The 144,179-nt window shown below is 44.3% G+C and overlaps 2 protein-coding genes and 1 long non-coding RNA gene across 4 annotated transcripts in view; 1 reads left to right on the top strand and 2 right to left on the bottom strand.

The window, feature by feature from the left end:
- The window catches only part of LOC141133499 (uncharacterized), a 50,298-nt gene extending 10,588 nt beyond the window's left edge, over nucleotides 1–39,710 (top strand). Inside the window, exons 2-3 of the long non-coding RNA XR_012243087.1 lie at nucleotides 33,474–33,661; nucleotides 38,599–39,710. This is a non-coding gene — a long non-coding RNA (uncharacterized lncRNA). The remainder of the gene's footprint in view (nucleotides 1–33,473; nucleotides 33,662–38,598) is intronic.
- A 10,492-nt stretch (nucleotides 39,711–50,202) lies between these two features.
- On the bottom strand, nucleotides 50,203–119,896 carry VAMP2 (vesicle associated membrane protein 2). Of its 2 annotated transcripts, none has more exons than XM_073622913.1 (5): nucleotides 119,769–119,896; nucleotides 54,704–54,818; nucleotides 54,457–54,615; nucleotides 52,461–52,512; nucleotides 50,203–50,849 (listed from the first exon to the last, which is right to left on the bottom strand). In XM_073622913.1, coding segments are annotated over exons 1-5 (345 nt in total). In that variant the 5' UTR covers nucleotides 119,771–119,896; the 3' UTR covers nucleotides 50,203–50,832. The 2 variants fall into 2 exon arrangements, with proteins under 2 accessions (XP_073479014.1, XP_073479015.1); XM_073622914.1 differs by lacking the exon at nucleotides 119,769–119,896 and adding an exon at nucleotides 103,973–104,260.
- Nucleotides 119,897–131,683: 11,787 nt separating this feature from the next.
- LOC141134728 (E3 SUMO-protein ligase ZBED1-like) lies at nucleotides 131,684–133,663 on the bottom strand. Its single transcript, XM_073624165.1, has 2 exons — nucleotides 133,474–133,663; nucleotides 131,684–133,389 (listed from the first exon to the last, which is right to left on the bottom strand). Exons 1-2 carry the CDS (start codon nucleotides 133,533–133,535, stop codon nucleotides 131,730–131,732), a joined length of 1,722 nt encoding a protein of 573 aa, XP_073480266.1. The 5' UTR covers nucleotides 133,536–133,663; the 3' UTR covers nucleotides 131,684–131,729.
- Nucleotides 133,664–144,179: the final 10,516 nt, after the last annotated feature.

Consider the following 144,179-nt stretch of genomic DNA (forward strand, 5'->3'; position numbering starts at 1 on the left):
CCCAGAGAGAACTCATCTATCCCCACAGAGTACTGATCTATACCCAGAGAGTACTCATCTATCCCCAGAGAGAACTCATCTATACCCAGGGAGTACTCATCTATACCCAGGGAGTACTCATCTATACCCAGAGAGTACTCATCTATACCCAGGGAGTACTCATCTATCACCAGAGAGAACTCATCTATACAAGAGAGTACTCATCTATACCCAGAGAATACTCATCTATCCCCAGAGAGAACTCATCTATACCCAGAGAGAACTCATCTATCACCAGAGAGAACTCATCTATCCCCAGAGAGAACTCATCTATCCCCAGAGAGAACTCATCTATACCCGGAGTACTCATCTATACCAGAGATAACTCATCTATACCAGAGAGTACTCATCCGTACCCAGAGTACTCATCTATACCCAGAGAGAACTCATCTATACCCAGAGTACTCATCTATTACCAGAGAGAACTCATCTATACCCAGAGTACTCATCTATTACCAGAGAGAACTCATCTATCCCCAGAGAGAACTCATCTATCCCCAGAGAGAACTCATCTATACCCAGAGAGAACTCATCTATCCCCAGAGAGAACTCATCTATACCCAGAGAGTACTCATCTATCCCCAGAGAGAACTCATCTATCCCCAGAGAATACTCATCTATCCCCAGAGAGAACTCATCTATCCCCAGAGAGAACTCATCTATACCCAGAGAGAACTCATCTATACCCAGAGTACTCATCTATACCAGAGAGAACTCATCTATCCCCAGAGAGAACTCATCTATACCCAGAGAGTACTCATCTATCCCCAGAGAGAACTCATCTATCCCCAGAGAATACTCATCTATCCCCAGAGAGAATTCATCTATCCCCAGAGAGAACTCATCTATACCCAGAGAGAACTCATCTATACCCAGAGTACTCATCTATACCAAAGAGAACTCATCTATCCCCAGAGAGTACTCATCTATACCCAGAGAGTACTCATCTATCACCAGAGAGAACTCATCTATACAAGAGAGTACTCATCTATACCCAGAGAATACTCATCTATCCCCAGAGAGAACTCATCTATACCCAGAGAGAACTCATCTATACCCAGAGAGAACTCATCTATCCCCAGAGAGTACTGATCTATACCAGAGAGTACTCATCTATACCCAGAGAGAACTCATCTGTACGCAGAGTACTCATCTATACCCAGAGAGAACTCATCTATACCCAGAGTACTCATCTATTACCAGAGAGAACTCATCTATACAAGAGAGTACTCATCTATACCCAGAGAATACTCATCTATCCCCAGAGAGAACTCATCTATACCCAGAGAGAACTCATCTATACCCAGAGAGAACTCATCTGTACCCAGAGAGAACTCATCTATACCCAGAGTACTCATCTATTACCAGAGAGAACTCATCTGTACCCAGAGAATACTCATCTATCCCCAGAGAGTACTCATCTATACCCAGGGAGTACTCATCTATCACCAGAGAGAACTCATCTATACCCAGGGAGTACTCATCTATTACCAGAGAGAACTCATCTATTACCAGAGAGAACTCATCTATCCCCAGAGAATACTCATCTATCCCCAGAGAGAACTCATCTATACCCAGAGAGAACTCATCTATACCCAGAGAGAACTCATCTGTACCCAGAGAGAACTCATCTATACCCAGAGTACTCATCTATTACCAGAGAGAACTCATCTGTACCCAGAGAATACTCATCTATCCCCAGAGAGTACTCATCTATACCCAGGGAGTACTCATCTATCACCAGAGAGAACTCATCTATACAAGAGAGTACTCATCTATACCAGAGAGAACTCATCTATCCCCAGAGAGAACTCATCTATCCCCAGAGAGAACTCATCTATACCCAGAGTACTCATCTATTACCAGAGAGAACTCATCTGTACCCAGAGAATACTCATCTATCCCCAGAGAGTACTCATCTATACCCAGGGAGTACTCATCTATCACCAGAGAGAACTCATCTATACAAGAGAGTACTCATCTATACCCAGAGAATACTCATCTGACCCCAGAGAGTACTCATCTATACCCAGGGAGTACTCATCTATCACCAGAGAGAACTCATCTATACAAGAGAGTACTCATCTATACCCAGAGAATACTCATCTATCCCCAGAGAGTACTCATCTATACCCAGGGAGTACTCATCTATCACCAGAGAGAACTCATCTATACAAGAGAGTACTCATCTATACCCAGAGAATACTCATCTATCCCCAGAGAGAACTCATCTATACCCAGAGAGAACTCATCTATCACCAGAGAGAACTCATCTATACCCGGAGTACTCATCTAAACCAGAGAGAACTCATCTATCCCCAGAGAGTACTGATCTATACCAGAGAGTACTCATCTGTACCCAGAGTACTCATCTATACCCAGAGAGAACTCATCTATACCCAGAGTACTCATCTATTACCAGAGAGAACTCATCTATACCCAGAGTACTCATCTATTACCAGAGAGAACTCATCTATCCCCAGAGAGAACTCATCTATCCCCAGAGAGTACTGATCTATACCAGAGAGTACTCATCTATACCCAAAGAGAACTCATCTATACCCAAAGAGAACTCATCTATCCCCAGAGAGAACTCATCTATACCCAGAGAGAACTCATCTATCCCCAGAGAGAACTCATCTATACCCAGAGAATACTCATCTATCCCCAGAGAGAACTCATCTATCCCCAGAGAGAACTCATCTATACCCAGAGAGAACTCATCTATACCCAGAGTACTCATCTATACCAGAGAGAACTCATCTATCCCCAGAGAGTACTCATCTATACCCAGAGAGTACTCATCTATCACCAGAGAGAACTCATCTATACAAGAGAGTACTCATCTATCCCCAGAGAGAACTCATCTATCCCCAGAGAGAACTCATCTATACCTAGAGAGAACTCATCTATACCTAGAGAGAACTCATCTGTACCCAGAGAGAACTCATCTATACCAAGAGATAACTCATCCATCACCAGAGAGAACTCATCTATCCCCAGAGAGTACTCATCTATCCCCAGAGAGTACTCATCTATCCCCAGAGAATACTCATCTATCCCCAGAGAGTACTCATCTATCCCCAGAGAATACTCATCTATCCCCAGAGAGTACTCATCTATCCCCAGAGAATACTCATCTGTGCCCAGAGAGTACTCATCTATCCCCAGAGAGAACTCATCTATCCCCAGAGAGAACTAATCTATACCTAGAGAGAACTCATCTGTACCCAGAGATAACTCATCCATCACCAGAGAGAACTCATCTATACCCAGAGTACTCATCTATCACCAGAGAGAACTCATCTATCCCCAGAGAGAACTCATCTATACCCAGAGAGTACTCATCTATCACCAGAGAGAACTCATCTATACCCAGAGAGTACTCATCTATACCCACAGAGTACTCATCTATCCCCAGAGAGAACTCATCTATCACCAGAGAGAACCCATCTATCACCAGAGAGAACTCATCTATCACCAGAGAGAACTCATCTATCACCAGAGAGAACCCATCTATCACCAGAGAGAACTCATCTATCACCAGAGAGAACTCATCTATCACCAGAGAGAACTCATCTATATCCAGAGAGAACTCATCTATCCCCAGAGAGAACTCATCTATACCCAAGAGAACTCATCTATACCCGAGAGAACTCATCTATACCCAGAGAATACTCATCTATACCCACAGAGTACTCATCTATCCCCAGAGAGAACTCATCTATCACCAGAGAGAACCCATCTATCACCAGAGAGAACTCATCTATCACCAGAGAGAACCCATCTATCACCAGAGAGAACTCATCTATCACCACAGAGAACTCATCTATCACCAGAGAGAACTCATCTATATCCAGAGAGAACTCATCTATCCCCAGAGAGAACTCATCTATACCCGAGAGAACTCATCTATACCCAGAGAATACTCATCTATATCTTCCGGCCTGGTATAGATTTTAAGGGGAACCCCTAAAATGTAAAAAATAAACGGCATAGGGTCCCCCCAAAATCCATAACAGACCCTTATCCAAGCATGCAGCCCGGCAGGTCAGGGAAGGGGAGGGGATGAGCGAGCACACCCCCCTCCTGAACCAGACCACATGCCCTCAACATGGGTGGGTGCTTTAGGGCAGGGGGCCTCTGAGCCCTCCCTCCCAAAGCACCTTGTTCCCATGTTGATGGGCAAGGGCCTCTTCCCGACAAGCCTGGGCTGTGGTTATCTGCGGGTGGGGGGCTTATCAGAATCTGGAAACCCCCTGTAACAAGGGGGCCCCAGATCCTGGCTCTCCCCTATGTGAAGGGGTACCGGGTACATCGTACCCATACCCATTCACCAAAAAAAGTGTCAAAAAATAATAACCACAAGAAACAGTTTTTGACAAGTCCCTTATTAAAAAATAAAAAAATTGTGTCCCTCGATGTACATCTATCCTCAATCACGATGTCTACCAGACCCGAAAAAAATAAAAACACTCTGCCTTCTGGGAGGCTACCCGCCGTCTGCCTGCTCTGCGCTTTGACAGTTCTTATATAGGTAAAGAGCGGAGCAACCCGGCTACGTCACCCAGTGGCACCGCCCCCTTCTGACTTCTTATGACGTCATGTGATGTCAGAAGTGGGCAGTGCCGCCGGGTGGCACCACCCCTTGCCTATACAAGAACTGTGAAAGCGCAGAGCTGGACTTACGGCGGGTAGCCTCCCAGGAGACGGAGTGCTTTTAGTTTATATTTTTTTCTGGGTTTCGGCAGGAGTCGTGATTGACGTGACGAGAAGTCATATGACAACGAATGTACACCGAGGGACACTATTTTTTTATTTTTTAATAAGGATTTGTCAAAAACAGTTTCTTGTGGTTTCTACTTTTTGACACTTTTCTGGTGAATGGGTAGGGTTACGATGTACCCGATACCCATTCTCATAGGGGGGGGCGGGATCTGGGGGCCCCCTTGATAAAGGGAACTTCCAGATTCCAATAAGCCCCCTGTCCACAGACCTCGACAACCACAGCCCCGGGGTTGTCGGGAAGAGGCCCTTGTCCCCCATCAACATGGGGACACAGTGATTTGGGGTGGGGGGGCAAAGCTCCCACCCCCACATGTTGAGGGCATGTGGCTTGGTATGTTTTGGGGGGGCGCTCAGTGATCACCTCCCCCCTTTCCTGACCTGCTAGGCTGCATGCTCCTACGCCGTTTTTTTTTTTTTAAGTTTGGCGTGGGGTTCCCCTTAAAATCCATACAAGACCCAAAAAGTATTTATTCTTTTAAATAGCTGGGTTCCAGCAATTGCAATCGCAGTCAAATTTAAATGTGATTTGACTTTTTTTTTCTTTAGAAATATAATTTCTGCTGCAGCGTGTGTTGCACATGCTACAAATGCGCCACTTTGCAGACAGACTAAGGGGACCCCCCCCAGGCACTATATTTAAAGGAAATTTTTTATTTTTATTGTTTCATTTAAAGTTTTAAGGGGGTCTCACTTTAAATGAAACAATAAAAATGAAAAATTTCTTTAAATATAGTGCCTGGGTGGTACCCTTAGTCTGCCTGTAAAGTGGCGTTTCTGTAGTGTGTATAGAATATAGGGATGAGCCCGATGTTCGAGTCGATCGGGTGTTCGCCTGTTTGCCGAACAGTGAACATTATGCGGTGTTCGCGGCTAATTCAAAAGCCGCGGAACACCGTTAAAGTCTATGGGACACGAACATGAAAAACCGAAAGTGCTCATTCTAAAGGCTTATATGCCCTCTATTGCCATAAAAAGTGTTTGGTAACCCGGGTCCTGCCCCAGGGGACATGTATCATTGCAAAAAAAAGTTTTAAAAATGGACACTCTTTCGGAAGTAGTGATTTTAATAATGCTTAAAGTGAAACAATAAAAATGAAATATTCCTTTAAACATCGTGCCTGGGGGGTGTCTATAGTATTCCTGTAAAGTGGTGCAGTTTTCCCGTATTTAGAACAATACCACAGCAAAATGACATTTCTAAAGGAAAAAAAAGTCATTTAAAACTGATCGCGGCTGTAATGAATTGTCGGGTCTCGGCAATATAGATAAAACTCATTGAAAAAAACAGCATGGGTTCCCCCCTAGTCCATTACCAGGCCCTTTGGGTCTGGTATGAATATTAAGGGGAACCCCAAACCAAAAATAAAAAAAAATTGCGTGGGGGTCCTCCCAAAATCCATACCAGGCCCTTCAGGTCTGTTGACCTGAAGGGCCTGGTACCTCCCCATGTTGAGGGCATGTGGCCTGGTACAGTTCAGGAGGGGGGGGGGGCGCTGTCTCTCATGATGTAGGTGAGCAGTGATGACTAGACTTCACTTAGCAACGTCCTGGGAGTATTCAAGTCAGGTTTCATAAGATATGTAAATGGCCTACACCTATAGCAAGGGCGTTATTCAACTTTATTCAAAAGTTTGTTTTTATGTGCAGACGCCCCCATACCTGCATAGGTAGTTTTGTGGTAAAGTTGAACTATCCCTTTAAAGTGATTGTAAAGAAAAATAAAATAAAAATAACAAACCTTTTATACTTACTTGCTCTGTGCATTGGTTTTGCCTCCTCTTCTTGGGTCCCCCGCCTTTGCTCCTGGCTCCTCCTCCCTTGCTGGTGTCCCGAGTAAAAAAACAATTCCCATGGGGAAAATAGTGCATGCTGGTTCCCGAGCCCTGCTGCTGCATCCACTGGAGTTGATTGACAGGAGCTGGAGCCAGTGGCTTCCTCTGCTATCGATCTTCCCAGGTAGGAGGGACAAAGCAAGGAATGCCGAAGCTGTCATGCACAGTGCTGGACCGCAGTTCAGGTAAGTATAAGGGGGGGGGTTGAGGGGGCAAGCCGGTGACACAGAAGGTTTTTTAACTTAACCTCTTCACGCCGGTACCTCCTGGCTCTTTAAGAGGTTTAGGATCCTGGGAGGTGGGGCTTAAGATCACATGATGACCACATATGATTGGCTGTAACAGTGGTCACGTAATCTGAAAACTGCTGCTTGCATTCTGGAGCTTTCGGTTAGGCGCTGGCAACTGTGCCGGGAGTGCGCAGGGTGCAGCTTGGCGCGGCTGTATTGACCGCAATTCATGCAAAAATGCCGTCTTTCTGCGCCAAGGACCAGGCACCGAGAGGCCACATATTTGGCGCCAAGGGGTTAATGCATAGAATGCATTAAGGTAAAATACTTTGAGGCTTTAGCACTTGTTCAGGCCACTCCTGTCGTGCGATCCGGCTCCCCCATGTCAGATAGCAGCAGCTGCCGGGGAGAGGAGGGAGTGTTGACAAAGGATGGGCCATGAATAGAGAAAACGCCGCTCTCCCAACCACCCTGCATAACCTGTGTATTAGGACTGGCTACATGCCTACATGTGTCCACCAGGAGACCATGCCCCGTGATGCATTTCACTATGCCCACCAGGGCTTAGTCATAGGGGCGTCAGGCCAGTACGAAACGCGTCAGTGGGCGTGATTTCTTGGCAGAGGCATGTAGGCTGAAGCCGGACCTTATACACAGGTTATGCTGGATGGTTGGGAGAGTGGCGTTTTCTCTATTCACTGCATACATCGCTTTGGATGGGTATGGACAGCCTGCATCCCTTCACTTGTGGATCATGGGAAAGGAATCCCTGGCTTTGAGCGGTGTTCCATGCTTAGTCTAAGGTCACAACGGATGGGCCATAGTAAGCCTATGGGTGACATCACTGCTTAGGCATTATCAGCCATTGTTGACCACTCTCTCCCCTCTCCACAGGCTGACACAGGGGAGCAGGATCACGTGACCATACCTGAAAATAGGTAAGTATGCAGGTAGGTAGGTAGAGGTTACTGCTGCCTCAGCCAGTGGTTCAGTGCACTAGCAAAGTATTTATTGGTGGATTTTTGTTGGGTCGGACCCCCCCCCCCCGATCCTATATGCTATAAGGAAAGAAAAAGGGAAAGGGGGCCTAGATCCAGAGGCTGTTGGCGGGAGAAAAGTCACACACGCAAGCTGCATGGGAGGAAAGACAGACAGCCAGCAAGATGTAGGAGGATTGCTGGAACTTCCAGTCCTACCTACCTATAGATGCCAATTCCTTGATTCTGCCAAGTGGGGACTCTGCCAAAGATGGGCTTTTACCAATGCAGGTATGCTGGGGCAGCCACAAGCCTGAAATAGTATGTTAGGGAAATGTCCGCACTTTATTTCAGGCTGTTACCTGTGATTGCCATCGTGTTAATCCACTTGACCTCTGGAAGATTTACCCTCCTTCCTGACCAGGCCATTTTTTGCTACTTGGCACTTCATTACTTTAACTGACAATTGTGGGGTCATGCAACGCTGTACTCAAATGCGATTTATATCATTTTTTTCCCACATACAGAGCTTTCTTTTGGTGTTATTTGATCACCACTGGGTTTTTTTTTTTTTTTAGCGTTATAAACAAAAAAAGACAGAAATATGTTCAGAAAAAAACAATATTTTTTCTGCTATAAAAACAAAAAATCCATAAAAAAAATTAAAAAATCAAAGGTCTTCATAAATTTAGGCCAATATATATATCCTGTTACATATTTTTTGGTAAAAAAACCCCAATAAGCGTTTACTGATTTACTGGTTTACGTGAATATTATGGGATATACAGTATACTGAATTTTTTTTCCATAATACTAGTAATGGCGGCGATCAGTGACCTAAAGCAGGACTGTGATAGTATGGTGGACATTCTGACACTAACTGACACTTTTTGGGGACTAGTGACACTAATATAGTGATCAGTGCTAAAAATATGCACTGTCACGGCACTAATGACACTGGCTGGGAAGGGGTTAAACATCTAGGACGATCAAAGGGTTAACGTTGTGCCTAGCCAGTATTTCTGTGTACTGTGAGTTGCTTTTACTAAAGGATGTGCTTTGCAGGGAAATAAAATCCAGCATATCCCTGCTGACAGGACAGAGCTCTGTATTGTTTACTTAGGATAGAGGTTTGTCCTGTGTTCCTCTTTGCCAATCAGTGGGTGCCCGTGGTCATCCATTACCCGGCACCCGAGGATCTGCTTGTGCTGTGACTACTGGGAAATTGAGAATCACGTATATACACATGATTCTGCACAGATCGGCCATCCTGTAGCAGTAAAGCTACACAAGCCAGTCGGTAAATAGCAAATAGTGTAACCCTATGGGGTTGATTGACTAAAGGCAACTAGACTGTGCACTCTGCAAGTGCAATTGCTCCTGAGCTTAGTAAATGAGGAAAAAAGCTTCACTTTGCAAAGAATACCCAATCACATGTAAGGAAAATAAAAAACAGCATTTTTGCTTGCACGTGATTGGATGATGGAAGTCAGCAGAGCTTCTGCTCATTTACTAAATTCTGGCACAGTCTCTTGCACAGTCCATTTGCCTTTAGTAATTTAACCCCTATGGGGGTTATGTACGAAAGGCAAATCCACTTTGCAGTACAAGTGCAAACTACAAGTGCAAAGTGCAATTGAAGTTATGAATGAACTCAGTGAGTGAATATGTTCACTATATTCATTTAGAAAAGGAAGGGGCCGGTAAATGACATATTTACTAGCCCCTTCCCTATTCTCCATCCTGAAACACCTCTGCAGCAACTGGGAGGAGAGGAGGGAAGCACCTAAGCAGGACTGCGGGGTGGGTGGAGGCAACTTAGGGGAAAGCCCAGGCAGTAGAGGGAATCTGCACCACACGTAGTGATTAGGGTGTGCCCAGGCACACCCCCTGCACACACTTATGTATGCTGGACAGGTGGAGAGGGCATTGGCTCTGGATGTCCCTCCTAAATGCACAAGTGACAGTGTTGGTATACATGATATCAAGAGAGTTTACTAGAGTTTGTTCATGTTTTCATCTACCAGGTCATGAGCGTGGCTCAAGTAAAGGTACCCCATTTGTATGGTTGTGACCTTGTACAAAGTGCCTAGCATAGCCCAGAACAACCCACCCCAGAGTAGGCCTCTCATGTGACCCTTGCTTGGCGCCCAGTGAGGAGGGAAACATGGAGGACTTGATGACCACCCTGTCATGCAAACCTGCCCCACAAGTATACACATCTTTCTTTCACAGGTTAGTTAGTATAGGTGTCAGGAGGGAGAGGAGACAATTTTTAACACTAGTTAGGTATATCCTGAAATTCTACTTTATACTTTAAGACCCATCTCTGTGCTCCCATTTGCCTCCAAACATCTTGAATGCCTTGTCCACAACCATATGAGTTGGTACCTCACCGAAAACAACCTTTCTGATCCCCTACAGCTAATGTGTCAAACACAAGACCCACGGGTCGAATTGGCCCTTCAGGCCAATTGAGAATGCATTCAATTGTATATTTGGCCAAGGCTGCGGGAACGGCCTCCCTCTCCATCCCAGGAAGTCACGGCGGTGGGTTCAGGATCACCTAGAGCAGTGGTTCTCAACCTTAGTCCTCGGGCCATGTTTTGGGAATACCCCTTAGAAAAAATAGCTCTTATCAATACCACGTCATTTATATTGATTAAAAGCAGCTGTGCAAAGTAAAGGAAAACCTTGAAACGTGGCCAGTTGGGGGTACCTGAGGACTGAGGTTGAGAACCACTGACCTAGCGTACTGATCTGTACACCCAGAGTACTTATCCCTACCAAAGAGTACTAAACTGCACATCAAGAGTTATCATCTATACCCCAAGAATACTGATCTATACACCAAAATTACTGATTTATATACAGAGAGTACTGATCCACACCCCGAGAATACTGAACTATACCTCAATAGTACCAATCTATTCCCTGAGAGTACTGATTTATACCCAGAGAGATATCCAATGTATACCTTTAGAGTACTCATCTACACTTCAAGAGTATCAATCTGTACCCGAGATATCCCATTTATACACCAACAGTACTGATCTGTACACTCAGAGTACTTATCTATACCCGAGTACTAATCTGAACACACTAAGAGCACTCCTCTATAACCCAAGCATACTCATCTACACCCCTAGAGTACTGATTTATAAGTAGAGAGTAATCTGTATACACTCTGAGTACTTATCTTCACACTAAAGCCTCGTACACACGATCAGATTGTTGGCCAACAGAGCGTCAGACTTTTGCTCGAAGGGCGTGTGCCAGGAACTTGTCTTGCATGCAAACGGTACACAATTGTTGGTCAACGAACACGAACGTAGTGACGTACTAGACGTATTACGAGCCGATAAAAAGGAAGTTCAACTGTCAGGCGCAACCCTTTGGGCTCCTTCTGCTAATTTTGTGTAAGTAGAAGTTTAGTGAGTGTTGATTGCGCTTTTCAGTTCGTGCTTTTTAGTTCGTTTCTGAATGGCCGTTCGTCAACCAGCCATGTTGCAGAATAGGAGGAGAGAACGTGCTATTATTGGCCTTGGAGTTATTGCTTTGACCCAAGTCCAGTCCAGGAACAGGAGGAGGGTTTTTTGGACCAAAAATTGGTTGCTTAATCGTGACCAATTATGTCATATGCCTTTGCTGTGGGAGCTCCAGGAGAATGATCCGGACGATTTTCGGAATTATCTCAGGATGACGGACCCCTGCTTTCACCAACTCTTGGCATTGTTGTCCCCCTTTATTAAGAAGAAGGACACATGCATGAGGCTTGCCATTAGTCCTGAGCAAAGGCTCATAGCCACCTTGCGGTACTTGGCGACGGGAAGAAGTCTCCAGGACCTCAAGTTTACCACTGGGATCTCCCCCCAGGCTCTGGGACTCATTATTCCAGAGACCCGCTCAGCCATTATTCAAGTCCTGCAGAAGGACTATATTCGGGTAAGTTTTTTACTTTAACATCACATTCTATGTATTTAATGTTTGCTAATGTATTGTATTCATTTCTTGATTCCATATTTAACATTATTGTAATATGCTGTGAATGTCCTCTTTGTCCTCATGAATGCTGTAAGCTTTTCCTGCTCCTTTTTTGGCCTATATGCATATTTTCCTTCACTAACCTCCCCAGTATGCTATCCCTGGGCCCATACACACCTAGCCTAGCAACTTAACAATGTTTTTTGTCAGCTACATTTTTGTGCTTACCCTAAACACCCCCTAAAATGTGTACAAATGTTATTGTTGTCCTCCAATTCAGGCAGAGTGCAAGAGGCCATTTTTTGGGACCCAAACTCATTTGTAACCCTCCCCCCCAAAATGCAAATACTCTATCTGCTGACTTTGCAAAACCCATACACACTATCCCTCTTTTGTGGTCATATTTCTGGATGAAATCGCCAAAGCATGTAGTGCAAGGACCTGCCTGATTACCTTCAAATTGTAACGGAGAAAGTTTTTGTCTCCTATTATCTTGATAGGTTATTTCTGAATGTCAATATGCGCTGCAATTTGGACAGTCCACAGCAATAGCAGGACGTTGCAGCTCAGTTCCATCATCAGTGGGATTTTCCCAACTGTGGTGGTGCTATTGATGGGAAACATGTCTGCATTGTCCCACCACCCAACTCTGGCTCATATTATTTCAATTATAAGGGATTTTGCAGCATAGTCCTGCTAACTATAGTGTCTGCCACATATGAGTTCTTGTTACCTGATGTTGGGAAAAATGGACGCAACTCTGATGGAGGAGTCATTATGCAGACAGAGTCCTGCAAGCAGCTCCAGAATGGCACCTAAAGCTTGCCACCACCTAAGGAGAATGTTAAGGGCCTCAATTTTGTTTTTATTGCAGATGAGGCCTTTGCTCTGGGGGAACATCTAATGAAGCCGTTTCCTATAAAGAACCTCCCCACAGAGCAGGGAAAATTTTTACTTACAGGCTCTCTCGTGCCAGAAGGGTGGTTGAAAACGCCTTTGGCATCCTCTCCAGTCGGTTCAGGCTGTTTTTAACACCAATTAACCTGGCACTATACAAAATCATTCAATGTGGTATTGTGCTGCTGTGTACTCCATAATTTTTTACGGAGGAATGCTAGCAGCTACCTTGCCTCAGTGCCAAATGTGGATCCTGCTGTGGCAGGCCCAATGGAAGAGGCTGCAGCTCGGCCGTCTGTGGGTCTGATGACGGCTCTAGAAACTGGCCATGCTGGATTGCCCTCCCAAAATGCCAGAGATATATGTCACAAATACCTTGATTATTTTGTGGGTAGAGGGGCAGTGTCTTGGCAGCAAATTGGAGCTGATCCTGAATAATAATTTTATTTGATCATAAACTCATATTTCATTTGAACTACTGTTGTCTGTGTTTCTTATCTGTATAATATGTTATCAAATGGCCTTTATTTTGGCCAGTTGCTACAATAGTGCAAATGTACCTTGTTTGCTACATGAGGTGACAATCTCTTCATAAGCTAACTATTGTGGTGGGCTGTGGGTCTGCTACACACACACAATGTTTTTGTTCTTAATGGATCTAATGCATGAATTTCAAAAACATTATGGCTTTTCAACTCCTTTAATTTTTTGGAGGCCAAAAAAATGCCGGAGTTGGCCACATTTAAGAGCACATTGTCACTGTAACTACAACAACTTAACAAATACACTGGTATTGAGCATTGAAATAATAAGCCACACATTGTTTAGTAAAAAACATTTTACTCAAAGCACATTCACGTTTCATGCATTTTAAGGTTTTAAAACAAACCAACATCTTGGTGTATAACATGTATGTTTGCCATTATTTTTCCTTTTTTGTGGCTAAACAGGCATGTTTCAAAACATAAGATACACATCCCCGAATCAGGAACTTACAAAGTTTGATTTTAGTAAAGTGAAGGCCAAATGAGACATTAGTATCCCAAGACTGTGTGGATGTTGCCTTCCTCAGATGGGGTGAACTCACCCCTCTCAAAGCCAAAATTTGAAGCCACGTACATGTAGAGGCCGAACAATTAAATGTCCCTTATGATCCCCTGCCAAAAATGTGTGTAGTTCCAAACATGTTATTTTAGAAGCCCCCAAAACACACAGTGTGTCAACATGTGCTATCTCCCATCACGGGGTATCAATGGATGCTTTTGGGGGTGCATCCCCTTCCTCATAACTAAAGTAGGTCAGAGGAAGGGGTTGCACCCCTGAAACACATCCATTGATACCCCATGATGGGAGATAGCTTATGTTGACACATGGTGTGTTTTGGGGCTTTAGCAAATAGATGTAGGGAAAGACGACTTTTAAGGCATAGGATCATGAGGGAAATAAGAATGTTAAGGCACAATTTGTGGGCAGCTTCAAATTTTGGCTTTGCTATTCTTAAAAACACAGAAAGATAATTCACATTACTTAGGGCAGTGTTTCCCAACTCTCCTTCTTAAGATGCAAACCCAGATCAGGTTTTCTATATTTGTTGAATTTGGCACAGGTGATGTTGTCATTTTCAGTGTTAGTAATACACACAGTCGCTTTTTAGAAAAAAAAAAAATTAGAAAATAGAGAAAACAGGACCTGGTGGTCCACCTAGAGGAGTGGAGTGGAGAAACACTGAGTTTGGACACAAAACATTCTCATTTAAAAGTCCAAAAAACATTGTAAATATTAAAAGTGCAAACAGGAACCAACAAGTGGAACAAGAAACTTCCGACCAGGCAAGAGGAAATTACAATTTGGCAAGCATGTCTACAGAATCACGGATTCTTCGCTGTAAAGCAGTGGCAGCCTCCTTTATATGCTCCAGATTCTTCAAACAATGCAACATACAGTATCTGCACTCATTCAGCCAATTGTGCATCTTGGAAGATGATGACCCAGTAAGAAGACAAAAAAGTAGTAAGGGAACGATGGTCAAGTGGCTGAGGCCCTACATAGTGAGTTATGGTCAGGTTACTAGTCAAATTCAGAAAATATTTACCTACCAAGTCTATTGTTGCTTGCAACCTGCTTGCCCTTCAGACACCTACACTACTAGCAATGTACACATTGCATCTACTCAGTAATCTTGGCCCTGGTGCCTGGGTCTCCAAAACTCGGGTACCTAGCAAAACTGACAGCTCCCTCCACCTCTTCCTTCTCCAAGCTTATGTTAAGGCACTACATACTTTGCTAATGTGTGGAATTAGTGTTTGGTTTGTTCAGCTAAACACTCGACATGTATACACATTTGAAGCCAGATTCCAAGAATACTTAATTGCGCAAACAAGGGGCTCTCGAATACTTTCTTCCTCTTTGGGGTCACTTTGGCCCTCAGTGTGACTTGCGTCAGGGGATTTGACATCCACAACAGACAGGTCTGTGCGGGGTCCAGGAGTCAGATCCCATGCTTCCAAACCAACATCCTGGGTGAGCTGACCACACTAACTTTCCTCTAAAAAGAAACAATACACCACTCATTAAGCCACCCCTAGTCCTATCTGTTTCTAGCATCCATTTTTCTACATTAGTTGACCAACCTTGCACTTGGTCTGATGACAATGTTTGCTCCTGACTAGTGGACTTCACCATGCTGCACTGTGTTTTTTTTACAGTGAAAAATGCATAGAAAAGGGAAGGTGATGTCATTTTACAGTACAGAGGGCAAACACTGGACAAGTGCCAACATTGAAAAAGTCCTGCAGTTGCCCCCACCCTTCTTGTCTTCTATGGGATAGGGGATATATGATGATCATTCTAGCAGGCGTGACTCTGTATGACTGTGATCCCCGGGGCCTCTCCTTTACCCATGTCTACACTGGCAAGGCTGCATTAATGGGCGCTGATGAGCCAGGCAGAAACCAGAAAGTGTTCTTTACCCCTTAAGTTCTGCCCTAAGCCCATGGCCTTTGGCCAACCTAGAATCACCCCTGTCAGTGGCTAAATGAGTGTGTTTGAAGTTGTCACTTACATTTTTGGTGGGAAGATGGCCTTGTTGCCTCCCCTGTTGGGGCCCGAGCGAGGGTAGCCTCCTTTCGTCCCTTCTGGTGCTTTGGCTGTTGCCTCATTATTTGGTGCCTCCCTGTTGAAAGAAGAGAAAAAAAATAGGTACAAAAAGAAATGTCAAAAAACAGAACCAAATAAAAATGTTCATATCTGCTTTCTATTTTACTTCATCTTTAAAATAACAGTTCAGACAAAGATTATAGAAAACATTATATATAAGTCTCTCGAGCTACTTGGAGAAAGCACATATACAGACAGCTAATTTACACATACACATATTGGTTAGATACAAATATTATTAACTTTTTTTGATGATCTTATGCATGGACTCCATCTGGTCTTCCTCACGGTGTTTGAGATCAGACCATCGTTTTCTGATTTAGTCCTTTGTTCGTTGTACCGAAAATTCACCCTGCAAAACATTGCGCAGCTTGCTATCGTAGTTGTGCTTCTCTAGGATGCGCACAATCTCCACCATCTCCACTCTTGCTCATGGGGGTTGCTTTGTGCCTCCTCTGAGCTCCACCACTGCGGGGATGCCTGTAATCTGACGATTCCGCCATGTTGTCCCTCCCGAATGTTCCGCCGTGTGTCGCATGCAGAAGAGAGATGGTCACGCCCCAGCGTCATGACGCACTGAGAGCGGTGTTTGACGAATGCGCAGTGTATATAAAGCCAGATCGATGGAACGACCGTAGGAATGATCTTGGAGGGAAGGACGTTCGCTCGCAAAAGCAAGAAAGGAGCAATAAAACAAAGGGACAATTTGAATTTGGGGCATAGGTGGTTAGTGGCCTATACTGCTTAGATTGTGGCTTATATTGGGACCAGCTTATGAGTTAAGCCAGACATTATGGTTTGTCTTGTGTTCTGTCTTGCAGGCATCATATCATTTATCATAGTGGCTAAATTTACAGCGCCTGATTTTTTTTTTTTAATTAATCGACCTGTACCAGGAGCTGCCCTGTCTCTTTAAGGTCAAGAGTCGAGATTACTCCAATAAAATCTTGAGGAAGGCAGCATTGGAGAAACTGCTTGAGTTGGTGAAGCCTTTTTACCCCAGGGCAGACATCAACTATGTCAAGAAAAAAAATTCCAACCTGAAGAGTACTTTTAAAAGGGAGCACAACAAGATCATGGACTCCGAGAGATCTGGAGCAGCAGCGGATGACCGCTATGTCCCCAGGCTGTGGTATCACAACAGCGTTTTTTGACCGACCAGACAGAACCCAGGCCATCGCTGTCTACGCTCCCTTCGACATTTGCTGAGGCCACAGCTCCAGCGGTCCACACCGGTTCTGCTGCACAGAATGAAGATGTGGAGGAGCCCAGCTTGACACAGGTATAGCATTGTTGAACATATTTGTATCCAAAAATACAATGATGATAACTAGACTTTATTGTTCAAATATTTCTGCCTTAACCACTTCAGCCCCGGAAGGATTTACCCACTTCCTGACCAGAGCATTTTTTTGAGATCCGGCACTGCGTCACTTTAACTGACAATTGTGCGGTCATACGACGTTGTACCCAAAAGAAACAAAATTGACGTCCTTTTTACCCACAAATAGAGCTTTCTTTTGGTGGTATTTGATCGTCTCTGCGGTTTTTATTCTATAAACAAAAGAATAGCAACAATTTTGAAAAAAACACATTTGCTATAATAAATATCCCCCAAAAATATATAAAAAAAAAAAATTTTTCCTCAGTTTAGGCCGATATGTATTCTTCTACATATTTTTGGTAAAATAAAATCGCAATAAGCGAATATTGATTGGTTTGCGCAAAATTTATAGCATCTACAAAATAGGGGATAGATTTATAGCATTTTTATTATTATTTTTATTTATTTTACTAGTAATGGCGGCGATCTGCAATTTTTATCGTGACTGCAACATTATGGCGGACACATCGGACAATTTTGACACATTTTTTGGGACCACTGGCATTAATACAGCGATCAATGCTATACAAATGCATTGATTGCTGTAAAAATGTCACTGGTCGGATTTTAGGCAAACAGTCTGTCATCACACAATTTCCTGACAAAAATCCCATCGTGTGTACAAGGCTTTAGAGTACTCATCCATCCCCCCAAAGTACTGATCTATAAACACAGAGTACTGATCTCTATACTGCGAGTGTGCTTATCTATGCACTGAGGGATCCAATATAAATTATACCCTGAGAGTACTCATCTTTGCTCAGATCTATATGCCTAGAATACTGATCTATGAGTAATGATCCGTTTTCTACAGCATATAGTGATCTATACACTGAGAATACTATGCTATACACTGAGAGCATTGATTTATACACAAACATGACAGCACTAAGGCTGTGTGTAATATAGACTGACATAACACTAATGATGTGTATGGTGGAGTATACTGATATAACAGCACTGAGCCAGTGTTGTACACAGTGACATAACACTGATGATGTGTGTGATATCACACACTGACATAACAGCGCAGGAGAAAGCCGCCCTTTACAACCTCCCCATCTGCAGGGAAAATATACACTATGGAAAGAGAACACTATGGGAGATTATTACTTAAAGAGGAGTTCCACCCAGGGGGGCCGTCAAAAAAAAAAAAAAAATTAAAAGTCAGCAGCTACAAATACTGCAGCTGCTGACTTTTAATTGGGCACTCACCTGTCCCTGGGTCCAGCGATGCGGGGGATCGAAGCCCCGCTCGTCCCCCCCTCCGCTCGTCGGCGCCGGCATTTCAACTGTGGGCGCCGGGCTGTGGCTTCACAGCCTGGCACCCACTGCGCATGCGCGAGCGGCGCCGCGCGCCGTGATTGGCCACTCAATCACCTGGGACCTGTAATGGGTCCCAGTTGATTGACAGGAGGGAGGGAGCAGAACGGAGCCCTTCCTGTGCCTGGGGGGGGGAAGGGATGTCACCAGCCCAGGCAAAGGAACAGGCAGACTACGAGGGACCACCTAGCAACAGGCATTTAGAGGTAAGTGAAAAAAAAAAAATATCCAAATGTTTTTTTGGTTTTTTTTTTAGAATTTTTCCAGGTATTTTTGTTTTTTGGGTGGAACCCCACTTTAAAGAAGAACTTCATTGCTTCCAAACTACACAGCAACCATCAACTGAAAATAAACACTTTGGTCAGGTCTATGTAATACACAACACAATATATATAGTGTGCAGGGCTCAGGTCTATGTAATAAACAAAAAAAACAACTACTGCCAACGTTCACTGTCCTACTGACACCAATCTCTGCCCTACTAACACCGTCAGTATATATACACATGCGCAAACACACATACGTGTTTGAGCTTTGGGGTGCACACCCTAATGCAATAGGCTGCGCACACCTACTGTACAACACAACGTATAGGGTGCAGGGGTCAGGTCTATCTTATACACAACACAATGTATATAGTTAAATTGTGATGGTAGGGGGTGCTAAGTGAATAGCACTCAAATTTCTTAATAATAATACACTTTAAGACCATATAACATGGAATAACAATGTGAATCAAAGTATAGTGATGCAAAATAAACAGAAAAAAATCCCCCAATATATAATCAGAATGAAAAATCTTGTGAGTCCATATATCTTCAGTGAAAATCTTGATAAATAAAACCATAGAAAGTCCTTCATCACTTGACAAGAAATCCAAATCACACCCAATGTGCTCAAATGAAAAACCTCCTCACCAGATATCCATGACCTCTTTAATTAAAAAGAAGGTCTGGAAACGCTAGATGGGAAATCCTGGAATAGATAGACTGGGGAAATTCCAATCTTTTAGGCCAGGGGTTCTCCTAACTGCGGCCTGAGGGCCAGATGTGGCCCTTTGCTAGCCTTTATCCGGCCCTTGGGGCACTATTCCTCCCACTGACACAAAACAAGGGGGTACTATTTCTTCCACTGATACCAATTATGGGATACTATTCCTTTTACTAATAGGGGCACTACTCCTATTGACCACCAACCTCAAGGCCATGTTTTCTCTCTGGTTCTTGACCTCAAGACATTTTCTGTCCCTGCTGGCCACAACCTGGCCCTCCTAAAATCTGAAGGACAATAAAGTGGCCCTTTATTTGAAAAGTTTTGAGACCCCTGTTCTAGGCTATAGTCTCCTCTCCACAATGATGCCCAGGATAAAAGACAAAGGGAGAGCCAATAGAGTAATATTGCCTTTATTATAAATGACGTAGCAATTACGAAGCGTATGTCGAGGAGCCTTCCAATCACGTCACTTCCAGGTCCGAGCTTCCAGTTTGTCTCTCGAGGGGAGTGGAACGCACACCAATCTTGCAGCGTGAGCTCAGCGGTGCTCGGCTCTCACCAGCAATCTGCAGGGTATCCTCAGTGTTGGGACAAGACACAAACAAATGAATGTAAGCAGGCATTTTTGTTTATGAACTACCTTTATAAAAAAAGGCAATATTACGCTATTGGCTCTCCCTTTTATCCTGGGCATCGTGGTGGAGAGGAGACTATAGCCTAGAAGATTGGAATTTCCCCAGTCTATCTATTCCAAGATTTCCCATATAAGGTTTCCAGACCTTCTTTTTAATTAAAGAGGTCATGGATATCTGGTGAGTAGGTTTTTCATTTGAGCACATTGGGTGTAGGGTGACCACATTTCCAAACTGCCATTCAGACTCACACCCCCCCCCCCACCCCCATCCCAAAAATCAGCTTGTCTTGTAACGAATTACAGCACAGCCGGGGTGGTGGGTGCATACTCTACCCAAAAGCCCTGATCATGCCCCCTAAAAAGGCCACCACTTTACTCACTGACAGTACTTGTCCTGGCCAGTGATTAGACACAAGAGGTTGGATTTATAATTTCTTCAAACACAAGCAAGGGACAGGGATTGTGCCTCTCCAGACATTCCCAGCCATAACAAGTGCTGTCAGTGAGTAAAGCGGCCTTTTTTGGGGGCATCAGATAGGCCTGGGGGGAGGGGGGGTGTCTGTGGCGGCTTCATTCTGGGATACTGTATTGTCCTGGAATGAAGGTGCACGGGACCCGGGACAGGCCTGCAAAATGTGGGACTGTCCCGGGCAATCCGGGACACGTGGTCACCCTAATTGGGTGTGGTTTGGATTTCTTGTCAAGTGGTGAAGGACTTTCTATGGTTTTGTTCATCAAGATTTTCACTGAAGATATATGGACTCACAAGATTTTTCATTCTGATTATATATTTTTGGGGGATTTTTTCTGTTTATTTTGCATCACTATACTTTGATTCACATTGTTATTCCATGTTATATGGTCTTAAAGTGTATTAATAACAAATTTGAGTGCTATTTACTTAGCACCCCCTGTCATCACAATTTAACTGCACAGTAGCTTGTCTACATTTTGGGGAGCAATTATATAAATATTATTGGTGGAAAGCCACTCCAGGTGAGAGCAATCCCACGCTTCAACCTCACAGTGCAGGTCCAAGTCCTCAATCTGGATAGGAGCCACTGAAACAGGAAAAGGTTTGACCGCACTCACAGGTTTGAAGCAAAAGTGAAGACTTTATTGAAGATAAAAATCATCAGACAACATCGTAGACATCCTGACATCAATGCAGACCTGGCAGAGGTTAACGCGTTTCACGAATTGGAATTCGCTTAGTCATAATCCGGTATATAGATATTATTATTTAATCACTTTGGCACGAGGTTGTTCATTTTTCAATGTATAAAGTGTAGCTGTCAAATGTATGTAATGCGCAACAGTGCATAGAGTGCAGGGTTCAGGTCTATCTAATACACAGCACAGAGTATAGTGTGAAAGGGTCAGGTCTATGTAGTACACAATATAGCGTACAGAGTGCAGGGGTCAGGTCCACACAATACAAAATATAGCATACAGTGGGGAAAATAATTATTTGATCCCCTGCAGATTTTGTAAGTTTGTCCACTTACAAAGGAACGAAGGGTCTATAATTTTTATCATAGGTTTATTTTAAGTCAATGTTTTTTAACTCCAGTCCTCAAGTACCCCCAACAGGTCATGTTTTCAGGATTTTCCCCAAATGAAACGGCTGTGGTAATTACTAAGGCAGTAAAACTGATCAAATCTCCTGTGCAAAATAATGTAAAGCCTGAAAACATGACCTGTTTGGGGTACTTGAGGACTGGATTTGAGAAACTTTGTTTTAAGTAATAGAGACAGATAATACAACAATTCAGAAAAAAACATGATACAAATGTTATAAATTGAGTTGTTCAGTGAGAAAAATATGTATTTGATCCCCAAGCAAAACATGACTTATGCTGCGTACACACAAGCGGACTTTACGGCAGACTTGGTCCGTTGGACCGGACTCCATCGGATAATTAGATTGTGTGTGGGCTCCAGCGGACTTTTTTTCCCCAAAAGTTTGACAGACCTAGAAATGAAACATGTTTCAAATCTTTCCGACGGACTCGAGTCCTGTCGAAAAGTCCGCTCGTCTGTATGCTAGTCCGACGGACAAAAACCGACGCTAGGGCAGCTATTGGCTACTGGCTGTGAACTGCCTTATTTTAGTCCGGTCGTACGTCATCACGTACGAATTCGTCGGACTTTGGTTGATCGTGTGTAGGCAAGTCCGTTCATTCGAAAGTCCGTCGTAAAGTCCGTCGTAAAGTCCGCCGGAACTAGTCCATCAAAAAGTCCGCCTGTGTGTACGCAGCATTAGTAGTGGTGGAGAAACTCTTGTTGGCAGGCACAGAGGTCAGACTTTCTTGTAGTTGGTTACCAGGTTTTTACACATCTCAGGAGGGATTTTGGTCCACTCTTCTTTACAGATCTTCTCTAAATCCTTAAGGCGGTGCTTCTCAACTCCTGTCCTCGGGACCCACTAACAGGCCAGGTTTGCAAGATAACTGAAATACATCACAGGTGATATCATTTGCTGCTCAGTGATTGCAGTTTTCTAGTCTGCATCTTCCCAAGGTAATACTTAAATTCTGGCCCGTTAGTGGGTCCTGAGGACCGGAGTTGAGAACCACTGCCTTAAGGTTTCTTCTTGGCTGTCACTTGTCAACTCAAAGTTTCAGCTCCCTCCATAAATTTTCCATATGATTAAGGTCTGGAGACTGGCTAGGTCACTCCATGACCTTAATGTGCTTCTTCTTGAGCCACTGCTTTCTTGCCTTAGTGGTATGTTTTGGGTCATTGTCATGCTGGAAGACCCATTCATAACCTATCTTCAGTGTTTTGGCTGAGGGAAGAAGGTTCTCATCCAAGATTTTACAATACATGGCCCCAGCCATTGGCCCCTCAATGCGGCAAAGTCGGCCTGTAGCAGAGAGACAGCCCCAAAGCATAATGTTTCCACTTCCGTGCTTGACTGTAGTAATGGTGTTTCTTAGGGTCATAGTCAGCATTTTTCTTCCTCCAAACACGGCAAGTTGAGTTAATGCCAAAGAGCTCAATTTAGGTCTCATCTGACCACAGCACTTTCTCCCAATCCTTCTCTGAATCATTTAGATGTTCATTGGCAAACCTCAGACAGGCTTGTTCATGTGCCTTCTTGAGGAGAAGGACCTTGTTGGCACTGCACGATTTCAATCCATGGCGGCGTATTGCGTGGTTTGTTGGTGACTGTGGTCCCAACTGCCTTGATATCATTCACAAGCTCCTCCCGTGTAGTTCTGGGCTGATGCCTCACTTTTCTCATGATCATCCTTATCCCATGAGGTGAAATCTTGCATGGAGCTCCAGACTGAGGACGATTGATGGTTATTTTGTATTTCTTCCATTTGTGACTAATCGCTCCAACAGTTGTCTCCTTCTCACCAACCTTCTTGCTGATGATCTTGTAGCCCATTCCAGTCTTGTGCAGGTTTACAATCTTGTCTGTGACGTCCTTTGACAGCTCTTTGGTCTTACCCATAATTATGAGGTTTGAATGAAGAAAGAGATTCCGTGGACAGGTGTCTTTTATTATACACATAACTAGTTGTCGTTAGGAGCACCTTCTTGAACTGACAGGACTAATCTGTGTACCACATGAGCACATACTGTAGCCAGTCTGTGGGAGCCAGAATTATTGTTGGTTGGTAGGGATAGGGAATCAAAATACTTATTTTACTCACTGAACTGCAACTCAATTTATAACATTTGTATCATGTGTTTTTTTCTGGATTGTTGGTTCAAGGTTTAAAATACACATATGATAAAAAATCATAGACCCTTCATTTCTTTTCTAAGTGGGCAAACTTACAAAATCTGCAGGGTGCCAAATAATTATTTTCCCCACTGTACAGGGTGCAGGGATCAGGTTTATGTAATACACAATAGAGTGTATAGAGTACATAAGTCAGGACTATATAATACTCATTTTAGTGTAGGGAGTGCAGGGGTCAGGTCTATGTAATACACACCATAGCATATTTTGCATGCGTAGCCCTGTATGTATTAAATGTATATGTTGCATGCATTGTCCTATGTATTTTGTATACAGTACATAGCTCTGAGAATATTAAATGTGTTGCCCTGTGTATATCACATGGGTAGATGCATGTATATTGCATGTGTTGCACTGCCCCCCGTAGGGATTGCTGTGTGTAGACTTCCCTGGGCCTCCCCCTGATTATCTTGCTGCCAGTTACTAGCTGTTTTCATACGACCAACCATACTCCCATCCGCTCGTTATCCAATAATCAATCCAGGGTGTTTGGGTTTTCTTTGGTATTTATTGTTGGAACTTGTATGGGAGAAGGGAATAGTGGGATACTCCAACTGGAACTGTTTACAGATGAGGACAACGTTCACTTGGCCTCACCAGGTTGAATGTGGTAGCAGACTCTCTGCTATACCATACTGCCACTCGTATGGGAGAAATGAGTTCTTTGCTTGCTCTGGCAGCAGACTTGATGAAAATGTTTTGTCTTCAGGACACTCACTAGCATCCCCTTTGGCTGACACTCATCCACTGACTCTACTAGCTGAAGGGATGGTCCTTACAGGACAGGCCCCAGATCTGTACTCATAGTCTCCCTTCCAGTCAGTCTTGTAGGACATTTAGGTAGCAGCTTTACTCAGATTCAGGCTCTCATGTTGACCACCTGAGGCCAAAAGACAGCCTGTGCAGAGGAGGAGGAGCAGCCGCCTTCTCCCTCCAGGACCCCGCTCTCCAGCCAAAGACCCTGAGCACATGTGCCCTTCGCATATATACAGTCACCCAGCATGCATTGAGGCACTTTCCTCTACCAATGACCAGGGCTGTAACTATGCCTATGCTCTCACTTGTCAGGTTCCTCCCACTGTCCAATATGCCCCATCCTATTGGACCGGTGTGAAACATTCACATACCGCCCAACTTTTTGAGATGGGAATGAGGGACACCTATCAGCAAAAGTATGCAGGCATAGCCCACACCCCTTGCCACGCCCCCTTAAAGGAAAATTGTACAAAAAAACAAGATTGGTTAAACCCACAAGTGCTTTTTTTACCACTACTATTCCTTTATATTGGCTTTCGGAATTTACAAATGCAGCAATTTAGAAATCAGATGAAAGGTTTAGCTCTGGGAAACACTTTTTGATAGATAAAAAAATGCTACTTTGCTTAGTCTGGGGAGAGTATAGGTTCACTTCAAATATTCCATGCAACAAGGGTGGGCCTAGCATTTGTGCAGACTGTGCAGGTACACAAGGCCCCCCTCTACGACTTGGGGTGTGATATACTGTACATACAAGATGGCCGAGGTGCTGGGAATCTTTTCTATTGTTAAGCAGGCCATGATACCGCTCAGTTCTAGGGCGGGTCAGAAGCAAAACAAATTTGTCCGCACAGATCGCACAGATCAACACAGGTTCAATGCAAGGGCACATAGATTTTGCTTTCTATGCGCCTATTCACACCATAATGCTGCACTGAGGTGCATAAAAATACAGCATGTCAGCATCTCTGCACAGCTCGACACACCACTTGTCACCACAATGCGCTGCGGTGCCATAGAATTGAATGTAGTTTTTTTATGACACTTCCACAACGCATGGCACTGACTCCCACTATCCCTACACAATGTACACCAGTACACACACCTTGTAGCATGCACACAGGTGTGAACAAGTCCTCAGAGCGGGACTATACTTATAATGTGACATCCACAAGTTACCTCACCAGCCTCAGCTGGAAACCCAGGGTGAAAGCCTTAATGCTTTCACACTGGGGCGCTGCGCTGGCAGGGCGTCACAAAAAGTCCTGCCAGCAGCTTCTTTGCAGCGATGGAGAAGTGGTGAATACACCGCTCCTCCCCATTGAAAACAATGGGACAGCGCTGCTATACCGCCGGCAAAGCTCCAGCAAAGCGGCGTTTGTGGGCAGATTTAACCCCTTTTCGGCCGCTAGCAGGGATTAAAACCTCCCCGCTAGCAGCCGAGTAGCGCTGCTAAAACGACGGTAAAGCGGCGCTAAAAATAGCACCTTTTTACCGCTGACACCCGGGGTGGCTCAGTGTGAAAGGGGTCTAAAACTAAAAAAAGTTTTGCTTTTAGTTATACTTTAACTTAAAGTGGAGGGCCACCCTGGAAAAGAAAATTCCACCAAAAATCCTGAAAAAAATTAAAAAAAAAAACATTTGGAAAAAAAATTAATTTATATTCACCTAAACCCTTGTTGCTAGGCAGTCTTCCTAATCTGCCTCTTCCTATTCCGCGGTGTATCCTGCTCCTCAGTGAGAGGCCCCGTTGTCTTCTGGGAACTGTGTGTGTTCCCAGAACACCACAGGGCCATTCACAGATCGCTGCGCTGCTCGCGCGTGCGCAGTAGGAAACTGGCAGTGAAGCCGCAAGGCTCCACTGCCTGCTTCCCTTACCTAGGATGGCGGTGCCGGGACCCGAGAGCAGAGGGACAGGTCGGCCTCAGGCGGCCGACATCGCGGGCACCCAGGACAGGTAAGTCTACTTATTTAATGTCAGCAGATACAGTGTTTGTAGCTGCTGACTTTAAATTTTTTTTTTAGCTGGCCAGAATCCCGCTTTAACAAGCTAAAGTTAGAAGCTGATTCGCCACCAGGCACAGATGCACCAGATTTTGCACTCTCCAGTTTTAGTAAATCAACCCAAATGTCTTCTTGTGCAGCGTACACACGGGCGGACTTTTCGACCGGACTGGTCCAACGGTCTATTCAACGGACTTTCGGCGGACTTCCGACGGACTTTCCCAACGAACGGACTTGCCTACACACGATCACACCAAAGTCCGACGGATTCGTATGTGCTGACGTACGACCGGACTAAAATAAGGAAGTTGATAGCCAGTAGCCAATAGCTGCCCTAGCGCTGGTTTTTGTCCGTCGGACTAGAATACAGACAAGCGGACTTTTCGACCAGGCTCAAGTTCGTCGGAAAGATTTGAAACATGTTTCAAATCTAAAATCTGTCAGATTTTTGACCGAAAAAGTCTGCTGCAGGTCCGATGGAGCCCACACACGGTCGGATTGTCCGCCGGATTCGGTCCGTCGGACCAGTCCGGTCGAAAAGTCCGCCCGTGTGTACGCGGCATTACACTTCAAAAGACTGAAAAAGCATTCTCTGTACTGCAATTATCCAAAGTGAAATTGCATTAGATTTAACTTCTGTGTCTCATTGAAGAGTTAAGCTGTCTGTGGATAGTGCCAAGTCAGCAGGTGACCATACTGTCCCAACAGACTGTGTCTAAGGATGTATGTCAATGCATGAAACAGCATTTGAAACAGAACATTTAAATTTTAATTGTCTATGAGTAAGACTCTGGGCCAAGATATTGATACACGTTAAAAGGACTAAGGTCCTTTACCAGGGGCGTAAGTACAGGGGTCACAGGGGTCGCAATTGCAACTCAACCCCATGCTTCAGGGGGCCCATGCGCCCCCCGTACACCTGGATAGAAGGGGCGGTGGCATACAGAGGAACCGATTCCTCCATGTTCCTCCATGTGCCAGCTTCTCTTCTCCCTCCTGTAGGAATTCAGCGGCTGCAGGAGGAACATTGCGGGGATTGGTTCCTCTACAGGCCACTCTGCTGCCCCTCCTATCCAGCTTCTTTCTGCTGCCCCTGGGCTCCTGTGCTCTCTCCTGGGCCCCATTGGGTGCTCTCTCCTGGCACCCCCCCCCCCCCTCGTCCCCTGAAGCTCTGCTTGCTTCCCCCTCCCGTCTCCCGGCTGCTGGGGATGCTGTCAGGATAAAGAGTGGGGAAGGGGCTGGTAAACATGTCATATACCGGCCCCTTCCTTGCCTGAATAGTCAGTGTAACAATCACTGACTCTGTCCATTCATACCTGAAGCAGTGTTTACTATGCCTAAAGGGTTGCTAATCCCACAACAGTAAAATCAGTCTGTATATGCAGTAAAGCATGCTTGTTATACTCACTGTTTAACCTAAGGAGTTAATCCTCTGCATTGTGTAAAAAGGCTGATTGATCCTGTCTTCTCTGTTCCTCCTTCTTTTACTGTCCCCAATCCATCTGCTGATAGTACAGAGCCTTGGGGGCACTCTGCACATGCTCAGTTTGGTGGGTATTTCTAAAGAGATTTTTTTTGGGAGGGTGCATGTGATCAGCACAGGCAAATCAGCACTGTCCAGACAGAAACACAGGGTCCTGCAGCCTCATAGCATAGGACAGTTAGAGGAGAATGAAAACGCCTCCTACAAGCTTTAACCAGACACTAATAGAAGTCTCAAGACTGCTACCGTATATACAGCTGATGGGAAAAGGTACAGTATCTCACAAAAGTAAGTACACCCCTCACATTTTTGTAAATATTTTATTATATCTTTTCATGTGACAACACTGAAAAAATGACACTTTGTTATGTAGCAATATAGACTACTATTGCAATGAACAGCTATTCCCTGCCCTGTCTGTACATCATTATGTTCCTCTAGTGCCCAGCCTTACTAGACTGACATCATATTTGTGAGCCCAACCAAAGGGATTGTGGGACTAGTAGTTCCATCAGATGGCTATTCGCCTGCATGACTATACACCCGGACTACATATCCCATGGATCCATGCTATCACCAGGGAGATTACTGGGAAGAGCTACAAAAGAGACCAGAGATCTGCCCCACGCTCTCTTCCTCCAGGGCCTCATGTGTGAAGGATCTCTCTGCAAGGAGAGTGAGGTCGTGGCCTACCACACAGTCTACAGTTTTCTGACCTGACGGAAAAGGGGTCCAGCGTTGTCTGCTGTTCATCAGACCAGCACCACCTCTACAGTGCAGCAACCCATGCTTCGTGCTCCGCAACGGGGGATTGTCACAAGCGGGTCTGCAGCCAGGACGCCCATCCAGGATTCGCTAGCTAGAAGGCATTGAATAGATCTGGTCGTTGGTGAGAGGGCCACTGCCCATCTTTGCAAACCTTTCCTTCGTTGTTTCACTGGGACACTGTGCACAGACAGCTTTACTTTGGGAACACTTCCCTGCACCTTTATTTGAACACCGTACATAAGCATCTTTAGCTATAGTCATCACCAGATACAGTATACTACCACTCTGTTACTACACCTTATTGGATACAACGGGGACATTTTGTCATTGCTACTTAAAGGGCCCTCAAACCATCCATGTTTAGCTTCATCTCTCATTAGGATCAAAGGTTAAACAGGCTGGCCTGGGTTTTTCTTTCTAGAAGTATTGTCAGAATTGATACATAACCTCTGCTTATCCGTTCAGATTATGTTCGAGTGGTACTCCATTGTACATATGTGTATATAATAACCTGTTGTTGCCAACTGTCTTAACTGGCATTTTCTTGAGGAGTCACTCAACTGAGTTTGTGCTGCTATCCCAAGCTCAGTTGAACCATTACCTCCTTTGTACAACCATACCTTAACAGAAGTATTCCAGTAAACATTAACAGAATATAAACGTATTGAGTGTTGTCTTATTGCTTAAAGGTTTTGCAATGATGTCTGAACCCAAAGTGTCAGGAGGGTTGGAATATTCACAAGGTCATGGTGATGCAGATGAGCAGGTAAATCCAAGCAGTCCCCAAGGGGGCCATGCTACAGTTACAATGTAAAGTAGTGAGTGTACAGCTTGTATACCAGTGTAAATGTGCTGTCCCCTCAAAATAACTCAACACACAACCATTAATGTCTAAACTGCTGGCAACAAAAGTGAGGACACCCCTAAGTGAAAATGTCCAAATTGGCCCCAAAATGTCAATATTTTGTGTGGCCACCATTATTTTCCAGCACTGCCTTAACCCTCTTGGGCATGGAGTTCACCAGAGCTTCACAGGTTGCCACTGGAGTCCTCTTCCACTCCTCCATGAAGACATCACGGAGCTGGTGGATGTTAGAGATCTAGCGCTCCTCCACCTTCCATTTGAAGATGCCCCACAGATGCTCAATAGGGTCTAGGTCTGGAGACATGCTTGGCCAGACAACACAAAACAATCTCCTGCACTCAGGAGCTTAGTCCATATGTAAGTGGTGTAGCCAACCCTTTGGACAAAATATGGAAAGTCTAAGGTCTTGCTGCCCTCCTCAGAACAATGGGTGTCCTTGGAGCTGAAACATATAGAAAAACAGGTAGGGCGCACCGACTTTGTGCATTACCAAAGATAAAATGTAGGCAAGACACACTTGTCTTTGTACTCTACTTTAGTGTACTGTACTTTATCTTAGTCTCATTAGACCACAGGACATGATTCCAGTAATCCATGTCCTTAGTCTGCTTGTCTTCAGCAAATTGTTTGTGGGCTTTCTTGTGCATAATCTTTAGAAGAGGCTTCCTTCTGGGATGACAGCCATGCAGATCAATTTGATATAGTGTGCGGCGCATGGTCTGAGCACTGACAGGCTGACCCCCCCACCCCTTCAACCTCTGCAACAATGCTGACCTCTGCAGCACTCGTACGTCTATTTCCCAAAGACAACCTCTAGATATGACTGCTGAGCACGTGCACTCAACTTCTTTGGTCGATCATGGTGAGGCCTGTTCTGAGTGGAACCTGTCCTGTTAAACCGCTGTAAGGTCTTGGCCACCGTGCTGAAGCTCAGTTTCAGGGTCTTGGCAATCTTCTTATAGCCTAGGCCATCTTTATGTAGAGCAAGAATGCTTTTTTTCAGATCCTCAGAGAGCTCTTTGCCATGATGTGTCATGTTGAACTTCCAGTGAAAGTGGGCCTAATTTGGACATTTTCCTTAGTAGTGTACTCACTTTTGTTGCCAGCGGTTTAGACATTAATGGCTTTGTGTGTTGAGTTATTTTGAGGGGGCAGCAAATTTACACTGTTATACAAGCTGTACACTCACTACTTTATATTGTAGCAAAGTGTCATTTCTTCAGTGTTGTCACATGAAAAGATAGAATAAAATATTTACAAAAATGTTAGGGGTGTACTCACTTTTGTGAGATACTGTATTTAGCCATTTATATTTACTAAAACTATCAGGGCTGGTGCAAGGATTTTTTGATACCCTAGGCGAAAGCTCATTTTGCCTCCCTCCTTGGCTCCACTTAATGAATATTTATTTGCTTCCATTCATCCAGGAGTCGGGACACAGACACAGTCTACTGCCGCCACTACGCCTCTGACACTATATACGAACGGAGCGGCGTCGGCCTGGTGATGCTGAGACTTAGTTGGCTGCAGCAGAGAGAAAAGAGTAGGAACACAGGTGGCTGGGTGCCCTAGGCAGCAGTGCGCCCTAGCCGCTGCTGCCTAGGGCGCCCAGCCACTGCCTAGTTTGCCTAGTGGTAGCACCGGCCCTGAAAACAATTGCATTTCCATGTTCTGTGTACTGTGGGAGACCAGATATAGTGAATGGGTTTAGTAACACTTTAATTTTTTTAATCAACGGGAAGCTCTGTAAAGAGCTATTCCTGTCCAGTCATTCTGCGCAGCTGAGGCTGTAGAAAAGGAGATTGAGGGCTGTGTCCACAATCTCCTTTCTTAGCCTCAAAGGTGGAACATCAGAGGTCTGTTTAGACTCCTGATACCTCATCAAAGCCCCCCAATGTACACCTGACAATAAAAATGGAAAAAAATCATATTGTAAAAAATAAATAAATAAATAAAATAGTAAAAAAAAAATCATTAAAAAATAAAATAAATAACAAACTACTGACACCAGTGGCGAAACTACCAGGGTTGCAAAGGTCACACTTGCAAACAGGCCTTGGTGTTTGGCCACCAGGCTAAGAGGAAAGTGCCCCAGGCTCGGAGGGGTTGGGGGGGGTCCTTCATGGTTTCATGGCACCTGGGCCCTGAAGGTTCTGGTTATGCCTCTGTCCTTACCCTTTGTAAGGCAAAAGAATAAAAGCCAGATGTGGATTCGGCAGTGCAGCGCGGTTCTGTTGGCATCTACCGCATTGTGCCATTGGGGTGCCAATCTAAATCAATGGCAAACACCTAGAGTGCCATGGGTTGCCATGCATTGTGGTAACGTACAGTATTTAGGAGGCCTAAAGGTTCACTTGAAGCACCTTATTTTTTCCATGGGCTGCCATGGTACTTCTTTTTAATAAACTAGGTTGCCACAGCATCATGGGCGCCTTCACAGTGTCCTATTTATTTACTATTGATATGACATTCTCAAACTTGGTCACAGAGCTTTAAAAAGACAAATCTCCAATTTTCTGAAAAACAAGATCGAGAAATTATACAGTAAGGGGGGACATAATATTTAGAGCATGAGAGTGAGCTGCAGACAATGGGAGCGTTTGCCGATGACTCACATTCATGAAATGCGTCACACTATGCAGTATGGTATTGTGTACGTGTGCCTAGGCAACAGCCAATGGCAGTGGCCACCAGTCAGCTGGATAATCATGGCAGTGAATGTGAGAATCATTGCAGGAAGTAGGATGAGAAAAAAGAAATATATGGAGCGAAGGGATAAAGGGGAGAAGAGGATACAGATTGGACGAGGAGTAAAAAGGGGTATAAAAAAAAGGAAAAAAAAATAAAAAAAATGTAAAGTATAAAATAATCAGAAAAGACGCATAATAGAGCAATTCCACACAGCAAGTGAAATCAATCAGAGAACAGCTAATGAAATCCAGGAAATATTAAAGTTAATGTGGCCTTCACCCCAAAAAAACAAATTGCTTGCATCTGGCTCCAGCCCCCTCCCTGTCTTACAATTGGATATATTTTTGTTCCTGCTTTTTCCTCTTTTTTTGCTGTAGGGCAGCATTTCCTCCTTCCTCAGCTAGGAAAGAATGACATTGCACCCAACCCATGCATGCACAAAGCAAGGTCCATAAAGACATGGATAAGCGAGTTTGGGGTGGAGGAACTTGACTGTTCTGACTTCAACCCGATAGAACACCTTTGGCATGAATTAGAGCGCAGACTGCGAGCCAGGCCTTCTTGTCTAACATCAGTGCCTGACCTCACAAATGCGCTTCTGGAAGAATGGTCAAACATTCCCATAGACACACTCCTAAACCTTGTGGACAGCCTTCCCAGAAGAGTTGAAGTTGTTATAGCTGCAAAGGGTGGGCCAATTCAATATTGAACCCTACGGACTAAGACTGGGATGCCATTAAGGTTCATGTGCATGTAAAGGCAGGTGTCCCAATACTTTTGGTAATATAGGGTGTGTGAAAAACGTGTTTCTGAATTAGTAGTTTTGGATAGCAAAGTTTAGGATTTTAGATTTGGTTATAGTAATGAATGCATAAAACCCATTTTTGTTTCTGCTGTTTTCCACTGCAGAGATTTCCCTTCACTCCTTGTTCCACCATCACCAGCGGATGTGTTCCAGCATCACCAGTGGATGTGTTCCAGCATCACCGTTGGATGTGTTCCAGGATTACCAGCAGATGTGTTTCAAGAATAGCAGCAGGTGTGTCCCACCATCCCCAAAAGGTGTAATTCAGAATGTCGGAGGGTCCTTGAACAAGGTACCTGCATGGGAGGAACCACACACATGGGGCCTTTAGCACTGTAGTAGTTTTATAGTAGTTGTTCAGAGTTATAGTGATCACATTGGAAGAACATTATGGCACACTAATGAACAGAAAAGTTTCAACAACAGCTCTGCTGGAGGGGTGACGGCATCTTGTATACTATAACTACAACTGTACTGGCTCACTGGGAGAAGTCTTCAGAAGGCTCTTATACTGTCCCTACTTGCCGGGAACCTTTCCATGTGCTAAGCACTGTCCCCAACCACTGGGTTCCTTGCCCTAACCTTCCACTTGTTCAAAGCACGCCTGAGTGACGTGGGATCCCCCATTTAGGGCTCCTTCATTAAGATGACCACCTGAATTCTCATTTGATTTGATTTGGCATGAAATTAGACACCTACCTTCCCAGAGGGGTCTGACGGAGTCCAAGGGGGTAACTTACCTTATCACACTCCACTTCTCCTGTAGAATTAGCACAGCATCACCTATTGGTGGGAAGAATATCTGCACCTGCCTACAAGCATCATCAGCAGGGGTGGTTCGGGAGACAACAAGAAGTGAGAGGATATCTCTCTAAAGTAAGGGAAATCTTTTCTTAGACGGCAGAGCAACTTTAAGCTATATGCAGTCCAGTCTGCAGCTCTGGAAGAAAAAGGACTCAGTGTCTGTAATGCACAGGGGACTTTCACACAGATAACTTCCATCCACTAGGGGGTGCACTGAGGATGTGAACTGCTGGAGACTCTTAGGAGAATTGTGGGAGATATAGTCTCCAAAGAGACCTAGCCTGTTCTACAGTTCTGTTCATGAACTTAAACTTCCAGAGGCACTGAGGAGGAGAAGGGGGAGTTTTGTAGTTTTATTCCACCCAGGTTGTGGGAAGAGAGAAGGGGAAGCTTCTGGTGTGCTGAGACTGGTGCTGCTGCTAAGTGCCAGGGTTCCTAGCTCTGGCTGTATATTTAGGGTTGTTGTCCTGCTGGAAGGTGAACCTCCGCCACAGTCTCAAGTCTTTTGCAGACTCTAACAGGTTTTCTATTAAGATTGCCCTGTATTTGGCTCCATCCATCTTCCCATCAACGCTGATTAGCTTCCCTGTCCCTGCTGAAGAAAAGCATGCCCACAATATGATGCTGCCACCACCATGTTTCACAGTGGGAATGGTGTGTTCAGGGTGATTTGCAGTGTTAGTTTTCCACCACACATAGCGTTTTGCTTTTAGGCCAACCAGTTTAATTTCGGTCTCATCTGACCAGAGTACCTTCTTCCACATGTTTACTGTGTCCCCCACATGGCTTCTCGCAAACTGCAAATTGCACTTCTTATGGCTTTCTTTCAACAATGGCTTTCTCCTTGCCACTCTTCCATAAAGGCCAGAATTGTGGAGTGCAAGACTAATGCCGCGTACACACGATCGGACATTCCGACAACAAAATCTTGGATTTATTTCCGATGGATGTTGGCTCAAACTTGTCTTGCATACACGCGGTCACACAAAGTTGGCCGGAAATTCCGAACGTCAAGAACGCGGTGACGTACAACACGTACGACGAGCCGAGAAAAATGAAGTTCAATAGCCAGTGCGGCTCTTCTGCTCGATTCCGAGCATGCATGGAATTTTGTGCGTTGGAATTGTGTACACACACGACCGGAATTTCCAACAATGGATTTTGTTGTTGGAAAATTTGAGAACCAGCTCTCAAATTTTTGTTGTCGGGAATTCCGACAACAAATGTCCGATGGAGCCTACACACGGTCGGAATTTCCAACAACAAGCTCTCATCGAACATTTGTTGTCGGAAATTCCGACCATGTGTACGGGGCATAATAGTTGTCCTGTGGACAGACTCTCCCACCTGAGCTGTGGATCTCTGCAGCTCCTCCAGAGTTACCATGGGCCTCTTGGCTGCTTCTCTGATTAATGCTCCCCTTACCCGGCCTGTCAGTTTAGGTGGATGGCCATGTCTTGGTAGGTTTGCAGTTGTGCCATACTCTCCCCATTTTGATGATGTATTGAACAGTGCTCCGTGAGATGTTCAAAGCTTACAATATTTTTCTATAACCTAACCCTGCTTTACACTTCTCCACAACTTTATCCCTGACCTGTCTGGTGTGTTCTTTGGCCTTCATGATGCGGTTTGTTCACTAAGGTTCTCAAACAAACCTCTGAGGGCTTCACAGAACAGCTGTATTTATACTGAGATTAAATTACACACAGGTGGATTTTATTTACTAATCAGGTCATTTCTGAAGGCAATTGGTTCCACTAGATTTTAGTTGGGGGTATCAGAGTAAAGGGGGATGAATAGAAATGCACGCCACACTTTTCACACATTTATTTGTAAAAAAATTTTTAAAAAACATTTATATTTTTATTCAACTTCACAATTATGTGCCACTTTGTGTTGGTCTATCACATGAAATCCCAATAAATTACATTTACGTTTTTGACAAAATATGGAAAATTTCAAGCGGTATAAATACTTTTTCAAGGCACTGTATGTGTATATATAAATATATATATATATAGATAGATAGATAGATAGATAGATAGATAGATAGATAGATAGATAGATAGATAGATAGATAGATAGATAGATATATATAGATATATATATATCTATATATATACTGTATACATAGTGTCTATGCACCTTGAGCCATTGGGGTGTATATACAGATATATGCAGTAAAGATTCACCACTCAGCCAGGTAAGTCCGTGTGTGTAGTCTTGTTCGCAGGGTTGTTGGCACAGGAACACGGCACCCAACACATCAAGCTCTACATAACTATATACTTGGTGGTGTAGGGCTTTGACCAAAGCAGACCTTCCTTTTTTCATCAAAGGTCCGTTTAAAAGTGAACTGAATGAAATTTGTGGCTTTAGCTCAGTTGCTGTTTTTGCTGGACGGAATTAATAGCTCACTGAACCATTTTAATTGTTGCCTGGAATTGCTGTGAACAACATGTTATATAAGACTTCATATCAGTGGGCGTGAAAATAAAAAAAAAAAATCGATTTTTATAGATAATGGGATTCGGAAATCCAAAAGGAAGCAGCAATAGCTGGTTGGGGGGGGGGGTTGGTTTTCCTGAATGACTCAGCTGCTAGAAAGGAAAAAAGAAACTAGACAATAAGACAGTAGGTGGTCTACGCATGTATACAGGGGGAGAACGTAATCAGCTAAAAAAAAAAAAAAATTTTAACTGAGCGCTATATAAATAGATTAGCAGCTAGCACACAAAAGAGAATATACAACCTTCAATAATCAATGAAAAAGAAATGGTATGCAGCGCTCAATTGTGACAAAAATAAAACATCTTAATAAGTGATAAGCAAATAAAGTTCTGAAATAAATCTGTGACATCACGTGATTGAGGGAGTTCTTCTGTGTATTTAAAGAAATTCTAACGGCAGGTCCAAAACATTCACCAGAAATCAGATTGTGTCAAGCATCAAATAAAACACACTTCACCCTCCAGCGTTTAAAGAATATATGGACTGGCACGACCGTCCACCTCCACCAATCTAGACACTCACCAGATAACGGACATCAAGATGCCTTGGACTAATGTCATGAATCAAAGTGGCCTCCAGTCCTGGTGTTGCAATCAGATGGTGAGCTCCAGAGGGATCATCCACAGATGGTGAACATCAATGCACATTGATCAATTGCTATGAAGCATAGTGGCCTCCTGCTCTGGTGTAGCGACCAGGTGGGGATATCCAAAAGGGTCAAACGCTGTACAAAAAAACTCGCCAGTGGGAGGCCAAACGGTGCTCACATAGTATAGTATTTTATTGATATCACAGATAAAATCAATTGCAGTTACTACAGCATAAAATCCTAAAAAAATTGTCCAGAAAAAAACTTACAAGCATAACCACCGTTCCTATTCCGAGGACTGGGCGGCAATGACGTCAGCACGTAGGCCCTTCCCAACGCGTTTCGTGCGTGTGTACGTTCTCAAGGGATCCGCCTAGCCATTGGAATTTCTTTAAATACACCAAAGAACTTCCTCAATCACGTCACAGATTTATTTCAGAACTTGATTTGCTTCTCACTTATTAAGATGTTTTATGCAATCAGCCAAAAGACTGGGAAGTTCATAAAAAGCCTTAAATAACAACATATATATATATAGAGAGAGAGAAAAGACTTGAGACTGGGGCGGAGGTTCACCTTCCAGCAGGACAACGACCCTAAACATACATCCAGAGCTACAATCGAATGGTTTAGATCAAAGCATATTCATGTGTTAGAATGGCCCAGTCAAAGTCCAGACCTAAATCCAATTGAGAAGCTGTGGGCAAAACTTGAAAATTGCTGTTCACAGACGCTCTCCATCCAATCTGACAGAGCTTGAGCTATTTTGCAAAGAAGAATGGGCAAAAATGTCACTCTCTAGATGTTCAAAGCTGGTAGAGACATCCCCAAAAATACTTGCAGCTGTAATTGCAATGAAAGGGGGTTCTACAAAGTATTGACTCAGGGGGGCTGAATACAAATGTACCCCACACTCTTCACATATTTATTTGTAAAAAAATTTGAAAACCATTTATCATTTTCCTTCTACTTCACAATTATGTGCCACTTTGTGTTGGTCTATCACATAAAATCCCAATAAAATACATTTGCGTTTTTGGTTGTAACATGACAAAATGTGGAAAATTTGGTACGAATACTTTTTCAAGGCACTGTATCTATCTACCTATCTATCTATCTATCTATCTATCTATCTATCTATCTATCTATCTATCTATCTATCTATCTATCTATCTATCTATTATTTTATTTTTTTTCATATATTCAGGAGCTATGTACTTGCAATGAATTCCCTTTTGTGTTCATTATAAACACATGTATTTAACTAATGTAAGTAGCTACATTTGACTTGACTTGGCATAAGGATCTTGTTTTTCCATGTGTAGCAGAGCTCAGACTGTGAGAGGGAGGAGCAACCCTAAGAGCCAATGGGTCGGCAGCATGAATATGTAGGACAAGGAACATTCTGACAGGAGGAGAGAGCAGAGTAAGTAGAGGGGTGAACGGTATCTGCTCCTTTACTGTCACTGGTTGGGAGCTGACCATGATTTATTGCTTAAAGTGATAGCAAACACACACTGTTTAATTGACATTATCCCTTTTTATTTCTGTATGTGGATGATGGCACTGTAATTATTTTAATACAAAAAAGAAAAAAAACATCTAAGTACCTTTTTTCCTAATTGATATACAGCTGTCACATGATGAAATAAATGGAGGGTGATTTTGGCTTCCCCCAACTTAATTTATAACTATATATATTATCTTGTCTGTTCTTAGAATTATCTAGACTATCAAAGCTCTGATAATACAAATATTGATGATATAATACCAATATCAGCTTTAAAATTAAACACAATGCTCAAAGAAGCAAAGGTCTTAGTTATTTACAAAGAAATTAGAAAAACTAACATAGAAAGCTACAAATATTACAGGGCATATAATAATAAAAGAGCATAGATGATATTTTACGTGGGGTCATCCTCGGTATTCGGTGTCTCTCGGCTGGGCTCAATGGGAAAAGAGGGGCCCTCATCATTTGCCCTCACTTTTTAACCGCTTGCGGACCAGCCGCCGCAGTTTTACTGCGACAGGTTGGCTCCGCTGCGCGAAATCACGTAACTGTATGTGATATTGCGAGGTCCAGATAGTGGGCGTGTGCCCGCCGCGAGCTCCATGAGTGTGATCGATGTCCACGGGGATACCCGCGATCGTCTCACGGAGAGGAAGTACAGGGAAATGCTGATGTAAACAAGCATTTCCCCGTTCTGCCTAGTGACAGGACACTGATCACAGCTCCCTGTAATCGGGAGCAGTGATCAGTGTCGTGTCAGCCCCCACAGTTAGAATCACTCCCTAGGACACACTTAATTCCTACAGCGCCACCTCCTGGTTAACCCCTTCACTGCCAGTCACATTTACACAGTAATCAATGCATTATACTGATCGCTGTATAAATGTGAATGGTCCCAAAATCGCACCAAAAGGGTCCAATCTGTCCGCCATAATGTCACAGTCACGATAAAAATCGCTGATCGCCGACATTACTAGTAAAAAAAAAAATATTAATAAAAATGCCATAAAACAGCCCCCTATTTTGTAAATGCTATAACTTTTGCGCAAACCAATCAATAAACGCTTATTGCGTTTTTTTTTTTACCATAAATATGTAGAAGAATACGTATCGGCCTAAACTGAGGAAAAAAAAATGTTTTTTTATACATTTTTGGGGATATTTATTATAGCAAAAAAAGTAAAAAATATTGCGTTTTTTTCAAAATTGCCGCTCTTTTTTTGTTTATAGCGCCAAAAAATAAAAACCGCAGAGGTGATCAAATACCGCCAAAAGAAAGCTCTATTTGTGGGGAAAAAAGGACGTCAATTTTGTTTGGGAGACACGTTGCACGACCGCGCAATTGTCAGTTAAAGCAACGCAGTGCCGAATCGCAAAAAGTGCGCTGTTCAGGAAGGGGGTAAATCCTACACCCTCTGCCTGTCCATGTAGTCCTCTGTCCAATGATAAGCTATAAGGGGCTGTTCTTCCTAATCACCAGGAACTATGTTATTCCTTCGAACATTTTCCAGGCAGTATGTTGCTGTCTCCACCAGGTGGCGCTGCTATATTACCGTCAAACTTCTTGACTCAGGTCAGAATTCCACCAAAAGCTGGCCTTTCAATGTTCTGGTTGCAGGCAAGGCAATTAGGCATTTTACTCTTCGCATCATCAGGCGAAGCAAAGCTCTCCTATTCTCATACACCACCGCCAGGGGGTATGCGTGAATCCTCTTTCAAGATGAAAAGTCTGATAAGCACTCTTCTGTTATACACACTCTGCAGGGTAATCCTGCTTGACCGGCATCCAAAGAGTACCACCTGCAGTATCCAGATGGCTTAGGTGTAACCAGGTTTCAACAGTCCAGAAATATCTGATATTAAAAAAAAAAAACATGTTGCGCTCTTCAACACATGACCCAGCTCACTCCCGGCCTGTCTGCAGGCAAACAGGGGCAGGAGGAGCTTCTAGTCCTCTGCTGCTGGTCACATGTCCAAAAAAGCAAACAAAACAAAAAAAAAAAAAAAACAGCCTTTGGAATACAGAGTAGAAATAAACAATATCATAAACTGTCATACAAATATATATTTGAAATCACATTTTTATTATTTTTTTGGCAATAAAATAGAGACATGTGCACTGCCGAAAAATTTTGTTCTTTGCGTTCCATGCGTTTTGTTTTGTTTTTTTATTTCATTTTTCGGGTCATTCGTTATGATCGCAATTCGTAACTTCGCAAATTCGAAAATTCGTAGATTCAAAAAAAAAATTTGTAATTTCATAAATTTGTAAATTCGAAAATCTGAAATTAAAGTGGTGTTCCGGCCAAAATTATACTTTTTAAATAAAAATACCCCTATAATACACAAGCTTAATGTATTCTAGTAAAGTTATGCCCCGTACACACGGTCGGACTTTGTTCGGACATTCCGACAACAAAATCCTAGGATTTTTTCTGACGGATGTTGGCTCAAACTTGTCTTGCATACACACGGTCACACAAAGTTGTCGGAAAATCCGATCGTTCTGAACGCGGTGACGTAAAACACGTACGTCGGGACTATAAACGGGGCAGTGGCCAATAGCTTTTATCTCTTTATTTATTCTGAGCATGCCTGGCACTTTGTCCGTCGGATTTGTGTACACACGATCGGAATTTCCGACAACGGATTTTGTTGTCGGAAAATTTTATCTCCTGCTCTCCAACTTTGTGTGTCGGAAAATCCGATGGAAAATGTGTGATGGAGCCCACACACGGTCGGAATTTCCGACAACACACTCCGATCGGACATTTTCCATCGGAAAATCCGACCGTGTGTACGGAGCATTAGTCTGTAAACTAAGGTCTGTTTTGTTAGTTTATAGCAGTAGTTTGTTATTTTATAAACTTACAGCAGGCCGTGGCCATCTTAAGTGTGGGCATCTGAAGCCAGACTGTATTTCTTCCTGGATCTCATCCTTGCAGATCTCGCACATGCTCAGTGCAGCACAAGCAGTGTAATAGGATTCAGGTCAGGTTTCCATAGCAACGGCAGTGTCAGAGGAAGTTCCCAGAAGGCATTGCAAACAGGAAATGATGCGATGGGCTGCGGCCAGGGAGGAGGAAGTGAAAAATGAATACAGCAGATATACAGTAAGTGCTGAGAAAAAAAAAAAAATATCCAATTCGTTTACAGTGCACAGTTTAGTGAGGGGTGCTGAAGAGTTGTAAAAGTGGGTGGAACTCCACTTTAAGAAAGAAAATCCCCTGATTCTGGGTCAGGGTTTTGTGCGTAGCAGAGCAGCTACCTCGCTGTGATCTATTGAAAGTCATCCCTTGAGCCAAGCTTTTGTTGAGTGCGGGCGTCCGCCTCCCCCATCCAAAAAAAAAAAGAAAGAAAATTCCGGAAATTCGAAAGAACAAAAATCCAAAAATTCTAAATAATAACTAACTAACTAATAATAACTAACTATTAAATTATAAGTATTGGAATTTCATTTAAAATTTGTCAGCCTGAGGAAAGGAATGCCGATAACCGGCTTGTGTTTACATTGTGATCAGCTGTCTTTGGCACAGCTGATCTGGTGGTAAAGGGGCCCTGTGGTTGGCCCTTTACACCCAATCTGCGATCAGCTGTGTCCCAAGGACACAGCGATCACAGAGAGCACCACCCATGCACTGCAGGGGGCACATGGGCAGCGCGTTTACAGGAGGACACCCGTCGAGGCCTTACCCGCAATGTAAGCTCACACTGTAGCCGTCTTTCAGCTATAGCGTGGGCAGGAACTGGTTAAACAAATCCTCCTACATAAGTTGTACCTGTTTGTCAGTAGTCTTTTCTTCTCTACATCCGTTCAAAGGCCAGAATTTATAAAGCTTGTTTGAGCTGTCAGAAAAAAAGATTGGAGAGCTCAGTGAGGAGAGTTCTGACAGCTGATTGGGAGAGAGGGGACACACACCCCCTTCACACAGCACACAGGGACAGAGCTGAGGCTGTCAATCACAGGCTGTGTGCTTGATCTCCCTCCCATGTCACCTTTTTTTCTCTTGGTCTCAGGAAAACTTGTCAGAAGTGACTCATGTTGATAGCAGAGGAAGGAGGCAGCAGACAGAAATGACACTTACAGTAGTGCTCTGGACTGAGACATGTACACACCATAGAGGGATATGCTTTGTTCCTATTTCATGTCTGAGGTTTACAACCACTTTAATATATTGTTCAATGTTTCTGTATACAATTGTATCAATCCTGGGATTTATCTAAACCAGGGGTCTCCAAACTTTTCAGTACGAGGGCCACACTATATATTTTACAAATATTTGCAGGCTGAAAAAAAAAGTTTTATAAATGAATGAATACAATTTAAATGAATTTTACCGTTCCTTTCATGTGGCGGCTGCATTCGTTTTCTTCTTCCGGGCATTTTCTTCTCTCTCACCTATTACCTGGTGATCCTGCTAGTAACACATTTCCTGTTCTAGGGTGACAACATTTACTCACTGCACTGTATCAATGGAGGAAAAGCATTGTCACCTTAGGACAGGACTGCAGAAACCTCCCCATCTTCTCATCTCCATAACATGGGGGGGTGTTCTATAACGCACAGAGCTGAACTGGGCAGGGTTAATAACAGTGTGTGAGATAACAGCATCTGGCAGGATCAACAACTGTTTTTTTTTCTGCATTCAGTAAACAATAAAAACAAAATGCTTTTAATGGTATATTCCAAGTATATTCAAAACCAGTTTTGGACATAGTCTTCAAACCCCATAAGTGTTTTTTACCATTAAATTCCCCCCCTAAGACTGTTGTCACCAGCACCAGCTCCCCATTGGAAGATTTCCACTTTTGTTCTGGTGACAACTGTTATGCCCTGTACACACGATCGGACATTCCGACAACAAAATCCATGTTTTTTTTTTTCCTTCGGATGTTGGCTCAAACTTGTCTTGCATACACACGGTCACACAAATGTTGTCGGAAATTCCGATCGCCAAGAACGCGCTGACGTACAACACGTACGATGAGCCCAGAAAAATTAAGTTCAATAGCCAGTGCGGCTCTTCTGCTTGATTCTGAGCATGCGTGGAACTTTGTGCGTCGGAATTGTGTACACACGATCCGAATTTACGAGAACGGATTTTGTTGTCGGAAAATTTGAGATCCAGATCTCATATTTTGTTTGTCGGAAATTCCGTCAGAAAATCTCCGATGGAGCCTACACACGGTCGGAATTTCCGACAACAAGCTCCCATCGAACATTTCCCGTCGGAAAATCCTATCGTGTGTACGGGGCATTACCGTTTGGATTTCCCAATTCCTTCTGCCTTGGTGACAGTGGATATTAGGACAAATAGAGAGGATAAATCTCCCCAATGGGGACACAGATAGCAATAAAAATCTATATACGGTATCTCACAAAAGTGAGTACACCCCTCACATTTTTGTAAATATTTTATTATTGTAACACTGTAACTTAGTAACACTAACGAGTCACATGACACCGGGGAGGGAAAATGGCTAATTGGGCCCAATTTGGACATTTTCACTTAGGGGTGTACTCACTTTTGTTGCCAGCGGTTTAGACATTAATGGCTGTGTGTTGAGTTATTTTGAGGGGACAGCAAATTTACACTGTTATACAAGCTGTACACTCACTACTTTACATTGTAGCCAAGTGTCATTTTGTCACATGAAAAGATAGAATAAAATACTGTATATTGCAAGCACTGCATCACACTTATCAGTAGTTCATGGTTAAAGAATTGGCTCCAGTGAGGCCACTCCCAACATAACCAAGGCACCCCTTATTTAAGGGACCCAAAGTTTAAGGTCTAAATGAAAAAGTTTATTGAGAGTGACAGACCAAATGTCTAATGCCCCGCAGGGCCGTTTTTAAGGCAGGGCAAAAGGTGCAGCTGCCCTGGGCCCTAAGCAGCTGTCTCATACTTGCCAACTATCCTGGTTTAATTTCCCTTGTCCCTTGAGGTTTTAGTCCTGTGCTGTGTCCCAATATCTCAGTGTGAAGTGCTGCTACTAATGCTGCCCAGCTCTGCCCTATTGTTGTGTAAAGATGACTCACCCGCAGACCCTGTGTTTACATGTAAATTACTGGCATTCATATGTAAATAGCGGTAGCATTCATATGTAAATAGGGATGGCCAGCGGCATTGATATGTATATCATGCCACCCTGAGGTCATATCCACAGTAATCTCTAGCAACCAATCAACAAGCAGAAATCATGTGCTGTAACCTCTAGCAACTAATCGGTGAGCCGTAATGTGTGCTGTAACCTCTAGCAACCAGTCAGTGAGCGGTAATGATACACTGTAACCTCTGGCAACCAATCGCAATAGCTGCCTGATCTGATTCAGTAAACTAATTTTGAGTCTAGCTGCTATTTATTGTATGTCTCAGAGCAGGTGGAGAGCAAAACTGCATGGGGGCGGGCCCCAAGAAAAGTTTTGCCCAGGGTCCAATCAATATTAAAGATGGCCCTGATGCCCCGTACACACGATCGGACTTTCCAACAACAAAACCGTGGAATTTTGTTCGAAGGATGTTGGCTCCAACTTGTCTTGCATACACACGGGCAAACAATTACGAACGTGGGAACGCGGTGACGTACAAGATGTACGACGAGCCGAGAAGATGGAAGTTCAATAGCCAGTGTGGTTCCTTCTGCTTGATTCCGAGCATGCGTGAACTTTTGTGCGTCGGACACACGGAAATTCCGACAACAAAGTTTTGTTGGTGGAAAATTTGAGAACCTGCTAGCCAACATTTGTTGGTGGAAAGTCCAACAACAAATGTTCGATGGAGCATACACACGGTCGGACGAAATGTTGGATGTGAGCCAACAAGCTCACATCAAACATTTGTTGTCGGAAAATCCGATCGTGTGTACGGGGCATAACAGTACAAAATCTTTCAACATTAGTGTTTGCTCATAATCAGAAAACACAAAAGCTCCAACGCGTTTTAGCAGCTCAAAAACATCCCACTGCTTCAGGGCTCTGATATTGTCTGTAATAAGGGGTACTCAAAGCGGCAAAGTCCTCCGCATTAAATGTTTACAGGAATTAAACCAATTAAGAAATAGAATGTTATGCTCCTGATAAAAAAGAAAATGGACGTTTGTCAGGGGTAATGTGACAGCAAAGTCTAGAAAAACTTAATTTGTCACCCAGTAAATAATTGCATACAATATCCGATCGCTGAAGGAGAGGGAGGTTTCTGAGCCCCAGAAACATGCTGGATGTTTTATGTTTTCTTGTTATGGAAAAAAAACTAATATTAAAATAGACCTGCTCCCATCATATTATGGTACTAGCAGAATTCCTGCCAGGCCTTACAGAGCTACTACTTTCTGAAACCCTGCCAGAACTTCCAGAGTTCCTGCCAGGACTTCCAATGGATCTCCAAGAATTCCTACCAGGACTTCCAACGGTACTAGCGGAATTCCTGCCATGATTTCCAGAGCTGCTACTTTCAGAAACTCTGCCAGAACTTCCAGAGTCCCTGCCAGGACTTCCAATGGTCCTCCAAGAATTCCTACCAGGACTTCCAGTGGTACTAGCAAAATCCCTGCCAAGTTTTCCAGAGCTGCTACTTTCAGAAACCCTGCCAGAACTTCCAGAGTTCCTGCCAGAACTTTCAGAGTCCCTGCCAGAACTTTCAATGGTCCTCCAAGAATTCCTACCAGTACTTCCAGTGGTACTAGCAGAATCCCTGCCAGGCTTTCCAGAGCTGCTACTTTCAGAAACCCTGCCAGAACTTCCAGAGTCCCTGCGGAATTCTTTGAGTAACATTGGAAGACCTTTCCAATAGTAATCAAAGAATTCCTACCAGGACTTCCAATGGTACTAGCAGAATTCCTGCCAGTATTTCCAGAGCTGCTACTTTCAGAAACCCTACCAGAACTTCAGGAGTTCCTGCCAGATCTTTCAGAGTTTCTGCCAGGAATTCCAATGCTACCCTAAGAATTTCTACCAGGACTTCCAATGGTACTAGCAAAATATCTGCCAGGATTTCCAGTGCTGCTGCTTTCAGAAACCCTACCATAACTTTAGGAGTTCCTGCCAGATCTTCCAGAGTTTCTGCCAGGAAATCCAATGCTTCTCTAAGAATTCCTACAAGGACTTCCAATGGTACTAGCAGAATCCCTGCCAGGATTTCCAGAGTTCCCAGTTATGTTGCTGGATGTGTCTTCTAACCAGGAAAGGTATCGAAGCACCAGCCTTTAAAAAGGCTTGGTGCTGTTTCTTCTCATTGTCTCTAAAGTGATTGTAAATGATCACCTTGTAAAACAACCCATTCAGTTAAAAATAGAAATGCAAGGCAAAACATTTGTGTATGGATTTAACAAAACATTATAAATTCTTTTTTCCCTTTTTTTATAAGTGATCACATTTCCTCTGTTCTCAACTGTATAAGAGCTGGGGGAAGGAGAAACAGCAGCACATTGGTCTTCTCAGCATAAGTAAAAGAGGGTGTGTGTCAGGACAAATCTGATCATTAGAGGAGAGCGGGCTGAGTTCCCAGCACAGCTGAAGAACTGACCACGGTGTGTTAGGGGTTTCACACAAAGGAAGCAATACATAGAGAACAGGAGACTTCTTCATACAAGGACATGGTACAGCAGCCACATATCAGGAATATGAAATGTTGGGTTTACATATTCTTTAATACTTGCCTGTGAGATTGTCAGACCATTACCAACCTGGATTGACCTAGCTACTCTCTTGCTTGCTGCCTGCCTAGACCTCTGTTCAGATCCAGTGCTGGGACAAGGTCATCTAGAGCCCAGGGCAAACATGCCAAATTGTCCCTCCCCCCCCCCAAGTTGTATGGGCATTATATAAATCCCCCAAATCACCACTGCTAGCACACTTCCCTAAATGTGTCCTCCTAGAGCAATTCCTACCCTCTGCCACCCCCCAAACCCCCCTTCTCAACACAAATCCCCTCCCCCCAACCTCCTTGTGATGCCCCCCCCCACTTCATATGATACCTACAGTGCCCAGGGCAGCTGCCTCTCCTGCCCACACCTTGTCCCGGCCATGCCCAGATTTGACTACTTTCTCTGCATTGACCCTTGCTTTGACGTGAATGCAATATTGCCTGCAGCTCTGTGAACAGTCTCTGCACCATAGCCCCTCCGTTCCAGCCAACCAGTGGGATGATCTGGCGACAGTTTGCAGCGAAGTAGTCCAGTAGCCTCCGGCCCAATGCTGCCTTTAGGTGCTTTGGTGAAAACCAAATGTTGGTAAGACCCTGCACCTTTGGTGAGCCCGGGTCACCTGCAGGGGGGCACTGTAACACATTAGACTTTTTACACACAAAATAAAAACTTGACAGGAGTTCTAATTCTTCCACACTCCACCAATTCCACAAAAATATGGCTAAACATACAATTTAACAGACCAAAAGTGAGCAAATAAAAGAAGATCTTTGTTGATTGGCTCTATAGTCCTTGGGATCCTTCATCCATTTTCCCTCTCTCTTCTATTCCTTCTCGCTACGATTTTATCTCTTTCTCCTTTTAATTATGTTGTTGACTGATGTACAACCTAGCAATATAGATGAAGACCCTTGGCAAGGGTGGGTGCCTAATTCAGATCCTAGTGATCCAATATATGTGTAGCACTCTCTAGTGTGCTACTAGAATAATGCAGGCAAATTTATGTTTGACTTATGGTAAAATGAGTCTTAATCTGGGTCAGGGTTTACTGCAGGTCATGCTGGATGACTCAAAGAGGCAGGTGGTCTCCTGGGTCTGGAAGTTTGGAAAAATTTCTAGAAGTTAGTGGGCGGAGGCCAGGAGGGTTGATCTGCATACTTGAAGGAACCTGGCCAATCCCCAGGCGTACTGTCCTGGCAGGGTGGCTAGGTCAGCTCTTAAGTATGGATGAGTCTTGAAAGCAGGAGAGTCGGGTGGAAAATGGAATGCTGAGGAGACTGTCGGTGGCCTAGGAGGGCACCCGTGTGTCAGGGGTGGCCTCTGCCTCCAGGCTGAGTACAGGCTCACTTGGGAAGATCCTGACAGCAGTGCAGTTTGAAAGGTATCTTGCCTAAGAAGCAGCAGGGAGCAAGGAGGACATTGTAAGTACATCAGCATATCCGGGGATTCACAAGGGGAAAGACTGCCACATGTAGGAAGCCTTTCAGGAGGACAGCGTTGTGCTTTACCCTTCCTATCCCTTGCCCTGGGAGATCTTCGGAACAGCAAGGTGAGCTGGTGGGGAGGCAGTTACCAGCAGCCCCTGTATGGGTAGTGCTACATATGTGGCTTTTGCATCACCATATTACCACAGTCCACTCGGAACATCTTGCTTTTGCATTATTTTGGCATACCGTTATATTGTTCTGTAAGGGACAATGTTGAGTTACCATCTGGCTAGCTTTGTAGGATGGTTTCCTATGTTCTGAATGGCTTTATATACAATTCCAATACAAATTTAGAAAATAAAAAAGAAGTTCTTTGCTAAGGTTTACATACCCTTTAAACATCCCCTCATTCCCCACAGAAAGAATGAGCCACAAACAGAACATTTTTGGTTAAACAACATTTATTTTAATATTTATGTTGTGGGAATAGGAGGAGGGGGATTTGAGGGTGGTAAAAAGGAGAGAGGGGGGGATTTATCCTATTGCCCCTGGCCACACTCACCCCCTCCCTCCTCATGAGACATTGCGGGCGAACCGGGCAATCAGGCACAAGAGGAAAGGGGACCAGGGTAGAGACATCTCTGCGGGGTATGTGCCTTATTGCCCTAGCTGGTCGCAGCTACGTCATGGCTGGTCCCATGCAGGGATTGGTTAGAAGGGGCAAGGGACAAAATGGCGCCTCTCTTGCTATTACAGTCATGGAGTGGTGTAGGGGTTTTCGGGATTTGACACAGCTACTCCCACCAAGTACCCTTTTTTGACCTTATCGAGTAGCAGCGGGGCAACGGCTATGACACCCTTCCGTTGGATTATCTGCCAGTGGGGTATACAGAAGCAGAAGCTAACGCCACCCTAAGTGCCACTTCCCTCCTAAGTGGCAAGAGGTGGCAGGGAATCAAATCTGCCCTTCGTTTCGGCCTGCACTGATCCCCAAGTCACACACAGCCAGCTCACACTCTTATCTCTCCCGGCCAGCTCCCTCTGCTATCCCTGCACCTTCTGGCAATTCTGCCTCCTGCAAGGCACGCCAGCGGATTACCACAGTCAAAGTGGGAGAACAAGGGGGCTGCAGAGTAGTTTTAGCCCACTTCTTTACACTACATCCCTCCAGAGTAGTGGATGAAGGAAGGGCACCACTCAACCAACTCATATGACCCCCCCAAAACAAAAAAACAAAAAAAAAAAAGAGAATGCTTTTGAGCAGAGTAATCAGGGAAAATATGGCAGCACAGATCATTTGTCTTGTACTTGTGCCCCCGTCTTTTAGTAAATCTATAAGAAGAGGAGACACATGGGCATACAGAAAGGGGAAAGGGTAATACAGAGGATTTATATTTATATATATATATATCTTTTTTTTTTTTTTTTTTACACACATACATACTGTACACACGCACACACACACCATCCTCCTCCATTAAATCCTCAACTGCCACTCTTGCTGAATTGACAAAAATTAATTAAAAAACGAAAAACAGAAAAAAAAGACGGACTTGTTTCAGTGGGGGGTGAATAAAGACCAGTTCTGGGAAGAAATTGCCCCTCCCTCCCCCCTCGGGGGGTTTATAAACAGCACGGACACACAGCTTCACGGGAAACAAGGGGAACAAAAAAACCTGCACACGGACAAATTAAATATTATATATATATGTGTGTGTGTGTGTATATAAGTTAGAGGGTCCTTCAGTCAATGGGTATTTACAGGGGAGAGTAAGGAGGGAGAGAGCTTTTGCACAATTAATGGGGGCAGGGGTCCCCACTTCCCTATGTCAGAAAGGGGAGGGGGAGAGGCAGGAGGGGGGAGTTTTATGTAGAAGTTTTTTTTTTTGTCTGGTCCCAGCTGGGGTAGATGACAGATCCGGCGAAGGGGAGAAAAAGAGACAGAGAGACGGGGAGATAGTGTGACTCTGTCCTTAGGTGCTGAAATAAACTGCGGGGGACAAAAAAGCAGAGTTGGGATACAGAGGAGAGATGAAGCATTGGGGTGGAAGCACGAAAAGGATAAGTGGCAGGAGACATAATGAGCCCAAGTGATAGAAAAAAAAAATGAATGAGGGACAGGAGCAAGGGTCAGCAACAAAGACAAGGTGAAGAACAAAGAAATGGAGAAAGATATGGAAAAGACATAAAGAAGACAAGAAAAGGACAAAAGATCAGAGTTGAGGGAAAAGAGAACAGGGTGAGCAAGATCAAACACAAAGACAAGATGAACGGGAACACAGAGCAAAGATGAGGTGAAGAACAAAGTAATGAGGAAAGGTGAAGAACAATCGGGAACAAACAACAGACAAGATAAAGGACAGAGAAAGACCCAAAATTAATAGAAAAAAACATAATTAACAGAAAATATTGAGGACAGCAAAAGACCCAAGATGAGCAGGAACGAACATGAAGAACAGGCAAAATGGAGGACAGAAGAAGACGCAGGATGAGAAGGAAAAAATATAAAGAACAAGATAGAGGACAGAAGAAGACCCAGGATGAGCAGGAACGAACATGAAGAACAGGCAAGTTGAAGGACAGAAGAAGAAACAGGATGAGCAGGAACGAATATAAAGAACAGACAAGATGGAGGACAGAGGAAGACCCAGGATGAGCAGGAACGAACATGAAGAACAGGCAAAATGGAGGACAGAAGAAGACGCAGGATGAGAAGGAAAAAATATAAAGAACAAGATAGAGGACAGAAGAAAACCCAGGATGAGCAGGAACCAACATGTTGAAGGACAGAAGAAGAAACAGGATGAGCAGCAAAAAATATCAAGAACAAGATGAAGGACAGAGGAAGGCCCAGGAACAAGAACAAGGTTGAAGAACAAACAAGATGGAGGTTTGGAAGACAAAGGGGGGGATACACGACCATCGGGAATGAGCGTGAGGAATAAAAAGGATCACAGAGAATCATAAATTATAGACAGACAAGCCCAGATGGAGCAAGACAGTTAGGGATGAGAGTGAAGAATGAACAGGATTTAGGACAAGCATTAATATTAGCGAAGGTAGAAGGCAAGTGGAAGACCCAGGATCAGTATAAAAAGGAAGAACAAACCAAAACAAAGGACACAAGAAAAAAAACAGGATTAGCAAGAATAAGGGTGAAGAACAGACAGGGTGGAGTAATGAAGGACAAGGGATGAGAGTGAAAAAACGACAAGATGTAGTGGTAAAAGACAAGGCATGTGGATAAAGAAAAGACAAGATGGTGTAATAAAGGGCAAGTAACAAGAGTGAAGAACAGCAGAAGATGGAGTAGTAGGAAATAAGGGAAGAGGGTGAAGAACAGACAAGATGAAGGATGAGAAGAAAACCAGCAATAAATGTAAAAAACAAGACCAATATGGAGGACAAGGTGTGTGATACGTACAGTAGATGCAAGGATGGGATGGGCACAGCAGGGGAACATTGGGAGAAAGAAGCGAGAGAAAAAGAAGAGGTTAGTATAGTCAGCCATCTGTATACAGCACAGATAACAAGCAGCACATATATATATATAAAAACACATAGACTAAAAACATTGACACACAACAGGACAATAACTCACCAATAATTATGATGAGGATGATGGCGCATATCACTCCCATGATGATCATCATCTGAGGAGAGAAAAACACAAAGAGTGAGATGGAGAAGAGAGAGATGGTTTAGTAATATGTTACATTAAGTCACATTTTGTAAAACACCACCCATGTAACTGTAAAAGACACTTTACCACCAACAACTTTCATTAAATACAAAAGCCAAAAACATACAAACATGAGAAGGAACAAACATTTCAAAACATTTCCAGCTTTAGGTAATGCCGAATTTGCTGTGGTTGGAATGCTAATGCGTTTCGGGGGACATGCCCCCTTTTTCAGAGCTAAACCAACCTGGTGCAGTTCCACAATTGAAATGTTCACATATTACGAGGAACCTCCCCTTCCAAAATTACCAGGGTGGTGTTGATAAGCCACTTGGAACTGCACAAGGTTGGTTTAGCCCTGAATAAGGGGGCATGGCCCCCGAAACGTGTCAACCTTTCAAACGCAGCGAATATGGCATCGCCTAAAGCTGGAGTTGTGTTTTGAAACGCTGGCACCTTCTCATGTTTATGAGTATGTTTTTGGCTTTTGTTTATGGTAAAAGTTGGTGGTGGTAACGCACTAGGCGTTTGTGCCCTCCTGTGTCTTTTTCCAGTTTTTTTTTCAGAGTTTCCCCATTTAAGGAGGGCAGATTGGATTGAGCATTATGGGTCATTGGATGTACGACTGTGTGAGCGCTGAAGTGCTAAACAGAACAACACCTACTATGAACTGTTCTAACCAATGGAGGACCTTCATAAACTGGCATGAGTTATTGTAGAGATATATTTGATTTCAAACAACTTATCTCAGATTACTGGGCAGTAAGGATCCAGGGTATCTGTATACTGTGGAGTGTAATGTGGAGTTTTTCCAATCAGCGCATACAGGATGCAAGTCTGGGAGGGAAAACCGTTCTAAGAAACTGGCAATGATATCTCCTTGATAATGGCCAACTATAAAGCTAAAGAGCTCCAGTTAGGAAGAACATCCAAGGCAGATACAATAGAATTTTCCAACATGGTAAGTTGGTATGTTGTTACGTACTATACTAAGAGAAACGTGAAGAACAGACATGAAGGAGGGCAAAAAAATACCCAGGATTAGCAGAAAAGGAACATAAAAAATACATTAGGGTGAGCATGAACAAACATGGAGACCAGACAAGATGGAGGACATAGGAAAACCCAGGAGAAGCAGGAGCAAGGTTAAAAACAAAAGAAAAAAAAAACAAGATGGAGGTTTGGAAAACAAAGGGGAGATAAAGGACACTCAGGGATTAGGGTGAGGAATGAACACGACCCAGGATGAGAAAAGAAGAACAAACCAGAGATGGAACTGTTATACTTTTTTAATTTTTGATAACCGTTTATGGATAGGGGGTAAGAAGTATGTATTATTTTTTAACATGTAGGCACACCATCTCTCCAATGCCTCAGCTGGAACCAGAAGAGAGGGTATTGTTCTTCCTCTTCTGGTGTGACCATCTGTTGGCTCCACTCTTCCTCTCTGTCACCCTCACTGCTCCTCTTTCTTAAAACTTGCTCCCGCCCTTGGGCTGATGTTATAATGGTGTGATTGGTGTAAAAGACAAACATTTGGGGGTGTTCACTAGCTCTTTCACTAAAGTTTCTCTCTTGCAGCACTCAAATGGCTTTTCTTAGAGTTGATACATGTACAAAAAAATGTGGGGTGCTCTAAATACATCAGCCAAGTGCTAAATCCTTAGTACAGCTGTGCAATTCTCACTAGGGAGCTGGATGTATTTCCCTCAAGATTTCCAAGTCAGGAGTATCTCAGATGCTTTCTGGGGAACACAACAAGCATTACTGTAATTCCCCAAGCAGGGAAGCATTATCTCGCTGTCACATAGTAGGCCCAATTCGATCCATACCACTACCCAGACTTTCACAGGACTGTTGTGGTCCCCGGGGGGAAGAATCCATACACTCTTTTAAAGACTCCTTCCAAACTCACCTTGAGGTTCTTCCACCAGTACTTGCGTTTGAGTTTGGCCGCGCTGGTTTCAAACTGCGAGGCTCCGGCCTGCAGAGCGTCCGCACGGTCATCCAATTCGGACAGCTTCTGATCTCTTTCCAACACCTTGTCTACATTGACGCGCATTATATCCACAACCTGTGGGGCAGGAGGAAAAGACACTGAAGATACACAGACCTACTACCAGATTACTACGGTTTTACGTCTTGTGTTCTTCTCTACTCACCTCATCGACCTGTGCCTGGGTTTGCTGAAGCCTTCTGTTGCTGGTGAGGTTGGGGGGAGCTGGGGGTGCTCCTCCTTCTCCAGGGGCAGCGGGAGGGCCGGCAGCTGGGGCAGACCTGAAAGATAGATGGTACTGGTCAGAATCCTTAGGGGACAGTTTTCTTGGACTCCAAGCTAAACTAATTGTAAGTGAGCACTACACTGACCTCCAATGTGAGGGAGCACTACACTGACCTCCAATGTGAGGGGGCACTACACTGATCTCCAATGTGAGGGAGCACTACACAGATCTCCAATGTGAGGGAGCACTACACTGATCTCCAATGTGAGGGAGCACTACACTGACCTCTAATGTGAGGGAGCACTACATTGATCTCCAATGTGAGGGAGCATTACACTGATCTCCAAAGTGAGGGAGCGCTACACTGACATCTAATGTGAGGGAGCAGTACATTGATCTCCAATGTAAGGGGGTACTACAGTGACCTCCAATGTAAGGGGGCACTACACTGACCTCCAATGTAAGGGGGCACTACACTGACCTCCAATAGGAGGGAGCACTACACTGACCTCCAATGGGAGGGAGCACTACACTGACCTCCAATGGGACGGAGCACTACACTGATCTCCAATGTGAGGGAGCACTACATTGATTTCCAATGTGAGGGAGCACTACACTGATCTCCAATGTGAGGGAGCACTACACTGATCTCCAATGTGAAGGAGCACTACACTGATCTCCAATGTGAAGGAGCACTACACTGCTCTCCAATGTGAGGGGGCACTACACTGACCTCCAATGTGAGGGAGCACTACACTGCTCTCCAATGTGAGGGGGCACTACACTGATATCTAATGTGAGGGAACACTACACTGACATCTAATGTGAGGGAGCACTACACTGACCTCCAATGTGAGGGGGCACTACACTGATCTCCAATGTGAGGGGGCACTACACTGATCTCCAATGTGAGGGAGCACTACACTGATCTCCAATTTGAGGGAGCACTACACTGATCTCCAATTTGAGGGAGCACTACACTGACCTCCAATGTGAGGGAGCACTACACTGACCTCCAATGTGAGGGGGCACTACACTGATCTCCAATGTGAGGGAACACTACACTGATCTCTAATGTGAGGGAACACTAAGAAATAAAAAGAGAAAAGGGCGCACCAGCCATGTGCATTATCTTTTATAAAACATTTATTAAGTAAAATGATAAAGGAAATTACTCACAAGCAGTAGTGAATCATGTGCCATAAACCTTGGACATCAACTAGCAACAAGTGGTTTAAAATGATGAACAAAGCTGAGCTCTGAGCTCTGATGAAGAAGGGACGAGCCCTTCGAAACGCGTAAGCAAGCAGTGTTATATATTCCTCTGAAAGACCTTTGGAAGGCTTTGTTCATCATTTTAAACCACTTGTTGCTAGTTGATGTCCAAGGTTTATGGCACATGATTCACTACTGCTTGTGAGTAATTTCCTTTATCATTTTACTTAATAAATGTTTTATAAAAGATAATGCACATGGCTGGTGCGCCCTTTTCTCTTTTTATTTCTTTGTCTGCTAGGATTCCCCATCCTTGAGGGCAGCAAGGCCTGTGTATCCCTTTCATCTAATTGGTCGACCACTTGTGCGCAGGAGTCATTTTCTGTTTTTGTATCGGTTGATTGTGAGGGAACACTACACTGATATCTAATGTGAGGGAACACTACACTGACATCTAATGTGAGGGAGCACTACACTGACCTCCAATGTGAGGGGGCACTACACTGATCTCCAATGTGAGGGAACACTACACTGATATCTAATGTGAGGGAACACTACACTGACATCTAATGTGAGGGAGCACTACACTGACATCTAATGTGAGGGAGCAGTACATTGATCTCCAATGTAAGGGGGTACTACAGTGACCTCCAATGTAAGGGGGCACTACACTGACTTCCAATGTAAGGGGGCACTACACTGACCTCCAATGGGAGGGAGCACTACACTGACCTCCAATGGGAAGGAGCACTACACTGATCTCCAATGTGAGGGAGCACTACACTGATCTCCAATGTGAGGGAGCACTACACTGATCTCCAATGTGAGGGAGCACTACACTGATCTCCAATGTGAAGGAGCACTACACTGATCTCCAATGTGAGGGAGCACTACACTGCTCTCCAAAGTGAGGGGGCACTACACTGACCTCCAATGTGAGGGAGCACTACACTGACCTCCAATGTGAGGGGGCACTACAATGATATCTAATGTGAGGGAACACTACACTGACATCTAATGTGAGGGAGCACTACACTGACCTCCAATGTGAGGGGGCACTACACTGATCTCCAATGTGAGGGGGCACTACACTGACCTCCAATGTGAGGGAGCACTACACTGATCTCCAATGTGAGGGAGCACTACACTGACCTCCAATGTGAGGGAGCACTACACTGACCTCCAATGTGAGGGGGCACAACACTGATCTCCAATGTGAGGGAACACTACACTGATCTCTAATGTGAGGGAACACTACACTGATATCTAATGTGAGGGAACACTACACTGACATCTAATGTGAGGGAGCACTACACTGACCTCCAATGTGAGGGGGCACTACACTGATCTCCAATGTGAGGGAACACTACACTGATATCTAATGTGAGGGAACACTACACTGACATCTAATGTGAGGGAGCACTACACTGACCTCCAATGTGAGGGGGCACTACACTGATCTCCAATGTGAGGGAGCACTACACTGATCTCCAATGTGAAGGAGCACTACACTGCTCTCCAATGTGAGGGGGCACTACACTGCTCTCCAATGTGAGGGGGCACTACACTGATCTCCAATGTGAGGGAGCACTACACTGATCTCCAATGTGAGAGGGCACTACACTGATCTCCAATGTGAGGGGGCACTACACTGATCTCCAATGTGAGGGAGCACTACACTGATCTCTAATGTGAGGGAGCACTACACTGCTCTCCAATGTGAGGGGGCACTACACTGACCTCCAATGTGAGGGAGCATTACACTGATCTCCAATGTGAGGGAGCACTACACTGAGCTCCAATGTGAGGGGGCACTACACTGATCTCCAATGTGAGGGAACACTACACTGATATCTAATGTGAGGGAACACTACACTGACCTCCAATGTAAGGGGGCACTACACTGACCTCCAATGTAAGGGGGCACTACACCGATCTCACCGATCTCCAATTTTTCTGCTATAAAACATATCCCATAAAAAATGTCAAAAATCAAATTTCCTCCTCAATTTGGGCCAATATGTATTCTGCTACATATTTTTGGTTAAACAAAAATCCCAATATTCGTATAATGATTGGTTTGCGCAAAAGTTATAGTGTCCACAAACTATGGGATATATTTATGGAATTTTTATTTAGTTATTTTTTTTTACCAGTAATGCCGGCGAACAGCGACTTATAGCGAGACTGCGATATTGCGGCAGACAAATCGGACACTAAGTGACACTTTTTGGGAACCAGTGACACTAATGCAGTGATTAGACATTGAAAAAATAAAATTTCCTCTAGGTGGGATATTTGGAAAGGGATAAATAGCGCAATGAGGTATGAGAGTAGTGTAAAAAGTATATAAATTTTTATTAAGAAACATAGGTTTAAAATAATGAGCACATATATACACTATACATATCCCAAAATATCATGAATGAATACTGGACAGGACTAATTATATAATAACATTACAAAAAAAGGGTGTATGCGATAAAATCGCATAACCCCTGATGAAGAAATAGCATTTTCGAAACGCGTTGGGTCTTTTCTGTTGTGCTCACCTCCAACATAACAGATCTTTGCGATTTACTAGCTGTCTTTTTTTGTAATGTTATTATATAATTAGTCCTGTCCAGTATTCATTCATGATATTTTGTGATATGTATAGTGTATATATGTGCTCATTATTTTAAACCTATGTTTCTTAATAAAAATGTATATACTTTTTACACTACTCTCATACCTCATTGCGCTATTTATCCCTTTCCAAATATCCCCCCTAGAGGAAATTTTATTTTTTCAATGTCTTGTTACTCGGGATGTGGGATAATCTAGTGTGTATTCTGTGACATTGAGCACTTTTTCAGTTATTCTAATACAGTGATTAGTGCTAAAAATATGCACTGTCACTGTACTAATGACACTGGCTTGGAAGGGGTTACCATCAGGGGTGGTCTATGGGTTAACTGTGTGCCTAGCCAGTGTTTGTGTATTGTGTGGGAGGTGCTTTTACTAGGGGAAGGCATGGATCCATGTTTCCGCTTTGCAAAGACACAAGATCAATGCCTTCCTTACTGACAGAACGGCGATCTGCCTTGTTTACATACACAGATTGCAGTTCTCTCTCTCTCTGGCTGATGATCGGCGGGTGCCGGCGGACATCGAGTCCAGGGCACCCGCAGATCGGCTCCCGCTAAGCACAATCAACCCAGATGTGCGGAATCATGTATATATACGTGATCCTGCCCACAGGGGCCGCCCTGTAGCAGTAAAGCTACAATAGGGGGTCAAAAAGGGGTTAATTATTGTTTGGTTTATTTCCTATTCTAATATCTCAACTTACTGCACATGCTAGCTTGTGACTCAGAAGTACTAGACAGACAGACAAGTCCAGGCAACTTGCATTTTCAGAACAAGACCAGCGAATAAAGCCTATATATTTGTCTCCTAAAGGGTGAACTTTAAACCTGGGTGGATTTAATTTAAATCAACTCGATTTGAATCACAATTTTTAAAGAGCAACTGTCCTCTCTGTCCCACAGCAGCTCCCCCTCTGATCTGCAGTTGACTCACCGACAGTCCCATTCACTTTAATTGGATGTCTGGTGATGCGGCAGTGACACAACAAGGTGAGGGACGTGGCGGCAGCAGGTGAGGGGATACCCGCTAACAGGCGCTGCCATGAGGGATCTGAAATGACAGGTGCTCTCTAAATGTAGGGACTTATTCTTGCTGGTAGTTAGAATCTTTAATATTTGGAAACAAAATGAAGGTTTCCTATTTAGACTAATAAGCTGTCAGGTTAGTAAAACAGCGATATCAGAACCGATTCAATCATACAGTTTGCAGTGTACATAGATTTGCAAAACAATGGGACAAAGGAATATTCCTGAACTTTGTTTTATCTCATGATTACTGTGAAATCGTGTGAATGTATCAAAGCAGTGCATGTCATCTCAGCTGGCAGAGCTTGGATTCATTGAATGAGTTTAACAAAAATGTAAATATTGCAGAATATACAGCCTCATGCTACATAACTAAGCTCCATTTCATGATGAATAAACTAAATTATTAATGTATCTTAAATAGAAAACTATCTTTAGATAGATTTTTACTCCAAAAGTATTTTATTAAAATTAATTTAATTAAAAAAAAAACAATTTAAATTAAAAAAATCTTTTTTTTTTTTTTTTTTTTTTTTTTTAAATCATTGTTTTGCATCCACTCTGCTTTAAACTTGAATCTTAAAAAAAAAAAAAAGTCAGCAGATTTCTATAGTCACAAAATCACACAACAATTCTGCCACCTAGAGGTCTCTTCTCTGCTTTCCCTACAATTATTACAGTGAGCATGAAAATAGAGTTTGTGTGTCAAATAGGCAACAATGGAAAATGCCAAAGGCTCCATAAACAAGAGCTCAGGTCAGATAGCAAAGGTAAGGGCGGTAAGGGCACATTAAAATGTCTGTGGTGTGTTACCATGTGTAATGTCACAATTGGAATGAATAGGAAGGCAGTCTTTTCAATATGAAACCAAAATCAAGAACGAATCTTAGAAAGTATTATTTAACTGAAAGGGTAGTTGATGATTGGAATAAACTGAATTTTTATTTTATGAATTTGGACAAATTCGTTAATTCAGAAACATCCGAATTAATGAAAACCTAGTTTAACAAATTTTTCTGAATATTCGTAAATTTGAATATTCGAAAATTCGTAAATTCGTGAATTTGAAAATTCGTAAATTCGTGAATTTGAAAATTCGTAAATTCGTGAATCTGAAATAATAACTATTAAATTATAGGTATTGGAATTTACTTTCAAATTTGGCTGTAAGTGAACGTAACTAATACAAATTTATCCAAAGTTACGAATTATCCGAAATAACGAATGGCATATCTAAATGAATGGAATGAATTAATAATAATAAATAACAATAATAATAATAAATTTTTTTTAATTATTTATTGTTAATTTGTTCTGTTCCATTTGTTTAGATGCGGCATTCGTTATTTCGGATAATTCGTAACTTCGGATAAATTCGTATTCGTTACGCTCACTAACAGCAAAATTTGAAAGGAAATTCCAATACCTATGATTTAATAGTTAATTATTATTAGTTAGTTATTCTTTAGTATTTTCGGATTTTCGTTCTTTAGAATTTTCTTTCTTATTTTTGGATTTTCAGATTTTCAAATTTACGAATTTACGAATTTTAGAATTTACGGATTTTGGATTTACAAATTTACGAATTGCGATCATAACGAATGACCCGAAAAACAAAAAGAACAAAAACAAAAAAAACCCAGAATGAAACGAAAACGAACGAATTTTTAGGCAGTGCACATGTCTAAAGAGGTAGTGATGTAAAAAAAAGCCGATCAGCGGCGGCTGTCAGAGGGTCATCAGTCCTGATCAAGGAGAGCAGCCGCCAGATCATCTCTGCCCACCTGCCAGTGCCACCTACCAGTGCCCACAGTGTCACCTATCAGTGCCCACAGTGCCACTTTTCAGTGCCCACAGTGCCACCTATCAATGTCACCAATCAGTGCCTCAGTAACAGTGCTGCCCATCAGTGTCACCTACCAGTGCCCATCAGTGGTACCTATCCGTAACACCTATCAGTGCCCTTCAGTGCCACCCATCAGTGCCATCTTATAAGTGGCCATCAGTGCTGCCTTATCTGTGCTCATCAGTACCGCCTTATCTGTGCCCATCAGTGCCGCCTTATCTGTGCCCATCAGTGCCGCCTTATCTGTGCCCACCAGACCAGTGCCGCCTTATCTGTGCCCATCAGTGCCGCCTTATCTGTGCCCACCAGACCAGTACCGCCTTATCTGTGCTCATCAGTACCGCCTTATCTGTGCCCATCAGTGCCGCCTTATCTGTGCCCACCAGACCAGTACCGCCTTATCTGTGCCCATCAGTGCCGCCTTATCTGTGCCCATCAGTGCCGCCTTATCTGTGCCTATCGGTGCCCATCAGTGCCGCCTCATAAGCGCATATTACTGAAGGAGAAAAATTACCTGTTTGCAAAGTTTTATAACAAACTATGACACATGATTTTTTTTTCAAAATTTTCCGTCTTTTTTTGTTTGTTTAGCAAAGAATAAAACCCCCAGAGGTGATTAAATAGCACCAAAAGAAAGCTCTATTTGTGTGAAAAAATTGATAAAAATTTCATTTGGGTACAGTGTTGTTTGACCGCGCAATTGTCATTCAAAGTGTGACAGCGCTAAAAGCTGAAAATTGGTCTGGGCAGGAGGGGGGTTTAGGTGCCCAGTAAGAAAGAAGTTAAGAGTGGCATCTGAGCCATATGTGTGACATTTGGGGTATTTAGTACAATAAAAGATGCTGAGCACCATATTGGGTACAGAAATATCCTCCACAGCAGGATGAGCCCTATATAGGCGCTCTGTCCATATATTAATCGGGATAATCCGGTTATATTTAAACACAGAGTTATATTGTTGCTGTAATCTGCCAGGTGTAATTAGACGTTGTACATGGAGGGCCCGGCGCAGTGTGTCAGGGGCATGCGCTGCGGACTTCCAGGCATACGGTGTATCGCATAACCTCACAAATGAGGATAACATGAGTCGCTCTCCCTCTTCCCTAAGTCCCCATCTGCACCCCTGGATCCACCCAGAGTTTTCATTAAAGAGTAACTATAGGCAAATTTTAAAAAAAATTACATATGGGCGCAAAATATCCAAAGCGTTAACACAGAGTCCCCCTATATCACTAGTTGTAGAGTTTACCTGTTGATCCTACCATTGTTTTTCCATTTCCTGTAGTAGGCCTGTCTGCCCAGCAAAAGTGGCAGTTGCAGGAAGTCCCAGTCTCAGCTGCTAAATGGCCAGATCAGCTGTCAATCAACCAGCAAGGGGGGCTGACTCCAGTGGATTGGACAAAAGCACGGGAGAGAAACTGGCAGGATCAACAGGTATTTATAAACGATTTACTTACAATATTTTAAAAAAAAATTAAAAATGAACAATTACAGTTTTAAATAAAAAAGAGGAAGCTATTTGCACAACTTTAGAATTTGTATTTACAGACACTTTAATTTTAAAGCTGAACATCGGGCATAGAAACTTTAAATAAAATATACTCCTCAATAGCAACAAAGGATATAAATTCACTTTGTGTGCACCAAATGCCTTTGCAAACCTAGATACTACTTTGAGCAAAGTAGCCGTGACATCATCACTGTGCTGCGCATAGCCTGGGCAGAGAGCAGAGCTGTGGGAGGGGCCCAGAAGGCTCCACCCACTACAGGCTTCCTGCAGAAAACTACAGGAGGGGGCGGAGACAAGACCAGTCACTGTGCACGAGAGCGGTGGGGGGGGGCCCAGCAGGCCCCACCCACTACAGGCTGCCTGCAGAAAACAGGAGGGGGCGGAGACAAGACCAGTCACCGTGTACAAGAAGAGAGAACAGAGCGGTGGGAGGGGCCCAGCAGGCCCCACACCTACTACAGGCTGCCTGTAAAAACTACAGGAGGGGGCGGAGACAAGACCAGTCACTGTGCACAAGAGCAGTGGGAGGGGCCCAGCAGGCCCCACCCACTACAGGCTGCCTGCAGAAAACAGGAGGGGGCGGAGACAAGACCAGTCACCGTGTACAAGGAGAGAGAACAGAGCGGTGGGAGGGGCCCAGCAGGCCCCACACCTACTACAGGCTGCCTGTAAAAACTACAGGAGGGGGCGGAGACAAGATCGATCACCGTGCACAAGGAGAAAGAGCAGCAGTGATCGGTCAGAGTCTGTCTTTAGCTTTTATTTCTTTCTATACCGTCTTTCCCTTCTGACCTCCAATCCCTCATTTCTTGTACCGGTGTCACCGGAGAGTTACAAAGTGTAATTCACCACTGCAGAGTCATTATAAAAATTTACAGAAGTTCAAACTTTTCACTATTTTGCCCAAAATTTCAAAAGAAAGTTTTGGCTGGAGTTGGGCTTTAACCCTTTTGCTGCTGGAGCCATTTTTGCAATTTTTCTTTTTTTTCCTGCACACATGTTAAACTGCACAATTTAGGCCTAAAGATTATTTAGTGCGTTCTATTTATTAAACGTTCGTTGGAAAAATGTCACCCATTTGTCATACGTTCAGGTTGGATGAATATTCCCTTTATTTTCTGAAATGGATAATTTGCTACAATTGTCAGCTCCCTCTAGTGGCCAAAACGCAGTATATGTTCTTATTGCTGTCAGTGTTAATTTCGTCGACTAAATGAATACTATTTTAGTCTAGACTAAAATACGACTAAAGCGAAAACAAATTGAGATGACTAAAATACGACTAAAATGGCATTTTAGTCAAAAACGTGTGACTAAAACTAAATTGAAATTTGACGTCAAAATGAACACTGGTCTGTCGTGCATGTTCAAACCCTAATACCATAAATAATAACATTTAGATTAGATATTATAAATTAGATATTAGATTTTTTTCACTCCAGCAGTATATAACGAGTTTGGAAATAGTAGAGAAAATGCCTAAAATAATGCATTACAATTTAATTACACTCATTAGATTTTAGACGACTAAAATTAGTTTTAGTCAACTAAAATGCACTGGAGATTGAGTCGACTAAATACGACTACAACTAAAACAATTGCAGAAGACTAAAATGCAACTAAAACTAAAATGCCATTTTAGTCAAAAGACTAAAACTAAATCGAAATTTGCTGCCAAAATGAACACTGATTGCAGTATTTCAGAAAACGGTACCGCTTTTTGGCCACTAGATGGCGCTGACGATCTTAGGAATTAATCCATTTTAGTGTATTACAGAGAAAATTGGCCCAGCCAACACCATATGATGCATATATTTTTTTTTTTGGTGCAATATAAAAGATACCAAATAAATCAAGCCCACTTTAGCCTCATATACATCTGATTATTAGGATTCTGGGCATTAACTGGTAAGACCAGCACCAAATCAAGCCAAATTAAAGGTGTAAAATAGAAATCTTTAGCGATGAAAGGATGTATTACCACTTCCTGTTCTGGATCAACGTATCTAATACATGATCCAGCACTTCCGGGTAGTCGGCACGCTGGCCACGCTGTGGTTAGTCACAGCACAAGTCGATCAGCAGGTTCCAGCCAATGACTGACCACCGGCTCCCGCTGATTGGCGAGGGGGGAAGACAGGACAGAGCTCTGTCCTGTCAGCGGGGGAAGTGGCGGTTTTTGTTTCCCTGCAAAGCAGGGAATAAAAACTGATCTATCCCTTATCAGCACAACTGTGTACACATAAACACTGGCTAGGCACACATTTAACTTTGAACCCCCCCCCCCCTAGATGTTAACCCCTTCCCAGTCAGTGTCATTAGTACAGTGACAGTGCACATTTTTAGCACTGATCACTGTATTAGTGTCACTAGTTCCCAGAAATTGTCCAAAGTGTCAGATTGCCCACCATACTATCAAAGTCGCCATTCGCCGCTATTACTAGTATAAAATAAATACATAAAAATTCCAGTATATTTCCTATAGCTTAGAGACGCTATAACTTTCACGCAAACCAATCAATATACACTTTATGTTTTGGGGGTTTTTTTGTTTTTTTTTACCAAAAATATGTAGCAGACTACATATTGGCCTAAATTGATGAAGAAATTTGAATTACATTTTTTTTTTCATTGGATATGATTTATAGCAGAGAGTCAAAAATATATATTTTTTTTTTTTTCAAAATTGTTGCTCTTTTTTTGTTTATGGTGCAAAAAAAAAATTTTTTTTTAAAAACGCAGAGGTGATCAAATACCACCAAAAGAAAGCTCTATTTGTGGGCAAAAAAAAAAAAGACAATTTTATTTGGGTACAGCGTTGCAGGACCGCGCAATTGTCAGTTAAAGTAACACAGTGCCCAAAAAAGCCAAAAAAAAAATGGCCCGGTCATGAAGATGGGTAAACCTTCCGAAAGCTGAAAAAAGGTTTAAATCATTTTTTTAAAAAGCAGGCAGTGAAGGGTTAAAGCACATGACAAGTAGAATTGCCTGGAGGAAGATCTTCATATAGCAGGAGGTGTGCAGAGGTGTGAGATCACAGCCTGACTGCCGAGTGTCAACTCTCTTCACACCTCTCTCTGATTGACAAGGCGCTTCTCGTTTTTTTTTTTTTCTCATATATGTCAGGAGGTAGTTACAGAGTCAGTGCTTCTTCCAGAGAGGAGTCAGCTGATTGTCTTCTCTATATTTAAAGTACACATAGACTCCAACTATAAACTTCTCCTTTTTGCTTCCTTTTGGCCTTTTTTTTTTTCAAATATACATTTTTATTGTTTTTTTAACCTTTTGGCCTTTTAAAGACACTATAAAAGCATATGATTGGTATTATGATAATTATTATTACTATTATTGGGGGGCAGGGGGGGACAGGAAGGACTGGCCAATCACATGATCACAGCATTACTAGAGCGCAGGAGTGGTCTATGACAGCTAGATGTCTTTGCTAGGCGCACACATTGTGCACGTGCCCAGTATAGAAACCTCAGCTCTCTATTATTATTATTATTATAATAGAGGATTTATATAGCGCCAACAGTTTGCGCAGCGCTTTACAATATAAAGGGAGACAAGTACAGCAACAATATAATTCAATACAAGAGGGTTAAGGGGGCTCTGCTCCTGCGAGCCATGGATGCATTTGTACGGCAAAGGGGGCGTGTCCATTAAGGGTGCATGGGCACCGCCCCCTCTCTCCACGCCACCCCCTATGATTAATGGATAGATCTATCCATGGCCGCCGCGGCCACCCCCTATTCAGGCGTCCGGCCTAGAGTTGCCACCTCATCCCTTTAAACCCGAACACATACTAATTACACAGGTTCTGTGGCTAATTGAATGCAAATAAGGTACTAAGTAATAGGCTTCAAAATAGGGTGGACTTGGAGCGCAGAGCACTGCGCTCGGAGCCCACACATGTGTGTTGGAAAAGTAAATGAATATTCGCTTTTCTAACACTGAATCGCCTCTCCGCCAATCAGGGAGCGCAGGTTTGATACCCGTTTCCAGATTGGCTGAAAGGTCAGGCGATCCTATTGGACACCTAGGAGGAGGGGGATGCACACCACAAGAGGAGGAATAAAGCTGCCGCTCGCCGGGACACGCTGCCTGCTCGCCTGCCCGCTTCCTAAATGGGGTAAGTGCGGGGCTTTGATGTCCCGACAGTCCTCCCGTGGGGTGGGGTTTCCGCCACCGTCGACTTACCGACCGGGGGGGGGGGGGATTTGGCTGTTTGCTTCCCCCCCAAAATAAAAAACCCCCAGCCGCCCCTGATGTGGAAGGGATAAGTTACATGGGCAGCAAGAGGTCAAAACGTCGCTTCCGCCCATAGCTCTTAAAGGGACATTTTTTTTTTTTTTTTAAATTACTTTTTTTTTTTTTATTGCATTTTAGTGTAAATATGAGCTCTGAGGTCTTTTTGACCCCAAATCTCATATTTAAGAGGTCCTGTCATGCTTTTTTTCTATAACAAGGGATGTTTATATTCCTTGTAATAGGAATAAAAGTGACACATTTTTAAAAAAAAAAAACCAGTGTAAAAATAAAAAATAAAAGGTAAAATAAATAATGAAATAACATTTTTTTAAACGCGCCCCGTCCCGCCCAGCTCGCCTGCAGAAGCGAACGCATACGTGAGTAGAGCCCGCATATGAAAACGGTGGTCAAACCACACATGTGAGGTATTGCCACGATCGGTAGAGCGAGAGCAATAATTCTATCCCTAGACCTCCTCTGTAACTTAAAACGTGCAGCCTGTAGAATTTTTAAAACGTCGCTTATGGAGATTTTTAGCGGTAAAAGTTTGACGCCATTCCACGAGCGGGCGCAATTTTGAAGCGTGACATGTTGGGTATCAATTTACTCGGCGTATCATTATCTTTCACAATATAAAAAAAAAATTGGGCTAACTTTACTGTTGTCTTATTTTTTTAATTCAAAGACTGTATTTTTTCCAAAAAAAAGTGCGCTTGTAAGACCGCTGCGCAAATACGGTGTGACAGACAGTACTGCAACGACCGCCATTTTATTCTCTAGGGTGTTAGAAAAAAAATGTATAATGTTTGGGGGTTCTAAGTCATTTTCTAGCAAAAAAAAAATTTTTAACTTGTAAACAACACATCTAAAAAAAGAGGCTCGATCCTTAAAGTGGAGTTCCACCCACTTTTACAAATCTTCAGCATCCCTCACTAAACTGTGCACTGTAAACGAATTGGATATTTTTAATTTTTTTTTTCTCAGCACCTACTGTATATCTGCTGTATTCGTTTTTCACTTCCTCCTCCCTGTCCGCGGCCCATCGCATCATTTCCTGTTTGCAATGCCTTCTGGGAAGGGGCGGCAACTTCCTTTGACACTGCCGTTGCTATGGAAACCTGACCTGAAACCTATTACTCTGCTTGTGCTGCACTGAGCATGTGCGAGATCTGCAAGGATGAGATCCAGGAAGAAATACAGTCTGGCTTCAGATGCCCAGACTTAAGATGGCCACGGCCTGCTGTAAGTTTATAAAATAACAAACTACTGCTATAAACTAACAAAACAGACCTTAGTTTAACTTTAGACTAACTTTACTAGAATACATTAAGCTTGTGTATTATAGGGCTATTTTTATTTAAAAAGTATAATTTCGGCCGGAACACCACTTTAAGTGGTTACGTTTTCACCCTGCCGCACAGGCTTCTAATGGAGACTATAAGTGGCCGTTTCAACATACGTTATGTAAAAAATAAACTTGTAGTTTAAGGTGGAATGTTACTTGATTTTTCTTGTTTGCTTTTATTACATTTGAAATTCTAATTCGATTGCGGGCTGATTATTGGACGGCTCTCTATTAAGAATCTTCAGCCTTGGGAATACAGTACAGATTAGCTGAGTGCAGAGGAGTCTGGCTCCCTCTGGTGGCCGAAACAAAGCCAAGCGGCGGCAGAAGGCGTTTAATATGCGCCATAGAGGCAGAGGCCTTTGGCGCAGGCCTGACAGCTGATTCAGGGCGAAATTTCTGCCAGCAAGGCCTTCCTTGAAAGGAGCCGGTTTTAGTGACTCAGGAAAATGAGGGAAAAAAAAAAAAAAAGAGAGAGGCTGATGAAACTGAAAACCTGGCTTTGTTGCATTAACCTCTTACGCAGTATTGGAAGAAGTCTATTCAGGAAAATGACGTCTGGAGCAGAAGTGTATACAGGGCTCATTTTTTCGATAAAGTGAAAAATAATTTGCCAGCTCCCTGGTCATTCAGTGCAGAAAATACTGTCAAATAAGACTTGTATGCTGGTTCATTTTCTTTGCCAGTGATGGCGAACCTTGGCACACTGCAGAGTGCATGAGCATCATGGGAAATGTAGTTCCAAAACATCTGGGGCGCCAAGGTTCACCATCACTATGCCATTAATTCTAAAGAGAAGCTGTAAGAAGTCTCACTTGCCCAGTGCGCTATATACTACATAGAGTGAGAAGGGGTTGTAAAGTCTGGTGTGGTGACAGGGCCTCTTTGTTTAGCTTCTGGAGCCATGTGGCCGGACGCACTGCCAGATGTTACCACAGGGGGCACTGCAGATCACCGAGAATTGGACTTGAAACCACTAGTATAGTATGACAACCAGGCACTGAGCATTTCCTAAAAAGAGAGGCCAGCTATTGGGAGGAGTCTCCGCGCTTATTTTCCCCTCTTTGAGACTCCGTTTTTTATTTTTGCCGTTTCGGCGATGTCTCCGTCTCTGCGTCTTCAATCTGTCAGGTTTTATAAAGGAACCCAAGCTATGGCCTGCTGCAAGACTTTGTCTGGATCAGTAGAATCTCACACAGGTCTCTGGGGTCACCCTAAGATCTCCATTTTATCCCAAAGTCTACAACTTCCCCTCCCTGCAATCTCCAGCACAGGTTCTCCCAGCTATGCTGTCATTGTGGTATTATTGGTTGCTAGGATCACCAGCATCCTGATAACCGTGCTTTCTCCAGCAATTACAGGAGGACAACACTTCTGATGGGATGGGGGGGGGTGGGCTCTGATGTAAGGAGGGGCTCTGATGTAGACTCTGGTATAAGAAGGCAATCTAATGTACAAGGAAACTTTGATGGGGACTCTGATGTAAGAGGAGGAGGGAATCTGACAGGGACTCTGATGTAAGGCAGGACTCTGAAGGGGAATCTGGTGTAAGGGGTGAATCTGATGGGCACTCCGATGTAAATGGGGGACTCTGAGGTAAGGGGGAACTCTCATGAGGATTCCGAATTAAGGGGGGAACTTTCAGGGGGACCCTGATATAAGGAGGGGTTCTGATGGAGACTCTGATGTAAGAAGTACCTCTGATGGGGACCCTGGTGTAAGGAGGGACTCTGTTATAAGGAGGGACTCTGAGGTAAGGCAGGACTCTTATGGGGACTCTGATGTAAGGGGTGACTCTGTTGGGGACTCTGATGTATGAGGGAACTTTGATGGAGACTCTGGTGTAAGGGAAGGGGGGATCTGAAAGGGACTCTGCGAATGAAATAGTGCCCCAGGGCCAGATAAAAGCAGGCAAAGAGCCACATCTGGCCCCTGGGTCACAGTTTGGTGACCACCAATGTCAATCATGAAAATAATACATTAATGTAATATAATATAATATTAATGTAATATATTATGAAACATAGGACTCTTATGACCTGTTTCCTGCTTCTCCCTGTGATCAGTGAACCCGGAAGCACTCAGCTGTGAGCACTTCAGGGTTCAAAGCTGTCAGATCTCGGCTGATGCGTCCAGAAAAACAACCAATCAAGGAGTCTGTACTCAGTCTGATGGAGGGAGTTCAGAAGAAGGAAATGGGATCCACTGATGCCTCTGTAAAGAGAACCTGTCACTCCAAATATCCTATCTCATTGGAAGCTTGTCAGGCCCCTTGTGATAGCAATAAAGTTAAGTAATATTAAAAAGTTACAAAATGTCAAATATATTAATATAATTAGAAAAAAACAAAGAAATGAAAGCCTCCCCACCCCTGTGCACACACAAACACAAGAGTCCTGATATATATATATTTTGTTTTAAGTGGGTTAATAAAAAAAAAAAAGTGCATCAGAAAATGGAAAGAAACAGTTCTTGCAGCGAAAGGGTTAAACCACTAGGTGTGACTCCAGCCCATAATGCATGCAGCAGTACAATTGTACGACCTCACTGCAAACCATAGACTTCCTGTAATACTTACTGAGTTTATCTCAGCAGGTGATAACATACCTCGGTGGTGGTTTCAAAGATCCAGCTCGCAAAATGAATTCAGAATTAAAAAACTGTTTGCCAAGACTAAACCTAACAGACTGGAGAGAAGTTAGAACCCTGTTGGGATTTTACTGCTATCAGGGGCCCTGTTAGTGAGATATCTTCTCACTTCCTGTCTGGTGACACCAGACAGGAAGTGAGGAAAAAATCTCCCACCGCAACACACACAGAAAGTAAAGGAAGGGTAGAACCCCTGTCAGCTTTGTGTTGCTGCTAAAGATTTTTCCTCACTTGCTGTCTTGGTGACAACGCAGTATTGGCTTCACATGTAGTTTATGCACCATTTATAAAATGCAGTCTGCGTTGCGTCTCTTAACCACTTGCCGATCGCCGCATGTACATATAAGTCAGCAGAATGGCACGGACGGGTACGTCCCTTTAAATTTGCCGCCGTGTGGTCTGCGCGCGAGCTCCGTGAGTGTGACCGCGGGTCCCGCGGACTCGATGTCCGCAGGGATACCCGCGATTGTCTCACGGAGAGGAAGAACGGGGAAATGCTGATGTAAACAAGCATTTCCCCGTTCTGCCTCGTGATAGGACACTAATCACTGCTCCCTGTAATCGGGAGCAATGATCAGTGTCATGTCACATGTAGCTCCTCCCCCCACAGTTGGAATCACTTCCTAGGACACACTTAACGCCTGCAGCGCCACCTAGTGGTTAACCCCTTCACTGCCAGTCAGATTTACACAGTAATCAATGCATTTTTAATCGCACTGATCACTGTATAAATGTGAATGGTCCCAAAATAGCACCAAAAGTGTCCGATCTGCCCGCCATAATGTCGCAGTCACGATAAAAATCGCTGATCACCACTATTACTAGAAAAAAAAATATTAATAAAACTATCCCCTATTTTGTAGACGCTATAACTTTTGCGCAAACCAATCAATAAACGCTTATTGCGATTTCTTTTACCAAAAATATGTAGAAGAATACGTATCGGCCTAAACTGAGGAAAACAATTTTTTTTATATATATATTTTTTGGGGATATTTATTATAGCAAAATGTAAAAAAATAATGCGTTTTTTTCAAAATTGTCGCTCTTTTTTTGTTTATAAAAAAATAAAAACCACAGAGGTGATCAAATACCACCAAAAGAAAGCGCTATTTGTGGGGGAAAAAAAGGCCAATTTTGTTTAGGAGCCACGTCGCACAACCGCGCAATTGTCAGTTAAAGCGATGCAGTGCCGAATTGCAAAAAAGTGCTCTGGTCTTTGGCCAGCCAAATGGTCCGGGGCTTAAGTGGTTAAGGTCCTTTATTATAAGGCCGATGTCACACTAGCGATCCTGCCACTGACGAATTATCGCTAGAATGGGCAGGGACTAGGAGGGCACTCACCACTTTGTACGTGTTGCTCCCCCCACTGCCAGAAATGTGGCAGAAAGTAAATCACCAGCCAATTCTTAATGGCACCCCCGTGCATTGGCAAAATGCCTGCATTTTTGCACATGCAGAACTGCATGGTGTGGCGTGATATTAAATAACAGGGTCTCCAGGTAGAGCAGCCCATACACGCAAAACGCAGCCTGCATGAATGTGAACCAAGCCTGAGCGTTGATGCATGTTATGGCGCTATAGATGCAAAAACATGTGTAACCCTTTTTTAATGAAGATAGCACTGGTATATGCGTTGTAGCGCACTGCAGCATGCTTCAGGCTGTACTGTACAATGCATTGGGGTGCCATTCCCAATGAATGACACTGCAATGCACCACATACAGTATAGAGCAGGTGCATCGCCATATGTTAACGGCGCATGTTTTAGCACGCATTGTCACATTCAGCAAAAATCTGTTGCCCTCAGCTATCGAAGAAATATCAAATATATGAAATTATCACAAATCCGTGTCCAATTTTTCAATCACCTCCAGAAATTCTCTTTATAATGGATTAAAAATAACACCACATGTGCCGCAAAAGAAAAAATAAAGAAGAAAAAATCAAATTGAAAGATCTTACAATCGGTCGGTTTGGGCTCTGTCAGGCCCGGTTTACACTGATGCAAATTCTGATGCGATTTTGATCGGTTCCAAATACATATATTTGCATGTGATCTAAAATAACAACATTGGTTTTGACGAAGACCGTTCATATCAATGCGGTGTGATTCTGATGCAGCTAAAAAAAGGTTCCTGTGCGAGTTTGATCCGGTGAGGTGCGAATTTAGCTCCATAGACTTCAAATTCGTATTAGAATCGCACTTTGACAAAAATCGCAGTGTCAATTCGCAGCGCAATCACACTCAAAAACGGTTGTAATTCGCACTGCAGGAGTGTAAACCCAGCCTTATGCCCCGTACACACAACCGGTTTTGCCGTCGGAATAAACTCCGAAGGTTTCTCCGACGGAATTCCATTCAAGCGGTCTTACCTACACACGGTCAAACCAAAGTCCGACAAAAGTCCGACCATCCAGAACGCGGTGACGTACAGCACGTACGACGGGACTAGAAAAAGGAAGTTCAATAGCCAGTAGCCAATAGCTTCCGTCTCATACTTGCTTCAGAGCATGCGTCGTTTTTGGTCCGTCGGAACAGCATACAGACGAGCGATTTTCCAGATAGGAATTGGTTCTGTCAGAAATATTTAGAACATGTTCTATTTCTAGGTCCGTCAGAAATTTCGGAAAAAAAAAAGTCTGATGAGGCACACACGATCGGAATATATGATGAAAAGCTTCCGTCTGACTTTTTCTGTCGGACATTCCGCACGTGTGTATGCGGCTTTAGGGTTCTTCCACACAGTACTACTGTATGACCATCAGATTCCTGACAGAAAATTCCTGCGTAAAAACAGCTGTATAGTAAATGCGCATATTTGTGCGCGGACATGCGTACAATACTGTCCAGTAATGTCTGATCTATGCGCACCGCAAGTTTACACACCTGTGTGTACAAGCCAAAAAAAAAGAACAATTTAGATCAGAAAAAAAAAATATATATATATAGAAATATTATAAAAATATAGAATATAAACGCTAGAATGCCTAAAAATGTGGCATTTTAGACGTCGGTGTGCAGGAGCCTTTCGAAGCAGACTTCGAACTCCATAGCACTAAAATGGTGTAAATACAAGAAAAAAAGAAAAACCGTATACATTTGTTCGGTGACGGAAGCCATTTTGCACAATACACAAGCATTATTCACACCAAGACCACAAGATCATCGACCTGCGCTGACGTCATCAATCATCGTCTACAACCCCCATGCTGGATTTGCTCCCTAGCAACGCTCTCGCGATTTGTCCATCAAAATGGCTGCTCCTACCTCACGTGTGTGACAGGTGCTCTTTGAGCATGAGACAATGGACGATGATGTCATTCTATAAATGATTAAAAGGGGAAACCCGATCCCTGCTGTCTAATTGTCTTGTGTGTAAAGAGTGGCTACATCAGTCTAGACTTGTATTGTCTCTGGATTACCAGGCCCAGCAGGGCAGCGGCAGCCATCTTAATTTACCTCAGATGATGGTGTTTATAAATCCTGAGCGGGCTGAACAACAAGAGCCGCTACTTGTCCTTGCTATAAGTATATTACTGTAATAATTACCTCAGAAAAAAAGGGAAAAGAAATGGAAAAATAACAGCAATAAGTTTGCAGTTGTGTGTTGTAAACAATAACCATTTGCATGAAAAAAAAGAAATAAAAATGAAAATCTAAAGTTTTTGAAAGTTTGTATTTTGGCCATTGTATTATTATTGTTTTTATTTTTTGCTAAAAACGAACATATTTCTTCTAAAAAAAAAAAAGTTTTGTGCTTTGGGCCTTGCTGCTGGCTCACGATCTGTGGTGGGTCGGGTTGTCAGCAAGCAACTGGCCTGTGGATAACAGGTACTATGCCGCCTCCTGCATGCCAGTTTATAGAGAGATTTCACATTGAAATCCCTCTTCACCACATCGCCCCATTCACCTCTATGAGGAACAATGGCAGGCAGTATTACCGCATGCCCTATTTCTTTGTGTCACGCTGTGGCAATGTGTACGGGACGGTCATTGCCTGGTTTTGACAGGTGGCTGAGGCTAGTTAAAGGGTTAGTTCACCTTCATCAAAAAAAAAAAAAAAACACTTTATGCAGATATGTCTGTAGGTAAAGACAAACTGTGCAGAGCTGACTAAAGTTGAATAATGCTCTTGCTTTAAGTGTAGGCCATTTATGAAGCCTGTCTGGGTTACTACCAGGACGTTGCTAAGTGAGGCCTAGTCATTACTGCTCTCCTCCTCCATCACAGGAGCCAGCTCTCAAACGCTGAGCTCAGAGATACTGCATCAGGGGACAGAAAGAGCATATGAGGGGGGTTTGAATCAGATAAAGAGCTCACTCCTGTAATGGTGGAGGTGATCAGTAACGACTAGGCTTCACTTAGCAACATCCTGGGAGAATTTCAGTCAGGCTTTGGGAGGTACGTACAGTAAATGGCCTACACATATAGCAAGGACATTATTCAACTTTTTTAGTCAAAGCTGCACAGTTTGTTTTTATCTACAGATGCCCCCTTACCTTCATATGCATCTTTTTTTTTTGAAAAATGAACTAACCCTTTGAAAACCTGTCTCAACCACTTGTTTGTGCCACCTGATAGTGCCCATGTGAATGGGGCCTAAGTGCCTGGATACGTTTTTAAAGGATAAATATAAGGTATTCACCAACTTTATGGTTCCAGATCGTAGGACATTGTTCTCAGTCCACATTTCGTTTGCCAACTTTCCACATGGGTGCGCCCAAATCATACCTACTTTACATGTTGTTCCAGCCCATAACCAGCCTCTAAATATGTGGTGACTGCCTATTACACCCACTATAAGATTGGCTCTGTCCAGACTATGCCCCGAGGCCACCCACTCAATTGCCCTCAAATGAGGTTGATGCTGTGATTCCAGGACATAGCCCAGGACACAGCATTGGTGGGACAGAGGGCCAAGATACGAGACACTCTCTGCAAATCCAAGACAGTTGGCAGGTATGCTATACCTATAAGTAAGCTAAACCTAACAGCTCCCCCTCATTTTGCCCCTTCCATGTTACTTATGCCCCCTTTTATTCACCCCAGATCAGTGTACAGTCTGTCTAGGAGCTGCTACCTAATCTGGTGCCATGGTCCATTTCTAAGCTGGCAAGGCACATGGTTGTGCGCATGCTCAGTTTTTTCCCTAGGCCCTAATGGAGAAGCCATACACCAATAACCTTGCTAGTAGTCAGCTTTTTTTATTAGGGCCTATGAAGAAAAGGAACGCATGGGTACTGTGTCCCCGCTGGTTCAGAGAGGACTAGGATGCTGCCCAGTTCCACACAGATCCTGAACCAGATCATCGAATTATCTAAGTTAAGTATAGGTAGCATGCATACTGTCTTATCAACATATCAGGCCTAGTCCCTGGGACACCGTCGCCTAACCCATAGCCTGCACTTGACCATTTTCTGGCCAGTCACACTCAGACTATGCCCATTCTTGGACAAAAACCCTGCCCATTTGCGACCACAATCCCCTTAGCTAAAACAATTTTTCGAGTTACGATGCATGCTCAGTAATAAAATAAGGGTGAAGCTGTGATCCCGAAACACAGTCTGTGACAGTCATACACTTCTATAGTGCAAAGCCTGGCCTAAAGGACATCTATTCACTTCAATGGAGCGAAGCTTGGCCTGAATGCCATTTATTCACTTCTGTGGTGCAAAGCTTGGCCCATAGGCCATCTTTTCATTTCTGGGGAGCACAGTTTGACCTGAAGGCCATCTATTCACTTCTATGGCGCAAAGCTTGGCCTGAAGGCCATCTATTTACTTATATGGTGCAAAGCTTGGCCTGAAGGCCACCTATTCACTTCTATGGTGCAAAGCTTGGCAGGGAGGCCATCTATTCACTTCTATGGTGGACAGCTTGAACAGTTGGATGCTCAATTACTTCTAAAGCACATAGTTTGGCCTGGGGGCTGTCTATTAACTTATACAGCAGACAGCTTGAACAGTTAGTCAACCATTAACATCTACAGTGCATAGTTTAGCTGGGAGGTCATCTATTTACTTCTATGGTGGGCAGCTTAGCCCAACAGCTGTCCATTTTCTTTGGTGATGGATTGAATCATATCAGTAGAAGGAAAAATTCTCCATCACTGGTACTAATGGGAGAAATTGTACCCCATTGCTGGTGTCAGTGGAAGGACTAGTACCCTATCATTGTTGTCAGCTGGAGTAATAGTACCCCATTATTGGCGTAAGTGAGAGGAATAGTACCAAATCTCTGGTGTCAGTGTTAAGAATAGTGTCCTAGCATTGGTGCCAGTGGAAGGAATTGTGCCCCATCATTGATGCCAGTGGAAGGGATAGTGCCCCATCATTGGTATCAGTGAAAGGGATAGTGGCCCCCTCGCTGGTGTCATTGGAAGGAATAGTGTCCCAGCATTGGTGTCAGTGGAAGGAATAGTGTCCCAGCATTGGTGTCAGTGGAAGGTATCGTGCCCCATTGCTGGTGTCAGTGGAAGAAATAGTGTCCCAGCATTGGTGTCAGTGGGAGGAATAGTGTCCCATCACTGGTGTCAGAGGGAGGAATAGTGTCTCATCACTGGTGTCAGTGGAAGGAATAGTGTCCCAGCATTGGTGTCAGTGGAAGGAATCGTGCCCCCTATTGAAGAGGCTTCCTTCTGGGATGACAACCATGCAGATCTATTTGATGTAGTGTGCAGCGTATGGTCTGAGCACTGACAGGCTGACCCCCTCATCCCTTCACTCTCTGCAGCAATGCTTGCAGCACTCATACGTCAATTTCACAAAGACAACCTCTAGATATAATGCTGAGCACGTGCAGGCATCTTCTATGCCATGTGCTATGGACATGAAATTGTCACCACATGTCAGTAACAACCCATGCAAAAAAAAAAACTAATGAGTTCAGAAATTAAGTTATGTGTAATAAAATGGAATGACACAGGGAAAAAGTATTAAACACACGAAGAAAGGGAGGCACAAAAAGGCATAAGAACCCAAGACACCAGCTACAATCTCTCAGTAATTAGAAAGCAATTTTGCCCCTTGTCAGTGCAAATTAATATCAGCTGGTTCAGTCTCAACTGATGGCCTATGAAAAGGTGTCTCATTACCAAGGTGTCACACAAGAAACATCTCATGATGGGTAAAAGGTAAAAACAAAGAGCTCTCTCAAGACCTTTGCAACCTTATTGTTGCAAAACATACTGATGGCATTGGTTTCAGAAGGAACATAATTTCACCATAAACTGGCCACAATCAGGTGCTACTTGCAAGATTTCTGGCAGAAGAGTTAAAATAATTATCAGAAGAGTTGTCCAAGAGCCAGGCACCACTTGTGGAGAGCTTCTGAAAGACCTGGAATGAGCAGGTACAATTGTTTTCAAATAAAACCACCATAGATGGAATGCACGCTCACCACGCAAGACTCCAATGTTGAAGAAAAAGCATGTTGAAGCTCCTTATGTTTGCTGCACAACATTTAAGCTGGGTTCACACCTATGCGAATTGATTGTGGGTTTCTCTGCATCCAATTCGCTAGACAGGAGATTGTGACTGACTCTCAATGGAGCCAGTTCACACATCTCCGGAGCGGCTGCGGAGTGAATTGCACAATTGGTCCTGTGCATCTTTGGTTCAGTTTCAGGTCCGAATTGAGGCAAAAATTTGGGCCTGATTCGTCCCTGAAACGGAGAACAAGAATGCGCTGGACCCCTGCTGTCAGCCATATCCGTTGTCAGTGTGAACCCAGCCTCAGACAAGCCTGTGACATACTGGGAGAATATAGTTTGGTCAGATGAGACCAAAATTGAACTCTTTAGATGCCATAATACACACCATGTTTGGAGGTCAAATGGCACATCACCCCAAAAACAACCCCATACCAACAGTGAAGTTTGGAGGTGGGAACTTCATATCACTGAAGGAAAAAGGAATGGAATAAATGTACCAAGACATGACTAAAGGATTAGTCAACCTTGGTCCTTACAATTTAAATTAAAGACATGGACTGAGTGACATGGGTTTTATATGGCCACAGCAGCCACATTTTTATTAACCAAAGAATAAAATAACATCACGTAAAACATACCCGTAAGTGCAAACTCAAGTAATGCCCAACAACAAGAGGTCTTTGGGTGTCTTTAAGGCAGAATTTTAACTGGAATGCTCCATGTCCTCAGCCGCACCCCAACTGGCCCGAAGACATTCCGACATCACACATACTTCCATATTCTCCTCCCCCAGGAGACCTAGCTCCTGGGAGAACCACCGCTAACCAAGTGGAAGCGCCATACCTTAGATGGGCCCCACTAATCCTGTAACCATGTAATTCCTCACTGGACCACCAAGGACCCCCTGAACCACCAACTACTGTGACAAAATTGAGCAATATACACCAATCAGTAAATTATACCCATATACATTTTTTTATCATTTATTCAAGTATTTAGTTTTCTCTTTGTTTATATATATATATATATATATATATATATATTTTTTTTTTTTTTTTTTTTAAACTCAAGACTAGAGACACAAATACCACCACTACCTGTCCAATGCGATAACCCTTAACACCAGGGAGGGAGGATGGGAAGTTGCCACTTCTCCTGACTCCTTGGAATGTTGCAGAAAACACCCCTACGCAAGACCCTCTCCTCTGCACCCCGCCCCTTTTAACGTCTGCCTCCAATCAGGTAAGGTCTCCACCCCTCCCCGCAACACTGACCTAGCTGACCGTTCTCCTGACCCTGTTCCTCCCCTAGTCATGCAGCCCCTCCATCAATTTTCTCCTCCAGGTCTCACTTTCTTTCATAAAAATCTGCTGCCATCTACCAGGATGAAATGAGGGTGGACATTTCAGCAAGACAATGATCCCAAACACAAAGCCAAAGAAACTCTCAACTGGGATCAAAGAAAGATAATAAAGCTGCTAGAATGTCCCAGCCAATCACCTGACTTGAATCCAATAGAAAATCTATGGAAAGAACTAAAGATCAGAGTTCATAGAAGAGGCCCACAGAACCTTAACCACTTCCATACCGGGCCTATTCTGGCACTCCTCTCCTACATGTAAAAATCATCATTTTTTTTGCTAGAAAATTACTCAGAACCCCGAAACATTATATATATATATTTTTTTAGCAAACCCCCCATAGGGAATAAAATGGCGGTCATTGCAACTTTTTATCTCACCCGGTAATTGCGCAACAATTTTTCAAACGTGTTTTTTTGGGAAAAAAAACAGTTTCATGATTTAAAAAATAACAAAACAGTAAAATTAGCCCAATTTTTTTATATAATGTGAAAGATGATGTTACGCCGAGTAAATAGATACCCAACATGTCATGCTTTAAAATTGCGCACATTCATGGAATGGCGCCAAACTTTAGTGCTTAAAAATCTCCATAGGCGACGCTTTAAAAAAACGTTTCAGTTTACATGGGCCATAATCACACCTGAGCAACGCATGCGGCTAGTTTCTCCATACAGAAGGCATCTTGAAGCTGTCATTACCAACAAAGGATATTGTACGCGGTATTAAAAAAAATTTCAGTTTGCATTTTCAATACTTTCTCCCTGTGTCATTCCATTTTATTACACAGAACTTCATTTCTGAACTTATTTGTTTTGGTGTCTTTGTATATATGGATTGCCTGGATTGTTACCGACATGTGGGGAAAATTTCATGTCAATAGCACCTTTAGAAATCGATTTACCTAGAAAAATGGTGACAGGCACTTTAACCGTCCAATAGAAATTGCCCGTTCCAGCACATCACATGTATCACCATCTACCAAACACTGTAATAACATTCCAGAACCCCAGAGGAGCCTTCAGTCAGGGGGACTCAATATACGGATATTGGCTTCCAGCTTGGAAGGTCAGCCCCTCCCCCATCCACATCCTTCAATACAGCGACTAATAGACCAGCGTCAATTATGGTTGGGGGAGGGGTGTGGGGGGGGGTTTGCACAGTGTGTTAAAAAAAATAATAATTGCCGTATAGAATCAGATACGTTCGTTTCACAAATCACTGCGCTCAGTTCTGCTAGCAGCAAACAAAAGGCACATTAAGAGCCCGTTGATGTGCGTTAACACGCGTTATGTCATACATTAACCAATTGCCAATATACGTAGGCAAAATGGCACTCCTGTGCAAACCGCCGTACCTGTACAACGGTCCGCAAAAGCAGGATAGCGGGGGCGCGCCCCGCCGCGCGTCGTGGGAGGGTACCCACGGGTCCCGTGGACTCGATGTCCACTGGCGGCCCGCGATAGCGGCGAGGAGAGGCAGAACGGAGGAAATGCCTATGTAAACAAGGCATTTCCCTGTTCTGCCTAGTGACATGACAGAAATCTACTGCTCCCAGTGATTATTTACAGCAGAAGCCGATCTGCAGGTTCCAGCCAATGGATGTCCACCGGTGTTCCATCAGATTAGGCGACCCGTCATAACTGGTCAGGAAATGACGTTCCGCCATGGCCATCTTGGTACACCCTGCACTCAGCTGCAATAAGCCGCCAGTCTGAAGTTGCCAAGCGGACATCTTTGTACACCCACCGAAATCTTGCATTTCACACTTATTTTTACCACTAAACTGAGCTTATATCATGACATAGAGTATTTAGAAGTCCGTGACACTGTTTTGATGTTGAATTTTAAAAGCAGCGGATTAGCAAACCTGTCAGATCAGCAGGCTTGCCGTTGCTTTTTAAAATTCAACATCAAAACAATGTCACGGACTTCTAAATACTGTGTTTCACGATATAAGCTGAGTTTATTGGTACAAATAAGTGTGAAATGCAAGATTTCGGTGGGTGTAAAAAGATGTCCGCTTGGCGACTTCAGACCTTAGGCTTAGTGTGGCCGAGTGCAGGGTGTACCAAGATGGCCGTGACGGAACGTCACTTCCGTTACGAAATCTGACGGGTCGCCTAATCTGACGGAACACTGGCACACGCCAATCGTTGGGCAGAGGCTCAGAATGGAGTCCTGCCTGTGTAAACAAGTCATATCTCCGTTCTGACAGAGGGGGAAGTGATGGCTTTTGTGCCCCTGCAAAGAAGGGAATAAAATCCAGCACATCCCTTAGTAAAATCACCTCACATAGTACACAAAAACATTGGTTAGGCACGCAGTTAACCCTTTGATTGCCCCTGATGTTTAACCCCTTCCCAGCTAGTGTCATTAGTACAGTGACAGTGCATAATTTTTAGCACTGGTCACTGTATTATTCCCACAAAGTGTGCGATTGTCCACCGGAATATCACATAGCTCCCAACTGTCCCTGATTTTGAGGGACTGTCCCTGATTTGGAGCAATGTCCCTCTGTCCCCCTCATTTGTCCCTCATTTTGGTCTGATCTGTATAGCGGTATCTAAAATGCACTTTTTATCTTTCAAAAAGTGTTTCCCAGTGCTAAACCTTTCATCTAAATTCTAAATTGCTGCGTTTTTAAAAGCCAATAGAAAGGAATAGTAGTGGTAACAAAAAGCCCTTGTTGATTTATTTAACCTTTTTCTTTGGTTAATTCTCCTTTAAGGGGGTGTGGCAGGGGGCGTGTCCTATGCCTACATACATTTGCTAGTAGGTGTCCCTCATTCCCATCTCAAAATGTTGGGAGGTATGATATCACAGTCCCACTATTAAGTCGCTGATTGCCGCCATTACTAGTGTAAAAAAAAACAAAATTCCAGTATATATCCCGTCGTTTGTAGATGCGATAACTTTTGCGCAAACCAATCAATATACGCTTATTGGGATTTTTTTTTTTTTAACCAAAAACATGTAGCAGAATACATATTGGCCTAAATTGATGAAGAAAATAGATTTTTTTCTTTAATATTTTTATTGGATTTCTTTTTAAACAGAAAGTAAAAAATATTGAGGTTTTCAAAATTGTCACTCTATTTTTGTTTATAGCGCAAAAAAATAAAAACCGCAGAGGTGATCAAATACCACCAAAAGAAAGCCCTACTTTTGGGGGGAAAAGGACATCAATTTTGTTTGGGTACAGCGTCGCGTGACCGCGCAATTGTCCGTTAAAGCGACGCAGCGCTGTATCGCAAAAAATGCCCTGGTCATTAAGGGGGTCAAATTTTATTTGGATACAGAGGTGCATGACCGTGCAATTGTCAGATAAAGTAACGCAATGCCATATCGCAAAAAAAATGGCTTGGTCATGAAAGGGGGGGGGGGGGGGTAAATCTTCTGGAGGACAAGTGGTTAACACAGGGCACAAATGTAAATAGGTTCTTTGTTATCTTTCTTTGAAATTCCACTTGAAGTGGGTCGTGTGAAGGGAGAAGTATGGCGGCTGATGCTGGGGACTTGTAGGCTTCAGGGTTGTCAGACTCATCATGGCTTCACCATAGCTCCCAACTGTCCCTGATTTCGAGGGACTGTCCCTGATTTGGAGCAATGTCCCTCTGTCCCTCATTCCTCCTCATTTTTGTCCCTCATTTTGGTCTGATCTATATAGTTGTATATAAAATGCACTTTTTATCTATCAAAATGTGTTTTCCAGCACTAAACCTTTCATCTGATTTCTAAATTGCTGCATTTGTCAATTCCAAAAGCCAATATAAAGGAATAGTAGTGGTAAAAAAAAAGCATTTCTGCGTTTAACCAATCTTGTTTTTTTGTGCACTTCTCCTTTAAGGGGGTGTGGCAAGGGGTGTGTCCTATGCCTGCCTACTTCAGCTGATAGGTGTCCCTCATTCCCATCTCAAAAAGTTGGGAGGTGTGGCTTCACTGCCTAGCGAGTCACTTGACCTGGAACATGTATGAAGTCAGCAAAGTGTGAAGAATCCTGTGCTTGTTCCAGATTTTTCGGTAGCGGCGGAGACGATCGGATCCTTTTCCCTGCTGGGCAGGAAGATGAGTGACAGAATGACGGCATCCTCACTCGACTCCACACTTCGTCTCCAAATATCACCCAAACCGTCCTCTCCGCTCTTCTCAAAACCTCCTGCTCTCAAGCTCTCTCGGCTCCTCCTCCCATGCTCGCCTCCAGGACTTCTCCAGAGCCTCTCCCATCCTCTGGAACTCCCTACCTCAACCCCTCCGGCTATCCCCTACTCTTGCTACCCTCAGGCAATCCCTAAAAACTCATCTCTTCAGGGAAGCCTATCATGTCTCCAACTAATCTTCTACCACTTCCATCAGCTCATTCCGCACAGCTACAACCTTTTGTACCACCTGCCCCACCCACTAACCTAGTCTCAAAATACCAACCTAATTGTTCTCTTCGCTCCTCCCAAGACCTCCTACTCTCAAGCTCTCTCGGCTCCTCCTCCCATGCTCGCCTCCAGGACTTCTCCAGAGCCTCTCTCATCCTCTGGAACTCGCTACCTCCACCGGTCCGGCTATCCTCTACTCTTGCTACCTTCAGGCGATCCCTGAAAACTCATCTCTTCAGGAAAGCCTATCATGTCTCCAACTAATCTTCTACCACTTCCATCAGCTCATTCCCCACAGCTACAACCTTTTGTACCACCTGCCCCCACCCTATTATTATTATTATTATTATACAAGATTTATATAGCACCAACAGTTTGCGCAGCTCTTTACAACATGAGGGCAGACAGTACACTTACAATACAAATCAATACAGGAGGAATCAGATTAGATTGTAAGCTCTTCTGAGCAGGGCCCTCTTAATCCTCTTGTTTTTTTATTTGTATTATCACTTTATTGTCTCCTTTTTATATTGTAACGCGCTGCGTAAACTGTTGGCGCTATATCCTGTATAATAATAATAATAATTGGATGACGGGAGCGATGTCAAATGTCACTTCCGCCCTCCGGCCTTAAAAGGACCATTTTTTTTAATTGAAAAAAAAAGAATTTTTTTTTTTTTTGCTTTTAAGTGTAAAAATAAAAAATAAAAGCAAAATAAATAAATAAATAAAATTTTATGCACCCCGTCCCTCCATGCTCGTGCGCAGAAGCGAACGCATACGTAAGTAGCGCCCGCATATGTAAACGGTGTTCAAACCACACATGTGAGGTATCGCCGCGATCGTTAGAGCGAGAGCAATAATTCTAGCCCTAGGCCTCCTCTCAAAACTGGTAACCTGTAGGAATTTTTAAACGTCGCCTATGGAGATTTTTAAGTGCCAAAGTTTGTCGCCATTCCACGAGCGGGCGCAATTTTAAAGCGTGACATGTTGGGTATCAATTTACTCGGTGTAACATTATCTTTCACAATGTAAAAAAAAAATTGGGCTAACTTTACTGTTTTCTTATTTTTTAATTCAAAAAAGTGTATTTTTTCCAAAACAAAATTGCGTTTGTAAGACCGCTGCGCAAATATGGTGTGAAATAAAGTATTGCAATGACCGTCATTTTATTCTCTAGGGTGTCTGATATTTTTTTTTATCATGTTTGGGGGTTCTAAGTAATTTTTTAGCAAAATAAAATGATTTTAACTCGTAAACAACAAGTGTGAAAAGTTCTAAAGGCTCCTTTACCTTTATATATTCTAGCCCCCAAAACCCCCCCCCCAATACTTACCTGAGCCCTATCACGATCCAGCAATGTGTACAAGGGCCTCGGCTCTCCGGGGACTCTCCCTCCTCATCGGATGAGACAGCAGGCTCCCACTGCTGTCAATCACAGCCATCGAGCCAATGAGAGGAGCGAGGGGCGGGGCCGAGACACGGCTCTGTGTCTGAATGGCTAACTGTTTGCTGTGGGGGCAGGAGGGAGGAGCCAGGGGGACCCAAGAAGAGGAGGATTGGGGCTGCTCTGTGCAAAACTGCAGCACACAGCAGGTAAGTAGGAAATGTTTGTTATTTCTTTAAAAAAAAAAACTTTTAATATCACTTTAAGACTCTGTTCACATTAGTGCAACTAATGCGACTTTGGACACATAAAGTCACATGACAAGTCACAGCCCATTGATTTCAATGACATCCATTCCAATCTATGCGACTTAAAGTCACAGCGACTTTGAAAAGGTTTGTGCACTACTTTGATGCAACTTTCTTGCGACTTGAGTGCCAGAGAGTGTAAAGTTGCATGAAAGTCGCACTCAACGTTGCGCACCAGTGTGAACTGAGCCTAAACATTTATTCCAATCTGTACCCAATCAGGCTCTTACACGACACACCTGGGGATCCTGCCAGTAACAGCATTTTCTGTTGTCAGCTGACAACGTTAGGCCGGTGCCCTGCAATTAGCATCAGCGTTGTCAGTCTGCTGTCCCCGGCTGCTAATCAGGTCTATCAGATAGGGAGACCGACGGCCAACTGGGGGTGCTTGAATGGCAGGCTGACAGTCTTCTGCACTGCGCAGATAACCCTAATGAATGCAATACAGATAAAAAATCAACGTGTCTCCACAGACATGAGATGTACAGATCCCGGAATGTCCACAAATACTTGGATCAATCTAATATCTGCAGTATCTTACGTCAGCCCTTGTTGGCCATACTTTGGAGTGGTGTGATCAGTCAGTCCTATAAGCATTCCATGTCTGATAGCTCTGGTGCCCCACAGATGATCCAAATCAGTGGTCTCCAAACTGCTGCCCTTTGCGTGGCTTTATCCGGCCCTTGGGAATTCCTCCTACAGATATGAAACTCTATTCCTTGCACTGATACCAACAATGAGGCACTATTCCTTCCAATGACGCCAATGATGGGGCACTAATTCTCCCACTGATACCAACAATGGGGCACTATTCCTTCGAGTTACACCAATGATGGGGCAATATTCCTTCCACTGATACCAATAATGGGGCACTATTCCTCCCACTGACACCAATGATGGGGCACTATTCCTTCCACTGATACCAACAATGGGCCCTATTCCTTCCACTGACACCAATGATGGAACACTATTCCTCCCACTGATACCAACAATGGGGCACTATTCCTTCCACTGACACCAACAATGGGGCCCTATTCCTTCCACTGACACCAATGATGGAACACTATTCCTCCCACTGATACCAACAATGGGGAACTATTCCTTCCACTGACACCAACAATGGGGCCCTATTCCTTCCACTGACACCAATGATGGAACACTATTCCTCCCACTGATACCAACAATGGGGCACTATTCCTTCCACTGACACCAACAATGGGGCCCTATTCCTTCCACTGACACCAATGATGGAACACTATTCCTCCCACTGATACCAACAATGGGGTACTATTCCTTCCACCAAAACCAATGATGGGACACCATTCCTCCCACTAATACCAACAACGGGGCACTTTTCCTCCCACTGATACCAATGATGGGGCACTATTCCTCCCACTGATACCAATGATGGGGCACTATTCCTTCCACTGACACCAATGATGGGACACTATTCCTCCCACTGATACCAACAATGGGGCACTATTCCTCCCACTGATACCAACAATGGGGCACTATTCCTTCCACTGATACCAACAATGGGGCACTATTCCTCCCACTGATACCAACAATGGGGCACTATTCCTCCCACTGATACCAACAATGGGGCACTATTCCTTCCACTAATACCAACAATGGGGCACTATTCCTCCCACTGATACCAATGATGGGGCACTATTCCTTCCACTGACACCAATGATGGGACACTATTCCTCCCACTGATACCAACAATGGGGCACTATTCCTCCCACTGATACCAACAATGGGGCACTATTCCTTCCACTGATACCAACAATGGGGCACTATTCCTTCCGCTGACACCAATGGGGTACTATTCCTTCCACCAACACCAATGATGGGACACTATTCCTCCCACTGATACCAACAATGGGGCACTATTCCTTCCACTGATACCAACAATGGGGCACTATTCCTTCCCCTGAAACACCAATGGGGTACTATTCCTTACACCGACACCAATGATGGGACACTATTCCTCCCACTGATACCAGCAATGGGGCAATATTCCTCCCACTGATACCAGCAATGGGGCAATATTCCTCCCACTGATACCAATGATGGGGCATTATTCCTTCCACTGACACCAACAATGGGGCACTATTCCTCCCACTGATACCAACAATGGGGCACTATTCCTTCCACTGACACCAATGATACAGTAAGGCATTACTCCTATCACTAATACCCATACCCTAATGTCTGAAGGACAATAAACTGACACTTTGGTTAAAAAGTTTGGTGGACCCCTGATCCATATAAATAAAAAAATATCTCCGCACTCAGCAGTAATAAATAATGTAAAAATACACAAAATATGGATGTTGCTGCCAATCACTATTGTACCTTCCCACGCCTCAAATATCACTAAATCCCCAAAAGTGCATTGCAACAAAAATGAAATAATAAAAAGAAAGGACCTGTCAATTAACAGCTTGCCAACTGCCTCACGTAGGAGTGCGGCGGGAATAGAATTCATCATATCCCTTAGTAAATGCAGCACACATAGTAAACACAAAAACACCGGTTAGGCACACATTTAACCCTTTGATTGCCCCTGATGTTAACCCCTTCCTAGCCAGTGTCATTAGTACAGTGCATATTTTTAGCACTGATCACTGTATTAGTGTCACTGGTTCCCATAAAGTGCTAGTTAGTGTCAGATTGTCCGCTGCAATATCCCAGTCGCGCTATAAGTCACTGATCGCCACCATTACCAGTATAAAAAAAAAAAAAAAAATTCCAGTATATATACCATGGTTCACAGATGCTATAACTTTTGTGCAATATACAAAATATACGCTTGTTGGGACTTTTTTTTTTTTTAAACAAAAATATGTAGCAGAATATATATTGGCCTAAATTTGTGAAGAAATTCGATTTTTTTTAATTAGATGTGTTTTATAGCAGAAAGTAAAAAAGTATTGTTTTGTTTTGTTTTCCAAATTGTTGTTTTTTTTCTTCTTTATAGCACAAAAAAATAAAAAAGGTGATCAAATACCACCAAAATAAAGCTCTATTTGTGGGGGAAGAAATACTATGCATTTTGTTTGTGTACAGCGTCCCACGATCGCGCAAATTGTCAGTTAAAATAACGCAGTGCCGTATCGCAAAAAATGGCCTGGTCATGAAGGGGGGTAAATCTTCTGGAGGGCAATTGGTTAATAAAATACCAAAAAAAAAAAAAAACCTGTCATCATAAAAATCATCTTAATGTGATCAATTGATAATATATATCCACGGTAGTTCTTTATTTATATCACAACTTCAATCTTCTTGTAAGTGTGCTTCTCCTTTAAATATCAGTGCATAGAGTATCATGCGTGCCGGTCCATCATATACAATATAAACGCGCTCCGCCGCTGTTGTCTCGCCACTTTTCACTGCCGGTCATATTCCCTCCAGGATATGACCTACACTCAGGTGAGGTCAGCATGCGCAGTAAGCTGGGTCAATACACTGCAGCAATCCACCAGGAGAAGGGACCATCCACTCAGGATCCAGCCCATTCAGCAGAAAAGTCTACATACATAACCTGTCATGGTGTAACATTAACACACTCTCAGCTTTATTAACTAAAAGAATAACAACACTCACAAATATAGTGCACTAGATAAAGCACCCTTTTAAAATCTTCCAAGCATTGCTCCTTAAGGATAAACATCAATAAGAACCACATGTAAAATGGGCGACCTCAGACTTCGGGGCGTGATGATGAATATATACAGCTTGTCTGGGATTTCAGAAAAGAGAGGGCGGAGAGCTGAATCTACACTCTGCAGAGCTCAGTGAGGAGAGCTCTGAGAGCTGATTGGAGGGAATAGACACCCCCCCCCCCCCCTCTCACATGGCACACAGAAACAGATCTGAGGCTGTCAATCACACTCTGCAGAGCTCAGTGAGGAGAGCTCTGAGAGCTGATTGGCAAAACCTCATTTTGCAGCCCCCCTTGGCTCCACCCCTGACTCCACCCCCTTTTCCCTGCCCATGTATACCCCAGCTTTTTAATGAGGCGCCCATCAAATGCAGCCCCACCAGCACCCATCAAAAGGAGAGCCCGGAACAGCAGCATGCAATGCCTAGGTGCAGGGCGTGCATGACTTTGGGAGCAGTAGGGTTAACCAAGCTGGTAGGAGGGGTTGGAGTTAGCCGAGGGGGAGGTATTAAGGGAAGCCTTAAATGGGTAATCCCGCCCTGGGGGAGTAACAGAAGAGTGGAGGAAAGTTCAGAGCAGCATGGCAGAGATGGAGGAAATGATGGAGCAGCTGAAGGCAGAAGCGGCTGTGAGAGGGGCGGCCTGGCTACAGGACACGATCGCGGAGGCCATCCAGAGAGCGGGGCCAGCTCCGAGCGGGGGTGAGATCAGCACCAGCAGGGCGCGGCGTTCACGGCCACCCGAGCGGTTCTCCCCTGAACAGCGGAGGACGGATCAGCGGCAGCCTAGGGGTCCGGCCGGACTCCCGGTGGGCCCACCGGCGAAGCGAATGGCGGGAGGAGCAAGCGGAGGAGCGAGGGGGTCCTCAGCACAGCGGCCTGGAAGTGGAGAGGCCCGGGGAGCAGCGGTGCGGCCTAGGACCAGAGCGGAGGCGAGCGCAAGCCCCGCCCCCAGAAAAAGTATGGAGGAAGCACGGAGAGGAGCACATGGAGGGAGGCCTGGGCCTGCAGTTTCCGCGGCAGGGCATCACAGGAGGAGTGATCGGGGTCGGCCTGTTAGGGCAGCTAACCCGAACATCAGCAGGGCTGAGGCACAGTACGCCGGCCCGGGAAAAGCGAAGCAGAAGTCGGATGGCCGGAGAGATGCGGGGAGGCGGGGACAGCAAGGCCAAGCTCCAGCGGCAGCCACGGTGTCCAGGCCGGGTAGGCCCTCATCATCAGAAGAGGAGGTGGAGGAGCGCCATACAGCCCAAGAGTGGTCCGAGTCAGAGGAGGAGCCGAACCCGCCGTTCAGGAACACATCAGCGGTGGACACCAGAGGGTCGGCTGATGAGGTTACGCCTGTGCAGCCGGGTAAGTCACATTTCACACCATTTAATCGTGTTATACCTAGTACGGGGCCCAGTGGGGTAGGTACGAGCGGGGTTCATAGTGTAGAGGGATCGGAGGGAGGCAGGGAGTCCTCTGGTCTACTGGGTTTCTTGGCAGGTATAAAGGAGCTGGTGAAAAGATTTGAGACTCCCGCAGGACCGGTGGCATCCTGGATACCGCCGGTCGGGGGTGCTGGGGCATCAGGAATAGCGGCAGTGGGCCCTGGAACGGTGGCAGCACCCGTGGCGGTTGTACCGGTGAATGAGAGCACGCAAGGGACGGCAAAAACGGCGGCGGTGGTTGAGGCTGCGGGTAGGCAAGACATAACCAGGTTGGCTGACGCCGCAAAATGTGAGGTATATGTGTGCTATGAGGGACCGTTAGGGTCGCATTTGAAACAGGAGGTGCGTGAGAAGTTGTGGAAAGGTGAGTACGTGGAAATTTTTTCGCTGCTACCGTTGGAGAAATTCAACCTGGATAGGGTGAAGCCAGATGACTCCAAAAAGGAGGATGAAGAGAAGAGGAGGTACCGCTTGATACCGAGAACGTTTGCCAACTGGTTGCAGGCGTTTGCGATTATGGCAAGCGTCATCGGGGAAAAGCAACCTGAGCATTGCTCGGCTCTTTTCTGTTACCAGGATGCGATTGGAGAAGCGTATAGGGTCTATGGGGGTACAGCATGGCTAAGGTACGATGAGCAGTTTCGGCAGCGGAGGGCAGTGCGGCCGGCATTACGGTGGGACCATAAGGACATCAGCTTATGGATGAGATTGATGACTACGGCGAGGGCCTCCAATCAGTTTTTCAAGGGGGGACCGGCGGCCCTTCGGCACAGGGACAGTCGGTCGGAAACAAGAAGGGGTTGTGCTGGCAATACAACACAGGGAGCTGCAAGTTTGGCGCCAATTGTAAGTATAAACACGAGTGTTCAGGATGCGGGGGGTCTCACCCAGGATCTAGATGTTTTAAGCAGGGCAAGGGCCGTCCAGGAGAGGCTGCAAGCAAAAGGGAGGACCCCGGTGAGAGTGGAAAAGATGCGACCATTTCTAAGTAGGTATCCTGACAAGAAAGCTGCGCAATTGTTGGAGGAAGGTTTTTCGGTGGGTTTCAGGATCCCATGCTCATTAACGGTTATCCCCCCAGTGTCACGCAATTTAAAGTCTGCAATGCAACATCCGGAAGTAGTTAGGGAAAAACTGGGGAAGGAGGTTGCATTGGGGCGCATGGGCGGTCCATTCCCGGAGGCGCCATTTAAAGATTTGGTGGTTTCGCCTCTGGGGGTGGTTCCCAAAAAGGAACCGGGCAAATTCAGGCTTATTCACCACCTCTCCTTCCCTAGAGGGGGGTCCGTTAATGATGCCATAGATCAAGGGGAGTGTTCGGTGACTTACACTTCATTCGATGCGGCAGTGGGATGGGTACGGCGATATGGGAAAGGGGCCTTGATGGCTAAAGCGGATGTGGAATCCGCTTTTAGGCTGTTGCCGGTACACCCCGAGAGTTTTCGGTTATTGGGGTGTCATTGGGACAATGAATTCTATGTGGACCAATGCCTACCCATGGGTTGCTCGATATCGTGTGCGATATTTGAGCAATTCAGCTCATTTGTGGAATGGGTGGTACGAGAGGTGTCGGGGGTGAATTCTATAATTCATTACCTCGATGATTTTCTCTGTATGGGTCCGGCTTCTTCGCGCATCTGCGCTGTGCTCCTGGCCACACTGGAACACATTGCAGAAAAATTTGGCATTCCATTGGCTGCTGATAAAACGGAGGGACCTTGCACGGTCATCACGTTTTTGGGCATTGTCCTGGATTCGGAGGCGATGGAATGCAGGCTGCCGGACGATAAATTAGAAGACCTTAAAAGGGAAATAGCAGGGCTTTTGGGATTGCGTAAAGTACAGCTGCGGACGCTGCAATCGGTACTGGGCAAGCTTAATTTTGCATGCCGCATATTACCCATGGGGAGGGTGTTCAGTCGCCGGCTGGCGGCTAGCACGAGTGGAATCAAATCGCCAAAACATTTTGTGCGTCTAACCGAAGCGCACAGGGCAGATTTGAGGGTGTGGCATTCCTTTTTAGAGTCTTTTAATGGTAGGGCGTTTTGGATGTCGGGTCCAGTCAGCAATTTTGACTTGGAACTGTTCACGGACGCAGCGGGTTCCACGGGTTTTGGGGCATTTTTTCAGGGCCAGTGGAGCGCTGGGCCTTGGCCTCAGACCTGGGTTGAGGCAGGATTCACAAAGAATTTGGTGCTACTGGAATTGTTTCCAGTAGTACTGGCAGTGGAACTATGGGGTGCATCATTCAGGGATCTGAAGGTGCGATTCCATGGCGACAATATGGGGGTGGTGCAGGTGATTAACAGGAGTACGGCGTCCTCGCCGCCAGTGATTAAGCTGCTGCGGCATTTGGTCTTGCGCTGTCTGCAACTAAATGTGTTTGTGCATGCTGTACATTTACCGGGGGTTGAAAATGTCATCGCTGATGCGTTGTCTCGCTTCCAGTGGGACAGGTTCCGGGAGTTGGCGCCGGATGCGGAACAACAAGGGGTACCCTGTCCCGAATGGCTGTGGGAGATAGCATTTGCACCATAGCAGGATGGATAAAGAAGTCGGTGAGTAGGGCGACATGGGCAGCATACACGAAGGTATGGAAGGAATGGAGTGAGTTTGCAGATAGTGTGGGGGAGGATCCAGCTGGTCAGGACATGCGTTTGCTGGTACTGTATTATATATCGAGAAAATGGAGGAAGGTGTGTCCGCATCAATGGTTAACAAGAGGATAGCTGGTTTAGCGTTTCTTTTTAAGCTACAAGGTAGGCCAGATTGGACAAAGGATTTTTGGATAAGGCAGGCACTGAAGGGTTATAGGAAGTCGATTTCTCGACGAGATGCCAGGAGGCCAGTGACGTTTGAAATCCTGCAGGGGATAGTAAATCAGTTGTTTCAGGTGTGTACGTCCAGTTATGAAGTTGTGTTGTTTACGGCAGCCTTTTTATTGGCATTTTTTGGGGCATTTCGGATAGGGGAACTGGTCAGCCCTTCTAAAACCACACCAGGGGGGTTGATGTATCAGGAGATGTCATGGGGTGATGAGGGTTTGAAGTTGTGGCTACGGCGCTCAAAGACTGATCAACTAGGTAGGGGGAGCAGGGTTGAGGTGTATCCAATTGCGGGATCACTATTATGCCCGGTAACAGGGGTCAGGGAATTTTTGAAGGTCCGTCCTGCGATAATGGGCCCCTTGTTGCTCCATAAGGGGGGTGAGTTCTTGTCTAGATTTCAGTTTGTAACGGTTTTTAATAAATGTATTAAGGGGTTGGGGCTGGCAGAGAAGGGTTTTTCGTCTCACTCCTTTAGGATTGGGGCCGCTACGGAGGCAGCCAGAAATGGTATGGACGTGGAAGCAGTTAAGCGAATTGGGAGGTGGGAACTAATAGGTTCCGATCATACGTGCGCCCACATATGGTGGTAAACTTGTAGTAGGTTATAGGGGCTTGCGGTTTTGGTAAATGGGGGTAACAAGCAAATGTGGAACAAAACCGGGGCTCACGGTATGGTGTTTTTCTTTTGTGTTCTTCTATTTTCAGGTGCAGTGCCGGGGATGGTAGGGATAATGGGCCATTCCTATGTGGCTTGGGGGGCTCGGAGAGGGGACGCCCGCAAGGAGGGTAGGCAATTGGGTTTTAGCAAAAGGGAGGCCTGTGTTAAGTGGTTGGGGATCCCAGGCATGTTGTGGGGTAGATTGGTGCCGGAAGTGCATCGCTATGCACAAAGGGACAGTCCCCCGGACGTATCAGTCATCCATGTAGGAGGCAACGATTTGGGCTTAAGAGCCATGGTAGATATCTTGCGTGACATCATGCTCGATGTAGAGCGGTTAAAGCAAGCCTTCCTTAACATGATCATAGTCTGGTCTGACATGGTGGCTAGGATGTCATGGAGAATGGCCAGGTCGGTAGAGGGTGTGAATAGGGCCCGTAAGAAAATAAACAGGGCGGTTAGCAAGTTTGTGGTAAATAATGGGGGTGTGGCGGTTAGGCACCTTGAGCTAGAGTTTGAGACATGGAGGTATCTGAGAGCGGATGGAGTGCACTTGAATGAAGTTGGTATAGACTTGTGGGCATTAGGCCTACAAGACGGCATACAGAGAGCACTCCGGGTGTGGAGGGGCACCCATGATTAAGGTGTTATTCCTGGGTGCTGTGGCGGGCGTTGGTCTGTGCAAAAGAAGGAAAATTACTAAAGTAAGAGTTGGTTTGGCAGAAAAAGTTGATATGGGTCCTTATGGTGGTTCCCGGTTAACGGAGGTTAGCCGGGAAGTGATAATGGGGCACTGCGGTCATTGGTTAGTCTCTGTGCCAGCTTGTCGGCTTGAGGCCTATGGTATATATTTGATGGGGCCGCAGTGCAAGTGTGTTATGGACATGTTTTGATTATTAAGAGATTGCGCAGACCAACGCTTGAGATATTCAATTGCAGTTAATGTAAATATGTTTATATTTCTAATTAAAAGATTTATTTGTTTAAATAAAGTAGGCTGCTAAGGCCTTTTATTACTCCAATCTTGGTGTGGTCTTAGTTATTGGGGTAATGGGGTAAAAGATGGGGGTAAAAGGGTATGTTAAGCATATCTGTTATCCAACAGTCATGCAGCATATCAGTGCACCTATAAGTTCCCATCAGTGTTCTCTATCAGTGCCCATCAGTGCCACGCATCAGTGCCACTTATCAGTGCCCATCAGTGCTGCCTATCATTGCTTATCAGTGCCCATCAGTGCCACCTATCGGTGCTGCCTATCAGTACCCATCAGTGCTGCCTGTTATTGCTTATTAGTGCCCATCAGTGCTGCCCATCAGTGCCGCCTATCAGTGCCACCTATCAGTGCCAATTAGTGCTGCCTATCATTGCTTATCAGTGCCCATCAGTGCCATCTATCAGTGCTGCCTATCAGTGCCCTATCAGTGCTTATCTGTGCCCATCAGTGCCCATTAAGGTAAAAAATTCAAAATGTGTGAATCCTGGGTGAAAATGTGTCCAAAATGTATAAATAGACCCCTAAGTGTTATTTGGAAGTTTGATGTGACCCCTCCCCCACCGGCTGCCCCATATATGTGACAGTGCCAAGGTTTTCTTATATTGTGCTGCCACATTTTTTGCACTGCGTCGGTGCTTTGCGCCGGGAGCACGCTCAATTGTACTCCTCCAGCACTGTGACTGTCACTGACAACTCAGGGTCACATAGCAAAGATTGGGAGCTGGTAGAAGGCGCTGCAGATCATGTGGTCCCTGTGATAGCCAATCACAGTGATCGCATGAGTAGAAAAGCTCATCAAACTCCTCTGGTGTTTACAACCCTTAAAGGCCCCCCCAAGGGGCACCTGCCGCCGCTGCCATAGAGGTGAAAGGCAAAGTGCAGCATCAACACTGCACAAGATTTTGTTTTACAATTTAAAGACAAACTCCAAGTGGATATAAAGCATCCGCAAGACCTGATCTAGATATAAAGACCGCCTGAAGCTTCCTGGCACTAGAATTTACAAGCTATGCCGGGGCACACTTTATATGCAAATACCGACTTCTCTCCAAGTCAGCACTTAAATGCCCCGCCCCCCCAACATCCCACAATGCAATGCCAAGGGGTTCAGCTACAGACAGGGCCATTCATGTTCTCTGGTTCTATGAGGACATTGTACATGGTCAGATCGGCAACAAAGTGTCTTTAGAAATCATACACACAGCATAAAAGACGTCTTATCCAGAATCCTGAGACGTACAAAGTACCAGGCTTATCTATAGTGTAAATCCCTACAATGTATGGATCGAATACTAGAACATGTCCCGTATTGTACAACCCCATGTACACTATAGTACCAAAAGTATTGGGACACCTGCCTTCACAGGCACCTGAACTTTAATGGCGTCCAAGTCTCAGTCTGTAGGGTTCAATACTGAGTTGGCCCACGCTTTGCAGCTATAACAAATGATTTGGACCAGTGCACAAAACAAGGTCCATCGGGTCGAGGTCAGGACTCTGTGCAGGCCAGTCAAGTTCCTCCACCCCAAACTCGCTCATCCATGTCTTTATGGACCTTGCTTTGTGCACTGGTCCAAATCATTTGGTGGAGGGGGATTATGATGTGGGTTGTTTTTCAGAGGTTGGGTTTGGCCCCTTAGTTCCAGTGAAGGGAACTCTTAAGGCGTCAGGATACCAAGACATTTTGAACAATTTCATGCTCCCAACTTTGTGGGAACAGTTTGGGGATGGCCCCTTCCTGTTCTAACATGACTGTGCACCAGTGTACAAAACAAGGTCCATAAAGACATGGAGGAGCAAATTTGGGGTGGAGGAACTTGACCTGACCTCAACCCGATAGAACACCTTTGGGATGAATTAGAGTGGAGAGTGCGAGCCAGGCCTTCTCGTCCAACATCAGTGCCTGACCTCACAAATGCGCTTCTGGAAGAATGGTCAAACATTCCCATAGACACACTCCTAAAGCTTGTGGACAGCCTTCCCAGAAGAGTTGAAGCTGTTATAGCAGCAAAGGGTGGGCCAACTCAATACTGAACCCTACGGACTAAGACGGGGATGCCATTAAAGTTCATGCGTGTGTAAAGGCAGGCGTCCCAATACTTTTGGTAATATAGTATAGATCCATCACTAAAAGGACTGAGAAAACCTCATCACCGCGTGTCACAGAAATCAGACATTATTTGTAACTTGTACATTGTGATACAGAGAATGGTTTCCTGGCTAAACAGATCTCCTCCACCTACAGATGTGTCTGAGTGATCAATACACAGTGTGATATCAATGGTGGGAGAGGGACAGACAGAGATGACCTGTTTAGATAAATACAAAGAGAGGACAGAGAGATCTCACCGCTACATAGAGGGATGGCAGAAAGAGGAAAGGAGGGACAAATGGAGAGAGGAAGGGAGAGAAGAATAGAGAGAGGAAGGAAGAGAGGAAGGGAGAGAAGAATAGAGAGAGGAAGGAAGAGAGGAAGGGAGAGAAGAATAGAGAGAGGAAGGAAGAGAGGAAGGGAGAGAAGAATAGAAAGAGGAAGAAAGAGAGGAAGGGAGAGAGGAATAGAGAGCGGAAGGAAGAGAGGAAGGAAGAGAGGAAGGAAGAGAAGAATGGAGAGAAGAATGGAGAGAGGAAGGAAGAGAACGAGGAAGAGAGTAAAAGAGAGAGGAAGGGAGAGAAGAATAGAGAGAGGAAGGAAGAGAGGAAGGGAGAGAAGAATAGAGAGAGGAAGGAAGAGAGGAAGGGAGAGAAGAATAGAGAGAGGAAGGAAGAGAGGAAGGGAGAGAAGAATAGAGAGAGGAAGGAAGAGAGGAAGGGAGAGAGGAATAGAGAGCGGAAGGAAGAGAGGAAGGAAGAGAGGAAGGAAGAGAAGAATGGAGAGAAGAATGGAGAGAGGAAGGAAGAGAACGAGGAAGAGAGTAAAAGAGAGAGGAAGGGAGAGACAAATGGAGAGAGGAAAGGAGAGACGAATAGAGAGAGGAAGGAAGAGAGGAAGGAAGAGAGGAAGGGAGAGAAGAATAGAGAGAGGAAGGAAGAGAGGAAGGAAGAGAGGAAGGAAGAGAGGAAGGGAGAGAAGAATGGAGAGAGGAAGGAAGAGAGGAAGGGAGAGAAGAATAGAGAGAAGAATGGAGAGAGGAAGGAAGAGAACGAGGGAGAGAGGAAAAGAGAGAGGAAGGGAAAGAAGAATAGAGAGAATAATGGAGAGAGGAAGGGAGAGAATACAGAGAGAAAGCAAGAGACAAATGGAGAGAGGAAGGGAGAGAAGAATAGAGAGAAGAAGGAAGAGAGGAAGGTAGAGAAGAATAGAAAGAAGAATGGAGAGAGGAAGGAAGAGAAGAAGGGAGAGAGGAAAGGAGAGAGGAAGGGAGAGAATATAGAGAAGAACGGAGAGAGGAAGGAAGAGAAGAAGGGAGAGAGGAAGGGAGAGAGGAAAGGAGAGAGGACTACAAAGAGGAAGGGAGAGAGGAAAGGAGATAAGAATGGAGAGAGGAAGGGAGAGAAGAATAGAGAGAGGAAGAAAGAGAAGCATGGAGAGAGGAAGGAAGAGAAGAATGGAGAGAGGAAAGGAGAGACGGGAGAGAAGGGAGAGGAGAAGGGAGAGGAGAAGGAAGAGAGGAAGGGAGAGGAGAATGAAGAGAGGAAGGGAGAGAAGAATGGAGAGAGGAAGGGAGAGAAGGAGGGAGAGAGGAAGGAAGAGAGAGAGGAAGGGAGAGAAGAATGGAGAGAGGGAGGGAGGGAGAGAAGTGAAAGAGGAAAGAAGAGAGGAAGGGGGAGGGGAAGAAAGAGAAGAATAGAGAGAGGAAGGGAGAGAAGAATGGAGAGAGGAATGGAGAGAAGAATCGAGAGAGGAAGGGAGTGAAGAAGGAGGAGAAGAAGGGAGAGAGGAAGGGAGAGGAGAATGGAGAGAGGAATGAGGAGAGAGGGAGGGAGAGAGAGAGGGAGGGAGGGAGAGAAGTGAAAGAGGAAAGAAGAGAGGAAGGGAGAGGGGAAGAAAGAGAAGAATGGAGAGAGGAAGAAAGAAAGTAAAGTAAAGAGGAATGGAGAGAGGAATGGAGAGACGAAGAAAGAGAGTAAAGGACAGAGGAATGGAGAGAGGAAGGGAGAGAAGAATGGAGAGAGGAGGGGAGAGAAGAATGGAGAAAAGACTGGAGAGGGGAAGGTAGAGAAGAATGGAGAGGGGAAGGGAGAGAAGAATGAAGAGGGGAAGGGAGAGAAGAATGGAGAAGGGAAGCGAGAGAAGAATGGAGAGGGGAAGGGAGAGAAGAAAGGAGAGAGGAAGGCAGAGAAGAAGGGAGAGAGGAAGGGAGAGAAGAAGGGAGAGAGGAAGGGAGAGACGAAGGAAGAGAGTAAAGGAGAGAGGAATGGAGAGAGGAAGGGAGAGAAGAAGGGAGAAAAGAATGGAGAGGGGAAGGGAGAGAAGAATGGAGAGGGGAAGGGAGAGAAGAATGGAGAGGGGAAGGGAGAGAAGAATGGAGAGAGGAAGGAAGAGAGGAAGGAAGAGAGGAAGGGAGAGAAGAATAGAGAGAAGAATGGTGAGAGGAAGGAAGAGAACGAGGGAGAGAGGAAAAGAGAGAGGAAGGGAGAGAAGAATAGAGAGAATAATGGAGAGAGGAAGGGAGAGAATACAGAGAGGAAGGAAGAGACAAATGGAGAGAGGAAGGGAGAGAAGAATAGAGAGAAGAAGGAAGAGAGGAAGGTAGAGAAGAATAGAGAGAAGAATGGAGAGAGGAAGGAAGAGAAGAAGGGAGAGAGGAAAGGAGAGAGGAAGGGAGAGAATAGAGAGAAGAATGGATAGAGGAAGGAAGAGAAGAAGGGAGAGAGGAAGGGAGAGAGGAAAGGAGAGAGGACTAAAAGAGGAAGGGAGAGAGGAAAGGAGATAAGAATGGAGAGAGGAAGGGAGAGAAGAATAGAGAGAGGAAGAAAGAGAAGCATGGAGAGGGGAAGGAAGAGAACAAAGGAGAGACGGGAGAGAAGGGAGAGGAGAAGGGAGAGGAGAAGGAAGAGAGGAAGGGAGAGGAGAATGGAGAGAGGAAGGGAGAGAAGAATGGAGAGAGGAAGGGAGAGAAGAAGGGAGAGAGGAAGGAAGAGAGGAAGGAGGAGAAGAAGGGAGAGAGGAAGAAAGAGAGAGAGGAAGGGAGAGGAGAATGGAGAGAGGAATGAAGAGAGAGGGAGGGAGAGAGAGAGGGAGGGAGGGAGAGAAGTGAAAGAGGAAAGAAGAGAGGAAGGGAGAGGGGAAGAAAGAGAAGAATGGAGAGAGGAAGAAAGAGAGTAAAGTAAAGAGGAATGGAGAGAGGAAGGGAGAGACGAAGGAAGAGAGTAAAGGAGAGAGGAATGGAGAGAGGAAGGGAGAGAAGAATGGAGAGGGGAAGGGAGAGAAGAATGGAGAGGAGAAGGGAAAGAAGAATGGAGAGAGGAAGGGAGAGAAGAATAGGGAGAGGAAGGGAGAGAAGAATGGAGAGAAGAATGGAGAGGGGAAGGGAGAGAGGAAGGGTGAGAAGAATGGAGAGGGGAAGGGAGAGAAGAATGGAGAGAGGAAGGGAGAGAAGAATGGAGAGGGGAAGGGAGAGAAGAATGGAGAGTGAAAGGGAAAGAGGAATGGAGAGGGGAAGGGAGAGAAGAATGGAGAGCAAAAGGGAGAGAAGAATGGAGAGCGGAAGGGAGAGAAGAAGGGAGAGAAGAATGGAGAGGGGAAGGGAGAGAAGAATGGAGAGCGGAATGGAGAGAAGAATGGAGAGCGGAAGGGAGAGAAGAATGGAGAGCGGAAGGGAGAGAAGAAGGGAAAGAAGAATGGAGAGAGGAAGAGAGAGAAGAATGGAGAGCGGAAGGGAGAGAAGAATGGAGAGCGGAAGGGAGAGAAGAATGGAGAGGGGAAGGGAGAGAAGAATGGAGAGCGAAAGGGAGAGAAGAATGGAGAGCGGAAGGGAGATAAGAATGGAGAGAGGAATGGAGAGCGGAAGGGAGAGAAGAATGGAGAGGGGAAGGGAGAGAAGAAGGGAGAGAAGAATGGAGAGAGGAAGGGAGAGAAGAATGGAGAGCGGAAGGGAAAGAAGAATGGCGAGAAGAATGGAGAGGGGAAGGGAGAGAGGAAGGGAGAGAAGAATGGAGAGAGGAAGGGAGAGAAGAATGGAGAGGGGAAGGGAGAGAAGAAGGGAGAGAAGTATGGAGAGGGGAAGGGAGAGAAGTATGGAGAGCGGAAGGGAGAGAAGTATGGAGAGCGGAAGGGAGAGAAGAAGGAGAGAGGAAGGGAGAGAAGAATGGAGAGGGGAAGGGAGAGAAGAATGGAGAGGGGAAGGGAGAGAAGAATGGAGAGCGGAAGGGAGAGAAGAAGGAGAGAGGAAGGGAGAGAAGAATGGAGAGGGGAAGGGAGAGAAGAATGGAGAGGGGAAGGGAGAGAAGAATGGAGAGGGGAAGGGAGAGAAGAATGGAGAGCGGAAGGGAGAGAAGAAGGAGAGAGGAAGGGAGAGAAGAATGGAGAGGGGAAGGGAGAGAAGAATGGAGAGAGGAAGGGAGAGAAGAATAGAGAGAAGAATGGAGAGGGGAAGGGAGAGAAGAATGGAGAGCGGAAGGGAGAGAAGAATGGAGAGAGGAAGGGAGAGAAGAATGGAGAGAGGAACGGAGAGAAGAATGGAGAGGGGAAGGGAGAGAAGAATGGAGAGAGGAAGGGAGAGAAGAATAGAGAGAGGAAGGGAAAGAAGAATGGAGAGAAGAATGGAGAGGGGAAGGGAGAGAGGAAGGGTGAGAAGAATGGAGAGAGGAAGGGAGAGAAGAATGGAGAGGGGAAGGGAGAGAAGAAGGGAGAGAAGTATGGAGAGGGGAAGGGAGAGAAGTATGGAGAGCGGAAGGGAGAGAAGAAGGAGAGAGGAAGGAAGAGAAGAATGGAGAGGGGAAGGGAGAGAAGAATGGAGAGGGGAAGGGAGAGAAGAAGGAGAGAGGAAGGGAGAGAAGAATGGAGAGAGGAAGGGAGAGAAGAATGGAGAGAGGAAGGGAGAGAAGAATGGAGAGGGGAAGGGAAAGAAGAATGGAGAGGGGAAGGGAGAGAAGAATGGAGAGGGGAAGGGAGAGAAGAATGGAGAGTGGAAGGGAGAGAAGAATGGAGAGAGGAAGGGAGAGAAGAATGGAGAGAGGAAGGGAGAGAAGAATAGAGAGAGGAAGGGAAAGAAGAATGGAGAGGGGAAGGGAGAGAGGAAGGGAGAGAAGAATGGAGAGAGGAAGGGAGAGAAGAATGGAGAGGGGAAGGGAGAGAAGAAGGGAGAGAAGTATGGAGAGGGGAAGGGAGAGAAGTATGGAGAGCGGAAGGGAGAGAAGAAGGAGAGAGGAAGGGAGAGAAGAATGGAGAGGGGAAGGGAGAGAAGAATGGAGAGGGGAAGGGAGAGAAGAATGGAGAGTGGAAGGGAGAGAAGAAGGAGAGAGGAAGGGAGAGAATAATGGAGAGAGGAAGGGAGAGAAGAATGGAGAGAGGAAGGGAGAGAAGAATGGAGAGGGGAAGGGAAAGAAGAATGGACAGGGGAAGGGAGAGAAGAATGGAGAGGGGAAGGGAGAGAAGAATGGAGAGTGGAAGGGAGAGAAGAATGGAGAGAGGAAGGGAGAGAAGAATGGAGAGAGGAAGGGAGAGAAGAATGGAGAGAGGAAGGGAGAGAAGAATGGAGAGAGGAAGGGAGAGAAGAATGGAAAGAAGAATGGAGAGGGGAAGGGAGAGAAGAAGGGAGAGAAGTATGGAGAGGGGAAGGGAGAGAAGTATGGAGAGGGGAAGGGAGAGAAGAATAGAGAGAGGAAGGGAGAGAAGAATAGAGAGAGGAAGGGAGAGAAGAATACATTCATAAATATGAGAGCTGATTTGCCACTATAAGTAGATACAGAGAGAGGACAGAGGAGGATAACACACAGACAGAAGAGATCTATAGAGAGGTGATGAGATCTGACAGATACATGGGAGAATCACACAGGGAGAGACAGACAAGAGAACACAGAGAATTAGAGAGGAGTAGAGAGAGAGGAACACACATATAGAAGGAAGTTACAGATTGATCGATCCCATAAATATACATATAAAAGCAGAAATATATTTAGGATGAAAGACGGCTGACTAGATAAAAGCTAAATATAGCTAATCATTGAATGATCGATGTATCAATCAGTATAAACAGCTGGATAATCATATAGAGATAGAACAGAGGTACACATTAATCAGAACTAGAAGACGGATGACACTAATAGAATAGATGAGAAGTAATGTGTGAAGGGTGAGTGTACATATATAATATATAATGACACGTATATCTCACACACGTTACGTACATTGCAGCGATGGAGCGATGATGGGAACTGAAGCAGAGATGGAAATGTCATTGAGCGGGGGAGGGGGGGCTGTATCCTCCTATGAGATAATCGGAGGGCCTGTCCCTTTAAGAAGATGTCCTCTCCCCCCATGATGCTGCATAATATCCGGGCTCCTGTCTGCTGCCATGATTACAGGAGAGTGTGCCGCCTCCTCTCCTTTTATCTCTCTCTCTCTTTCTTTCTTTCTTTCTTTATTAGGGGAAGGATTAGGTGCAATGAGCAGGTTGGAAGCTGACTATCACCGGTGAGAAGGTGATTGGTGGCGGCGTTGAGCAGACATAAGCCCCGTCTGTCCCTACACGCCCTCCGCCTCTCCAACATAACGCAGTGTACCCCCCCCCCATCACCCAGCCTGCCCCGCGCCACCGCCAGCCATCTTGTGCAAATGTATAATAAAATGACAGAGGGGGGAATCCTTATGCAGAATTCCGGGGGGGGGGGGGCATGGCGGGGGCGAGCAGTGGTTTTTTTCCCGATATGTCTTCTCCCCGCCACACATTTAATTGTTGTTCGGTGGAGGGATTCGCAAAATTGTAAAAGAAAAAAAATGGCCGAAATTGCCTGTTTTTTTTTTTTCCTCATTCTCATTTTATAATTATTATTATTATTACAATTGTTATTACTAAAATCATAAGAAATAATAAAATTAAGAATATTAATGATTATTATTATAAATAATAATAATAATAACTCATAGTAAAATTATAATCAATAATAATAATAATAATAATAATAATTATAATAATAAAATTAAGAATATTAATGATTATTATTATAAATAATAATAGTAACTCATAATAAAATCATAATAATAATTATTATAATAATAAAATTAAGAATATGAATGATTATTATTATAAATAATAATAATAATAATAATAATAACTCATAATAAAATCATAATCAAAAATAATAAAAATAATTATTATAATAATAAAATTAAGAATATTAATGATTATTATTATAAATAATAATGATAACTCATAGTAAAATCAGAATCATAAATAATAAAATGCAGGATGTATCTGTGTTTTCCTGCAACTACTTTCTAAGGCATCTGTATAAGGCCAACCATACACTATACAATCTGATTGTACAATCTTCTTTAGATTTACCAAAGCCATGTAATATGAGGGCAAGTCTACACAATCTATTCAATTGATATGAAATGAAGCAGGACCATCTACTACATACAGTCGTTGTCGGGAGATTATACAATCAGATTGGATAATGTATGGTCAGCCTAAAGCTCACCATACACAATTCAATCTCATTGTACAACCTCCTTTAGATCTACCAACAAAGAGCCTGATTGGATAGATAGGTGTTTCCTCCTATTATATCGTTTTGGTAAATCTAAAGGGTGTACAGAGATTGTTCAATCAGATTGTATAGTGTATAGCCACCTTAAGACCAGCCATACACTATACAGTCTAATTTCCTTCATGGTGGCCATGCATGGTTGGATTTTGTCTTCAGTCCGATCGATGTGCAATTCAATCAAAATGATCAAATCTACAAGCAACTGAATAGCCATAACTTCTCTTACGATTAATTTAAGCTGGTCATACACCTTACAACCTGATTGTATAGTCTGGTGATTGGCCAGTATGGAAAATCCTCAATCATTTTGCTTCGATCGGCAGCGCCAAGATACTTAGTTGATGAATATGATCGTAATGAGGCCCAATGACACCAACGATGGGGCACAATTCCTCCCACCGACACCAACGATGGGGCACTATTCACACTCAGCTGATGAATACGATCGTATTCCGACCACTCAGATGATGGGATTACATGGTGTAAACGGAGATAACGATCAATCATTTACGATGATAGCTATCTATCTTAGCTATCGATCCACTTCCCTGTGTGTGGCATATCGATTGAATGGGGTTGTCAACTCTAGATCGATTATTATTATCGGGAGAGATCAATCGGAAAATAGAAGTCACTCATTAATGGAAGCGTGTATGGCCACCATTAGATCTATGCAGTACGAGGACACAATTCGATTATTTTTGAATCAGACATAAGTTATACAATGAGATTGTATAGTGTATGGCCAGTTTAAGATTTAACAAAAACGATAATTTGAGAACAAATCTAAACAATCAACCCAATGTGCATCAAATCAAGTAGGCCCTTACACGTAACAGTAGGTCTTAAGGCGACCATACATATTCCATCGAATTGTACAATCTCCTTTAGATCAAAGACCTGTCTGAGTGGATACAAATTGATTGGATAGATTAGGTAGGTTGCCATATATTGCTGGCCATACACTATACAATCTGATTGTACAATCCCCTATCATCAACTATGCAATGAATGGGCCTACCTGATTGGATGAAAATTGAATGGAATGTTTAGGTGTTTCCTCCTATTACATAGAGAAGTGCTCTCCAAACTGCAGCAATGAGGCCCTTTGCTGGCTTTTATTTGGCCATTGGGGCACTATTTCATCCACTGACACCAATGATGGGGCATAGTTCTTCCCAATGACACTAACAATGGGGCCCAATGACACCAACAATGGGGCACAATTCCTTCCAATGACACCAACAATGGGGCACAATTCCTTCCAATGACACCAACAATGGGGCACAATTCCTTCCAATGACACCAACGATGGGGCATAATTCCTTCCAATGACACCAACGATGGGGCATAATTCCTTCCAATGACACCAACAATGGGGCACAATTCCTTCCAATGACACCAACAATGGGGCACAATTCCTTCCAATGACACCAACGCTGGGGCACAATTCCTCCCAATGACACCAACAATGGGGCACAATTCCTCCCAATGACACCAACGATGGGGCACATATCCTCCCAATGACACCAATGATGGGGCACAATTCCTCCCAATTATTTATTTATTTCAGGTACTTGTATAGCGCCGTCAATTTACGCAGCGCTTTACATATACATTATACGTTCACATCAGTCCCTACCCTCAAGGAGCTTACAATCTAAGGTCCCTAACTCACATTCATACCTATACTAGGGCCGATTTAGACAGGATCCAATTAACCTACCAGCATGTCTTTGGAGTGTGGGAGGAAACCGGAGTACCCGGAGGAAACCCACGCAGGCACAGGGAGAACATGCAAACTCCAGGCAGGTAGTGTCGTGGTCGGGATTCAAACCAGCGACCCTTCTTACTGCTAGGTGAGAGTGCTACCCACTGCGCCACTGTGCCGCCCATTACACCAACAATGGGGCGCATTTCCTCCCAATGACGCCAACAAAGGGGCACAATTCCTCCCAATGACACCAACAAAGGGGAACATTTCCTTCCAATGACACCAACGATGGGGCACAATTTTTCCCAACGACACCAATGATGGGGCACAACTCCTCCCAATGACACCAACGATGGGGCACAATTCCTCTTAATGACACCAACAGTGGGGCTCAATTCCTCTCAATGACATCAACAATGGGGCACAATTTTTCCCATTGACACCAACGATGGGGCACAATTCCTCCCAATGACACCAACGATGGGGCACAATTCCTCCCAATGACACCAATAATGGGGCACAATTCCTCCCAATGACACCAACGATGGGGCACAATTCCTCCCAATTACACACACAATGGGGCGCATTTCCTCCCAATGACGCCAACAAAGGGGCACAATTCCTCCCAATGACACCAATGATGGGACATAATTCCTCCCAATGACACCAACGATGGGGCACAATTCGTGCCAATGACACCAACGATGGGGCACAATTTGTGCCAATGACACCAACAATGGGTTACAATTCCTCCCAATGACACCAACGCTGGGGCACAATTCCTCCCAATGACACCAATAATGGGGCACAATTCCTCCCAATGACACCAACGATGGGGCACAATTCCTCCCAATTACACCAACAATGGGGCGCATTTCCTCCCAATGACGCCAACAAAGGGGCACAATTCCTCCCAATGACACCAACAATGGGGTACCATTCCTCCCAATGACACCAATGATGGGACATAATTCCTCCCAATGACACCAACAAAGGGGCACAATTCCTCCCAATGACACCAACGATGGGGCACTATTCCTCCCAATGACACCAACAAAGGAGAACATTTCCTTCCAATGACACCAACGATGGGGCACAATTTTTCCCAACGACACCAATGATGGGGCACAATTTTTCCCAACGACACCAATGATGGGGCACAATTCCTCCCAATGACACCAACAAAGGGGCACAACTCCTCCCAATAACACCAACGATGGGGCACAATTCCTCCCAATGACACCAACGATGGGGCACAATTCCTCCCAATGACACCAACGATGGGGCACAATTCCTCCTAATGACACCAACAATGGGGCTCAATTCCTCTCAATGACATCAACAATGGGGCTCAATTCCTCTCAATGACATCAACAATGGGGCACAATTCCTCCCAATGACACCAATGATGGGGCACAATTTGTGCCAATGACACCAACGATGGGTTACAATTCCTCCCAATGACACCAACGCTGGGGCACAATTCCTCCCAATGACACTGATGATGGGGCACTATTTCTCCCAATGACATCAACAAAGGGGAACAATTCCTCCCAATGACACCAATGATGGGGCACAATTCCTCCCACTGACACCAAAGATGGGGCATTGTTTACTCCCACTGCTGCCGAGACATCTTCTATTCCTGATGGCCACAATCTGGCGCCCTAAATTCTGAAGGACAATAAACTGGCCCTTTGTTTAGAAAGTTTGGAGACCCCTGAGATTGTACAATCAGATTGTGTGGTGTATAGTCAGCCTAAAGTGGAACTTCAAATAAAATTTTAAAATGTGCGAACCGGCAAGTTTTTAAATTTTTTTTTGGAACGGCCTGTTTGCAATCTCGTTCAATTTCCCAGCTCAGCGTACAATTTCTGCATCCACCAGGATGGGTGAACTCCCATGGTAATTACGCCATCCCGGTGCAGCCAATCGAACTGACCGAAAATTTCAAACCTCGAAGAACACCTGGCGAAGATGTGGGTGCTGGCGAGGGAGCTTGCGGGCATCGCTGGAGGGGAGTATAGTTCCACTATAGGGGACGGATCACATATGTGCAGAGAGTTTTAGGCCGCTTTCACAATGCCATTCTGCAGTGCGGCCTCAGTGCAGGTGCAGCGCCGTGTCCCCGCGGTTCCCCGTAGACTTTCTATGATGTCCTGCGTTTTTGTTGCATTTTCTGAAAGCGCATTAAAGACGCAGCAGGCAGCACTTTCAGAAAATGCACCAAAAATGTGGGTCCTAATGTATAGTCTAAGAGAAACCGCAGTTAACTCGCACGAAAATCCCAGGTACACTGTGCTGCACACACGCTGCCGTCTGGTTGTAGTGCGACAGTGTGAAGGCGGCCAATCAATGAACTCTACAGAAAGTGCGTTTTGATGGAAGTGCATCAAGAGGCTTCATGCAGGACTTATGTTAGCGCACTGCACCTAAAACACACAGGTGTGAAGGGGCTTTTTTCGACTGGCCATACACTTTCAGATCTATCGCCTTTCGATCGGCCAGACTATGATTTGAGACCTCAACTCAAACCATTCCCTGTTATCCTGAAGAGGCAGGTGTACTGTGAAAAAATCACGTGCGTTGGGCTGATATATGAAAGGTGTTAGGTCTAGTTTGCACTTGTGTTTGGGGGGGAGGGTGGTAAAAAAACATGCAGTTGAGCTGCGATTTTACTGCCTCCCTCTAACTGGTAACCCTTAGGCCTCATTCACATCTAGGCATCATGTGAACGTGTGCTTCTTTGTGCAATATGGCATGCATAGGGCAGCCCATTCTTTTTATTAGGCTGCCCTACATGAGACGAATGCGCCAAAGCAGTTCATATAGTGGTGGGTTGTCACGTTTATGTGCGCTTTGTGCGCGTTTCCGCTCTACATGCATGTCGGTGACCCAATGAGCTACCCCCCGCACGGCAAAAGTAGTTCTTGTAGCTTTTTGAGTTGGGAATAAATGGCAGCGCAAGAGCGCACATTTTGTAAACACAAGCAAAATGCGCCATTTTGCGCACGTTCACGAAACACTCAGGCGTGAATGCGGTCTAACCCTTGGTTCACATCTGTGCGTGGTGCATGTAGGGCAGCCTGTTCATTTTAACAGGCAGGCCTACGTGGGGCAAACACGGCAAAGAAACTCCCGCACTTTTTTGGGTGTCGCGGTTCGTGTGGTTTTTTTTTACCTCACGTTATTAACGCAAAAATGCACATCTACTGGCTGCGTTCACGGAACGTGCAGATGTGAATGGAGCGCTAAGCTGTAGAGGCAGCGGACAGGGGTGTGCATAGTATCCACACAATTTCTCCCCCCATCCCCCGTGTTTAGAGGCATTACTGCTCGCCGGACGCAACTGAATGAGCCCATGACACAATGCATGCTGCTGCGCCATGGCAATGGGGGTTATGACAGGAAGTGAGAAGATGACATAACACCTTCTTACTTATCTACTGAGGTCAACGCCAGTGTTACGGTTCACACCAAAACACGGTGCCGGAAAGGCGCAATCCGTGCAGGTTTCCTGCACCACATTCAAAACGCACTGCCTTTGTCATCTGCTGTGTGTGCAAATGCATTGTTAGCGGATAGTACCCCAAACGCGGAACGCAAACGCAGTATGTTGTGCGGGCACCAGATTGCAGTGGTACTGAAGTACCTTGCAATTTAATGCGGCGCGTTTTTCAAAAGTAGTGCGTCGCTACCTTTTCTGTGCTCCATTGTGATTTTCAAATAAATAGGCTGCTAACCGCACTGCAGGGGAACGCATGGGAATCGCACAGGAATATGGACCGCGTTCCTGCGCAATTCTGGTTTGAACCTGCCATTAAGTCTCAATGAGACTATTTCCTATTGCCCTTGGTAACCAATCAGCATCAGTTTTTTTCATATTTAAACCTGGACTATAGAAGCGACAGTTGGAAATGTATTGGTTGCTACGGGAAACGGGTAGTGTTATCTCATTTGGTCTGCATTTTACTTACCAACTGATAAAAACTGGACATATTGCCAATGGTATTGATAGGAAAGAGATCGTTAGGCCTGGATTTATTCCCAGAAAAAGAAGCAGCCAAAAAATTTCCCCTCATACATAAGCTCCTGCATTGGGATGTATGCATGAAAACTGTGTTTACAAGAGTACCCCTGGTTGCCCATAGCAACAGCACATAGCGACAAAACAGGAGTGGTTGCTCTGGGCAACATTTTCCATACACGGTTGCAGCCTAGACAACATGGTTTATAACAACCGCAAAAGAAAAAAAAAAGGTGACCTGTTGCCCATAGCAACCACCCTCAAACGAATCAGGGAATGGGAATGAAATCAGAATGAAGGTCCTCTTTGGTTCAATTTTTTGCCGGTCTCTATTTACCATGGCGGTTGCTATTTTCAGTCAAAGCTGCTTAAAAAAACATCATAAAATCCACGTACAGCACTCGCGTTTAGGCCCATCAAGCGTTTGTGCGTTAATGGATTCCATTGGCCAGAATAATAATTTATTCTGGATGTTGGCATGCATTAATGCTCAAATGCGCCTAAACGCGTTTAGGCGCGTTCAGCGTTTTTTCTGCTCATCAGCTTCTCTCCTGAGCGAGCTTTGGATGTTTTTTTTGTTTTTTTGCCCTGCAAACACTCCTCTTCTAATACGCCTATGTGTGCATGGCCACATAGGTTTACATAGAGCTGCATTTACAGGCTGAAAAAAAATGCCAAACGCCTGTAAAAGCTGTGTTTTCGAAGCCCAGCGTGCATGAGGCCACAAAGGCTTACATAGAGCTGTGTTTACAGGCTGAAAAAAACGCTGAACGCCTGTAAAAGTGGCATTTTTGACACCCAGTGTGCATGAGGCCACATAGGTTTACATAAAGCTGTGTTTACAGGCTGAAAAAAAAAAACGCCAAACACCTGTAAAAGCGGCATTTTTGAAGCCCAGTGTGCAAGAGGCCACAAAAGCTTACATAGAGCTGTGTTTACAGGCTGAAAAAAACGCCAAACGCCTGTAAAAGCAGCATTTTTGAAGCCCAGTGTGCATGAGGCCACATAGGCTTACATAAAGCTGTGTTTACAGGCTGAGAAAAAAAACGCCAAACGCCTGTAAAAGCGGCATTTTTGAAACCCAGTGTGCATGAGGCCACATAGGTTTACATAGAGCTGCGTTTACAGGCTGAAAAAAAAAATACCGAACACCTGTAAAAGCGGCGTTTTCGAAGCCCAGCGTGCATGAGGCCACATAGGCTTACATAGAGCTGTGTTTACAGGCTGAAAAAACGCCAAACGCCTGTAAAAGCGGCATTTTTGAAGTCAAGTGTGCATGAGGCCACATAGGTTTACATAGCGCTGTGTTTACTGACTGAAAAAAAAAAAGCCAAACACCTGGAAAAGCGGCGTTTCTTTTTAAGCCCAGTGTGCATGAGGCCTAAAGCTTATGAATGGAGCCTGTTGTTTATCTTGTGTCATTGTGTACACAGCAATAGTACCGCGCAAGGCCTGTGATAGGATGCGGCTTTCTTTTAACTGCTGCCTCAGGCAAAAGGGTGTATAGGCCCAGCCTCCACCCCCCTCTCTCCGGTGTGTAACACAATCCTCCCTTCGAGGTCAGCGTGACACGGCCATCTGTGTGTGTTTGTGGCATCCAGCTTGGACTGGTGTGCGTCATTGTCACACAGAGTGGTGGGCTGTCCCTGTCACCCCCCCTGTGCAACCTGCAGCTCCCGGGGGACTACATGTCCCAGCAGGCCTCACAGACATGCCGGGACTTGCAGATTGTAAAGAAGTACATAAAGGTTTACCAAAAAAATACGGAGCGCCTAGTACAAAGTGCCGTAACCCATAGCAAACCAGAGAGTCCATTTTGCGCTAGTTTGGTTTCTGATTGGTTGGTATGGGCCACTGTTGTTTGCGCTGATCATGTCAATCCACATTCTGACAGCAGTATACAGTTTTGGCATGAACGTGGCACTGCCACTCCTGTATGTGTCTATAGAGTATATTGGTGGGCATTCATAAGGGTGGTCCCACCTGGCTGGTATTATACCATCTTGGTCCATAAAAATAAGACTGAATGTTAATGATCTGAAGTGGATCATAAGGCCGGCGTGAAACAATCTAATGAGTGTGAAACCTGAGCTGGCCATGGATCGAATGGCAGCTGATTCAGCAGGAATTTTTTTTTTCCGTGGGTGGCCCTGTTGGCATCACCAAAAGTCGTTTTTGCAGGAGCCAGGCAGAAAATTCCTGGCCGAACAACACCTGCATCCAGTCAGACGCAGCAAGTGTTCAAGTGTTCTGACAGCCACGGGTGCCTGCGCTCACAATAGAATAGCCGGCGCTGAGGATTGGCCCATGCATGCTGGGGGGGAATCGAGTGATTTCTTGTTTAGCTGACAGGGCTGAATGAGAGAAATCTTAACATGTGTGGCCAATAAGGATGCGCTCCGGCGTGTTCGCACAGCCCACGTGCAGAGCCCGCCAGGAAGTCGGCACTGTGCTGCGCTAATCACAGGCAGTGAGACATTTTTCAGATCTCTGCAGCCGCGCATCAGAACAATGTCTCACTGCCTGTGATTAGCGCAGTGCCCACTTCCTAGCGGACTCTGCACGTGGGGTGTGCGAACACGCCGGAGCTCATCCATAGTGGCCAACTTATCACAAATCTGATCATTGACTACAGTGTATGTGTGTGACACAAACTTGTCGTAATAATACTGCTGCGCAATGGTATAACTATGGCCAGAGCAGGCCATGCGGCTGCTGTGGGGCCCGGGGGAAGGAAGGGGTCCCATTATGACAATGTATCCTCTGTGACTTTCTCATCAAGAACAGCTGACTTCAGACATACAGCAATCACCATTGCAAGTCAAAGACCCCCTTTGCAGGCTGGTGTAGTCATTTGTTTAGCTGCTTTAGCAGTTTTGATTAATTGCTTCTGGTCATCCCAGCCAGCACTGAAATTAACCCTTTATGCCTAACTCAGTCTTCCTCAGGCTGTACAAAATATATATAGTTCTGAAAAAAGTGTTTAAAGAAGTTTGTATTAGGGTTATAAATTAGTTGTTGCAAGAACACAAACACTTATGTAATAAAAAATATTCATATTTTTTTTTTTTTAGTCCTATAACACTTTTTCCTTTCTTTTTACTGACTACTAGACATCTCTTTCAGCATTTACTTGCTTCAGTGGTAGGGGCGGGAGCTAATTAGAACAGAATGGTTATATAGAAAATGTATGTTAAAACTTAATTCCCTGCACTGTTGCACCTCCATCCCCGCTAACACTTATCTATTAATATAAAATATGCTGATGGTTAATATTTTTTAGTCCTATAACACTTTTTTTTTTTTCTTTTTACTGACTACTAGACATATCTTTCAGCATTTACTTGCTGCGGTGGTAGGGGTGGGAGCTAATTAGAATAAAATGATTATATTGAAAATTATTGGTATAAGGTAATTCCCTGCACTGTTGCCACTCTATTCTCACTAACACTTATGTAATAATATAAAATATTAAGTTTGTTATTTTTTTTAGTCCTATAATACTTTTTCTTTTTTTTTTTTTACTGACTACTAGACATCTCTTTCAGCATTTACTTGCTGCAGGGGTAGGGGTGGGAGCTAACTAGAATCGAATATGGAAAATGAATGTTAAAAGTTAATTCCCTGCACTGTTGCCCCTCCATTCTCACTAACACTTATGCAATAATATAAAATATTAAGTTGGTTATTATTTTTAGTCCTATAACACTTTTTTATTTTTTTTTTTATTGACTACTAGACATCTCTTTCATCGTGTACCTGCTGTGGTGCTAAGGGTGGGAGCTAACTAGAATAGAATAAGGAAAATTAATGTTAAAAGGTAATTTCCGTCACTGCTGCCCATCCATTCCCCACTAACATTATGATGGGTTATTGTTTTTAGTCCTATAACACTTATTCTTTTTTTTTTTTTTTTTACTGACTACTAGGCACCTCTTTCACCATTTACTCTCTGTGGCGGTAGGGGTGGGAGCTAATGAGAACAGAATGATTATATGGAAGATTAATGTTAAAAGTTAATTCCCTGCACTGTTGCACCTCCATCCCCACTAACACCTATGTAATAATATAAAATATGGTGATGGTTATTATTTTTTTAGTCCTATAACACTTTTTTTTTTCTTTTTACTGACTACTAGACATCTCTTTTGGTATTTACTTGCTGCAGTGTTAGGGGTGGGAGCTAATTTCAAAAGAATGATTATATAGAAGATTAATGTTAAAAGTTAATTCCCTTCACTGTAAACACCTCCATTCCCACTAACATTTAGATGGATTAATTATTTTTAGTCCTATAACACTTTTTTCTTTTTACTGACTACTAGACATCTCTTTCATCATTTACTTGCTGCGATGGTAGGGGTGGGAGCTAATGCGAATAGAATGATTATATGGAAAATGAATATGAAAAGTTCATTCCTTGCACTGTTGCCCCTCCATTCCCACACTTATGCATTAATTTTAAATATTCTGATGGTTATTATTTTTTAGTCCTATACTTCCTTTTTTTTTCTTTTTGCTGACTACTAGACATCTCTTTTAGCGTTTACTTGCTGCGGTGGTAGGGGTGGGAGCTAACTAGAATGGAATATGAAAAATTTATGTTAAACATTAATTCCCTGCACTGTTGCCCCTCCATTCTCACTAGCACCTAACACTTATGTAATATGTATTATTATTTTTATTATTGTTATACAGGATTTATAAAGCTCCAACAGTTGGCTCAGCGCTTTACAAAATGAAGGCAGACATTACAGTTACAATACAATTTGGTACAATAGGAATCAGAGGGCCCTGCTCGTTAGAGCTTACAATCTAAGAGAATAATATAAAATATTTAGACGGTTATTATATTTAGTCCTATAACACTTTTTTCTTTTTTTTTACTGACTACTAGACATTTCTTTCACCAGTTACTTGCTGCGGTGGTGGGGGTGGGAGCTAACTAGAATAGAATAAGGAAAATGAATGTTAAAAGTTAATTCTCTGCACTGTTGCCCCTCCATCCTCACTAACATTCTGCTGGTTATTATTTTTAGTCCTATAACATTTATTTTTTTTATTTTTTGCTGTCTACTAGACATCTCTTTCAGCATTTACCTTCTGTGGTGGTGGAAGCTAACTAGAATAGAATAAGGAAGATTAATGTTAAAAGTTAATTCTCTGCACTATTGCCCCTCCTATTCTCACTAACATTCTGATGGTTATTATTTTTAGCCCTTTAACACTTTTTTTTTCTTTTTACTGATTACTAGATACTTATTTCAGCATTTACTTCCTGCGGCGGTAGGGGTGGGAGCTAATAAGAAATAAATGATTATAGGGAAAAATAATGTTAAAAGTTCATACCTTGTACTGTTGCCCGTCCATTACCGCATTACACTTATGAAATAATTTAAAATATTCTGATGGTTATTATTTTTTTGTGCTATAACGCTTATTTTTTTTTCTCTTTTTGCTGTCTACTAGACATCTCTTTTAGCGTTTACCTTCTGTGGTGGTAAGGGTGGGAGCTAACTAGAACAGAATAAGGAAAATTTATGTTAAAAGTTAATTCTCTGCACTGTTGACCCTCCATTCTCACTAACATTCTGATGGTTATTATTTTTAGCCCTTTAACAATTTTTTATTTTCTTTTTACTAATTAAAGATACTTCTTTCAGCATTTACTTGCTGTGGTAGGGGTGGGAGCTAATAAGAATAGAATGATTATATGGAAAAATTATGTTAAAAGTTCATGCCTTGTAGTTGCCCGTCCATTACCGCTAACACTTATGAAATAATTTAAAATATTCTGATGGTTATTATTTTTTAGTCCTATAACGCTTATTTTTTTTCTTTTTGCTGTCTACTAGACATCTCTTTCAGCATTTACTTTCTGTGGTGGTGGGGGTGGGAGCTAACTAGAATAAAATAAGGAAAATGCACGTTAAAAGTTAATTCTCTGCACTGTTGCCTCTCCATCCCCATTAACATTCTGATGGTTATTATTTTTAGCCCTTTAACAATTTTTTATTTTCTTTTTACTAATTAAAGATACCTCTTTCAGCATTTACTTGCTGCTGTGGTAGGGGTGGGAGCTCATAAGAATAGAATGATTATATGGAAAAAATGTTAAAAGTTTATGCCTTGCCTTCACTTATGAAATAATTTAAAATATTCTGATGGTTATTATTTTTTAGTCCTATAATGCTTATTTTTTTTCTTTTTGCTGTCTACTAGACATCTCTTTCAGCATTTACCTTCTGTGGTGGGGGTGGGAGCTAACTAGAATAGAATAAGGAAAATAAATGTTAAAAGTTAATTCTCTGCTTTGTTGCCCCTCCATTCCCACTAACATTCTAATAGTTATTATTTTTAGCCCTTTAACACTTTTTTATTTTCTTTTTACTGATTACTAGATACTTCTTTCAGTATTTACTTGCTGCGGTGGTAGGGGTGGGAGCTAATAAGAATAGAATGATTATATGGAAAAATAATGTTAAAAGTTCATTCCTTGTACTGTTGCCCGTCCATTCCCTCTAAGGGCTCATGCACACAGGAAGTTTTAAAAGCGCCAGCGCTACAGCAGTGCTACAAACTGCATTTTTTTTTAGTTTAGCCACTTTTTCTACATTAGCGGTTTTGCGCATTTTGCTGCGTTTTTTGGGCATTTTTTATTGAAAACACTCTCTATAATGTTAAAGACGCCTAAAAAAGTCAAACGCATTTTTATTGAAAACACTCTCTATAATGTTAAAAACGCCTAAAAAAGTCAAACGCGGCTAACCGCGACTTGACGCGTTTAGACGCGTTTTTTGGCGTTTTTACTCATTTTTACTGCTCCTGAAAGCACAGGCTGGCAATTTTTTTTTTTTTTTTTACTGCCACTAAACGCTAATGCCTCCAAACGCCTCTGACAGTTTATGTGTGCATGGACACCTAGGCTAACATGGAGGGGCTTTTAGAGGCAGTTAAAAAAAAATGGCAAATGCCCCAAACAGCAGTTGTAAAAACGTCCTGTAACACTTATGAATGAATTTGAAATATTCTGATGGTTATTATGTTTTAGACCTATAACGCTTATTTTTTTTTTTTCTTTTTGCTGACTACTAGACACCTCTTTCAGCATTTACTTGCTACGCCGGAAGGGGTGGGAGCTAATAAGAAAAGAATGATTATATGGCAAAACAATGTTAAAAGTTCATGCCTTGTACTGTTGCCTGTCCATTACCGCTAACGCTTATGAAATAATTTAAAATATTCTGATGGTTATTATGTTTTAGTCTTATAACGCTTATTTTTTTTTTCTTTTTGCTGTCTACTAGACATCTCTTTTACTTGCTGAGGTGGTAGGGGTGGGAAGATTCCTAATTGAAGGTCCCATAGAAATAGACAGATGAGAAGAGATCGGTTATATTAAAAATGAATGTCAAAGGTAATTCCGTGCGCTGTTGCCCCTCCACACCTATTCACGGTATTGGTCCCTAGTAATAAATAGACTGACAGCTCTCCTGCACCTTGTCCTTCATATCGACATACTTTATGTTAGGATCAATGACAGTACTGTCACAGAGGTCACGGGGCTATGGTGCCCCCCCATGATCTGTAGTGACGTCCCTGCGAATGTGTGTCACTCTTGTACGATGAATACAATGGCCAACACTGATCTCTCTCTGGAATTGGCAACACAGCCATTTTTTGCAGTGTGGATGAAACACCAACAACATGGCTGAATGAATGAAGCGTGTGTGTGTGTGTGTGAGTACAAGAATAAATATACAGCCGGGTGCCATGCGTCTCTGCGTGACACAAGTAACATATAGGTGAATGCACATGCCAAGGGCTGCTCCGGCTGGATGCAATGGTAAGTGTGACAGGCGAGGTGCTTGTAGCATGTGTAATGCTGATTGCAGTGTTTGTGTGTAAGGATGCAGAGTGTGTGTGTGTGTGTGTGTGTGTCTGTGTGTGTGTGTGACACCAGCTGATTGCACCCTTCAGCATGGTCCTTCATCTCCCCGCCATGGCTGTATTTACAAGGAATGACACACAATCCTAATCCCTGTAAGCGTGTGACACCAACCTCCATCTGGGGGCAGTGCGAGCCACGACACTCCACCTAATTACAATCTGCAATGCACAAATCCTGGATTTACCATGTTTTTTTTTTTTCTTTTCCCTGTGACCCCCCTGTCCAATGGCAAACGGCGCCCCACCAAGGTGTGATACACAGCCCCCGGTTGCCATCTTTCTCTGCGTGTGACACGCTAAAGCCTCCACCTGCAATCTGCAAGGTGCAATGCACAATCCCAGCCCTGGGTGTCGTGTATTGGCGGTCCCTTTCCCTCCATTCCATTGAAAACGACGGATTTGCAAGGTGCGGCGCCTTGCCTAGGTCTCTGCCTGACAAAATGTGGGTGTCAGGGTGACACTAGGGCTCCATCTGACTGCAGTGGTACAGAGCGCAAACCCTGATCCTGGCTGCAGCGATGGGTGAAGCATCAGATCTGGGTGCAGTGTGTGTGTGTGTGTATGTGTGTGTGTGTGTATATGTGTGTGTATGCCACTACTAGCAACCTCCAGCTGGGTGCAGTGAGTGTGGATTTCCCTGATTGTGGCAGATTTGGAGGATCAGGGTGGGATGCGGTGCAGGGATGGCAGTGTGGGTGCTGTGGTGCGATGCAAGGGAGGGGAGGGAGGGGATCACTCACATCTTTGCAGGGTGCTGTTCAGTCTCTGGTGCTGCTGCGGCTCCTTCTTCTCCAGCCTCTGACAAAAGATGGCTCACAGTGACGTCACTGACATCCGGGGCCTGGGAGAGAGAGGAGGGGGGGAAGGTGGAGGAGGGAGGGAAGGGATGCTGGGGGGGAGGGGTAGGGTTAGATCCATATACTGTATGTGTATATATATATATATATATATATATATATATATATACATATATTTATTTTTTTTTCAAAAATATATAATTGGGTGCTTTATTTTTTTTTTTTAACCATAGACATAACAATGCATCTCCACCAGTTCTGATGCACAGCACACTGTTATTGCTGATGGTTGCAATGTTGCGTTGAGCAAGCGGCGCAGGCCAGTCTCATGTCATGACACATCTGATAGCACTGAGGGTGCTGGAGGGTGAAGAATGGGTACAGGATGCTTTTCTGTCCATGAATTTGCTGACCCCCCCCACCCCCCAAAAAAAAAAATGAATCCAAGCTGTGATCTGTTAAAAGACAAAGAGAGGGACATTAGAACATCTGCTGCTATATATAGTAAGCATTTCTTACAGTGTGTGCTGCACCAAAGCAAGGCGATTTCTTCATGGTACATCTCTGCCAGCAACTGAATATAGATTTTGCAAGAGAAAACAAGCAAGGTCTATAAGGAAGGTTCACCGAGCACAATAGTTGTCCAGCACGGGGGTCTCATGACCCCGCTCACCTATCATAGATTTACAGAGCAAAATAGTTGTCCAGCACAGGGGTCTTATGACCCCATTCGACCATCATAGTTTCGCAGAGCACAACAATTGCCCAGTACAGGGGTCCCCTCACCCCACTCAACTGTTATAGGGTCACAGAGCGTAATAGTTGTCCAGCATGGGGGGTCCCATCACCCCGCTCATCTATCATAGAATCAGAGAGCAAAATAGATGCCCAACACAGGGGTCTTGTCACCCCATTCACCCATCATAGTTTTGCAGAGCACAATATTTGCCCCACACAGGGGTCCCTTCATCCTACTTAACTGTTATAGAGTCACAGAGTCCAATAGTTGTCCAGCACAGGGGTCCTGTCGCCCCACTTACCTATTATTTTTACACAGAGCACAATAGTAGCCTAGCATGGGTGGGGGTGGGGTCCTGTCACCCCATTCACCCCTAATAGATCAGCAACGTTTCAGAGCAAGAAGGTTCAGTCACATTGCACATTTGTCATAGATTCACAAATCTCAATAGATACCCAGCACGGGGGTCCTGTCACCCCAATTACATGTCAGGGTTTACAGGACACAATAGTTGTCATGCAAGGGGGTCTCATTGCCCCACTCAGCTTTCAAAGATTCACAGAGCACAATAGTTGCCCAGCATGGGGGGAGTCTCGTAACCCATTTACATGTCAAAGTTTACAGTGCACAATAGTTGTCCTGCAAGGGGGTCCCATTACCCCACTCACCTCTTATAGATTCACAGAGCACAATAGTTGTCCTGCAAGGGGGTCCCATTACCCCACTCACCTCTTATAGATTCACAGAGCACAATAGTTGCCCAGCACGGGGGGTCTCGTCGCCCACTTACATGTTAAGATTTACAGTGCACAATAATTGTCCTGCAAGGGGGTATCATTACCCCACTCACCTCTCATAGATTCACAGAGAACAATAGTTGCCCAGCATGGGGGGTCCCATCACCTAGCTCATCTGTCATAGATAGACAAAGCACAATGGTTGCCCAGCATGGGGGTCCAATCACCCGGCATGTGGGTCCTGTCAACCTGCTCAGCCATCATAGATTCACAGAGCATAAGAGTTGCCCAGCACAGGGGTCCCGTCACCTCGCTCATCCGTCACACATTCACAGAGCAAAATAATTGCCCAGAATGGGGGTCCTGTCACCCCACTTACAGATCAAGATTCACAGAGCACAATAGTTGCCCTGCAAATGGTCCCGTGACCCCACTCACCTGTCATGGATTCACAGAACACAATAAATGCCCAGCATGGGGGTCCTGTCACCCCACTCAAGTGTCCTAGATACACAAAACAAAATAGTTGCCCAGCACAGGGGCCTTGTCACCCCATTCGCCCATCATATTTTCACAGAGCGCAATAGTTGTCCAGCACAGGGGTCCCCTCATCCCACTTAACTGTTATAGAGTCACAGAGCGCAATAGTTGTCCAACACGGGGGTCCTGTCACCCCACTTACCTGTCACTGATACACAGAGCACAATAGTAGGCTAGCATGGGGGGGGGGGTCCTGTCACCCCATTCACTCGTCATAGGTCAGCAACGTTTCAGAGCAAGGAGGTCCAATCACATTGAACATTTGTCATAGATTCACAAACTTCAATAGATACCCAGCACAGGGGTCCTGTCACCCCAATTACATGTCAGGGTTTACAGAGCAAGGGGGTCCCATTACCCCACTCACTTCTCATAAATTCACAGAGCACAATAGTTGCCTAGCACGGGGGTCCCTTCACCTAGCTCACCTGTCATAGATTGACAAAGCACAATGGTTGCCCAGCATGGGGGTCCAATCACCCTGCTAACCCTCCATAGCTTTTCAGCATGTAATAGTTGCTCAGCATGTGGGTGCTGTCAATCTGCTCAGCCAATATAGATGCACAGAGCATGAGAGTTGCCCAACACAGGGGTCCTGTTACCTCGCTCACCCATCTTACATTCACAGAGCACAATATTTGTCCAGCACAGGGGTCCTGTCACCTCATTTACACATCAAGATTCACAGAGCACAATAGTTGCCCTGCAAGTGGTCCTGGGACCCCACTCACCTGTCATGGATACACAGAACACAATAAATGCCCAGCATGGGGGTCCCGTCACCCCACTCAACTGTTCTAGATACACAAAGCACCAAACATGGGGTTCTGCCATCTTACTCACCTGTCTTAGATTCACAGAGCATAATAGTTGCCTAACACGACACAGGGTTCCTCTTGCTCACCCATCATCGATTCACAGAGCACAATAGTAACCCAGCGACAGGGGTCCTGTCACCCCACTTACACATCAAGGATACACAGAGCAGAATAGTTGCATAGCACAGGGGTCCCATCACCGCAATCACTGGTCATAGAATCAAAGAGCACAATAGTTGCCCAGTAGTGGGATTCCGGTAACCTTGCTCACCCATCACACTGTAGATGCACAGACCACTATTTTTGGCCAGCTCAGGGCAGGGCTGGACTGGGATAAAAATTTGGCCCTGGACTTCATCCAGACCAGACCACTTTAATTGTGCAAACAAGCACAAAAACAGTTTATAAACTATATGCAATTGTGCAAAAAAACATTTAAAAAAAGTAGCAGAACATAAGGAGTCCTCACTAACCTCTTTTATTATTTCACTTATTCTCCTCTGTATTTTTCTCATCTTTCTCACATCACTGCGTGAAGTTGAGGGCGAACCAAGAAAACCATTACTTTGACAGGCTTTCACTGAAACCGGCCCACTGAGCCATCGGCCCACCGGGAAACTCCCTGTAGTCCCAATGGCCAGTACATGCCTGGCACAGGGTCCTGTCACCCTGCTCACCCATCATTGATTTACAAAGCACAATAGTTGCACAGCACGGGGGGTCCTCTCGCTCACACGTCATAGATGAACATAACAGGGGTCCCCTCAACCCACTTGCACATCAAGGATTCACAGAGCAGAATAATTATAGATTCAAAGAGCACAACGGGCCAGCATTGGGGTTCCTGTCACCTCGCTCACCCTTCACAGATTCACAGAGTACAATTTTTGCTCAGCACAGGGGTCTTGTTACCCCGCTCACCTGTTATAGATCACAGAGCTCAATAGCTGCCCAACATGGGGGTTCTGTCACCCTGCTAAACTGGCATAGATTTACAGAGCACAATAGGTTTCCAGCACAGGGGTCCCATCACCGCGCTCACTGGCCATAAAATCAATGAGCACAATAGTTGCCTAACAGTGGGATTCCTGTCACCTCGCTCACCCGTCATAGATGCACAGACCACTATATTTGCCTGGCACGGGGGTCCTATCACCCTGCTCACCCATCATGAATTTACAGAGCACAATAGTTGCCCAGCACGGGGGTCCTCTTGCTCACACGTTATAGATGATCAGAGCGCAATGGCTGCCTAACATAAGAGTCCCACCACCCCACTCACCTGTCATAGATTCACAGAGCACAATAGTTGCCTCACACAGGGGTCCAGTCTCCCATCATACGCACACGCCCGCTAGCCATGGATGACGCAGCGACCTACGGGTACGTTGTTTTGCGCACCCGTGCCACTTTGCCGACGTATATCAGCGTGAGTCAGTCGGCAAGTGCTTAATTGTCAATGGCATACCACATTAACCCAACGCACATACACTCATCGGCCACTTTATTAGGTACACCTGTTCAATTGCTTGGTAACCCAAATTGCTAATCAGCCAATCACATGGCAGCAACTCAATGCGTTTAGGCATCTAGACGTGGTGAAGACGACTTGCTGAAGTTCAAACCGAGCATCAGAATGGGGAAGAAAGGGGATTTATGTGAATTTGGACGTGGCATGGTTGTTGGTGCCAGACGGGCTGGTCTAAGTATTTCAAAAACTGCTTTTCTACTGGGATTTTCGCGCACAACCATCTCTCGGGTTTACAGAGAATGGTCCGAATAAAGAAAATATCCAGTGAGCGGCAGTTGTGTGGAGGAAAATGCCTCGCTGACGTCAGAGGTCAGAGGAGTATGGACAGAGATGATAGAAAGGCAACAGTAACTCAAATAACCACTCGTTACAACCAAGGTATGCAGAATACCATCTCTGAATGCACAACACATCGAATCTTGAAGCAGATGGGCTACAGCAGCAGAAGATCACACCAGGTGATCACTCCTGTCAGCTAAGAACAGGAAACTGAGGCTACAATTCACACAGGATCACCAAGATTGGACGATAGAAGATTGGAAAAACATTGCGTGGTCTGATGAGTCTCGATTTCAGCTGCCTTAACGCAAAGCACTGGAAAAGGCTTCGTAAATGACCTTAACCCCCTTTTCTCTTAGTATCTTGTTTTGTTTTTTGCTGATTTTTTTTTTTTTGCTGACCATGCACTGTACATTTACTGTGACAGTGCAGAGTGGCTGCGCAGAATCACGGCTATATACTTGATTCTGCATTCCCGAGGAGGGGGCGCGCACACGTGCTCCTGCCCGGCTGTGCTGTGATTCGTCACAGCACATGGCGATCACCCGGTCCCGGCCAGTGATTGAACCACTGGAACCCAGCGATTGGCTCTGATCTTCCCCGAATACAGCTCTGTGAGTGCTTAGCAGGGAATGAAAACCACTAGATTCCCTGTAAAAGCAGCACACGTTACAAACATAAACACTGGTTAGGCACATATTTAACCCCTTGATTGCCCTAGATGTTAACCCCTTCCCAGATAGTGTCATTAGTACAGTGACAGTATATTATTAGCACGGATCACTGTAATAATGTCACTGGTGATGTCAGTGGCAGTTGGTTCCCACAAAGTGTCAGTCATTGTCAGATTGCCCGCCGCACAATCGCAGTCCCTCTATAAGTCACTGATCGCCGCCATTACTAGTATAAAATAAATAAATAAATAAAAGTTACAGTGTATATCCCATAGTTTGTATACGCTAAAACTTTTACACAAACCAATCAGTATCGATTTATTGGGATATTTTTTTTTTTTTTTTTTTTACCAAAGACATGTAGAACATCATATTTTGGCCTAAATTTATTAGGAGATTTGATTTTTTTCTTTTTTTTTATGGGATATGTTTTATAGCAGAAAGTAAAGAAATATTGGAAAGACAAATGTGGTGAAAAGAACCTCGCCAGGCTCGAAAAGGTGACTTTGCCAATATACAAAGATCTGCTGGTTTTCAAAAATCAAGCCGGGAGAAGAGACTTTGCTCAAGGTGGTCCAAGGAGTTTTTTTGACGGAGTTTATACTTTTCACCATAGTTTAACCCCTAATGACTAGATGTCTGAAGCAAATGTGCCAAACGAGCTAGTGGATGGAGGAATCTCCCCTGCCGGCTATTGTATCCTGATAGCCGACACCTGGGCAGCGATTACATCTGATTTGATTGTTCGGTCAAAAATGGCCGATAGGGCCACCCACAGCTTCAATTTCGCAGTAGGCAGGCAAATCTAAGCCGTCTATGACTTTTCCTGTGTGGCCAATTTGCTTACCTAAATAATTGTAGCACAGTCCTAGATAGGTGTAACAACTTACAAAGCCATCCACAACTCGGCCCCCGGCTACATCACTAACCTAGTCTCCAAACACCAGCCTACTCGTTCCCTTCGTTCCTCCCAAGACCTCCTGCTCTCTAGTTCCCTCATCACCTTCTCCCATGCTCGCCTCCAGGACTTTTCCCGAGCCTCTCCCATTCTCTGGAACTCCCTACCCCAATCTATCTATCTAATACTCTGCTCGCTATTAGATACTCCCTGAAAACCCTCCTCTTCAGAGAAGCCTATCCAGCCCCCACCTAACAACTGTACTTTTACTTTCTCCATCAGATCATCCCCCACAGCTATTTCCTTTTGTATCACTTGAGCCCCCCTCCTAGATTGTGAGCTCTAACAAGCAGGGCCCTCTGATCCCTCCTGTAGTGAATTGTATTGTAACTGTACTGTCTGCCCTAAAAGTAGTTTGGCTCACTGTATTTAGTGGAGCTGCTGCTTTGTTGTTAGGTAAATGTATTTGTAATCACTGTAATCAGTGCTGCATGTGATTAGTTAGGTCTGTTCAGTGTTTCGCCTGCTGCAGGTTTTGATTGCTTCCTCTGCTCTCCAGAGAACTTTGGATCTCTCTGGAACATAGGTGTGGAGCAAGACAAATGAGCAGTATGAATTTTTATACAGACCTGGCCAATCCCAGGAAGGGTGGCCCTAAATACTCTCTCTGAGACACAGAGCAGTAGTATACCTACCAACTTTTTGAGATGGGAATGAGGGACACCTATCAGCAAAAGTATGCAGGCATAAGACACCCCCCCCCCCCGCCACACCCCCTTAAAGGAGAATTGTACAAAAAAAAAAAAGAGCTTTTTTTACCACTATTCCGTTATATTGGCTTTTGGAATTTACAAATGCAGCAATTTAGAAATCAGATGAAAGCTTTAGCGCTGGAAAACACTTTTTGATAGATAAAAAGTGCATTTTATATACAACTATATAGACCAAAATGAGGGACAAATGAGGAGGAATGAGGGACAGAGGGACATTGCTCCAAATCAGGGACAGTCCCTCGAAATCAGGGACAGTTGGGAGCTATACAGTAAGGTCTTGTCCTGGAGAGAAGAAGTCCAGCCTGGAGGGCTCGTTGCCCTGTGGGCAGCCCTACCATGTGCTTGCTGTTGGTGAGGCCTCAGCTAGGCTAGCTGAGGAGTCTGAATGCTGGAGTTGCAGAGAGCTGACTGAGGGGCTGTCACGTGGACATCTAGTCTGGTATCACAGGAGAAAGGATGCGCCGATACTAAGCATTTGCACGAGTACTTGTAATCGTGCAAATGCTCTGATACTGGGGCGTGTCCTGGCTATGAAGGAGTGAGGACGTGTATCGCCTCAGCTCCGTACCCCCGCCGCATACAGCACAGCTCCAGAGGTGGATTCTTACCTCCAATGGCTCCTCCAATCTCCCAGCGACAACGGCTTTCTTCCCAGCCATCATGGACCGATCGCTCGTGGCAGGGACAGCTAGAATCCTACTTCCCCGGGACCTGCGGGCAAGGCTGCGAGGCTTCTAAGATGGCGTTGAACGGGAAGGCCCAGAAGGCCGCAAAATCCTCCCATCTTGCTGCAGCTCAGCTCCAGGAGACCGCAGCTTCCCAGGGTCGGTGAGTGAATCAGCCCCCCCGCCTCCCTTGCCTCTCCAGATAGAGGCTCTGAAGTGCCTGACTTCCTTGGGGATGAGGACATCAGACGCCATATCTTGTCCCTCCCCACCAGAGAGGACCGGGAGCACTTCACTAGCAGGGTAGAGAAAGCCTTTACATAAGAAATTGCACAACTCAAGACTGACACCTCACACCTGGGTGCCAGAGTAGAATCTTTAGAGGAGAGAATTGAGGAAGCTCTCCCTTTTATTGATATGCTACAGTCTAAATGCCTCATGCAGGATCAGCAAATTGATACCTTACTATGTCCGTTGGATGATGTGAAAAACCGCAGTCGGAAGGTGAATATCAGAATCCGGGGCCTGCCAGAAGCCACAGATTCCAGGGACATTATCCCCACTCTTGTGGGAAATACTGGAACTACCAGCCTCTGCTCCCATCGAGATTGATCATGTGCATAGAGCACTCAGATCTCCATCTCAGGATGTGGACAATCCCAGAGACATCATTTGTAAGCTACATAAGTTCACGCTCAAAGATCGCATCATGCAAAAAAAGCGTGGTAAGCCCTTTTTTGATTTTGATGGAGCACATTTATTTTTCTAACAGGATATCTCCAGATATACCCTCATGGAGCGCAGGGCACTCCGCCCCCCCTATTGGCTGCGGTCCAGAAAGCAGGACTGACATACCGCTGGTGTTTTCCCTTCTTTCTACAGGTGACTAAAGATGGCAAACAGGTCACCCTACGCACCAAAAATGACCTCCCATACTTCTTATCTACTCTCAGGCTAGACTCTGTGGATTTCCCAGACTGGAGAGGATCTTCCGATGTCCCTGCATTACAGCTTCCCCAACCATGGTTGCCTACTAAACACAGAAGTCATAAAAGAGTTTGGCAGCATCCAGCCCCTGGTCCCTCGTCAGGCCCCTCCACTTCCAGAGACTGACAAAACAGGCTTCTTGGACCCCACAGTTGTATCCGAGGTCCTCCCCCGTTGCTGTGGGGCGACCCTGCTCCCTTACACATAACCCCTTCCTATAAGTCCTACTTGATTTTACATTACTCTATTACTGCCGAGACTGTTCCAGATAGAGCCTATGCCTACCCATGACACATGCAATCCCGTTCTGGTTTTGATATCTGACAAATATTGCTGATACTGCCTAGGTCATGGTTAGAAATACCCTGGCCGTACCACCACAGACCTCATTAGCAGTCTGCGGGCAATTAATCTAGATAAGGTATTCCCCCCATCTGATCATGGCGTCTTGTAAGATGCGGTTGAAAGAGGTGGGACTTCCTACCTTGGCACACATTCCCCATGTAGGCCTCCCCTTTTTGTATATAGATCCCTATTGGGACTCTGGGTTGTGGTTAGGGGCCCTCACCCTTGGGGGGAGGGCCCTGAATCCGACCTACAGATGTTTAGCAACCTACCCCTCCTCCAGATCTCTCATGACTACACTTAAGGTAATATCTTATAATGTACTCTGCTCTCCAGGCAAACGTAGCAAACTATGGTGGGAACTAAAGAAGTCAAGGGCACAGGTGGTATTTTTACAAGAAACCCATTTTACTCCTCATTTAGTGCCTAAGCTACCCACCCACCTTTACAATCAATGGTTCCATAGTACTTCCCCAATCTCCAAAACCAGGGGTACGTCGGTTACAATTAATAAATCCTGCCCCTTCCAGCCCACGGTTAACAAAATAGATCCTCAGGGTCGCTATGTTTTTCTGAAAGGCACTATTGCAGGAAAATTGTATACATTTGCCACGATCTATGCCCCTAATACCAACCAACTTACTTTCCTAGATACGGCCCTAGAGCTATTGGCGGAATTTAAGGAGGGTTACCTAGTCCTTGGTGGTGACTTCAATATCAGTCCCGACTCCTTACTTGACACATCCCATACTCGACCCTCATGCTCTTATGCCTTCCTCAAGCACTTTCGCAAGACCCTTCAGTCACACCTCCTGATCGATAGTTGAATCAACCCAATTCTGAACCTGGCCCCCCCTGTGTCCCCGCTGGCTCCGTTGGGTGGGTTTCTGTGGTTCCCTCCTGGTGAACAACCGGCCTTTTTTGGCCCCCGGGTGCATGATGGCAACGCCAGTTGTGGTAAACTCATGAGGAATGGTAAGCTACTGAGTTTTGAAACCCTACAGGCCAGACATAGCAGTTCCCGGATGAATTTTTGGAGGTACAGACAGCTTCACCATTTTTTGGAGATCCATGGCCACTCAATAAGAGACATTTCCTCACTCAGGAACGCCTCTTTGTTGAGGAAGACCCGATACCACACATGGTCTCAGAACTGTACCACTTGCTAGGCTCCACTACACACAACTCTAAACCTACATACACGTGGGCATGGGAGAGAGACCTAGGGCTTGAACTTACCACAACTCAGCTGGCTCACCTATACCAGCTCACTCATTCAAGCTCTATTGAGTCTAAAACACAAGAAACAAACTATAAAGTTCTGTCCCGCTGGTATAGGGTGCCAGCAGACTTGGCGCGTATCTACCCCTCTGTATCAGACCTATGCTGGCGAGACTGTGGACACCGAGGCACACTTTTACACTTCTGGAGGGACTGCCCTCGGATTAACCCCTTCAGATCCGTGCTATAGCCGAATGACAATTTTTATTTTTTTATTGCATTTTAGTGTAAATATGAGATCTGAGGTCTTTTTGACCCCAGATCTCATATTTAAGAGGTCCTGTCAGGCTTTTTTTCTATTACAAGGGATGTTTTTTAAAAAAACAGTGTAATAATAAAAAATAAAAGGTAAAATAAATAAGAAAAAAAAACAAATTTTAAACGCGCCCCGTCCCGACGAGCTCGCGTGCAGAATCGAACGCATACGTGAGTAGCGCCCGCATATGAAAACGGTGTTCAAACTACACATGTGAGGTATCGCCGCGATCGGTAGAGCGAGAGCAAACATTCTAGCCCTAGACATCCTCTGCAACTCAAAACATGCAACCTGTAGAATTTTTTTAAACGTCGCCTATGGAGATTTTTAAGGGTAAAAGTTTATCGCCATTCCATGAGCGGGTGAAATTTTGAAGCGTGACATGTTGGGTATCAATTTACTAACGTAACATTATCTTTCACAAAATAAAAAAAAAAATTGGGCTAACTTTACTGTTGTCTTATTTTTTTATTCAAAAAATTGTTATTTTTCCAAAAAAAGTGCGTTTGTAAGACCACTGCACAAATACGGTGTGACAGAAAGTATTGCAACGACTGCCATTTTATTCTCTAGGGTGTTAAAAAAAAATGTATGGGGGTTCTAAGTCATTTTCTAGCAAAAAAAAACAGTTTTTAACTTGTAAACAACAAATCTCAGAAAGAGGCTCGGTCCTTAAGTGGTTAAAGTGATTGTAAAGGTTTGGTTTTTTTTTGTTTTTTTAAATAACAAATATGTCATACTTACCTGCTCTGTGCAAGTTTTTGCTCAGAACAGCTCCGATCCTCTTCTTCTGGGGTGCCTCGGCAGTGCTCCTGGCTCCTCCTCTTCATCTAGTGCCCCCACGGAGAGCTGCTTTCCCTGGGGACATCCGTGCAGGCACTCACGAGTCCCACTGCAGCACAGAAAACCTTGAGACTTTACAACTTCTTTAACCCCATCCCAGCCTTTGTCATTAGTACAGTGACAGTGTACAGCAGACTTTTTCAGCCAGGGTGCCCAGGAACCCTGGGGTGCTTTGAGGTTCCTTCAGGGGTGCCTTGGCCAAATACCTAAAAAGTGACCAAATATTGTATACCAGCCAGCGTGTGGATGAAGTCTGCCTTTTAGTGACACAAAGCCGCAAGTTTTCATTATGCACCATTAAAACTAGGGCTGCAACTAACGATTATTTTCATAATCGATTAATCGGCCGATTATTTTTTCGATTAATCGATTAATCGGATAAAATCATAAAAAAAACGTAATGTGCCATTTTTTTTGTTTATTTAAAAGTAATGATGAAAAAACTGAGTGTTACACTCAAACTGCAGAATAACAAACGTTTAACGTTACACGACTTTGCAGTAGTACAAAAACAACAAATATTCTGAAAAGAGGTGAACTATAACTGTTCAAGAAACTTTGCGTTTGAATGTAAAAAAGTTAACATGTTAACATGCTCGGGGCTAAGGCTGGCTCTCTTTTTACAAACGATGTTGCCTGCAGCAGAAAAGAGGCGCTCTGATGGAGTGGAGGTGCCTGGGATGCACAAGAAGGATTTCGCAAGTTTTGCCAAAGTAGGATATTTATCTTGGTTACCCTTCCACCAATTCAAAGGGTTTCCCTCCTTTGGAAGTGGCTTCTCAGCAAAATAAGCCTGCACTTCATTTCGGACTTGTGTGTGAATATCCTCCTCAAGTTGCCCCTCTTCCTCTTCACTGCTGCCCCCAGACTCAAGGAGTATGCCAAGTAGAGAATGAGATGCTGTAGATGTTGAAGGCTCAGCAGCATCTCTAGTTACAGATGACGTGATGGTCATTTGCTGCTGCACCACCATCTCCCTTTTTAAAGCAAGCGCCTCCATCTGTACTTTTGCCTGCACATTTATGATCTGTTCTGGTGATAAAAATTTTTGTCTTCTAAATCGTGGGTCCAGGGCAGAGGAAAGGATTACGGTGTTTGGGACGTCTTCAAGGATCCCCTTCCATCTGCTTTGAAGTTGGTCTGTTGCAGTGGCTTGGAAGCTCTTTAGCGGAGATGTTTCAAATGAAGCACCTTCATTGGACCGCAACAGCCCCTTTACCAGTGCAGGCACGGATGATAGGGTAACATATTCTTGGCCACTCATGAATACAGTGCAGCATTCAAAGGGCTTAAGAGCAGTGGAAAGTTCTTCAAGAATACTCCACTGGTCTGGTTTTAAGTCCAGATAATGTTTGCCCCTTTGTGTAACTGATGGGTCAGACAGAGTTGCAGTTACCGGCCACCTTTGTTCAATGAGTCGTTCAACCATATAGTAAGTGCTATTCCATCTTGTGCTTACATCTTGAAGAAGCTTGTGGTCAGATGTACCCATTTGTTTTTGTTTCTCCTTCAATTTGCTGCTGGCTAGCTCACTTTTTTTAAAATGTTCAACTAGTCCTCTTGCAGCACTAACGGCTCTCTCAATTCCGGAATTCTTTAATGCAGCACTGATCACCAGCTGCAAGGTGTGTCCAGTGCAGCGGATACTGGCCCAGCCATGCGTGTCCATCAGGATTTTCGCAGCAGCCACAATATTTGCACCATTGTCATGCACAATGGCAATTATTTTCTGAGCCGGAATTTCAAATTTTTCAGTGACTTCCTCCAACCATTCTGCAATATTTGCTGCTGTATGTCTGTCTTCCAGAGGCATGGTAGTGAGGCAGATAGAAATCATCTTCCAATCCTCCGCTATGTAGTGGCATGTAATGCCAAGGAAAGCCTCGGTCGCTATACTTGTCCATATGTCTGCAGTAATGGCGATTCTGCTTTCATTAGCGCTGATGGCATCCTTCACATTCTGAAATGCCTCCTGGTACTTTCTCTCCACTAGTTTGGTAAAATGGGTTCTTGATGGTAAAGTATATCCAGGGTTCAGTACACTGATCATGCTTCTAAATCCTCGGTCTTCAACCATGGATAGTGGCCGCATGTCAGTGACTAGCATTTTCACGACAGAATCTGTAATAATTGCCGATTGTTGGGGAGTGCACGGACGATTTTGCTGCACAAACTCTGTCATGGTGCGCTGTTTCTTTCTGCAATGAAAAAGATAATATGAATTAGTATGCAGGAAAAACTATTTCTGTGTAACTCTATATATCATTTGGGTTTTAACTCACCGTCCTGATGTTTCGCCATCCTCTGTGAAGCACACGTGTTTCCGTTTCATGTGCTCGTTCATTGTTGTTGTGCTTCCGTGCCATGCAAGTTCCGTTTTGCAAAGTTTGCAGGTGACCACCTTCTTTGCAGCATTTAAATTAAAATGCTCCCATGCCTTTGAAGATTTGGGTCGCACACCTTTTTCTGAGGTCATTGTGTCAGCAGCACCCTCTGCCATTTTTATAATGCGTTTTTTTTTTGCAGCTAAAAAAAAAAGTGCAGAGACAAAGTGCAATTAATATTATGTATTGTACAGTTTTATATAAATAAATGATTCTTCATTATTTATATGCACTGCTATTCCTCCCAGGAACACCAATGATGGGGCATTATTCTTCCCGGGAACAGCAATGATGGGGCATTATAACTCCCAGGAACAGCAATGATGGGGCATTATTCCTCCAGGGAACAGCAATGATGGGGTGCTAGTCCTCACGGGAACACTAATGATGGGGTACTATTCCTCCCAGGAACACCAATGATGGGGCACTATTTCTCCCGGGAACACCAATAAATGGGCACTATTCCTCCCAGGAACACCAATGATGGGGCACTATTCCTCCAGGAACACTAATGGTGGGACACTATTCCTCCCAGGAACACCAATAATGGGACACTATTCCTCCCAGGAACACCAATAATGGGGCACTATTCCTCCCAGGAACACCAATGATGGGGCACTATTCCTCCGGGAACACCAATGATGGGGCACTATTCCTCCGGGAACACCAATGATGGGGCACTATTCCTCCGGGAACACCAATGATGGGGCACTATTCCTCCAGGAACACTAATGGTGGGACACTATTCCTCCCAGGAACACCAATAATGGGACACTATTCCTCCCAGGAACACCAATAATGGGGCACTATTCCTCCCAGGAACACCAATGATGGGGCACTATTCCTCCGGGAACACCAATGATGGGGCACTATTCCTCCGGGAACACCAATGAGGGGGCACTATTCCTCCGGGAACACCAATGATGGGGCACTATTCCTCATGGGAACACCAATGATGGGGCACTATTCCCCTCCCCCTCCCAGGAACACCAATGGGGCACTCTTCTCCCCCTTCCAGGAACACCAATAGGGCACTATTTCCCCCAATCCCAGGAAACAATTTGGGGCACTACTATTCTATCCACCCCCCCAGAACACCTATAAAGGCCCCCCCCCCCCAGTAATACTAGGATGGGGTACTTGTCATAAACATTTATCATAATAAATGTACTGTGTATTTTACTTTAACTGTTGGCTAGTGCTACCTTCGTTTAAGTGTGCACTGTGCAGCTCGCCAGCTCAGCTCCCCTCACAGCTGCTTCTCGCCTCTCTGTTCCCTCGAGGCAGCAGCGGGCGGGGCTGAGAAGTTCAGTGAGGAGCTGACGTCAAAAGGGGGAGGCGCGGACGTGCCTCGTCATACGGCGGCGCCTACTAAACAGTAAGACGAACGGCGCGGACGTGCGGCGTCATACAGCGGCGCCTAGTAAACAGTAAGACGAGCGGCGCGGACGTGCGGCGTCACACAGCGGCGCCTTGTACACAGTCGGACAGGGGAGGTTTAAACGGACGGAAGGTGCGGAACAAGCGGATCAACTAATCGATAATGAAAATCGTTGACAACGATTTTCATTATCGATTATTATCGATAATATCGATTAATCGTTGCAGCCCTAATTACAACCTTCTAGCTGCCGACCTCCTAACGACCAATGGCATTATCAGTTGAGAAGGAGGATGTCAGCCGCTTGTATATCATCCTTGTTTGACCCTCCTCTGCTCCTCTCCATCAGCTTTGGGGTCTCGTTAGCTGAGTGATGGAGAAACATAGGAACACTAGTCAGTACCAGTTTGCAAAATTGTATTTGCTTTGGAAGAATAAATCACCTCTAACGTCGGGTGTCCTACGTGTGGATGTTGCTGCATTATGTAAAACTATTAGAAAAGTTTTGAATTTTAGAATGGGGTGCCTCGAGACTGTCCATCATTTTTACAGGATGCCTTGAGATTGTCCATAATTTTTAAAGGGTGCCTTACATGAAAAAATGTTGAGAAACACTGGTGTATCGTATTATCACTGATCGCTATTTTCATGTATTAGAGTCACTCGTGATGTCAGTTAGTCAGTTCCCACCCTGTGTCAGTTAGTGCCAGATTTCCCACCACACTATCACAGTCCCATTATATGTCACTGATCACTGCCATAGGTAGTATAAAAAGAAAAAAAAATTCCAGCATATACATTGTTTGCGGATGCTATAAGTTTCATGCAAATCAATCAATATACACTTATTGGTATTTTTTTAACCAAAGAATACATTTTAGCCTAAATTTATGAAGAATTTTGATTTTTTTTGAAAATTTTTATAGGACATGAAACTTAAAAATATATAGATATCTTTTAATTTTCAGTCTTTTTTTGTTTATATAATAAATATAAAAAACTCAGTGGTGATCAAATACCTCCAAATGAAAATTAAAAAATGAAAATGAAAATGAAAAATTTAATTTGCATACAGTGTTACATGACCGCACAAATGCCAGTTAACCACTTAAGGACCGGAAGGATTTCCCCCCTTAATGACCAGGCCATTTTTTGCGATACGGCACTGCGTTACTATAACTGGCAATTGCGCGGTCGTGCGAGGCTGTACCCAAACAAAATTGATGTCCTTTTTTTCCCACAAATAGAGCTTTCTTTTGGTGGTATTTGATCACCTCTGCAGCTTTTATTTTTTGCGCTATAAACAAAAAAAGAGCATCAGTTTTGAAAAAAAAAACAATATTCTTTACTTTTTGCTATAATAAGTATCCATAGTAAAAAAAATCGCAATAAGCGTATATTAATTGGTTTGTGCAAAAGTTATAGCTTCTACAAATTATGGGATAGATTTAGGACATTTTTATTATTATTTTTTTTTTCTATTAGTAATGGTGGTGATCTGCGATTTTTAGTGGGACTGCGACATTGCAGCAGACAGATCAGACACTTTTGACACTTTTTTGGGACCAGTGACATTTATACAGCGATGAGAGCTAAAAATAGCCACTGATTACTGTATAAATGTCACTGGCAGGGAAGTGAGTGGTTTATTCTGCCTCCTTGTCCACAGCTACTCCAGCCATAGCCCCAGCATCAGGCATGGAGGAGTCAGCTGAGTTATTTGAACACAGTGTCAGCCACTTGCCCCTTGACGATTCACAGCCATTACTTGATTCAGATGTTGGTTCTGAAGCTGAGGAAGGTAGGAACATGAAATCATGGAAGAGTAGAGAGCAGACACCCTCTTCCAACAGATTGTGGAGCTGTTATCTCCCGACCCACTTTCCACAGCTCAGTTGTCTGGACCTTTTTTAGTACATGCGCAGCCGATCGCACTGTTGCAATTTGCAAACTTTGCCTCAAGCAGATCAAGTGTGGCAAAAACACCAGCCATTTGGGTATCACATGTTTGACAAGGCATTTAACATCCCACCACTCAGGGACGCAATTCTACTCCTCTTCATTCCTCGCCTTTCTGGTCTACCCCCGCTATACCTCATGACCTCTCAGCAGCCTCCACTGACTGGGATGATGGTATAGCACAGGGTGTCCCAGGTCCTTCCAGCACATCTGCTAGTAGCACACCATCAGCTGTAGACTATAGCAGGCAAATTTATCTGGCCCATCTGCTACAGCGGAAAAAAAAAAATACAGTCACTGCCACCCACATACCTATCGTCGAAATTCAAGCTTGTCGATGCTGCTGGCTTTTCAAATCCTGCCTTTCCGTCTGGTGGATTCTGCCCCTTCTGTAAAATTACAGAATGTGCTGTACCACAGTGGCAGGTTCCCAGTCGCTATTTCTTTGCACGTAAGGCCATTCCAGCTCTGTACCATGTGGAAGGCAATGTTGTGGCCTTGTTGGGCAAGGCAGTCAGCTGCAAGGTCCATGTTACTGCTGACACATGGTCCAGCAAGCATGGTCAGGGATGATATATTTTGTTCACAGCACACTGGGTAACTCTGCTTGCAACTCGGAAGGATGCAGGACAGGGCTTGGTGCTGCAGCTTGTTGTGCCACCACGTCGCCATACAGCTACTGGTGATGATGCGAGATTTGTCAGCTCCACCCTCTTCCTCCTCCTCCATGTCCTCCTCTGCTAAATTGTATTATGACCCAACAGTACCCCCTAAGCATTTAAGAGGCTATTCAATGAGTGTAGGCTAAAAGGCGCCATACAGTGCTTCAGCTGGTCTGTGTAGGGGCAGGAGCCACACAGCAGAGATTCTTGCAGCTCTGCAGGGGCAGGCCCAGAGGTGGTTCACGCCATGCCATCTGGAGCCAGGAATGGTGATGTGCGATAATGTCACAAACCTCCTGTTTGCCCTTAGACAGGGAAAGTTGACACATGTGCCATGCCTGGCACATGTCATCAATTTGATGGTGCAGTGTTTCGTAAACAGGTACCCAGGGTTGGAAGATCTACTAAAGCAGGCCAGAAGAGTCTGTAGCCATTTCAGGTGGTCATACATAGCTAGTGCTCGGTTGGCTGAAATTTCACCTGGCCATAAACCGCCTGATTTGTGGCATGCCCACCAGGTGCAACTTGACTTTGGCAATGCTGCAGCGGCTGCATAGCAGATGGCCGTCAACGAGTACCTGTGTGAGTATGGCACAACAACGGGCACAGGCCAGATTGGCTTTTTTCCCCACGCCAATGGCTTCTAATAAAGGATGCACGCACTGTACTATCACCATTTGAGGAGGCTACAAGGATGGTGAGCCGTGACATTGCATGCATTAGGGACACAATCCCTGTTGTGTTCCTGCTGGAGCAGACTCTGCATTGCATTATGAACAGGGCACTCGAGGCAGAGCAGCGGGAGGAAGAGGAGGACTTTCTTTGCTCTCAAGGCCCACTTTATGCAGACACCATTCTTGCGTTGCCACACAACATACAAGAGGAGAGGGAGGAGGAGGATGATCCTAGCAGTTTTGGAGGCATAGAAGCATAGACAGACATACATCAACCCTTAACAGATGGTTTCCTGAGCCCAGAACCCTTGGGAGTAGTACGTGGCTGGGAGGAGGCAGTTCCAGATACTGTAATCCTCAGTGACCTTGAGGAGTCTGCTTCTCATGCCATCGCAAACTTGCGGTGCATAGGCTCCCCCAATCTTCAAGGCCTGCGAAAGGACCCGAGAATATGTGGCATCAAGGAGAAGGATCACTATTGGTTGGCAACCCTCCTTGACCACTCCTAAAAGAGGAAAGTCTCGGAACTCATCCTGTCCACACAGAGGGAGCAGAAGATGAAATCTCTTGAGGACACCTTAAAGAGGAGTTTATGTAAAGCCTTTCCAGACTCTGGTAGGTTACAGTCTCGTGGAAAATGTAGTATGGGGCTTCTGTTGGTCAAGAGAGGAGCAGTGGAGAAAGAGGCTGCCTCAATTATGCTTTTCAAAAAAAATGTTAGTCCTCTGTGCTCAGGGGCGAGAACAGACATGGAGAGCTTTCCAGTTAACGATCCACTGGGTTACTCGGTCATGAGAATAGACAACTGACCAGAACTTGCCCAGTATGCAATTGAGCTGCTGGGTTGCCCTTCATCCAGCAAGCTTTCTGAATGGGCATTCAGTGCTACCAGAGGTTTGGTGACAGATAAGAGAGTGCGTCTGTCCACAGACTCCGTGGACCAGGTGACATTTATCAAAATGAATCAGTCCTGGATTAGCGTCAGCTATCAAACCTCTGATGCCAATTAAGTGCTTTCTGGATCTGGAATCTCTAAAAGACTGTCTAGGCTGCCTAGATTTTTGGGTGTTGATTTCATCTGGAAGAAATTTTTTTCGTGTAGGTTTTATAGGCACAATTAACACCCAAGGACCAATTTTTCCACACGTGTTTGACAGGTGCATACCATTTAAATTTTTGACAGCAAGGCCAATTCTGGATTTCATCAAGAGTACCTCCTATAGCAGGGATATGCAATTAGCGGACCTCCAGCTGTTGCAGAACTGCAAATCCCATGAGACATAGAGAGACTCTGACAACCACAAGCATGACACCCAGAGGCAGAGCACGATGGGACTTGTAGTTTTGCAACAGCTGGAGGTCCGCTAATTGCATATCCCTGTCCTATAGGGTTACGGTATGAAGGCACCACCGACACCCAAAGACCAATTTTACCGTATCTGTTTGACAAGTGCATATAATTTCAATTTTTGACAGCAAGGCCAATTCTTGATTTTATCAAGTGTACCTCTAAGGGGTTATGGTGTGAGAGCACAGCCAACACCGAAAGCCCACTTTTTCTGCACATGTTACTTCTATCCAAAGTCTGCGAAAGAGACACCAGAATTCATCCAAAAAATCTCTGATCTTGTTCCGAGTGCACTAAATTGTGGCCTCATCATACAGACTGGCCCTCCAAGCCGTTGTTTACAAAATAAAGAAAGCTTGCAGGGAAAATGTCATTTTTTTGGCTTTATAAATGTCATTTTTGCTGCAGCAGGTTCTATATATGGTACAGATGTGCTACTTTACAGCCAGACTGAGGGGACTCCCTAGGCACTGTATTTAAAGGAATTTTTCATTTGTATTGTTTTTTTCTCATTTTTATGGTTTCGCTTTGAGCATCAATAAATCACTGCTCATTTAAAAATTATGTTTTTTACAAATCCCCATAACCATTGTATGCTCAATTATTTGCACATAAGCCTTCAAAATGGGCACCTTTGATCTTTCCAGTTTGGGTCCCATAGACTTCAATATTTGCTTCCGAACTTTTGTGATGTTTGAAAGTTCTGCCGCGAACCAAACCAGGGGTCGTTTGGCACATGTCTAATGATGACAGCTGGAGCCTTCTGGCTTCAGCTGTCACTGTATCTCCGTGAGAGGCAAAGACCATAGTATCAGCATGATTGGCTGACATGATGATCATATGTTCGGGAACCACAGTGATTGGTTCATCTATGTTCATGTAGAGCAGAAGCTGTCAGTGACAGCTCCAAAATAGAATGTAATAACATTCTCACTCAACATGGTAAACCACGCCGGAGAAGGTTTGTCTACAGGTTACCAGGGTCTAGGTGTTAAAGAACTCCTTATGCAACCAAAAATGAAATATATATATATATATATATATATATTTACATGGCAATGCTGTAAACATGCAGAGATATACTAATATTTTTGTACCTGCTGAGATTTAGTTAAGTCCTCAAAATGCAAATAAGCTCTCCCACTAACCAGACTACCAGAATAATTAGTTGTTGTCAAATGAGTCATGGCTGCTCTCTGGGGAGATGAAAGAAGAGAGTTCTGGGAATGACGACATCCCAGCATCTCTAGGATATGTTTTTTTCTATCAGTGCTACAGATCATATACAGTACTTGCTCTATGTGCAGCACTATCCAGTGGTTAAAGAGAAGAGTAGAGGGCCTCTAGATGAAAACTAGCACCCCTCACCTCCCCCATTTAGTAGTATTACGTGTTTTAAAGAAAATATATAGTGTATACATTTCTTTTTTATTACACTGAAGACAATAAAAAAATAAAAATAAATAAAAATCATGTACTGTAAGTACAAAATATGGTTTGGTATTATCCTGTATTCTTATTATTAGCCAGCAGGTGGAGCTGTATGCCTCCTTTAAAAATTTTTTCTAGCTTTTCTTTACCACCTGTTGTAAAAACCTAATTCTTTGCATAGCTCAGCAACACAGACAAGTGTATAAGTCAATGCACTCAATAGGGCTATATACAAAAGATGGCATCACTGAAAAGCCTCTTGCTCACCCTTCCATTGGTTCTCCTCCCACAGTAGGTGCAAGCCTCTCTAGGAGCATATTTACTCCATATGAGGGACGTGGTCAAGATGTGGGAACTGTGGCTGAAGCCTCTGTCGTTCACCAGCAGTCATGTGATTCTAATGGAGTGCGTGTGCCCCCAAAGTTTGCTCTTGTGGTTGACTGAGTAAGGCTAGGTTTTTGTGGTTAAAGCGGAACTTTACCCATAACAACTTGATAAAAAATAATGTTATTTAGCAAGGAACATACATTCCACATTAATAATTATGTTACCAACATTTGTGTGTGCTGTAAATTCCCTCAAGCATTGCTCCTGTTTCTGGAGGCAGCCATTTTGTTGAAGCCCAGAGCCCCTGAACAGCAGTAAATCATAAAGCAGAACTAAACCCATAAATATAACAGTTTGGAATCCTGAGATCGCCAACTGTCACATTTGCTTGTGTTCTTTAACCAAACTGTAAAACTATCAAATGACTGGTGTACTAACTGATCACAAGTGCAGCACCATGGCAGTTGCAGATCAAACAGAAGCAGCTTCATTGGCTGTAAAGAATAGGAGGGTTTAATTCCGTTTTAAGGCTGTCAGCAGATCGGCCTCTACAAACTCAACAGTGTCTAAAAATAGAGAGCAACTGAGCATGTGCAGAGCAGGGTGAGCCAGTGTATTACTGGATTTTAAATAGTATAGGCACTTATTTTTATTGTTTTACATAGCTATACCCGCAAAAGGGGCCAGCCTGAAGTGATCTAGCAGGATTTAATTTTCTGACTAAAGTTCCACTTTAATCACTTCATATTTCACATGTGTGGCATTTGGGACTTTATTTAGGTTTTTTTTTTTTTTTGGGCATTATTGCAATTTGCTGTTTTATATCTACTTTCATGTTTGTTTAGTGTGAAGTGCTTCATAGAAACATAGAGAAGTGACAGCAGAAAATCCATCAAGTCTGCCCATTTTTTAAAGACGTTTTGTATTTTATTAATTTTTTTTCCTTAACTTTTTTTGTCTGAGTATAGATCCATTTGTCCCAAGCATGTCTGAGGCCATTTACTGCTGACTGACTCACTACCTCTGCTGGAAGTTTGTTCCAAGCATCAACTACCCTTTCAGTAAAAGATTTGTTTTAAACTTTCCTCCAGTTTGTTTGAGGTCATGTCCCCGTGTTCTTGATTTTGATTCCATATTGAAAATACTGCCCCCCTGAACCTTATTCACCCCCTTGATGTATTTAAAGGTTTCAATGATGTCTCCCCTCTTCTCTTCTTTCATTCGGACTGTACATATTAAGATCCTGAAGTCTCTCCTGATAGGTTTTATCCCCCAGATCTTTCACCATCTTTGTTACCCATCCCTGGACTCATTCTGTCTTATCAATATCTTTTTGTAAGTGAGGTCTCCAGAACTGGGCACAGTATTCTAAAGCCTCGTACACACGATCAGATTTTCCGCAGATAAAGCGCCACACTTTTGTCCGAAGGGCGCGTGCCGTGAACTTGTCTAGCATACAAACGGTACACAATTGTCGGCCAACATACATGAACGTAGTGACGTACTACGTGGAATTTCAGCTCTTGAGCGCCATCCTTTGGACACCTTCTGCGATTCCGAGCATGTTTTATTTGTACTTTGGACTTTTGTGTGGCAGACTTATGTACTGACCATCAGAAAATCTGACAACAGACCTTTGTCCACTGAAAATTTATTGGCCTGCCATCCAACATTTGTTGGCCGAAAGTTGGACAATTGTCTGAAGGAGCGTACTGAAGGTCGGATTTTAGGCAGTCTGTCATCACACAATTCCCGGACGAAAATCCGATCTAGTGTACAAGGCTTTAATGAGGTCTCACCTAAGATCTACAGTATCTCACAAAAGTGAGTACACCCCTCACATTTTTGTAAATATTTTATTCTATCTTTTCATGTGACAACACTGAAGAAATGACAGTTTGCTACAATGTAAAGTAGTGAGTGTTCAGCTTGTATAACTGTAAATTTGCTGTCCCCTCAAAAGAACTCAACATACAGCCATTAATGTCTAAACCGCTGGCAACAAAAGTGAGTACACCCCTAAGTGAAAATGTCCAAATTGGGCCCAAAATTGTCAATATTTTGCGTGGCCACCATTATTTTCCACCTTCCGTTTGAGGATGCCCCACAGTTGCTCAATAGGGTTTAGGTCTGGAGAACAAGTACCGTAGTTTGTTGCTATCCCACGAGTATGTGCAATTTTAAAGCACAACATATGAGAGAGCTGGGTAATTTAAAGGGGTCCAGAAGTGCAGGGGCTTTGTAATGTAAAGGGGTCCAGATTATTATCTTCATTAGCAGGTGAAGGCAGCCCACCATGCATTCACACACATCAAATCCAGCCTTTAAGTGAAGAGAAAAAAAAAAAAGAAAAAAAAAAAAGGTTTCTGACCCCTGACTTAAAGGATCTGCTATTGACAGCTTGGTGCCAGATACCGCAGCATACCTTTAGAGGTCTAGTAAAGTCCATGCTGACATGTGTCAGGGCTGTTTTGGTAGCAAAAGGGGGTTCTTACTCAATAATAGGCAGGTACTCAAAGTTATGGCTGCCCTTTAATTTTTTTTATATATAAATATATATCAGTGACTGCTGGTGCAACAACTAAAAGTGAGGGGGGAGGAAAATCCAAAAAATTCACAATAGAGGAAATTTTCCAACAAGGACACTTGTTCCTGCATCAGAGGTCTATAGAGGATTTCCCTTACTATGGGGAGATTTCACATTTCCTGGTGTGTCTACAGCACATGAAGTGAAGAGAATTTCTCCACTGAATATTGATGGCATAAAACTCAACATAGGTTATGACCAAAGCAGTCTTTAGCGTAGGGCAAAATGTGATGCT

The sequence above is a fragment of the Aquarana catesbeiana genome, linkage group LG03 (assembly GCF_042186555.1).
Source record: "Aquarana catesbeiana isolate 2022-GZ linkage group LG03, ASM4218655v1, whole genome shotgun sequence".
Taxonomy (NCBI): Eukaryota; Metazoa; Chordata; class Amphibia; order Anura; family Ranidae; genus Aquarana; species Aquarana catesbeiana.

Bases quoted from the DNA above. Each gene is read 5' to 3' on its own strand.
- VAMP2 (XM_073622913.1), bottom strand. The intron at 54,616-54,703 runs GTGAGTAGAGAA...CCTGCCCCACAG, and splicing joins CCCAGGCACAGGTCGATGAG to GTTGTGGATATAATGCGCGT. The intron at 52,513-54,456 runs GTGAGTTTGGAA...TTCTCTCCTCAG, and splicing joins ACTGGTGGAAGAACCTCAAG to ATGATGATCATCATGGGAGT.
- LOC141134728 (XM_073624165.1), bottom strand. From the start codon at position 133,535: ATGAACGAGCACATGAAACGGAAACACGTGTGCTTCACAGAGGATGGC. The intron at 133,390-133,473 runs GTGAGTTAAAAC...TTTTCATTGCAG, and splicing joins GATGGCGAAACATCAGGACG to AAAGAAACAGCGCACCATGA.